Source organism: Apodemus sylvaticus, chromosome 16 (assembly GCF_947179515.1).
Source record: "Apodemus sylvaticus chromosome 16, mApoSyl1.1, whole genome shotgun sequence".
In the NCBI taxonomy this organism is placed as follows: domain Eukaryota; kingdom Metazoa; phylum Chordata; class Mammalia; order Rodentia; family Muridae; genus Apodemus; species Apodemus sylvaticus.
The window spans coordinates 81624177-81768355 of NC_067487.1; positions in this window are offsets into that span (position 1 = coordinate 81624177).

Sequence of the window (144179 nt, forward strand, 5' to 3'; positions counted from 1 at the left end):
TTATTCGATATAATTTATTTACATTTCAAATGATTTCCCCTTTTCTAGCACCCCCCCTCCCCGAAAGTCCCGTAAGCCCCCTTCTCTTCCCCTGTCCTCCCTCCCACCCCTTCCCAGTTCCCCGTTCTGGTTTTGCCAAATACTGTTTCACTGAGTCTTTCCAGAACCAGGGACCACTTCTGCTTTCTTCTTGTATCTCATTTGATGTGTGGATTATGTTTTGGGTATTCCAGTTTTCTAGGTTAATAACCACTTATTAGTGAGTGCATACCATGATTCACCTTTTGAGTCTGGGTTACCTCACTTAGTATGATGTTCTCTAGCTCCATCCATTTGCCTAAGAATTTCATGAATTCATTGTTTCTAATGGCTGAATAGTACTCCATTGTGTAGATATACCACATTTTTTGTATCCACTCTTCTGTTGAGGGATACCTGGGTTCTTTCCAGCATCTGGCAATTATAAATAGGGCTGCTATGAACATAGTAGAGCATGTATCCTTATTACATGGTGGGGAATCCTCTGGGTATATGCCCAGGAGTGGTATAGCAGGATCTTCTGGAAGTGAGGTGCCCAGTTTTCGGAGGAACCGCCAGACTGCTTTCCAGAGTGGTTGTACCAATTTGCAACCCCACCAGCAGTGGAGGAGTGTTCCTCTTTCTCCGCACCCTCTCCAACACCTGCTGTCTCCTGAATTTTTAATCTTAGCCATTCTGACTGGTGTAAGATGAAATCTTAGGTTTGTTTTGATTTGCATTTCCCTAATGACTAATGAAGTTGAGCATTTTTTAAGATGCTTCTCCGCCATCCGAAGTTCTTCAGGTGAGAATTCTTTGTTTAACTCTGTACCCCATTTTTTAATAGGGTTGTTCGGTTTTCTGGAGTCTAACTTCTTGAGTTCTTTATATATATTGGATATTAGCCCTCTATCTGATGTAGGATTGGTGAAGATCTTTTCCCAATTTGTTGGTTGCCGATCTGTCCTCTTGATGGTGTCCTTTGCCTTACAGAAACTCTGTAACCTTATGAGGTCCCATTTGTCAATTCTTGCTCTTAGAGCATACGCTATTGGTGTTCTGTTCAGAAACTTTCTCCCTGTACCGATGTCCTCAAGGGTCTTCCCCAGTTTCTTTTCTATTAGCTTCAGAGTGTCTGGCTTTATGTGGAGGTCCTTGATCCATTTGGATTTGAGCTTAGTACAAGGAGACAAGGATGGATCAATTCCCATTCTTCTGCATGCTGACCTCCAGTTGAACCAGCACCATTTGTTGAAAAGGCTATCTTTTTTCCATTGGATGTTTTCAGCCTCTTTGTCGAGGATCAAGTGGCCATAGGTGTGTGGGTTCATTTCTGGATCTTCAATCCTGTTCCATTGATCCTCCTGCCTGTCACTGTACCAATACCATGCAGTTTTTAACACTATTGCTCTGTAGTATTGCTTGAGGTCAGGGATACTGATTCCCCCAGATTTTCTTTTGTTGCTGAGAATAGTTTTAGCTATCCTGGGTTTTTTGTTGTTCCAGATGAATTTGATAATTGCTCTTTCTAACTCTGTGAAGAATTGAGTTGGGATTTTGATGGGTATTGCATTGAATCTGTATAGTGCTTTAGGCAAAATGGCCATTTTAACTATATTGATTCTACCTATCCATGAGCATGGGAGGTTTTCCCATTTTTTGAGGTCTTCTTCCATTTCCTTCTTCAGAGTCTTGAAGTTCTTGTCATACAGATCTTTCGCATGTTTGGTAAGAGTCACCCCAAGATACTTTATACTATTTGTGGCTATTGTGAAGGGGGTCATTTCCCTAATTTCTTTCTCAGCCTGCTTATCCTTTGAGTATAGGAAGGCCACTGATTTGCTTGAGTTGATTTTGTAACCTGCCACTTTGCTGAAGTTGTTTATCAGCTGTAGGAGCTCTCTAGTGGAGTTCTTTGGGTCACTTAGGTAGACGATCATGTCGTCTGCAAATAATGATAGTTTGACTTCCTCCTTTCCAATTTGTATCCCTTTGACCTCTTTATGTTGTCGAATTGCCCGAGCTAGTACCTCAAGTACAATATTGAAAAGATAAGGAGAAAGGGGGCAGCCTTGTCTGGTCCCTGATTTCAGTGGGATTGCTTCAAGTTTCTCTCCGTTTAGTTTGATGCTGGCTACCGGTTTGCTGTATATTGCTTTTACTATGTTTAGGTATGGGCCTTGAATTCCTGTTCTCTCCAAGACTTTAAGCATGAAAGGATGCTGAATTTTGTCAAATGCTTTTTCAGCATCCAATGAAATGACCATGTGGTTTTGTTCTTTGAGTTTGTTTATGTAGTGGATTGTATTGATGGATTTCCGTATATTGAACCAACCCTGCATTCCCGGGATAAAGCCTACTTGATCATGGTGGATGATCGTTTTGATGTGTTCTTGGATTCGGTTGGCAAGAATTTTATTGAGTATTTTTGCATCGATGTTCATAAGGGAAATTGGTCTGAAGTTCTCTTTCTTTGTTGGATCTTTGTGTGGCTTTGGTATCAGCGTAATTGTGGCTTCGTAGAAGGAATTGGGTAGTGTTCCTTCTGTTTCTATTTTGTGGAATAGTTTGAAGAGTATTGGTGTTAACTCTTCTTTGAAGGTCTGGTAGAATTCTGCACTGAAACCATCTGGTCCTGTGCTTTTTTTGGTTGGAAGACTTTCTATGACTCCTTCTATTTCTTTAGGCTTTATGGGACTGTTTAGATGGTCTATTTGGTCCTGATTTAATTTTGGTATTTGGTATCTGTCAAGGAAATTGTCCATTTCCTCCAGATTCTCCAGTTGTGTTGAGTACAGGCTCTTGTAGTAGGATCTGATGATTTTTTGGATTTCCTCAGTTTCCGTTGTTATGTCTCCCTTTTCATTTCTAAGTTTGTTAATTTGGATACTTTCTCTGTGCCCTTTGGTCAGTCTGGCTAAGGGTTTATCTATCTTGTTGATTTTCTCAAAGAACCAGCTCCTGGTTTTGTTGATTTTTTGTATGGTTCTCTTTGTTTCTACTTGATTGATTTCGGCCCTGAGTTTGATGATTTCCTGCCTTCTACTCCTCCTGGGTGAAATAGCTTCTTTTTGTTCTAGGGCTTTCAGGTGTGTCATTAAGTTGGTAATGTATGCTCTCTCCATTTTCTTTTTGGAGGCACTCAGGGCTATGAGTTTTCCTCTTAGCACTGCTTTCATTGTGTCCCATAGATTTGGGTATGTTGTGTTTTCATTTTCATTGTGTTCTAAAAAGTCTTTAATTTCTTTCTTTATTTCTTCCTTGACCAAGGTGTCATTGAGTAGAGTATTGTTCAATTTCCACGTGTATGTGGGTTTTCTGTTGTTTCTGTTGCTATTGAAGACCACTTTTATTCCATAGTGATCAGATAGGAGGCATGGGATTAGTTCTATCTTCTTATATTTGTTGAGGTCTGTCTTGTGACCAATTATATGGTCGATTTTGGAGAAGGTACCATGAGGTGCTGAAAAAAAGGTATATTCTTTTGTTTTAGGATAGAATGTTCTATATATATCAGTTAAATCTAATTGGTCCAAAGCTTCAATTAGTTTCATTGTGTCCTTGTTTAGTTTCTGTTTTCCTGATCGGTCCATTGAGGAAAGTGCAGTGTTGAAGTCACCCACAATTATTGTGTTAGGTGCAATGTGTGCTTTGAGTTTTAATAAAGTTTCTTTTATGAAAGAGGGTGCCCTTGCATTTGGAGCATAGATGTTCAGGATTGAGAGTTCTTCTTGTTGTATTTTTCCTTTGACCAGCAAGAAGTGTCCCTCAGAGTCTCTTTTGATGACTTTGGGTTGAAAGTCAATTTTATCTGATATTAAAATGGCTACTCCAGCTTGTTTCCTGAGACCATTTGCTTGTAAAATTGTCTTCCAGCCTTTTACTCTAAGGTAGTGTTTGTCTTTGACCCTGAGGTGTGTTTCCTGTAAGCAGCAAAATGTAGGGTCCTGTTTACGTATCCAGTCAGTTAGTCTGTGTCTTTTTATTGGGGCATTGAGTCCATTGATGTTAAGAGATATTAAGGAATAGTGATTGTTACTTCCTATCATTTTTGACGTTATTTTTTAAATTTGATTGCTTAACTTCTTTTGGGTTTGATGAAAGGTTACTATCTTGCTTTTTTCAGGGTGAAGTTTCCCTCCTTGTATTGGTGTTGTCCTCCTATTATCCTTTTTAGGGCTGGGTTTGTGGATAGATATTGGGTGAACTTGGTTTTGTCGTGAAATATCTTAGTTTCTCCATCTATGGTGATTGAGAGTTTTGCTGGATATAGTAGTTTTGGTTGGCATTTGTGTTCTCTTAGAGTCTGCATGAGATCTGCCCAGGACCTTCTAGCCTTCATAGTCTCAGGTGAAAAGTCTGCTGTGATTCTGATAGGTCTTCCTTTATATGTTACTTGGCCTTTTTCTCTTACTGCCTTTAATATTCTTTCTTTGTTTAGAACATTTGGTGTTTTGATTATTATGTGACGGGAAGTATTTCTGTTCTGGTCCAGTCTGTTTGGAGTTCTGTAGGCTTCTTGTATATTCATGGGCATCTCTCTCTTTAGGTTAGGGAAGTTTTCTTCCATAATTTTATTGAAGATATTTGCTGGCCCTTTAAGTTGTAAATCTTCACTCTCATCTATGCCTATAATCCTTAGGTTTGGTCTTCTCATTGTGTCCTGGATTTCCTGGATATTTTGGGTTACAAGCTTTTTGCATTTTGCATTTTCTTTAACTGTTGAGTCCATGGTTTCTATGGAATCTTCAGCATCTGAGATTCTTTCTTCTATTTCTTGTATTCTGTTGTTGATATTTGCATCTCTGTCCCCTGATTTCTTCCCAAGGCTTTCTATCTCCAAAGTTGTCTCCTTTTGAGTTTTCTTAGTTGTTTCTACTTCTGTTTTTAGATCCTGGATGGTTTTGCTTAGCTCCTTCACTTGCTTGTTTGTGCTTTCCTGTAATTCTTTAAGAGATTTTTGTGTTTTTTTCTTTCATGACCTCAGCCTGTTGACCAAAGTTCTCCTGTATTTCTTTAAGAGATTTTTGTGTTTCGTCTTTCATGACCTCAGCCTGTTGAGCAAAGTTCTCCTGTATTTCTTTAAGTGTTTTTTGCATTTCCTCCTTGTTGGCTTTTGTATTCTCCTGGATTTCTTTCAGTGATTTTTGTGTTTCCCTTGCAAGGGCTTCTAACTTTTGATCCATTTTCTCCTGAATGTCCTTCATGTGTTCCTGTACCAGCATCATGACCAGTGATTTTAAATCCAAATCTTGTTTTACTGGTGTGATGGGGTATCCAGGACTTGCTGGTAGAGGAGAATTTGGTTCAGATGTTGCCATATTGCCTTGATTTCTGTTAGTGACGTTCCTGCGTTTGCCTTTTGCCATCTAGCTCTCACTGGTGTTACTTGGTCTTGTCAGTGCTGGACTCACCAGTGCAAGCTGCCCCTTCCCCGTTGGCCTCTGGTGCACAGCTTACACTCTGCACTGCCTGTAGACAGGGTGCTGTTGTCCAGGCTGTTCAGATCCCGAAGCAGGCACCTGAAGGCTCCCGCTGGGGCCCGCAGGATTTATTGGAGCACACCGACTTCTCCCAGCTGGCCGCCCGGAAGCCCCCACTAGCCTCTTGAGGGACCTGGAGATGTGGCGGCCACCCAGGCTGATCTGAAGCGGAGAGAGTTGAGCTGGGGGCTTCTGCCTGAGGCCTTGCCCCAGATTGTGTCTGTGGACCAGGTGGAACCTGTGTGCACCCCCAGGGAGCTCCGAAGGTGAATGTTGCTGTGACCTCCCCTGTGCTCCGCTCACTCCGCTGGGCAGCCGATTTCCCCAACCGGGCTGGTGCACAATAGGTTAGCCTTGTCGCCCGGGCCCTGAGTCCAGGCAAACGCCTGGGAAACCGGGCTGGCGCACACTAGGTTAGCCTTGTCGCCCGGGCCCTGAGTCCAGGCAAACGCCTGGGAGGCCAAGGTCCGAGCAAAGTTCCCCTAGGGCTATGTCTGTTATTTGGGTCCGCCAGGTGACCCGGATGGCGGGCGTGCGCGTCCGCGCTCCCCGAAAGCACCGGGAGAGTCTGTTGTGCTAATAACCTCCTGGGCGGGTTGACACACAGATGGCCCACCAAGCCGCCCAGTTCTTGGGGTCAGTCCTGTGCCTTTTGGGGTCTAGACCCCCGTTTTGTTAGCCTCAGGCTACGCTTGTTAGCAGTCTCTGCCCTCCCGAGCACTCTGGCTCCTGTAGGCAAAATGGCGGCGCGTGCGCCGGCAGGGGCAAAAAAAAAAAACTCCTGGCTGGGTTGGCGCCCCGATGGCCACTCGAACAGCCCAGGGCCTGGGTGCAGGCCAACGCCCGTCTGGCTCAGACCCCTGCGGTGTTGGGCCTAGGATTATGTTTGTGTACCTCAGTCTGACCGATCTCTGGAGCCCGGGTTCAAGATGGAGGTGAGTCTCTCCTGACTGGCGGGAAGCCGAGTTCTGAAGTGGCTTCCGTGCAGCGAAAGGCTCCGCAGAACCGCAGTTGCTTGCCGCCCGGCTGGTCAGCGAAGGTCAGTGGTCGTGGGCGCAGGGCCTAACTGGACCCTGTGTCGCCTTGGTTCCACCGCTGATGGCCCTTCAGCTGGAGCAGCCACTGCTACCCGACCGCCGCCGCCCGCCGCCGCCGCAGAAGTCTATCTCTAGTATGGGCTTTCTATAGTGATTTTGATTCTTTTTAAATCCTGTTAATTTATTTATTTATTTATTTATTTATTTATTTATTTCTCAATACAGGGTTTCTTTATGTAACCCTGGTTGTCCTGGAACTCACTCTGTAGACCAGACTGGCCTTGAACTCAGAAATCTGCCTGCCTCTGCCTCCCAAGTGCTGGGTTTAAAGGCATTCACCACCATTGCCCAGCTTAAATTTTACTTTCATGTCTTAATTTTTTTTCATTATTTCAGTCAACTTGATGTTTGGATTTTTACACTCTTCATTAAATAATTCATCCACATCTTCTATAAGATCTGAAGAACACATTCATAATTTGGACCCACTGTTTTCTGCTTCTTTTGAACTGATTTTCCCAGGATGTAATATAATCAATTGTGGCCTTCTGAAGGAGGTATATTGCCTTGGTTTTTCATGTTTGTATCTTTGTGCTGGCATCTAGGCATGTGGTGTTTTGTGCTTTGAAGTATGCTGGGGATGCATGTTTGGTCTCATATTTGTTGAGTGGGTGTTCCATTCTTGTTTGTTGTGGCTTACTCTGGGTCTCAGTCAAATGTGGAAGAGTCACAAAGAAAACTGATTAGAGTGAAAGCTGAAAGGGGCAGTGAGGCACAACTTGGTGGATCCTAGATCCATACCAAAATCTCAGGGGATGGTGATAGAGTGGAAAGAGGGACTCTTGAAGGAAGGGAGCGATAGGACTATCATAGTATTTTACTGCTGTGAAGAGACACTGTGATCAAAGCTATTCTTATAAAGGAAAACATTTAAATGGGGGTTGACATAGAGCTTCAGAGACTTAGTCCATTATCATTTTGCCAAGATACATGGAGGCCTGAAGGCAGACATGGTGGTAGAGCCGAACCTGGGAGTTCTACATCTTGATCATCAGGTAGGAAGGAGGAGGCTCTATGTGTTTTACACTACGTGTAGTTTGAAATTTAAGGCTTGAGAGACCCTCCTCCACAGTTATATACTTCCTATTACAAAGACTCACATACTCTATATTTTCTAATGGTTCTACTTTTTATAATCAAAGCTCAAAGAAATGAAACTATTGGACCATACTTATTCAAACCAGCAGATTACACCCCCTGGCTCCAATAGACTAATCACTGTACGATAAAACAAAGTGAATTTAGTTTAACTAAGAGAAGATCTGGAGAGACCTGAATGGGAATGCTTCTTTTTGTAAAAGTCCCAATCATATAGTTGTCTATATGGTTGAATACGTAGCAGAACATTTGAGAACAGCAGCCTGCAGGGCATTCCACCCTTGCCAAGTCTGCCACAGGGGATACCTCATCACCTGATACTTCCTGGAGAACCTGGTGTTTGCAGGACATTGGAGAGAAAGGGAATCCTAGGATTACAGAAACACGGGCCTGCAGGACAGAGAAGATAGAGACAGCAAGACCAGTTAGCACCAGAAATAATAAGATGGCCAAAGGCAAACACAAGATCATTACCAACAGAAAATAAGGCAACATGGCACCATCAGAACCCAGTTCTCTCACAACAGCAAATCCTGGATACTCCATCACATCAGAAAAGCAAGAGATGGATTTAAAATCACATCTCATATGTAATGGAAGACTTAAAGAAATACAGGAGAACATGGGTCAACAGGTAGAAGCTGTTAAAGAGGAAGCACAAAACTCCTTTAAAGAAATACAAGAGAATAAGGATCAAAAGGTAGAAGCCCTTAAAGAGGAAACACAAAAATCCCTTAAAGAAATACAGGAGAATGTGGGTAAACAGGTAGAAGCCCTTAAAGAGGAAATACAAAAATCCCATAGGGAATTATGGGAGAATATGGGTCAACATGCAGAAGCCCTTAAGAAGGAATCACAAAAATCCCTAAAAGAAACACAGGAGAACATGAGTCAACAGGTAGAAGCCCTTAAAGAGGAAACACAAAAATTCCTTAAAGAATTTCAGGAAAAAAACAAACAAGTAAGTGAAGGAACTGAACAAAACTATTCAGTATCTAAAAATGGAAATAGAAACAATAATGAAATCGCAAAGTGAGACATCTCTGAAGATAGAAAACCTTGGAAAGAATTCAGGAGTCATAGATGCAAGCATCAACAATAGAATACAAGAGATAGAAGAAACAGTCTCAGGTGCTAAAGATATAGAACGCATTGACTCAACAGTCAAAGAAAATGCAAAATGCAAAAAGATTATAACCCAAAACTTCCAGGATATCCAGAAGATATCCAAACATAAGGAATATAGGTATAGAAAAAAGCAAGGATTTACATTTTAAAGACCCAGTAAATATCTTCAACAAAATTATAGATGAAAACTCCCCTAACCTAAAGAAGGAAATGACCATGAACATACAAGAAGCCTACAGAATTTCAAACGGATTGGACCAGAGCAGAAATTCCTCCCATCACATAGTAATCAAAACACCAAATGCACTAAACAAACAAACAAACAAAAAGAATATTAAACGCAGTAAGAGAAAAAGGTCATGTTACATATAAAGGCAGGCCTACCAGAATTACACCATACTTCTCACCAGAGACTATGAAAGCTAGAAGATCCTGGGCAGATGTCATATGGACCCTAAGAGAACATAAATGTCAGCCCAGAACACTTTACCCAGCAAAACTTCCAATTACCATAGAAGGAGAAAATAAGACATTCCATGACAAAAGCAAATTTACACAATATCTTTCCACAAATCCAGCTCTGCAAAGGATAATGGGTGGAAAATTCCAACACAAGGCATAAAAACACACCTTAGAAAAATCAATAAGGTAATCTTTCAACAAACCTAAGAGAAGAATAGCTACACAACCAGAATTTCAATTTTAAGATGATAAAAGCAAGCAACAATCACTTTTCTTTAATATCTCTTGATATCATTCCTAGGGGAATGAAAAGACATAGACTAACAGACTGGATATATAAACAGGACCCAACGTTTTGCTGCATACAAGAAACCCACCTCAGTAACAAAGACAGTCACTATTTAAGTGTCAAAGATTCGAAAACAATTTTCCAAGCAAATGGTCCCAAGAAACAAGATGGAGTGGCCATTCTTATATCAGATAAAATTGACTTTCAACTAAAAGTTGTCAAAAAAGACAAGGAGGGGAGATCAGCGGAGGCAGCGGCGGCGGCAGCAGCGGCAGCAGTGGCTGCTCCAGCTGAAGGGCCATCAGCAGTGGAACCAAGGCGTCACAGGGACCAGTTAGGCCCTGCGCCCACGACCACTGACCTTCGCTGACCAGCCGGACAGCAAGCAGCTGCAGTTGTGCGGCGCCTTTCCTGCACGGAGGCCACTTCAGAACTCGGCCTCCCACCAGTCAGGAGAGGAGGATCCATCTTGGTTCCGTACTCCAGGAATCGGACAGACTGAGGTACACAAACATAATCCGAGGCCAACACCGCGGTGGTCTGAGCCCGACGGGCGTTGGCCTGCACCCAGGCCCTGGGCGGGTCGGGGGGCCATCGGGGTGCCAACCCAACCGGGAGGTTTTTTGCCCAGGCCTGCGAGCGCGCCGCCGCCATTTTGCCTGCAGGACGACAGAGAGCTCAGGCGGGCAGACCTGTAACAGGCATAGCCTAAGGCTAACGAAGCGGGGGTCCAGGCCCCAAAAGGCACAGGACTGACCCCAAGAACTGGGCGGCTTGGTGGGCCATCTGTGAGTCAACCCGCCCAGGTGATTGTTAGCAAAGCAGACTCTCCCGGCGCTTTCAGGGAGCGCAGGCGCACACGCCCGCCATCCTAGTCACCTGGCAAACCCAATTAACAGTCAAAGCCGTAGGGGAACTTTGCTCGGACCTTGGCCTCCCAGGCTTTTGCCTGGACTCAGGGACTGGGCGGCCAGGCTAACCTTGTGTGCGATAGCCCGGTTGGCAGATCGGCTGCCCAGCGGAGTGAGCGGAACTCAGGGGAGGTCACAGTAGCATACACCTTCGGCACTCCCTGGGAGTGCACACGGGCTCCATCTGCTCCACAGACACAATCTGGGGCAAGGCCTCAGGCAGAAGCCCTTAGCTCTACTCTCTCCGCTTCCGGATCCAGATCAGTCTGGGCGGCAGCATTACATCTCCAAGTCCTGCAGGTGGCTAGCTGGGCTTCCGGGCGGCCAGCTGGGAGAAGTCAGTGTGCTCCAGTGAATCCAGCGGGCCCCAGCGGGAGCCTTCGGGTGCCTGCTTTGGGATCTGAACAGCCTGGGCAGCAGCACACTGTCTACAAGCAGTGCAGGAGGTAAGCTGTGCACCAGAGGCCAACTGGGAAGGGGCAGCTTGCACTGGTGAGTCCAGCACTGACAAGATAAACTAACACCAGTGAGATCTAGATGGCAAAAGGCAAACGCAGGAACGTCACTAACAGAAATCAAGGCAATATGGCAACATCTGAACCCAATTCTCCTCTACCAACATGTCCTGGATACCCCATCACACCAGTAAAACAAGATTTGGATTTAAAATCACTGGTCATGATGCTGGTACAGGAACACATGAAGGTCATACATAAAGAAATTCAGGAGACAACGGATCAAAAGGTAGAAGCCCTTGCAAGGGAAACACAAAAATCATTGAAAGAAATCCAGGAGAATACAAAAGCCAACAAGGAGGAAATGCAAAAAACACTTAAAGAAATACAGGAGAACTTTGCTCAACAGGCTGAGGTCATGAAAGACGAAACACAAAAATCTCTTAAAGAAATACAGGAGAACTTTGGTCAACAGGCTGAGCTCATGAAAGAGAAAACACAAAAATCTCTTAAAGAATTACAGGAAAACACAAACATGCAAGTGAAGGAGCTAAGCAAAACCATCCAGGATCTAAAATCAGAAGTAGAAACAACTAAGAAAACTCAAAGGGAGACAACTTTGGAGATAGAAAGCCTTGGGAAGAAATCAGGGGACAGAGATACAAATATCAACAACAGAATACAAGAGATAGAAGAAAGAATCTCAGATGCTGACGATTCCATAGAAACCATGGACTCAACAGTTAAAGAAAATGCAAAATGCAAAAAGCTTGTAACCCAAAATATCCAGGAAATCCAGGACACAATGAGAAGACCAAACCTAAGGATTATAGGCATAGAGGAGAGTGAAGATTTACAACTTAAAGGGCCAGCAAATATCTTCAATAAAATTATGGAAGAAAACTTTCCTAACCTAAAGAGAGAGATGCCCATGAATATACAAGAAGCCTACAGAACTCCAAACAGACTGGACCAGAACAGAAATACTTCCCGTCACATAATAATCAAAACACCAAATGTTCTAAACAAAGAAAGAATACTAAAGGCAGTAAGAGAAAAAGGCCAAGTAACATATAAAGGAAGACCTATCAGAATCACAGCAGACTTTTCACCTGAGACTATGAAGGCTAGAAGGTCCTGGGCAGATCTCATGCAGACTCTAAGAGAACACAAATGCCAACCAAAACTACTATATCCAGCAAAACTCTCAATCACCATAGATGGAGAAACTAAGATATTTCATGACAAAACCAAGTTTACCCAATATCTATCCACAAACCCGGCCCTAAAAAGGATAATAGGAGGACAACACCAACACAAGGAGGGAAACTTCACCCTGGAAAAAGCAAGATAGTAACCTTTCATCAAACCCAAAAGAAGTTAAGCATTCAAATTTAAAAAATAACGTCAAAAATGATAGGAAGTAACAATCACTATTCCTTAATATCTCTTAACATCAATGGACTTAATGCCCCAATAAAAAGACACAGACTAACTGAATGGATACGTAAACAGGACCCTACATTTTGCTGCTTACAGGAAACACACCTCAGGGTCAAAGACAAACACTACCTTAGAGTAAAAGGCTGGAAGACAATTTTACAAGCAAATGGTCTCAGGAAACAAGCTGGAGTAGCCATTTTAATATCAGATAAAATTGACTTTCAACCCAAAGTCATCAAAAGAGACCCTGAGGGACACTTCTTGCTGGTCAAAGGAAAAATACAAAAAGAAGAACTGACAATCCTGAACATCTATGCCCCAAATGTAAGGGCACCCTCTTTTGTAAAAGAAACTTTATTAAAACTAAAAGCACACATTGCACCTAACACAATAATTGTGGGTGACTTCAACACTGCACTTTCCTCAATGGACCGATCAGGAAAACAGAAACTAAACAGGGACACAATGAAACTAATTGAAGCTTTGGACCAATTAGATTTAACAGATATATATAGAACATTCTATCCTAAAACAAAAGAATATACCTTTTTCTCAGCACCTCATGGTACCTTCTCCAAAATCGACCATATAATTGGTCACAAGACAGACCTCAACAAATATAAGAAGATCGAACTAATCCCATGCCTCCTATCTGATCACTATGGAGTAAAAGTGGTCTTCAATAGCAACAGAAACAACAGAAAGCCCACATACACGTGGAAACTGAACAATACTCTACTCAATGATACCTTGGTCAAGGAAGAAATAAAGAAAGAAATTAAAGACTTTTTAGAACACAATGAAAATGAAAACACAACATACCCAAATCTATGGGACACAATGAAAGCAGTGCTAAGAGGAAAACTCATAGCCCTGAGTGCCTCCAAAAAGAAAATGGAGAGAGCATACATTACCAGCTTAATGACACACCTGAAAGCCCTGGAACAAAAAGAAGCTATTTCGCCCAGGAGGAGTAGAAGGCAGGAAATCATCAAACTCAGGGCCGAAATCAATCAAGTAGAAACAAAGAGAACCATACAAAAAATCAACAATACCAGGAGCTGGTTCTTTGAGAAAATCAACAAGATAGATAAACCCTTAGCCAGAATGACCAAAGGGCACAGAGAAAGTATCCAAATTAACAAACTTAGAAATGAAAAGGGAGATATAACAACGGAAACTGAGGAAATCCAAAAAATCATCAGATCCTACTACAAGAGCCTATACTCAACACAACTGGAGAATCTGGAGGAAATGGACAATTTCCTTGACAGATACCAAATACCAAAATTAAATCAGGACCAACTAGACCATCTAAACAGTCCCATAATGCCTAAAGAAATAGAAGGAGTCATAGAAAGTCTTCCAACCAAAAAAAGCACAGGACCAGATGGCTTCAGTGCAGAATTCTACCAGACCTTCAAAGAAGAGTTAACACCAATACTCTTCAAACTATTCCACAAAATAGAAACAGAAGGAACACTACCGAATTCCTTCTACGAAGCCACAATTACGCTGATACCAAAGCCACACAAAGATCCAACAAAGAAAGAGAACTTCAGACCAATTTCCCTTATGAACATCGATGCAAAAATACTCAATAAAATTCTTGCCAACCGAATCCAAGAACACATCAAAACGATCATCCACCATGATCAAGTAGGCTTTATCCCAGGAATGCAGGGTTGGTTCAATATACGGAAATCCATCAATACAATCCACTACATAAACAAACTCAAAGAACAAAACCACATGGTCATTTCATTGGATGCTGAAAAAGCATTTGACAAAATTCAGCATCCCTTCATGCTTAAAGTCTTGGAGAGAACAGGAATTCAAGGCCCATACCTAAACATAGTAAAAGCAATATACAGCAAACCGGTAGCCAGCATCAAACTAAATGGAGAGAAACTTGAAGCAATCCCACTGAAATCAGGGACCAGACAAGGCTGCCCCCTTTCTCCTTATCTTTTCAATATTGTACTTGAGGTACTAGCTCGGGCAATTCGACAACATAAGGAGGTCAAAGGGATACAAATTGGAAAGGAAGAAGTCAAACTATCATTATTTGCAGACGACATGATCGTCTACCTAAGTGACCCAAAGAACTCCACTAGAGAGCTCCTACAACTGATAAACAACTTCAGCAAAGTGGCAGGCTATAAAGTCACTCAAGCAAATCAGTGGCCTTCCTATACTCAAAGGATAAGCAGGCTGAGAAAGAAATTAGGGAAATGACCCCCTTCACAATAGCCACAAACAGTATAAAGTATCTTGGGGTGACTCTTACCAAACATGTGAAAGATCTGTATGACAAGAACTTCAAGACTCTGAAGAAGGAAATGGAAGAAGACCTCAAAAAATGGGAAAACCTCCCATGCTCATGGATCGGCAGAATCAATATAGTTAAAATGGCCATTTTGCCTAAAGCACTATACAGATTCAATGCAATACCCATCAAAATCCCAACTCAATTCTTCACAGAGCTAGAAAGAGCAATTATCAAATTCATCTGGAACAACAAAAAAAACCCAGGATAGCTAAAACTATTCTCAGCAACAAAAGGAAATCTGGGGGAATCAGTATCCCTGACCTCAAGCAATACTACAGAGCAATAGTGTTAAAAACTGCATGGTATTGGTACAGTGACAGACAGGAGGATCAATGGAACAGGATTGAAGATCCAGAAATGAACCCACACACCTATGGCCACTTGATCCTCGACAAAGAGGCTGAAAACATCCAATGGAAAAAAGATAGCCTTTTCAACAAATGGTGCTGGTTCAACTGGAGGTCAGCATGCAGAAGAATGGGAATTGATCCATCCTTGTCTCCTTGTACTAAGCTCAAATCCAAATGGATCAAGGACCTCCACATAAAGCCAGACACTCTGAAGCTAATAGAAAAGAAACTGGGGAAGACCCTTGAGGACATCGGTACAGGGAGAAAGTTTCTGAACAGAACACCAATAGCGTATGCTCTAAGAGCAAGAATTGACAAATGGGACCTCATAAAATTACAAAGTTTCTGTAAGGCAAAGGACACCATCAAGAGGACAAATCGGCAACCAACAAATTGGGAAAAGATCTTCACCAATCCTACATCAGATAGAGGGCTAATATCCAATATATATAAAGAACTCAAGAAGTTAGACTCCAGAAAACCAAACAACCCTATTAAAAAATGGGGTACAGAGTTAAACAAAGAATTCTCACCTGAAGAACTACGGATGGCGGAGAAGCATCTTAAAAAATGCTCAACTTCATTAGTCATTAGGGAAATGCAAATCAAAACAACCCTAAGATTTCATCTTACACCAGTCAGAATGGCTAAGATTAAAAATTCAGGAGACAGCAGGTGTTGGAGAGGGTGTGGAGAAAGAGGAACACTCCTCCACTGCTGGTGGGGTTGCAAATTGGTACAACTACTCTGGAAATCAGTCTGGCGGTTCCTCCGAAAACTGGGCACCTTACTTCCAGAAGATCCTGCTATACCACTCCTGGGCATATACCCAGAAGACTCCCCACCATGTAATAAGGATACATGTTCTACTATGTTCATAGCAGCCCTATTTGTAATTGCCAGATGCTGGAAAGAACCCAGGTATCCCTCAACAGAAGAGTGGATGCAAAAAATGTGGTATATCTACACAATGGAGTACTATTCAGCCATTAGAAGCAATGAATTCATGAAATTCTTAGGCAAATGGATGGAGCTAGAGAATATCATACTAAGTGAGGTAACCCAGACTCAAAAGGTGAATCATGGTATGCACTCACTAATAAGTGGATATTAACCTAGAAAACTGGAATACCCAAAACATAATCCACACATCAAATGAGGTACAAGAAGAAAGGAGGAGTGGCCCCTGGTTCTGGAAAGACTCAGTGAAACAGTATTCAGCAAAACCAGAACGGGAAGTGGGAAGGGGTGGGTGGGAGGACAGGGGAAGAGAAGGGGGCTTGCGGGACTTTCGGGGAGTGGGGGGGGGCTAGAAAAGGGGAAATCATTTGAAATGTAAATAAATTATATCGAATAATAATAAAAAAAAAAAAAAAAAGACAAGGAGGGACACTTCATACTGGTCAATGGAAAAGTCTACCAAGATGAACTCTCAATTCTGAATATCTATGCTATGAACACAAGGGCACCCACATTCATAAACGAATCTTTAATAAAACTCAAAGTACACATTGCATGCTACACAATAATAGTGGGAGAATTCAACACTCCACTCTCAAAATGGACAAAGCTTGGAATCAGAAACTATTTGTGGCTATTGTGAAGTGTGTCATTTCCCTAATTTCTTTCTCAGCTTGCTTATCCTTTGAGTATAGGAAGGCCACTGATTTGCTTGAGTTGATTTTATAACCTGCTACTTTGCTGAAGTTGTTTATCAGCTGTAGGAGTTCTCTAGTGGAGTTTTTTGGGTCACTTAGGTAGACTATCATGTCATCTGCAAATAATGATAGTTTGACTTCTTCCTTTCCAATTTGTATCCCTTTGACCTCCTTATGTTGTCTAATTGCCCAGCAAACAGTATAAAGTACCTTGGGGTGACTCTTACCAAACATGTGAAAGATCTGTATGACAAGAACTTCAAGACTCTGAAGAAGGAAATGGAAGAAGACCTCAAAAAATGGGAAAAACTCCCATGCTCATACATTGGCAGGATCAATATAGTTAAAATGGCCATTTTGCCAAAAGCAATATACAGATTCAATGTAATACCCATCAAATTCCCAACTCAATTCTTCACAGAGTTAGAAAGAGCAATTATCAAATTCATCTGAAATAACAAAAAACCCAGGATAGCTAAAACTATTCTCAGCAACAAAAGAAATTCTGGGGGAATCAGTATCCCTGACCTCAAGCAATACAACAGAACAATAGTGTTAAAAACTGCATGGTATTGGTACAGTGACAGGCAGGCAGATCAATGGAACAGGATTGAAGATCCAGAAATGAACCCACACACCTATGGCCACTTGATCCTCGACAAAGGGGCTGAAAACATCCAATGAGAAAAGATAGCCTTTTCAACAAATGGTGCTGGTTCAACTGGAGGTCAGCATGCAGAAGAATGCGAATTGATCCATCCTTGTCTCCTTGTACTAAGCTCAAATCCAAATGGATCAAGGACCTCCACATAAAGCCAGACACTCTGGAGCTAATAGAAAAGAAACTGGGGAAGACCCTTGAGGACATCGGTACAGGGAGAAAGTTTCTGAACAGAACACCAATAGCATATGCTCTAAGATCAAGAATTGACAAATGGGACCTCATAAAATAACAAAGTTTCTGTAAGGCAAAGGACACCATCAAAAGGACAAATCGGCAACCAACAAATTGGGAAAAGATCTTCACCAATCCTATATCAGATAGAGGGCTAATATCCAATATATATAAAGAACTCAAGAAGTTAGAGTCCAGAAAAACAAACAACCCTATTAAAAAATGTGGAACAGAGTTAAACAAAGAATTCTCACCTGAAGAACTTCGGATGGCAGAGAAACACCTTAAAAAAATGCTCAACTTCATTAGTCATTAGGGAAATGCAAATCAAAACAACTCTGAGATTTCACCTTACACCAATCAGAATGGCTAAGATTAAAAATTCAGGAGACAGCAGGTGTTGGCAAGGATGTGGAGAAAGAGGAACACTCCTCCACTGCTGGTGGGGTTGCAAATTGGTACAAACACTCTGGAAATCGGTCTGGCGGTTCCTCCGAAAACTGGGCACCTCACTTCCAGAAGATCCTGCTATACCACTCCTGGGCATATAGCCAAAAGAAATTCAGACCAATCTCCCTCATCAACATTTATGCAAAAATACTGAACAAAATCCTGGCCAACCGAATCCAAGAATTCATCAAAGCTATAATTCACCTCGATCAGGTAGGCTTCATCCCAGGGATGCAGGGATGGTTTAATATACAGAAATAGGTCAATGTAATCCACAACATAAACAAACTCAAGGTAAACACCACATGGTCATTTCATTAGATGCTGAAAAAAACTTGACAAAATCCAGCATCCCTTCATGATAAAAGTCTTGGAGAGACTGGGAATCCAAGGCTCATTCCTAAACATAGTAAAAGCAATATACTGCAAACCAGTAGCCAATGTGAAGTTAAATGGAGCGAAACTTGAAGCAATCCCACTAAAATCAGGGAACAGACAAGGCTGCCCACTCCCTCCCTACCTATTCAATATAGTACTTGAAGTCCTAGCCAGAGCAATCAGGCAACAAAAGGCAGACAAAGGTATACAAATTGGAAAGGAAGAAGTCAAAATATCACTATTTGCAGATGATATGATAGTACACTTAAATGACCCCAATATTTCCAGCAGAGAACTCCTAAAGCTGATAAACAACTTCAGCAAAGTGGCTGAATATAAAATTAACTCAAGCAAATTAGTAGCCTTCCTTTACACAAAGGCTAAACAAGATGAGACAGAAAATAGGGAAATAGCACCCTTCACAATAGTCCCAAATAATGTTTCATACCTAGGTGGGATCCTAACTAAGCACGTGGAAGATCTGTATGACACGAACTTCAAGCCTCTGAAGAAAGAAACAGGGAAGTGGGAAGGTCTTGGAAGATCCTCCGAGAAAGGGAACAAAATTCTTTCAGGAGCAATAAGGGATACAATGTGTGGAACAGAGACTGAAGTAAAGGCCACCCCGTGATTGCCCAACCTGTGGATTTGTTGTATAAACATTCACCAAACCCTGACACTATGATGGATGACAAGAAGTGTATTCCAAAAGGAGCATGCCATGGTTGTCTCCAGAGGGGCCCTGCCAGAGCCTTACAAATATAGATGCAGATGCTAGCAGTCAACCATTGGACTGGGCATTCATGGGGTTCCCAAAGGAGGAGTGTGTTTTGGAGGAGCTGAAAGAGTTTACAGCCCCATGGGAAGAACAATGATTTCAGCCACCAGACACCCCAGGACTTGAAGGGACAAAACCATCAACCATGGGGTGCACATGGTTCCAGCCAAAAATGTGGCAGAATATTGCCTTGTTGGGCATCAGTGGGAGGAGTGGTCCTTGGTCAGGTAAAGGCTCAATAGATGCCCCCAAAAAGGGCAATTGAGGGAGGGGGAGCTGGGAGTGGATTGGTTGGAAGGGCATATATGTGGAGGCAGGGGGTGGCAGAAGGGATTGGGTGTCTTTGGGGATGGGGGAAATTGTGAAAAGTTTTGCCGTTGGCAATGTAAATAAAGATGATATTCAATAAAAATTAAAATACAAAGGAAGTTTTAGGATTTTAATTAATATATGAAAATATAAACTTGAAATCATATTTTAAGATGGGAAACTTTAAATATTCCTAGAAAAAAATTACACATCATTTAGTACTTAGCCTTCCATCTATTGCCACCTCAGACAATTAAGTAAGAAAACATAATTTTTGGTGCCTCTCATTCCATTTATTTATTTCATCTAACTTTTCATATTATGATAATAAGTACCTTGTATATACAGCAGCATTCCAGACTGTTCTAGCAGCTTACTCTATCTAAGTATCCATGAAAATAGCTTCATAGCACAAAGTAATACTATTTCTGAAAGACATATGAAAGATCGTGCTTCTAATCTCCATTGTAACTTTAGCCATTTCCTTGATCTGTGAACTTAGTTCTACTCTATATAACTGTGCACAAGTATCTGTCCATGTTTCCTGTCTTTATAAGTATTATCAACCATATTGTAGTAGGACTTAGTCTTCACCTATATGGTCATATTTCATCTTAACTAATTGTATCTATATAGACCATGTTCCTAAAGAAGACCACATTGTGATTTCTAATAGTTATTGCTTCAACATGTGACTGGGAGTAAAGTCACTCAACCCATAACAATATGATTGAAGAACCAAATGAAGCAGTGCCTCTCTAGAGTATAAGAAAATAAATCATTTTTATTGCTCAAAAATGTCTTGAATAGTTGATAAAGAACACCAAAAATATGAAGAACAACTTTCACAGATGGTTGCTCTGCACTGCTGCTATTTTGGTTGGCTTGATTAAAAACAAGTGGTGACACAGTTTTGAACACAGGTCACTTCATTCTATTATTTACCAAAAAAATATTAGACATTAAAATGGAGAAAAATCATAGGTATGTTCCCCATCACAAATTAAATAATATATCACTTAAGTAAAAGTGGATTCAAAGGGTTTTGCTTGGCTTGAGCTGCAGCTTGATGTGCCACAAAGAAGTCAGATGACATTGCTGGCATGGTACACCAAAAGATGCTTAAAATGATGAAAGATACCAACTTGTTAATATCATTTGAGAGAAAAATCCACTTCTCAGCTCACAAGAAAAGATTGGATCAAAAACTTGGCTTTTTGTATTGGCATTATAATTCATCTGAATAAACACTTTGAATAATTCTTTGCAAATGCATTCAAAAGTAGTTACACAAATATGTACTTTAATTCATTTGGAAAGGAATAACATGTCTAAATTTTCTGCACTGAAATCAGACTCCAGAAATGAAAGTGATGGCCTGAATTACTTTCCAAAAATCAAAGCTTTAAAGACTAAACTCAAATATCCATATTCTTTACTTTTATTTCAAATGTTAAGAAAACGGACAATCTGTGCTTGTGGTCAAAAGATAAGGGCTCAATTGCATATTGAAATCATAGATAAGTCTATTGAATAGAAGTATTCATTTTATTCATGTTTTTTTGAAATTAAAAATTAATGTTTAGTTATATTATATATCATTCTATCTATTCATATATTTCTTTTATTAAAGCAAAATTTAGCTCTGTTTCCAGCAGTTGTTTTTGTTCTACATGAATCATTTCACTTTTCTTCTCTTTGCATAAAAAAGCTTTTCTACATACTTAGCATATATTAGACAGAAAATGATCTCCCTGCTCTAACTTGTTTATTCAAGTATCCAAAGTAGTGTACATTACAGCTATTCATAAGGTTTGCAAACATATAATAAATATTTCAATATAATAAATAATAACTACTTCAAATTAATGTTTTACCCTACTCTAGAGAATAGTCATTCGAATATTTTCAAGATTTGCCATGATAAGTAGGATTCTTTTATTTGACAGTACCAGCTGCTATTCTCAATACATGCTAAAATGTTTAAGAAGATGAACATTCAAAAACACTTTCTGAAAACTCAACTTTCCTAATTTAAGTCCAGGCTAAACTCTGCAAGGTAGAACTTTATGATAGCCAGATGCCACATAAGTCTGTTAGCCAATTGAGTAAGATGACATGGCCAAATTACTAAATGTACATTGGTTAATGTGGTGCTTATCAAAAAAAACCCATACATTTGTAGGTATATGTATTTTGTCTCCTATGAGTAAGGTAGTGTTTTCATCAATTATCAAATTAATTTCAGAATGGAAGGGCATCTTATTTTCCAATACAATTTTAATTTCCATGAATTTCAGAACTGATAATCTAGTTTTAATTTTTGCATGTGTTTGTTCGTTTTGTTTGTTTTTATTAATTTGTTTTTAATCACAACTTATTTTGGAGTAGAGATGAGTATTTAATTTTCATATAGAATGTTTAATTATTTTTTTAAAATTATTCCTTCAAACATTTGCAAATTCAAAAACCTTAATTCACTGGGATGTTAAAAGCAAGCAAATATGTAACATAACCTAGCCATTAAAAATAGAAAAGCGTTTTTCTAATTAATTACTTACAGATAAACTACAGATTCTGGATTTTAAAACTTATTTGTAACAATATCAAACCAGAACATCGAGTCCTCTGCATGACCTCTAATAGATGTTTTATATCTGTTAGTAAAGTCTTTCTCTAATACCTCTCAAAAACACAGTACAAAAATATGCTGAGTCTGTGGCATCTTCATTTAAGCCCCAAAGAATGAATGCTTTGACTGACTGAGGACCCTTACTGACTGATGACCCTTGACATGAAGAGAATATATGAGAACAAAATAAAAAGGACTATATCTGGGATTTTTACTAGAGTTATACTAATACATTAAATTTTTTGAGATCCAGAGAAGTTGCATAATTGGCTCAGAGTCTTTCAGATTTATAGCTTTATTATAAAAAACACTGTTGAAAGAATGAAAGAGTTAATGGTCAAATCAATTTAAATAATTAAAGCTAATACATATGAAAAAATAATTGAAAAACAATAGTATAGATGTTATCTCCATATACCTCAAATCAATTCATCTGTAAAGTTTTAAACTTGAAGAAGTTTTAATCTCAGAAAAGAGTATTTAATATCATTTTTTGATATTAATTGGTCGCCTACCTTTACTTATAGCACAAGTTGTAAGACCAACACAGATTCCCTTTGTCCTCTTTAATTTTGTGGCAGATGCCTGAATAATGCCTATAGATATGATGAGAATATATAATGTTATAATACAAGCACATTGTTGCTGATTTTTTAAGTAGCAAACATTGCTGAAATGTGCAGGTGTTACAGTGGCAAGAACTATATCTAACCACTGGAACCCAAAAATATCTGTTCAATGTAGTGCAGCATGTATTTCTTATATATTTTCTTTGCACAAAGATAGAAGAATAGGACTAGAGGTTTGTAAGATGGAATTAGCTCTTTACAGACAATAAAAACAATAGATCTTATTTTGTTATATAACACAAAGATAATCCAATGAAATGGATGTAGTAATAGGATGGCCTGAATAAGTTTGATTTAGATAAGCAGAAGAGAAATCATCTTTTAATATGTGACTATTGAATTGAATCTTCTAAATCAAAGAAAACACAATTGCAGTGACTTATTATAAAAATAAAAAATGGTTATTGGTTATAAAACTGCAGTAACTTCAGAAATCTATTTATACTTGTAAATTTGATGAGTGAATTATTGGGAAGAATTCATATGAAACTTCAGTGGGTTATGTCTAATTTTAAGAGTGTAAAGATGGTAAAAATTAAGTTCCACTGAGTTGTTAGACTCATAGCAGTCTATAAAGAACTACAAAGGTAATATATTCATCTTAATCTTAAATTTGAAAATGCTAAGGATCAAGTCATAATGATGATTTAATAATTGTTTATTCTTTGAGTATTGAATCAGAAATAAATATTTATGAATATATATTTTGTTTTTTCAATTTATTTTATATCCCCAGGGTTTTTCCCCATCCTCATTCCTCCTCCCACAGTCCCTTCCTATAGATCCCCTCTTTTTCTCCTCTGAGAGTAGAGCTCCCATGGAAACCCTTCACAAACACACACACACACACACACACACACACACACACACAGACACACACACACACACACCAAGTTTCTGCAGTACTAGGCACTTATCCCACTGAAGTCAGGCAGGACAGCTGAGTTAGAAGAATCGGTTCAACAGAGAAGCAATAGCTTTAGGGATATAGCTTTAGGAATAGCCCCTGCACCCATTATCTGGAATCTACATAAAGAATGAGCTATACATCTACTACATATGTATATGGGGCCTAGGGTCAACCTGTGTATGCTCTTTGGTTGGTCATTCACTCTCTGACACCCCCTAAGTGTCCAAGTAAATTGACTCTGTTGGTCTTCCTGTAGAGTTCCTGTCACCTTAGGGACCATCAATCCTTCCCTCAACACCTCCATAAGAGTACCAAAGCTTCTTTCAATATTTGGATGTAAGTCTATATATCTGTCTGAGTTAGCTGCTGGGTGGAACCTCCTAGAGGACAATGATGCTGGGCACTTGTCTGCAAGCATAACAGAGTCTCATTAATAGTGTCAGGGATTGCTGATGGCCCATTGGATGGGTCTCTGGTTGGGATGGTTATTACTTGACAATGCCCTCAGGCTCTGCTCCATTTCTTGTTGCTATATTGCTTGTAGTCAGAATAAATTTTGGTTCCAAATCTTGTTGGGTCAATTGATGTCACTATCTCTCCACTGGGATTCTTTCTTGGCTACAGGAGGCGGCTGCTTCAGATTCCATATCTCCACTGCTGTATGTCTCAGCTAAGGTCACTCCCATTGATTCTGCAGAATATTCTCCATTCCAGGTCTTTGTCACATACACAAGATGCCCTTCATTCTTCCCACCTTATCAGCTGCAGATTCTATTTATACTCACAGCTGTCTGGCCATCTTCCCTTTTTCTCACCACACCTAATCCTTATCCTCCCCTTGGTCTTGTTTGTCTATTGGTTAGTTTGGCTAAGGGTTTCTTTATCTTGTAGATTTTCTCAAAGAACCAGCTCTTGATTTTACTAATTCTTTAGATTGTAATTGATTTCAGCTCTGGTCTTGTTCATAGTTTGTTTTTAAATCTTTTTTAAATTAATTGTTGCATTTATTTGCATTTTAAGTGTTTTCCCCATTCCAAGATTCCCTTCCACAAACCTCCAATACCTTCCCTGTCCCTGTCCCTGTCCCTAAGAGGGTGCTACCCCACCAACACACCCACTCCTGCCCCACACCACTCACATCTTATCCCTTTTCCCTTGGGCAATAAGCCTTCACAGGATCATGCTCATCCTCTCCCACTGATACCAGATAAGGCAGTCCTCTGTTACATACATAGGGGGAGTGATGGACCCACCCATGTATTCTCTTTGGTTGGTGGTTTACTCCCTGTGTAATCTAGGGGTTAAATGAATTGATACTATTGTTCTTCCTATGGGTTTGTAATCCCCTTCAGCTCCTCCAATTCTTCCTCTAACACATCCAGGTCCCTGGGCTTAGTCCAGTGTTTCACTGTGAGTATCTGAATGTGTCTTAGTCATATGTTGAGAGAGTCTCTCAGATGATACCCATACTAGGGTCCTTAGTACAAGTATTTTTTGCCATTTGCAATAGTGTTCGGTTTGATGTCTACAAATAGGATAGATCCCAAGATAGGGCAATATCTGGATGGGCTTGCCTTCAGATTCTGCTCCATTTGTTGTCCCTATATTTTCTTTAGACAGGAACAATTCTGGGTTAAAGATTTTGAGATGGAGTCTAACTTCTTGAGTTCTTTATATATATTGGATATTAGCCCTCTATCTGATGTAGGGTTGGTGAAGATCTTTCCCAATTTGTTGGTTGCCAATTTGTCCTCTTGACGGTGTCCTTTGCCTTACAGAAACTTTGTAATTTTATGAGGTCCCGTTTGTCAATTATTGATTTTAGAGCATCCACTATTGGTGTTCTGTTCAGAAACTTTTTCCCTGTACCGATGTCCTCAAGGGTCTTCCCCAGTTTCTTTTCTATTAGCTTCAGAGTGTCTGGCTTTATGTGGAGGTCCTTGATCCATTTGGATTTGAGCTTAGTACAAGGAGACAAGGATGGATCAATTCGCATTCTTCTGCATGCTGACCTCCAGTTGAACCAGCACCATTTGTTGAAAAGGCTATCTTTTTTCCATTGGATGTTTTCAGCCTCTTTGTCGAGGATCAAGTGGCCATAGGTGTGTGGGTTCATTTCTGGATCTTCAATCCTGTTCCATTGATCCTCCTGCCTGTCACTATACCAATACCATGCAGTTTTTAACACTATTGCTCTGTAGTATTGCTTGAGGTCAGGGATACTGATTCCCCCAGAATTTCTTTTGTTGCTGAGAATAGTTTTAGCTATCCTGGGTTTTTTGTTGTTCCAGATGAATTTGATAATTGCTCTTTCTAACTCTGTGAAGAATTGAGTTGGGATTTTGATGGGTATTGCATTGAATCTGTATATTGCTTTTGGCAAAATGGCCATTTTAACTATATTGATTCTACCGATCCATGAGCATGGGAGGTTTTCCCATTTTTTGAGGTCTTCTTCCATTTCCTTCTTCAGAGTCTTGAAGTTCTTGTCATACAGATCTTTCACATGTTTGGAAAGAGTCACCCCAAGATACTTTATACAGTTTGTGGCTATTGTGAAGGGGGTCATTTCCCTAATTTCTTTCTCAGCCTGGTTATCCTTTGAGTATAGGAAGGCCACTGATTTGCTTGAGTTGATTTTGTAACCTGCCACTTTGCTGAAGTTGTTTATCAGCTGTAGGAGCTCTCTAGTGGAGTTTTTTGGGTCACTTAGGTAGACTATCATGTCGTCTGCAAATAATGATATTTTGACTTCTTCCTTTCCGATTTGTATCCCTTTGACCTCCTTATGTTGTCGAATTGCCCGAGCTAGTACCTCAAGTACAATATTGAAAAGATAAGGAGTTAGACTCTAGAAAACCAAACAACCCTATTAAAAAATGGGGTACAGAGTTAAACAAAGAATTCTTACCTGAAGAACTTCGGATGGCGGAGAAGCATCTTAAAAAATGCTCAACTTCATTAGTCATTAGGGAAATGCAAATCAAAACAACCCTGAGATTTCACCTTACACCAGTCAGAATGGCTAAGATTAAAAATACAGGAGATAGCAGGTGTTGGAGAGGGTGTGGAGAAAGAGGAACACTCCTCTACTGCTGGTGGGGTTGCAAATTGGTACAACCACTCTAGAAATCAGTCTGGCGGTTCCTCTGAAAACTGGGCACCTCACTTCCAGAAGATCCTGCTATACCACTCCTGGGCATATACCCAGAGGATTCCCCATCATGTAATAAGGATACATGCTCTACTATGTTCATCGCAGCCCTATTTATAATTGCCAGATGCTGGAAATAACCCAGGTATCCCTCAACAGAAGCATGGATGCAAAAAATGTGGTATATCTACACAATGGAGTACTATTCAGCCATTAGAAACAATGAATTCATGAAATTCTTAGGCAAATGGATGGAGCTGGAGAACATCATACTAAGTGAGGTAACCCAGACTCAAAAGTTGAATCACAGTATGCACTCAGTAATAAGTGGATATTAACCTCGAAAACTGGAATACCCAAAACATAATCCACACATCAAATGAGGTACAAGAAGAAAGGAGGAGTGGCCCCTTGTTCTGGAAAGACTCAGGGAAGCAGTATTCGGCAAAACCAGAACGGGGAAGTGGGAAGAGGTGAGTGGGAGGACAGGGGAAGAGAAAGGGGCTTATGGGACTTTCGGGTAGTGGGGGGCTAGAAAGGGGAACTCATTTGAAATGTAAATAAACAATTATATCGAATAAAAAAAACTTCAAAAAAAAAGAAAATAAAAATATTTAAAAAAAATAAATCTTAAAACAAAAAAGATTTTGAGATGGGTTGATGGCCATGTCTATGTATTGGATGTTGACCCTTCAGGTTCTATTTTCCCTCTGTTGAGTATTTCAGCTACTATAATACTGGGTTCTTGGAATCACTTTCATCACTGATGTCTGGGACTTTCTTAGGGTTCTCATGTTCCCTACCTCTGACTGCTACATATTTCTATTCATTCTCCTGACCTTATGGACTTCTCTTCTATCTCTTTCCATAGTTGATCCTGCCCCTGTTTTCCCTTTGCCTCTTCTCTCCCACTCAGCACTCTCCCTCCCTCTGTCTCCCATAATTACTTTTTTCCTCTTCTAAGTGTGACTGAAACATCCATACTTCAACCTCCCTTCTTGCTAAGCTTCACTTCATATGCTGTGTCAGTTGTATTGTGGATATTCTGAATTTTGGGGCTAATATCCACTTAACAGTGAGTACATACCATGTATGTCCTTTTGGGTCTTGATTACCTTACTCAGCATGATATTTTCTAGTTCCATCCATTTGTTTGCAAAATTCATGAACTTCACTTTCAATAGCTGAGTAGTTCTCCACTGTGTAAATGTACCACATTTTCTGTATACATTTTTTTGCTGAGAAGCATTTGGTTTGTTTCCAAATTTTGGCCACTATAAATAAAGGTTCTATAAACACAGTGAAGCATGTATCCTTATTATATATTGGAACATTTTTTTAAGTATATGCCAAGCAATAGAAAGTTGAGCATTAATGTATAACTGTTTCAAATTTTCTGAGGAGCTACAAATTGATTTGTAAAGTGGTTGTATCAGATTGAAATCCCATCAACAATGTAAGACTGTTAGTCTTTCTCCACAACCTCTACAGTACCTACCATTCCCTGGGTGTTTGATCCTCTCTATTCTGATTGGTCTAAGGTGGAATTTCAGGGTTGGTTTGATTTGCATTTCCCTGATGGCTAAGGATGTTGAACATTTCTTTAGGTGCTTCTTGGCCATTCAAGAGATTCTTCTGATAAGAATTCTTTGTTTAGCTCTGTACCCTACTTTTTAATTGTGTTATTTTGTTTTCTAGGGTCTAATATATTGAGTTCTTTGTATATTTGAATATTAGCCCTCTATCTGATGTAGAGGTGGTAAAGATTTCTTTTCAATCTGAAGGTTGCCTGATTATTCTACTGACAGTGTCCTTTACCATATAGAAGCTTCACAGTTTCATGAGATTCCACTTGTAAATAGTTGATCTTAGAGTCTGAGTCATTTGTGCTCTGTTCAGAAACAGAACACATTTTCCCCTGTGCCCATGGGTTCACGGCTCTTTCCCTCTTCATCTTCTATTAAGTTAAGCATATCTGATTTTATGTGGAGACTTTGATCTACTTGGACTCGTGCTTTGTACAAGGAGATAAAAATGGATCAAATTAGATTCATTTACATGCAGACCCCCAGTTAGACCAGCACCGTTTGTTGAAAAATGTTTTCTTTTTACTGCTAGATGGTTTTGGCATCAAGGATCAAGTGGCCTCATTGTGTGTTGGTTCATTTCTGGGTCTGTAATTCTATTACACTGATGTACCTGCCTGTGTCTGTACAGATTCCATGTGTTTTTTATCACCATTATTCTGTAGTACAGCTTGGGGTCAGGGATGGTGATTCCCCCAGAAGTTCTTTTATTATTGAGAATTATTTTAGTTCTCCTGGGTTTTATGTTATTCCAGATGAAGTTGAGAATTACTCATTCTATCTCTGAAAAATTGGATTGGAAATTTGATGGGGATTGCATTGAATCTAATGATTGCTTTCCATAATGGCCATTTTAACTAGGTTAATCCTATTGATTCATTAGCATGGGAGATCTTTCCATCTTCTGAAGTCTTTAATTTCTATCTTCAGAGACTTGATGCTCTTTTCATACAAATCTTTCACTTGCTTGGTTATAGTCACAAAGATATTTTATATTGTTTGTTACTATTGTGAATGGTGTTGTTTCTTTAATTTCTTTCTTTGTTTAGAGGTAGGATTTTGATTTATTTATTTAATTTTATATCTGGATACTTTGGTGAAGTAGTTTATCAGGTGTTGGAGTTTTTTGAATTTTTGGAGTTGCTTATGTACACTATCATATCATCCAAAAATACTGACAAATTTATATCCCTTTAACCTCCTTTTGTTGTCCACAGCTTTGATTACTATATTGAATAAATAAGGAGAGAGTGGGCAGCCTTGTCTTGTACCTGATTTCTGTCCGATTATTTTAAGTTTATCTCCATTTAATTTTATGTTGGCTGTTGGTTTGATGTATATTGTTTTTATTATTATAGATGGCTTCAATTCCTTTTATTTTCAAGACTTAACATGAAGGAGTGTTGCATTTTTGTCAAGGGTTTTTCAGCTTCTAATGAGATGATCATGTGATGTTTTTTCTTTGAGCTTGTTTATATAGTGGATTATGTTGATGATTCCCTTATATTGAAACATCACTGCATTCCTGGAATGCCTAATCTTGATTTAATTTTGGTACTTGGTAGCTTTCTAGAAAAGCATCCATTTTATCTAGATTTCCCAGTTTTGTTGAGTATAGGCTTTTGTAGTAAGTTCTGAGAATTTTTTTTAATTTCCTCAATTTCTCCTGTTTTCAGACAGAAACTTCTTTTTCATTTCTAATTTTGTTAATTTATATCATGTCTTTGTGTCCTTCAATTAGTTTGTCTAAAGGTTTATCTCTCTTGTTGATTTTTTCTCAAAGAACCAGCTCTTAGTTTTATTGATTCTTTGTATAATTCTCTTTGTTTCTAATTGGTTGATTTCTGCCTTGAGTTTCATTATTTTCTGTTATCTACTCCTCTTGTATGTGTTTCATTTTTTTGTTTTAGAACTTTCAGATGTTCTACTAAGTTGGTAGAGAAGGATCTCTCCAGTTTCTTTATGAAGGCACTGCTATGCTATTCAATGCTATGAATTTTCCTCTTGGTACTGATTTCATTGTTTCCCATAAGTTTGGGTATACTGTGCCTTTATTTTCATTAAATCCTAAAGAATAATTTTCTTTTATTTCTTTCCTAATCAAGTTGTCATTGAATATAGAGTTGTTCCATTTCCATGAGTTTGTGTGCTTTCTGTTGTTTTTGCTGTTATTGAAGATGAGCGTTATCCCATGTTTATCTGGTAGAATGCATGGGATTATTTCAACCTATTATCTCTTGAGACTTGTTTTATGTCCAGTTATATAACCAGTTTTGGAGAAGGTACCATTAAGTGCTGAGAAATATGTATATTCTTACATTTTAGTTTGAATAGTTCTGTAGATACCTGTTAAATTCATTTGGTTCATAACTTGTGTTAGTTTCACTCTGTCTATGTTTAGTTTCTGTTTCCATGATATGCCCATTGCTGAGAATGGTGTCTCCTCCTATTATGTGTGGTTCAATGTGTGCTTTGAGCTTTAGTAACATTTCTTTCACAAATGAGCAAATTCCTTGCATTTGGGGCATAGATCTTGATAATTGAGACTTCATCTTAGTATATTTTTCCTTTGATGAGTATGAAGTGTCCTTTTCCATTTCTTTTATTACTTTGCTTGAAAGTCTATTTTATTGTACATTATAATGGCTACTCCAACTTATTTCTTGGGACAATTTGCTTGGAAAATTTTCCAACCTTTTACTCTGAGTTAGTATCTGTCTTTTTCACTGAGGTAGATTTGCTATATGCATCAAAATGCTGGGTCATATTTAGGTATCCAGTCTATTAGCCTATGTCTTTTTATTGGGGAACTGACTCCACTGATGTTGAGAGATATTAAAGACCAATGACTGTCGGTTCCTGTTATTTTTGATGTTAAATTTTGTATTATGCTTATGTGGTTCTATTCTTTTGGTTTGGTGTGAGATGATTAGTTTCTTGGTTTTTCTTCTTTGTATTTTCCCTCCCTTTGTTGGAGTGTTCCTTCTATTTTTCTGTGAAGGGCCAGACTAGTAGAAAGATAGTTTAAATTTGGTTTTGTCATGGAATATCTTGCTTTCTCCATCTACAGTGATTGAGAGTTTTGCTGGGTATGGTACTCTGAGCTGGAATTTGTGTTCTCTTAGGATCTGTATGACATTCGCCCATGATCATCTGGCTTTTAGATCTCTATTGAGATGTCTGGTACACCTTCTGATCAGTTCTGATCAGTTTGCCTTTATATGTTACTTTGGCATTTTCCCTTACTGCTCTTAATATTCTGTTTTGTTTTGCTTTTGTTTGTTCTGTGAATTTAGTGTTTTGATTATTAATGACAAGAGGAATTTCTTTTCTTGTCCAATCTATTTCATGTTCTGTAGCTTCTTGCATGATTTTAGCCATCTCTTTCAGTTAGGAAAGTTTTCTTCCCTTGTTTTGCTAAAGATGTTTTCTGGCCATCTGAATTGGGAATCTTTGCTCTCTTGTATACCTATTATCCTTAGGCTTGGTCTTTTCATGTGTCCTGAGATGCCTGGATGTTTTTGGTTAGGATGTTTTTCCATTTTGCATTTCTTAAACTGTTCTGTCAATATCTTCTGTGGTATCTCTTGTATTCTATTGGTGAGATCCATAGCTCCTGATTTCTTTCCTAGGTTTTCCATCTACAGGGTTGTCTCCCTTTATAATTTCTTTGTTGTTTCTATTTCCATTTTCAGATGCTGGTCAGATTTATTCAATTCTTCACCTGTTTGATTGTCTTTGCCTGTATTTTTTGAAGGAATTCATGTGTTTCCTCTTTAAAGGCTTCTATCTGTTTACCTGTGTTTGCCTATATTTTATTAAGGGAGTTATTTATGTCCCCCTTAAGGTTCTCTATAATTTGTATGAGATAGGATTTTAGGTCAGAATCTTGCTTTTCAGGTGAGTAGGGTATCCAGTGTTTTCTGTATTGGGAGAAGTGGGTGCTTTTTTTTTCTATATTCTTTGTTTACATTCCAAATGATTTCCCCTTTCCTGGTTCCCCCCTCCCTATAAGTCCCATAAACCCTCTTCTCTCCACCCATTCCACAATCAACCCCCTCTGCATTAAGCCTTTCCAGGACCAGGGCCCTCTCCTTCCTTCTTCTTGGAAATCATTTGATATGTGAATTGTGTCTTGGGTATTCAAAGCTTCTGTACTAAAATCCACTTATCAGTGACTACATTCCATGTGTGTTCTTTTGTGACTGGGTTAGCTCACTTAGGATGATATTTTCCAGTTCCAACCATGTGCTTAAGAATTTCACAAATTCATTGTTTTTAATTGCTCTGTAGTATTCCATTATGTAAATATACCACATTTTCTGTATCCATTCCTCCATCGAGGGACGTCTGGGTTCTTTACAGATTCTGACTAATATAAATAAGGCTGCTATAAACATAGTGGAGCATGTGACCTTATTGCATGCTGGAGAATCCTCTGGGTATATGCCCAGGAGTGGTATAGCAGGGTCTTTAGGAAATGCCATGCCCAGTTTTCTGAGGAACCGCCATACTGATTTCCAGACTGGTTGAACCAGTTTTCAATCCCACCTGCAGTGGGGAAGTGTTCCTCTTTTTCCATATCCTTTCCAGCACCTGCTATGTTCTGAGTTTTTAATCTTAGCCATTCTGACTGGTGTATGGTGAAATCTCAGGGTTGTTTTGATTTGCATTATTGGTACAGTGACAGGCACATAGGTCAATGGAATAGAATTGAAGACCCAGAAATGAACCCATATACCTATGGTCACTTGATCTTTGAGAAAAGAGCCAAAACCATCTAGTGGAAAAAACGATAGCCTTTACAACAAATGGTACTGGTTCAACTGGAGGTCAGCATGCAGAAGAATGCAAATAGATCCATTCTTATCTCCTTGTACTAAGCTTAACTCCAAGTGAATCAAGGACCTCCAAATAAAACCAGATACACTGAAACTAATAGAAAAGTCACTGCGGAAGAGCATTGAGCACATGAGCACAGGGGAAAAGTTACTGAATAGAATACCAATAGCGTATGCTCTAAGACCAAGAATTGACAAATGAGACCTCATAAAATTACAAAGTTTCTGTAAGGCAAAGGACACTGTCAAAAGGACAAATAGCAACCAACAAATTGGGAAAAGATCTTCACCAACCCTACATCTGACAGAGGGCTAGTAGCAAATATATACAAAGAACTCAAGATGTTAGAATCCAGAGAGCCAAATAACCCTATTAAAAGTGGAGTACAGAGCAAAGAATTTTCACCTGAAGAATTCTGAATGGCTGAGAAGCACCTTGAGAAGTAGCTTTTGATCATGCCAAGGATCATTGGTTTCTGTTGCTTATGTTTTGTTTTTGATTTTTCCCAGGTAGAGTTGTGAAACGGAAGGAAGATATGTCTCTGAGAGTGTATAGGTCCCATGTCCACTGGGTTCCATGGGGGTCCCAGTTAGTCCAGGTATTTTGGCGAGTGGGATCTCAGCTGTGAGCCTGGTTGTGATGAACCTCTTTGGACATAAAGTATCTTTGGGTGTTGGGAGCACCTGATTTACCCAGGGCAGAGTTGTGATCTGGAAGCTGCTTCTTTTTTCCAGAAATTTCAGGTAGAGGTTTAAATTGGTGGTATGAGAAACTTCTAATATTTTTATGGAGGCACTTAGTGATATGAACTTTTCTCTTAGTACTGTTTTCATTGTGTCCCATAAATATGTGTATTTTGTGACTTCATTTTTATTGAGTTGTAGGAAGTCTTTGACTTCTTTCTTTCTTTCTTTCTTTCTTTCTTTCTTTCTTTCTTTCTTGCTTGCTTGGTTGCTTGCTTGCTTGCTTGACACAGATCATTGAGTAAAGATCTATTAAGTTTTCATGAGTGTGTAGGCTTTCTGCTGTTTATATTGTATGTTATGTTGATGTTCAGCTTTAAATCAATGATTTATATGGATTTATTTCAATATTCTTGTTTCTGTTGAGTCTAGTTTTGTGCCTGCTTATATGGTCAGTTTTGGAGAAGGATCCAAGAGGTACTGAGAAGAAGGTTTATTCTTTTCTTTTCAGTGACAAATTCTGTATAAGTCTGTTAGTTCCATTTGATTTATAATGTCTATTAGATTCATTATTTCTCTTTAGTTTTTGCATAGATGCTCTGTCAACTGGTGAGTGTGGGATGTTGATGTCTCCAAATGTTAAGGTATTAGATTCAATGTGCAATTTAAGTTTTAGCAATGTTTTTTTTTTTGTTGTTGTTGTTTGTTTGTTTGTTTTTTTTTTTTTTTGTTTTTTTTTTTTTTTACAAATGTGGGGACCTTGTGTTTGGGACACAGATGTTCAGAATTGAGATATCATCTTTGTAGATTATTTCTTTGCTGAGTTTGGCCTGCCTTCTCTGCATCTTTTGAGTAATCTTGGCTTAAATTTGATTTTATTAATAGTAGAATGCCTCCAGTCTTTTACTATGAAGATATATCTATCTTTATTGCTGAGGTGTGTTTCTTCTATGTAGCATATGATGGATCCAGTATTTATATCCATTCTGTTAGCCTGTGTCTTTTTATTGAAGAATATAGTCCACCAATGGTGGAAGATATTATTGACCAGTGATTGTTACTTCCTTTTATTTTGGTGTTGGTGGTGTTAGTGTGTGTGTGTGTGTGTGTGTGTGTGTGTGTGTGTGTGTGCTTCCCAGGTTTTGCTGGTATGGAATTACTTATTCACTGTTATCTTGGATATAGCTACACTCCTTGAGCTGAAATGTTCCTTGTAGTATTAAGTGTAGTGCTGAATTTGTGGATAGCTTGTGTTTGAATTTGAATTTTTCTTGAAATATCTTATTTTTCCATCTAAGCTGATTGAGAGTTTTGGTGGTTATAGTTGGCATGTGTGGTTTTTTGTTTTTATTTCCCCCCAGAGGTTGCAAGATGTCTGTCCAGGTGCTTCTAGCTTTTAAAATATTTGTTGAGATGTCAGATATAATTCTGATAAGTATGCCTTGGTATGTTATCTGTCCTTTTTCCTTTGATGTTTTTACTATTCTTTCTTTGTTCTGTAGATTTGTGGCAGGATGGTTTTGTTTTTACTCTTGTCTAATTGGTCTTTATAAGCGTCTTTATGTTTACTGGTATCTCTTTTTTAGGCTGGGGAAGTTTTCTTCTATGATTGGTTTTATCTATTAGTTTTAGCTAAAATACTATTATCATAGTATTTATATTAATATGCATATTGTCATTATTGCATAATTATTAATAATTCATAAATTTGTAGCAGAAAAATTGTGAACTATATTCTACATGGATATGTGTTCTAATTCTGATTTGCAATTTGTAATGGAGATCTCAGCCACTGGTCTCTTTCATGATCATATAATTGCCTAGAAGGCAGTCATGACTATTCACAGAGACTTCTTTCTGAACACAGAAAAATAACATACTTCAATGCCTCCTTGAGAGCTATTTGTGAGAAGAGCTTGTTTTACAGAATGGAATTTGAAGTGAAATGATGCAAAATTTGTTTTTGACTGAGGAAATAGTGAGATACCTGTTGATGTAGAAGGCTCATTTGTTTTGTGCAGTATGGATCACCAGATGTTGTCTTGAAGTATCTGGTGTTTTGTCCCATACTTGAATTTGTGTGAGTGAGAGATGAACTCTATGATGCCCTAGAATTAATATTTTTAGTGCTTTTTTTCCTTTATCAGACATTATTGCTACCTTAATCTATGTATGTGTAGCTTTTGATGATGTCCTTTAGCATTATTAATGGAATAGTACTGGATTAAATTTTTTAATAATACTGTGTTAAAGTATTATTATTTTGTGCATTACCATATGTTTTGCCAATATAAACACAAATTCATATGTGTTTATATGAAACACATAAAATATGTCTGTTAAGGAACTGGAAGCTGTTTTAAAATTGTTTAGTTTTTTTAACTTGAATATTTATATTCATGTTTTATTATATTTTCATTAAATGCTACTGCTTACTAAAATACTTTCTTCCTAACACAAACATTTATTCTCAGAAGATTGTAGCTTCTTTTTATAAATATCTGGTGATGACAGATGATGCTATCTCTGTGTTTAGTTTTCAGTGGTAGGCAGATCCTGAGACCTCAACACAAAACCTAGAGATAGAATTTAAGATAAAAATTTCAATAAATATATATCTTGGATATTATTATTAATTTAATGTAGATAAATATTTGTTATTGCTCTCTTTATAAATGATTCCATTTAAGAGCCTACTAATTACATTTTATTATCAATTAATTACATGTCTACTGATAGCACTTTACCGTTTGCCTTTAGGGAAAGAAACCACCAAATAATTTTGAAATAAAATGCCCATTTTCATGTGATAGAATGGCTTTATTTTAGACATCATTGTATTTTTGGGGCTTAGTTTTAACTCAAGTAGGAACTTGAAACCTAGAAAATGTGAAATTATATAAATGAATGTAGGACATTTTGAAAAATACTAACTACATTATTTCATATGTCAAATCTTAAAGATGTTGATATCACTAAACGTTGAGAGTAAATTGAAAGCTGTAAGATAGAGACCTTGGGGAAGAGGGAAGAAAAGGAAGGACTATGTCAAAAGGTACCACATAATAGTAAGGTCATGGTACTTTTGAGAATTCTACATGAGGCTCTTTTCAGTTTTTTAACTATAAAAGCATACTCAGTGCATAGAATGATTTCATGATCATGATTCTGGTTTGAAAATTGTATGCATGAATATCAGCATCACTTGTATATCTTAATTGTGTAAAATTTGTGCATGTAAATTAAAGGTAAATAGTTTAAAAGCCTAGGAGAACAATGTAAAATAGCATTAGGGCTCTTTCTGATGAAAAATTCAAAAATTCTTGTCCATAGAAAAATACAGGAAATGATGTTACATATCTTACAAAAATCAATGATTCCTTCTTAGCCTGCTTAATGAAAAGATGACAAGCCTGGCCTTTCTAGGAATGATAATTAATGACAAGATGAAGGATGAGAAACTTTAGATATGTTTGTTTCTCAAAGGAAGTTGATGATATGTGCTAAAAGCCATGGGGAATGACATACCACCCACCTTCTCTGATTGATTTAGATATTTGAATTCTTGAGTATTCCAAAAAAAAGTAGCTCAAATTGATAGGGAAGACACCTAACCAAAAGACTTGCCTAATAAAGAATCATAGAGTAAGTCAAGAACAGGAATGTTCTTGACTGAGAATGTTGAGTTTAGCTGCAAGTGCTTGTAGAAGAGGCTCCTAATAAAAATCTCATGATGACTGAGATCAAGGTAGAAATTATAGTACAGCATTGGTTTAAATGATAGCAACTGGATATGGAGGCAGGAACACAGGCCAAATGTTTACAGTCTTTTATCAAATGAAGCAAATAATCAGAGACTAGAACATAAGTCAGAGGAAAAAATGGAAAAGGAAGCAGTATGTGACAAATGAGAAGGCAATATGGATACATCATAGGCATGTACCACTACACTTGGCATCTCTTAGTGTTCCTACAACATTCTAGCATGGTGTTGCTGGGGAGATGTAATATTGTTTATTGTTGCAACAGATATTCATGAAAGCTTACTAATGCAGTAATGTAATAATATTCAGAATTTTGGCTCTAAGGACAGACTACCTAGCTTGATATCCCAGAAATGCTATCAAGCCATGGGATCTTGGGGAATAATAATTAAATCCTCTCTGCCCTCAGTCCTGTCATGTATTAATTGAGGAAGACAGAAGTAGTACCTAACTCCTAGCTTGGTTGTATTTTTATGTAATATAAACACACTGCTAGGTATATAATAATAGTAGTATTGTCAGGTCCATCAAGTGGTCCATAAGTACCACTCGATGGACCTGACAATACTACTATTACTTTCATGAATTACTTCCAGGCAGTGGCTTCTCTGAAAGAGTGTGAGACAAATAATGGATAATTTTCCATTACAGATAAGGGATAAACACAGGTCTAGTTCTGCAATGTGGACGTTATAGTTAGTATAAATGTTTCCTATTTTTTGCTTATAATTTTGGGGAAAATTAGAGAAAATGCATTATACCTGTCACAACTCATGTTAATAATAATAAAATATTTGTCACAGTTCTTTGGTTTCTTTAATTATTTGAAAGTTAATTTTATTTATTTTAGAAAATTTCACTTTTTAACCCTTCCTGAATAGCAGTGTTATTTATTTAAGTTGACAAGAAGGGTTTGGACTGGTCATGATAAAATATCAATTTCAAATATCAACAATTAGGAAGAATTGAGTAATTATTAACTGAGTGAAGAATTAGAAAAGAACTGGAAAGGTGAATGTTAAAATACATTAACAACACAGTTTTAATGATACAAAAATAGTCTGTAATTTATGTTTAAATTGTAGATTGGGTGAGGTTTTGAAAGCAAGGGTCTTGTTTAGGAAAAGATTTAAAAAAGTAAATTAATTAAAACCTGTCTGAGCTTGTGTATGACTAGATTACATCTCATTTAGTACAACTAAAAATCATATTGTAAATGTGAGGACATGAAATTGATAGTATTTGAAAAGTGAGTGATGGAGATAACAAAGGGAGGATGGTCATGCATTAATATGGTCCCTAGCAATACGTATATTCAGGCGTTTTTGCAGAGATTACTAAAACAGGGGACATGATATTTTAGATAGACAACACCAATTTTAACATTTATATTTGGGTGTAAACAGTGAAAACATAGTTTTATAAAATGATGTTAAGTTCCTTGATATTACCATGGTCTCTCTCAGTCTATACATTTCAAGTGGGCATACTACAATGAATATACACTGTCTCACAGTCATACTAAACTGATACATGTTTTGTATTACTTTTCTTACAAGATGGAATTAGAGCATGAAGTATTACTTTAAAGACCTTGGTGCATTTCAGCAACAATTCCTTGAGACACACTAATTAAGGAATTGTTAGCAAAATACCAGTAATTTGAATTCCAACTGCCTTCTTAAACCAGTGATTCATCTGTTTTATTTGTGGGTCACTTTGGTATAATATTCTGTTTCAAGAAAAAATTCAAAGATTAAGAGTATTAGAAATGATAATTTCATAATATTTACTACACTTGCATATAATTGTATCAGATAAATTGTATGTTAATATCAACATTTATTTCCTGAGTTTATTGACTTTAGCAAATAAAATTGAGTCAAAGAACCATATCTGAGTGTTGATTTCATTAGTATGTGGAATGGACAGGGAATCATTATAATTTGAGATTTAGGTGCTGAGAGCAAGTACAATGTAGTGGTCTTCACCAATTCATTACTTCTCTGGGCCTCTGTTCTGCACATACTCTAGTCTCAGGGAGATCACTGCCTTGTCACAATTTTTATACGTAGGGTATTGTGGTGCTGTCTGAGGCACACCCTCATTTTCTCAAGTGCCAAACAAATATATAATGAAGTATACAAGCACTTCATTAAATTTGATGCAGATATTGAAATGGGAACATTCAAAAACTTCAAAGTAGCTCTTTATTTTGACAGCGAGATTGTCATATGGAGAATGCTTTTACCAGGCAGCAAAGTTATGTGGTTAAGAGAAGGATGTATACAGGCTATTTTAAATACTAGTCTTTAAAATTAGATAATAGCTTTGAGATAAAATGAAGTTAAGTGTCACGTGTGAGTTTTCTATGCTTCATAACAAATTACTTCAATGTTAATTAGGCATCAATATATTAATATTACTATGTCTTTTATTTTGGAGGATCAGATATGCATTAATGGCCTGGTAGAAATGGTTTGACTTAGAGAAACTTTAGAATCTATAATTCACTTGAAAATTTTTGGATGAATTTAAGAGTATGTCATTCAGAGCTTGAGGTAGATGCTGTCTTTGGTTGATAGCATAGTATATTGTAATTCTTTGAATGTGGCCCATCCTTCCTTTAAAATTGCAACTTGGTTCCAAACATAAGCACAGAGACATATTTCCCAGAGTATGAGAAGTGGGGCAGAGATGTGAGAAAGAGGCAAGATGGAGGAAGAGGGAGAAGAAGAGAAAAGAGATGGGTTCAAAAGGATTAATGGAAATAATAAATGTGAGAAATACCTCAGTGTGCATTGTTCTGAAACATTAGTCAAACTTTTTCTTTTCTTATATTTATTTTTTTATTTTCTATATTCTTTGTTTATTATCCAAATGATTTCCCATTTCCCGGTTTCCTCCTCCCCATAAGTCCCATAAGCCCTCTTCCCTCTGCTCATCCCCCAATCAAACCCCTCCCACTTCTCTGTCCTAGTAATCCCCTACATTGCTGCACCAAGCCTTTCCATGACCAGGGCCCTTTCCTTCCTTCTTCTTGGGAATGATTTGATATGTGAATTGTGTCTTTGGTATTCAGAACTTCTGGGGTAATGTCCACTTATCAGTGACTGCATTCCATGTGTGCTCTTTTGTGATTAGGTTACCTCACTTAGGATGATATTTTCCAGTTCCAACCATTTGCCTAAGAATTTCACAAATTCATTGATTTTAATGCTGAGTAGTATTCCATTGTGTAAATATACCACATTTTCTTTATCCATTCCTCCATTGAAGGACATCTGGGTTCTTTCCAGCTTCTGGCTATTATAAATAGGGCTTCTAAGAACACAGTGGAGCATGTGTTCTTATTGCATGCCTGGGAATCCTCTGGGTATATTCTCAGGAGTGCTGTAACAGGGTCCTCCAGAAATGTCATGCCCAGTTTTCAGAGGAACTTCCAGACTGATTTCCAGAGTGGTTGAACCAGCTTGCAATCCCACCGGCAGTGGAGGAGTGTTCCTCTTTCTGCGCATCCTTGCCAACACCTGAGTTTTTAATCTTAGCCTTTCTGACTGGTGTGAGGTGAAATCTCTGCCTTGTTTTGATTTCCCTAATGACAAATGATAACATTTCTTAAGGTGCTTCTCAACCATACGAAATTCTTCACGTGAAAATTCTTTGTTTAGCTCTCTACCCCATTTTTAATAGGGTTATTTGGCTCTCTGGAGTCTAACTCTTTGAGTTCTTTGTATATATTCGCTATTAGCCCGTTGTCGGATATAGGGTTGTTGAAGATCTTTTCCCAATTTGTTAGTTGCTGTTTTGTCCTTTTGACAGTGTCCTTTGCCTTACAGACTGACTGGTGTGAGGTGAAATCTATGGGTGGTTTTAATTTCCCTAATGACAAATGTTGAAATTCTTCACGTAAAAATTCTTTGTTTAGCTCTCTACCCCATTTTTAATAGGATTATTTGGCTCTCTGGAGTCCAGCTCTTTGAGTTCTTTGTATATATTGGCTATTAGCCCGCTGTCAGATGTAGGGTTGGTGAAGATCTTTTCCCAATTTGTTGGTTACTGTTTTGTCCTTTTGACAGTGTTCATTGCCTTACAGAAACTTGGTAATGTTATGAGGTCCCATTTATCAATTCTTGATCTTAGAGAATAAGCTATTGGTGTTCTGGTCAGGAACTTTTCCCCTGTGCCCATATGCTCAATGTTCTTCCCCAGGTTCTTTTCTATTAGTTTCAATGTGTCTGGTTTTATGTGGATATCCTTGATCCACTTGGAGTTGAGCTTAATACAAGGAGATAAGAATGGATCTATTTGATTTGCATATCCCTAATGACTAATGAAGTTGAGCATTTTTTAAGATGCTTCTCCGCCGAAATAGGAACACTCCTCCACTGCTGGTGGGGTTGCAAATTGGTACAACCACTCTGGAAAGCAGTCTGGCGGTTCCTCCGAAAACTGGGCACCTCACTTCCAGAAGATCCTGCTGTACCACTCCTGGGCATATACCCAGAAGACTCCCCACCATGTAATAAGGATACATGTTCTACTATGTTCATAGCAGCCCTATTTATAATTGCCAGATGCTGGAAAGAACCCAGGTATCCCTCAACAGAAGAGTGGATGCAAAAAAAAAAATATCTACACAATGGAGTACTATTCAGCCATTAGAAACAATGAATTCATGAAATTCTTAGGCAAATGGATGGAGCTAGAGAATATCATACTAAGTGAAGTAACCCAGACTCAAAAGGTGAATCATGGTATGCACTCACTAATAAGTGGATATTAACCTAGAAAATTGGATTACCCAAAACATAATCCACACATCAAATGAGGTACAAGAAGAAAGGAGGAGTGGCCCCTGGTTCTGGAAAGACTCAATGAAACAGTATTCGGCAAAACCAGAACGGGGAAGTGGGAAAGGGTGGGTGGGAGGACAGGGGAAGAGAAGGGGGCTTATGGGACTTTCGGGGAGTGGGGGGGCTAGAAAAGGGAAATCATTTGAAATGTAAATAAATTATATCAAATAAAAAAATGTAAAAAAAAAAGTAAAAAAATAAATAAATAAATAAATAAAAGAAAAAAAAGAATAGACCAAAAAAATAATAATAATATGTACAAGCTATGGAAAGAAAGTAAGTGACAAACACTGATCCTTAACAGTGGGCACTTTAAAAAAAATAAAAGCATTGAAAATCAAAAAAAAATGGATCTATTTGCATTCTTTTGCATGCTGACCTCCAGTTGAACTGGCACCATTTGTTGACAAGGCTATCTTTTTTCCTCTGGATGGTTTTAGCTCCTTGTGGATTGGCAGGATTAATATAGTATAAATGGGCATCTTTCCAAAAGCAATATACAGATTCAATGTAATCCCCAAATCTAAAGTCAGTTCTTCATAGAGTTACGAAGAATAATTCTCAAATTCATCTGCAATAACAAGAAAACTCAGGATAGCTAAAACTTTTTTCAATAGTAAAAGAACCTCTGGGGGAATCAGTATTTTGGACCTCAAGCAGTACTACAGAGCAATAGTGTTAAAAATGCATGGTATTGTTACAGTGACAAAGTTTTTCTTTTACTATATTTGAACACAATGAAAATACTAATCAAGGGTCGGCAAAATAAGGTATACCTAAAGCCCTAAATATACAAGCAAGGCCTAAACTGAAATATTTTTCTGATGGAAATAAAGTTCCCCATATGAGAGACCTGAGAATCTCTTCCAGGTGAGGCTTCCATTGCAACAGAATTGGAATACACAGGAAGAAGGAAAATATGAAAAGAAAAGGAAATGTACATTTGTAGCCAAGGTACATTTTCTTCATTCCATGGAAACATCTTCAGTTGGAGTAACTTGCAATGCTGCCAGATACAGAATGGGATTGAGGGCAAGGCGAGCCTTAACAGGTGTTGGCGCAAATTTGAAGCTTCAAAGGGGGCTTGCTTCTGCTGCCAAGAGGATACATACAGATATACATTCTGGCTCTGCAAACTGAAATGGCCTAAATTCTCTTTCTTCAAAAAAGTGAGAATTTATTCTACATTGGAGTCTACTGCTATCTGACCAGTATGGAAACCTCCTTCCTTTAGAAACAGTCACTTGTAATGAAACATTCAAACAAAAGCCAGAAACAGATTTGATTTTTTTCTTTCTTTTTTTTTTTTAGTTTTTTTTTTTATTCGATATATTTTTTATTTACATTTCAAATGATTTCCCCGTTTCTGGCCGCACACTCCCCAAAAGTCACATAAGCCCCCTTCCCTCCCCCTGTTCTCCCACCCACCCTTTCCCACTTCCCTGTTCTGGTTTTACCCTATACTGCTACACTGAGTCTTTCCAGAACAAGGGGCCATTCCTCCTTTCTTCTTGTACCTCATTTGATGTGTGGATTATGTTTTGAATATTCCAATTTTCTAGGTTAATATCCACTTATTAGTGAGTGCATACCATGATTGATCTTTTGAGACTGGGTTACCTCACTTAGTATGATGTTCTCCAGCTCCATTCATTTGCCTAAGAATTTCATGAATTCATTGTTTCTAATGGCTGAATAGTACTCCATTGTGTATATATACCACATTTTTTGCATCTATTCTGTTGAGGGATACCTGGGTTCTTTCCAGCTTCTGGCTATTATAAATAGGGCTGCTATGACTATAGTAGAGCATGTATCCTAATTACATGTTGGGGAATCATCTGGGTATATGCCCAGGAGTGGTATAGCAGGATCTTCTGGAGGTGAGGTGCTCAGTTTTCTGAGGAACCGCCAGACTGATTTCCAGAGTGGTTGTACCAATTTGCAACCCTACCAGCAGTGAAGGAGTGTTCCTCTTTCTCCACATCCTTGCCAACACCTGCTGTCTCCTGAATTTTTAATCTTAGCCATTCTGACTAGTGTGAGATGAAATCTCAGGGTTGTTTTGATTTGCATTTTCCTAATGACTAATGAAGTTGAGCATTTTTTAAGATGCTTCTCCTCCATCCAAAATTCTTCAGATGAAAATTCTTTGTTTAACTCTGTACCTCATTTTTTAATAGGGTTATTTGGTTTTTTGGTGTCTAACTTCTTGAGTTCTTTGTATATATTGGATATTAGCCCTCTATCTGATGTAGGGTTGGTGAAGATCTTTTCCCAATTTGTTGGTTGCAGATTTGTCCTTTTGATGGTGTCCTTTGCCTTACAGAAAATTTGAAATTTTATGAGGTCCCATTTTTCAATTCTTGATTTTAGAGCATCCACTATTGGTGTCTGTTCAGAAAATTTCCCCCTGTACCTATGTCCTCAAGGGTCTTCCGCAGTTTCTTTTCTATTAGCTTCAGAGTGTCTGGCTTTATGTGGAGGTCCTTGATCCATTTGGAGTTGAGCTTAGTACAAGGAGACAAGGATGGATCAATTTGCATTCTTCTGCATGCTGACCTCCAGTTGAACCAGCACCACTTGTTGAAAAGGCTATCTTTTTTCCATTGTATTCTTTCAGCCACTTTGTTGAGGATCTAGTGACCATAGGTGTGTGGGTTCATTTCTGGATCTTGAATCCTGTTCCATTGATCTGTCTGCCTGTCACTGTACCAATACCATGCAGTTTTTAACACTCTTGCTCTGTAGTATTGCTTGAGGTCAGGGATACTGATTCCCCCAGAATTTCTTTTGTTGTTGAGAATAGTTTTAGCTATCCTGGGTTTTTTGTTATTCCAGGTGAATTTGAGAATTGCTCTAACTCTATGAAGAACTGAGTTGGGATTTTGATGGGTATTGCGTTGAATCTGTATATTGCTTTTGGCAAAATGGCCATTTTTAACTATATTAATCCTGCCGATCCATGAGCATTGGAGGCTTTTCTATTTTTTGAGGTCTTCTTCGATTTCCTTCTTCAGAGTTTTAAAGTTCTTGTCATACAGATCTTTCACGTGTTTGGTAAGAGTCACCCCAAGGTACTTTATACTGTATGTGGCTATTGTGAACGGTGTCATTTCCCTAATTTCTTTCTCAGCCTGCTTATCCTTTGAGTATAGGAAGGCTACTGATTTGCTTGAGTTAATGTTATAACCTTCCACTTTGCTGAAGTTGTTTATCAGCTGTAGGAGTTCTCTAGTGGAGTTTTTTGGGTCACTTAGGTAGACTATCATGTCATCTGCAAATAATGATAGTTTGACTTCTTCCTTTCCACTTAAAGTCATCAAAAGAGACACAGAAGGACACTTCTTGCTGGTCAAAGGAAAAATCCACCAAGAAGAACTTTCAATTCTGAACATCTATGCGCCAAATGCAAGGGCAACCTCATTCGTAAAAGAAACTTTACTAAAGCTCAAAGCACACATTGCACCTAACACAATAACTGTGGTTGACTTCAACACTCCACTCTTCTCAGTGGACCGATCAGGAAAACAGAAACTAAACAGGGACACAGTAAATGTAATTAAAGCTTTGGACCAATTGGATTTGACTGATATTTATAGATCATTTCACCCTAATGCAAAAGAATATACCTTTTTCTTAGTACCTCATGGTACCTTCTCCAAAATTGACCATATAGTTGGTCACAAGACAGACCTCAACAGATTTGATTTTTAATGATTCTATAAAGCCATGCTTTGTGCTATGTTTGGGTTTTATTAGTTTATTTGTGCTGCAGTTGTAGGTTTCAAAAACCAGATTTTAATGTGTTACTGTCTTTGTGTATGTTGTCTGGCTTCTGAGTGGCTTTGGAAAGCTAAGGAGTCGGAATTTCATACCTGGTAGAACTATGCCTTTCGCAGTCCTGTGGATAAATCACATACTGCTGCAAGTACTCTTCACAAAGGTTACATTTATTCCATTCTGTGCAGTAGAAACTTGTCTCTGTAAATAATTTTATCATGTGTCTTTACAAACATTTTCGTAGAAGAAAATTCCTGGTTTAACTCAATAGCATATTACACTTACCCTGCCCTGTAAATTAGATTGATTGTGGAAGGATGCGAGATTGATAATTCATAGATCTGTGTTATGACAGGCATTGTTTTAGTGCTGTGCTGAAGAGGAACGCTTCCTTAAAGGTATCATGGTATAAAATATTGACCTAGAGAACTTCATTATTCAAGCTGGAGAGACAGTCACTACTTAACAGTAATAAACTGTTTCTGTGTTACATTGAGAATACTCTGGGAAATATGAGAGTTGTCAAATTCTTGAAAATCCTGCCTTTATAGCACACATGGCACTAAAGCTGGAGCTGTATTTTCTGCTAATAAAAGCAAAAGCACAGACAGATGTGAAGGATTTCACGGTGCACTGACAAGGAACTTAGAAAAATGAATACCTGGTGGAGGAGTTGGAAAGACACAGGCCAGTGACCTTGGGAAGCTTTCCACTCTTCGGATGTTATTGTTTCTTGTAAGGAACAAAGATAATGCTGCATTAGTGCAAAAAATAAAATAAACCCAAGGTTCTAAGCTGAACACATTTTATGAAAAATATCCTGAAGTGTCTCTTAACAACGAATCATGTGAGATAACGTAAAAATAAAGAATGCTGAAAGCCAGCCAGAATATTTTAGAAAAGAAAGACATTTTGAAGGCTTCAAAAGTGATATACAGAAGTGCAAATTTGAAAAAAAAAACATGGTTTGAACTTGAATGGCATTTCTTTCACTTGATAAATAAACATTTTTGCATCCTGTTTTAACCCTAACATCTCCTCCCTTTAATCTATCATTTATAAAAATCTTGCCCCATTTTTGCAAAACGAATGTTAGTATATTAAAGAACATATACTTGGCATGCCTTTTTCAGCTGTTGTTATGTTAACTTCTTAATAGTCTAGTACTAAAATTAAGATATCAGAAAAATGCTTATTGATGTCGGTATGACTAGTTCACTAGAAGTGACTCCTTAATAATCAGGCATGTGCATATAGCTGGAGTAAATAATTACATATTCTTCTCACTTTATATTTTAAGATTGAGAAATCTACTGATGACCTATTAAGAACATCCCATTTAGAAAAATATCAATAGTTATTTTTTCAATTTTTCAGAAAAATAGACATTTATATTTCAGTAAGATTTTCTTAGCATGATAAATATTCATTTAAAATAATATATATAAAAGAATCATGCATTTATTTTTAAAATGACAGAAAACAAAGCTATGATATTTAAATCTTCACATACTGTCATGCTTTCTGAACTTGCACATTGCTTAAAATGACTTTCCGGACTTTCGGGGAGTGGGGAGCTAGAAAAGGGGAAATCATTTGAAATGTAAATAAATTATATTGAATAAAAAAAATTGTACATGAAAAAATATTTTATGTTAGACTCTTTACCTTAATACATATCATGTACCTATTGCCTTTAAAGAGCATTAGGGAATGTATAATGGCATAAGTAAATGCAGACAAAAATAAGTTCCATTTAATTAGCATGAAAGACAAGATGTTGGGAATGAGATATCCAATACATGGGGAATAAAGCAGGATGCAAGGAAAATGAGCACTGTATAGTAGCAGAAAAAGCACAAACCAACACTCTTAGAGATGTTTGCTTTGGTTGTGCTTTGAATTAGCTTCTTTGGTAAATGAATATATTGGACTTTTTGCCACATGTGTGTAATTTTTGTTATAAACAGTAAGAAACAAGGGTAGTGCTGACTGGTACAAGCACACACCTTTAATCCCATCCTTTGGAAGGCAAAAGCAGGCACATCTCTGTAGTTTAAGTCCAGCCATGTTGACAAAGGAAGTTCCAGGACAGCTTAGGATATATAAGAAAAAAGAACAGATGAAAGATGAAAGAGAGAGAGAGGGGGGCGAGGAAGGAGGAGAGAGAGAAAAAACGAGAAAGGGGGGAGCTTACCTAAGGCCCGATGGCTTCTGACCTAACTACTGCAGGATGTTCTGTAAAACTCTGATAGTATTAAAATCTCTGTGAGCACAGAGTGTTTATTATCTAGTGAGCTAGAGGAATGAGGATGCAATACAACTCTTTCTTCCTCCTCACACTCTTTCTTTCTTTGAAAGTTGCCTAATATTGCTATCTCAAAATACGTTTAAGAATTCTTTTTTTTTCAGTTTTTTTTATTCGATATAATTTATTTACATTTCAAATGATTTCCCTTTTCTAGCCCCCCCACTCCCCGAAAGTCCCGTAAGCCCCCTTCTCTTCCCCTGTCCTCCCACCCACCCCTTCCCACTTCCCCGTTCTGGTTTTGCCGAATACTGTTTCACTGAGTCTTTCCAGAACAAGGGGCCACTCCTCCTTTCTTCTTGTACCTCATTTGATGTGTGGATTCTATGCTTAGAATTTATGCCTAGAAAAAGTAACAATGAAAATATGCAATTAATTGAAGGTATAGTATTAATATTCAAATTAATATCTTAATACAAGTAAAATAAAATTATTTGCAAATTGTCAACAAATACGCAAGGCAGGGATGAAATGAGAAATTGCCTCCAGCAGTTCACTTCAAGAGTTATCGGGTAGACTGCCCAGTGAGCACAGGAAACTAAGGGTCTTTAACTAAGAAGACTGCTTATCTCATTTCTCTTTCCTTTGCTGAAAACTGATTATCTATTACATGTGACAGATACCATGCATTCATATATTTTATGTATTAAGAAAATCATCAAGTATTTGCAAATAATTCTTTGTTTTATACTACAAATAGAACATATATTACATACTATTGTGATTGGAAATATGAAGATGAGAATTCAAAGTAAATGGAAGAAAACATGGCAAAAAAATGTTCATTCACAGTCAGAGATGAAGCCTCAGATTGAACTTTATTCATAAATATTCATTGCCCAATAATGTCAAATACATCTATATTACAATCTACACTTTTAAAACATAATCCATATTGTTTCAGAACCAACCTTCTGAGTATTAATTCCATAGTGGAAGGAATGCTGCTGATTATCTATTACATGTGACATATACCATGCATTCATGCATTTTATGTATTAAGAAAATCATCAAGTATTTGCAAATAATTCTTTGTTTTATACTACAAATAGAACATATATTACATACTATTGTGATAGCCAAGTTAACTAAGGCAGGTCATGTGTGTGTGAGTGTGTGTGTGTATGCTTGTGTGTATGCATTATGTGCGTATGTGTGTTTGTCGGGTCTTGGTGTGTGTGTGTCATGGATGAGAGATATCAGAAAAGTACAATCATCTAAACTGTCCACTTTGGTTATAGCCATCATCTTTCCTTAGGAACCTGGGGATACTTGATTCACAATGAACCATCAGTCCTAAGTTCAGAAGCTGTATTTCACTAATAGATGTCTTATACCTTGAAATAACTGCTGTCCATAGTTCTTAAAATTAAAATCCAGAACGATGGGGTAAAGGGAAGACCACAGATACCAGAAGCGGTCTCTCTGAGTTTCAAAGACAAATAACCATGCTCCTTCTCATGCATCAGGGATCTTCTTTGTCCTTATGATTATCTGTCAGATGATTCTGCTTTGAACTGTTTGCTTTAGGAGATACATATTTGTCTATTTTTCCCATTTGCTGAAAATTCTCTGCCACACTCCCATAGTACATGTTAATATTAATAAAAACAAAAGAAGACTTTCTCAACCAAAAAGGTAAGAATTCAACAACTTCTTCCTTAAAATTTTCTCTGTAGAACCACATGCAAAAATGAGTGGATGGATTAGATAAATAGATGGATGTTACAGCAGAAGTCCATAACTTAAATGTTATGAAGTAACAGTAGTTGAAGAAATAAAAGGCCTTTATTACCTCTCATCTCATGTACTGGCCTTAATTTCCTGTGCATTAAGATAAAAGTATCAGAGACAGGGGCACAAACAAGTAGCCAGTGCTGACTGTGCTGCATGAGATGGTGGTAAGTCAGAACCATAGAGTATATAGCTTCTGGAACTTTCCCAGAGATGGAAGATGAGAAACTGTTTGACAAATATGTAACTCATAGAATAACCATCCTCAGATTGCTATGTAAACAAGAATGCAAATTGGATGGTTTATTATTTACTTATTCATTTATATCTCAAATGCTGCCCCCTCCCAATACCCTCCTCACAGAGACCTCCCCACTTCCTCATACCATGACACTTCTCTGGATTCATTCTGCTATCATGACAAAAATCGGTGCTGAGAGATTAGGAGATAATATCCTAGAAAAGCAGGTAATTGAGAAGCTTAATTGACATTGAAAGATCTACTTGGTGTTTGTTCCAGTAAGATAACATCTTTTATTCCTGCTAGCAACAAAATGATTTGTAAATGGTAGTGCTTTGGGAACAGGTGTCAGTATGTGGCAAAACCCTGAAATAAGTGAAGTAAATTGCCTTGCTATCAATTTTACTATGGGGTTTAACTTCATGAGGAATTGTTAAGATAATTGAACATATTTATACTAAAACTACTAAATTATGTTATAGAATTTGCAGTAAAGTAGAAGCAATAAATTTTATATAGAATACAAATTTTAGAAGAAACAATATGGAACTTCTGAGTCAGACAAAATGCTGTAGGGCAAACAGCAATGTGCAAAAAATTAAAATAAAAACCCAGGTAAAAGAATACTGAATTCTTTTCTTTTTAGTAAACATTACTAAGAAATCTTTCAGAGTGTGTTTGCTGAAACAGGACATGTGTCCTCACAAAGAGGGTGACATGCTGACAGGTCCTTTCCATCCCCCAGGTTCCTAGAATGGCTTCTTGATGACCACTGTCCCTTTGTGATCATCTTATGGCCTCGTTTACTCTTTTCTTCTATATAACTTTATATCTTTTCTAAATTTATCACTTATTTTACGTTGATTACATTTTAGGTTGACTGCTTCCTGATGATATATAGGGCACCTCCATCTCATAAATTACTTGAGTCTAAATAGTAATGCAGCCTGAATTACTTTGTGAAGGCCTTTTGCCTCCATGCCTATTACAGAAATTTTTATGAACAACAGTTACATGGAGAGACCAGTTAGCTCTGAGTGCTTTGGTGCTTGACTCACCCTTGTACCGACTGCGTTTTGACCTAGGTTGTTAGATAATGCAGCTTTTCAGTCTTTTCTCTTGGTTTATCCTCAATAACCCACTTTTGAATGGGTCTTAACTATGAAAGGCTCAAATAAAAGCATAACATTTCAAAAAGGATCTACGACAGTTGTTGCTTAGATGAAAAGCTATTACTTTAAAATCACTGTGAAATCAGACATGTTTTCAAATTCACCAAATCTCAGTGTGGATGTTGTCATGTAGGAATGCTGTGGGTTGTGGACTTTTTTTTTTCTTTTTCTGAAGATATTTAAGGATTCAATAATGATCAAAATACTTGTAGAGGGGAATGTGAGCTCAGTTATTAAAGATGGCTGGGAGAATTTCTAATGCTCATTTGTGTACTCATTTAGAGATATCCTTAATCTCTTACCATACATTTCCCTGCTCACAATGTATCCATTGATTTTAAAGTTACAACTACTCATTCTTAAAACAAGTTACTTGTTTGTTCTCATTTATTTTTATTATTCTTATTAGTATATGTACCAGGACAATAGCATGGGATATTCACTATCTTGTTCCATTACATAGAATAGTGGTTCATGACTCTCGGGATATGTTACATTCATTCATATGTGTGTGTGTATGTGTATGTGTGTGTGTGTGTGTGTGTGTGTGTGTGTGAGAGAGAGAGAGAGAGAGAGAGAGAGAGAGAGAGAGAGAGAGAGAAATGTATCCTTTAATGACTATTAAGTTATTACATGTACACTGCAGATAGTAGCAGCATCCATGTTCAATCTCTCTCTGTCTCTCTGTCTCTCTGTCTCTCTCTGTCTCTGTCTCTCTCTCTCTCTCTCTCTCTCTCTCTCTCTCTCTCTCTCTCATTGCTAGTGTTCCCACAGGTTTTAACAGATCAGGCTTGGAAAGATCACTTTTGATTAAAAATCTCTGATTTTATAAAGTTAAGCTGGAGCAACACCCAACCTTCTATAAATGGCAAAGTAGGATGAATTTGCAGAATTTGCATGTTTTCTTTTTCATCCAAACATAGTTGTAATGATAATATATCTATTTAAGCAGGAATTATTTGAAGATATTCATGAAGTAAAAATAATAAAAATTAGATACCTGCTTTAATTTTTTCAAAATTTGATCATATATATATATATATATATATATATATGTGTGTGTGTGTGTGTGTGTGTGTGTGTGTGTGTGTGTGTGTGTGTGTATGTGTGTGTATGATGTAGAATACAGGGTACACTGTGGGCACAAGCATGGAGCATTGAGCTGTCATTTATTCTTTACATTTACATTCCCTAATGAGAATAAAACCTTTGGTATTGTTTATATTTAAAAATTCCTGTGTACTTCAAGAAAATGAATGACTAAAACCAAATGGCTCTGAATAAATCAATTGTACAAATTTTCTGGTTGTAAATACTTAAATCACTCATTCATTTTATGGTTATCATCCTTGAATATTAATCCTCTTGCAACCCCTAAACAAAAATATTTCACTTTTAGCAGAGTTTTATTAGATAACCCCCCATTTTCATACTTTTCAATTCTTCCTTTTTGTCCACACTATTATTCCCTTCCAATTTCATGTAGTCTATTCTTAAATCTATGGTGCCTTCTTAGTGCTGTCAGTATGCACATGGGCATAGCACACTTTGTAGTATTTTAAAACTAGGAGGTATCAATGTCAGTATTTAGGGATGATGAAAACATTTACATGTTAGTTGGTCAATGACAAAAAAGTAAGTCCATTTAAAATGCATATTGTACAACAGAATCTAAGTTGCAAAAATTTGACTAGAATAAAGAAACAGAACAAAACAAAATTCACCATTTTCTATAACTAAAGGGAGGACATCAGTAGAAAGTGATGGATTAAAATTAATATTAAGAAGGGCTGCCCCCTTTCTCCTTATCTTTTCAATATTGTATTTGAGGTACTAGCTCGGGCAATTAGACAATATAAGGAGGTCAAAGGGATACAAATTGGAAAAGAAGAAGTCAAACTATAATTATTTGCAGATGATAGTCTACCTAAGTGACCCAAAAAACTCCACTAGAGAACTCCTACAGCTGATAAACAACTTCAGCAAGGTGGCAGGTTATAAAATCAACTCAAGCAAATCAATATCCTTCCTATACTCAAAGGATAAGCAGGCTGAGAAAGAAATTAGGGAAATGACCCCCTTCACAATAGCCACAAACAGTATAAAGTACCTTGGGATGACTCTTACCAAACATGTGAAAGATCTGTATGACAAGAACTTCAAGACTCTGAAGAAGGAAATGGAAGAAGACTTCAAAAAATGGAAAAGCCTCCCATGCTCATGGATCGGCAGGATTAATATAGTTAAAATGGCCATTTTTCCAAAAGCAATATACAGATTCAATGCAATACCCATCAAAATCCCAACTCAATTCTTCATAGAGTTAGAAAGAGCAAATCTCAAATTCATCTAGAATAACAAAAAACCCAGGATAGCTAAAACTATTCTCAACAACAAAAGAAATTCTGGGGGAATCAGTATCCCTGACCTCAAGCAATATTACCGAGCAATTGTGTTAAAAACTGCACGGTAGTGGTACAGTGACAGGCAGGCAGATCAATGGAACGGGATTGAAGATCCAGAAATGAACCCACACCTATGGCCACTTGATCCTGGACAAAGGGGCTGAAAACATCCAATGGAAAAAAGATAGCCTTTTCCTGGTTCAACTGGAGGTCAGCATGCAGAAGAATGTGAATTGATCCATCCTTGTCTCCTTGTACTAAGCTCAACTCCAAATGGATCAAGGACCTCCATATAAAGCCAGACACTCTGAAGCTAATAGAAAAGAAACTGGGGAAGACCCTTGAGGACATCGGTACAGGGTGAAAGTTCCTGAACAGAACACCAATAGCTTATGCTCTAAGATCAAGAACTGACAAATGGGACCTCATAAAATTACAAAGTTTCTGTAAAGCAAAGGACACCATCAAAAGGACAAATCAGCAACCAAAAAATTGGGAAAAGATCTTCACCAACCCTACATCAGAGGGCTAATATCCAATATACAAAGAACTCAAGAAGTTAGACCCCAGAAATTCAAATAACCCTATTAAAATGGAGTACAGAGTTAAACAAAGAATTCTCACCTGAAGAACGTCGGATGGCGGAGAAACATCTTTAAAAATGCTCAAATTCAGTAGTCATCAGGGAAATGCAAATCAAAACAACCCTGAGATTTCACCTTATACCAGTCAGAATGGCTAAGATTAAAAACTCAGGAGACAGCAGATGTTGGCGAGGATGAGGAGAAAGAAGAACACTCCTCCACTGCTGGTGGGGTTGCAAATTAGTACAACCACTCTGGACATCAGTCTGGCACTCCCTCAAAAAAGTGGGCATGTCACTTCCGAAAGATCCTGCTATACCATTCCTGGACATATACACAGAGGATTCCCCAGCATGTAATAAGGATATATGTTCCACTATGTTCATAGCAGCCCTATTTATAATAGCCAGAAACTGGAAAGAACACAGGTATCCCTCAACAGAAGAATAGATGCAAAAAATGTGGTATATCTACACAATGGAGTACTATTCAGCCATTAGAAACAATGAATTCATGAAATTCTTAGGCAAATGGATAGAGCTGGAGAACATCATACTAAGTGAGGTAACCCAGTCTCAAAAGATCAAACATGGTATGCACTCACTAATAAGTGGATATTAGCTTGGAAAACTGGAATATGCAAAACATAATCCATACTTCAAATGAGGTACAAGAACAGAGGAGTGGCCCCTAGTTCTGGAAAGACCCAGTGTAGCAGTATAAGACAAAACCAGAACAGGGAAGTGGGAGGGGATGGGTGGGAGAACAGAGGGAGGAAAGGGGGCTTATGTGACTTTTGGGGAGTCAGAAAAGGGGAAATCATTTGAAATGTAAATAAAAAATATATCGAATAAAATTTAAAAAAAAGGAGTGTTCCTCTTTCTCCACATCCTCGCCAACACCTGCTGTCTCCTGATTTTTTGACGTTAGCCATTCTGACTGGTGTGAGGTGAAATCTCAGGGTTGTTTTGATTTGCATTTCCCTAATGATTAATGATGTTGAACATTTCTTAAGGTGTTTCTCAGCTCTCCGAAGTTCTTCATGTGAAAATTCTTTGTTTAGCTCCATACCCCACTTTTTAATGGGGTTATTTGGATCTCTGGGTTCTACTTTCTTGAGTTCTTTGTATATATTAGATATTAGCCCTCTGTCGGATTTAGGGTTGGTGAAGATTCTTTCCCAGTCTGTTGGTTGACGTTTTGTCCTTTTGACAGTGTCCTTTGCTTTACAGAAACTTTGTAGTTTTATGAGGTCCCATTTGTCAATTCTTGATCTTAGAGCATAAGCTATTGGTGTTCTATTCAGGAACTTTTCCCCTGTGCCCATGTCCTCCAGGGTCTTCCCCGGTTTTTTTTTTTTTTTTTTCAATTAGTTTCAGTGTGTCAGGTTTTATGTGGAGGTCCTTGATCCATTTGTAGTTGAGCTTGGTACAAGGAGATAAGAATGGATCGATGCACATTCTTCTGCATGCTGACCTCCAATTGAACCAGCACCATTTGTTGAAAAGACTATCTTTTTTCCACTGGATGCTTTCAGCCCCTTTGTCGAAGACCAAGTGACCATAGGTGTATTGGTTCATTTCTGGGTCTTCAATCCTATTCCATTGATCCGCTTGCCTGATATTGTACCAATACCGTACAGTTTTTATCACTATTGCTCTGTAGTAGAGTTTAAAGTCTGGGATATTGAATCCCCCTGAAGTTCTTTTACTGTTGAGAATAGTTTTAGCTATCCTGGGTTTTTTGTTATTCCAGATGAATTTGAGAATTGCTCTTTCTAGCTCTATGAAGAACTGGGTTGGGATTTTTATGGGAATAGCATTGAATCTGTAGATTGCCTTTGGCAAGATGGCCATTTTAACTATATTAATCCTGCCAATCCACGAGCATGGAAGGTTTTTCCATTTTCTGAGATCTTCGATTTCCTTCTTCAGAGATCTGAAGTTCTTGTCATATAGGTCTTTCACTTGTTTGGTTAGAGTCACCCCAAGATACTTTATGTTGTTTGTAGCTATTGTGAAGTGGGTCATTTCCCTAATTTCTTTCTCAGTCTGCTTATCCTTTGAATATATAAAGGCTAGAATTTTTTTATTTTTGTTTAGATTTTTACTTCATATCACAGTTACAATATATAATTTTATATCTGGAGATGCAATTCTGAAGTCATCTTTGAAGCCTTTTGCATTTTTTATTGAATATTTTCTTTGTTCACATTTCAAATGTAATCTCCTTTCCTGGTATCTCCCCTGGAAACCCCTTAACACACCCCCAACACTGCTTCTATAAGTGTCTTCCCTCACCCACCCACTCCCACCTTCCCTCCATTGCATTCCGCTACACTGGGGCATGGAGACATCAGAGGACCAAGGGCTTTCCTCCCATTGATGCTAGACAATGGCATCCTCTGATGCATATGTGGCTGGAGCCATGGGTCCCTCCATGTGAAGTATTTTAATTTAAAAATAGTACCTATTACTCAAATACAGAAGTCTTTAAACACCATCAATAGAAGTTACTATATTATCTTTACATATATTGTTCATATATTTTGTGCAAATTTATATTATTATTACATTATTTAATATATTTTATTCAGTTGTGAGTAATTCATTTCTAATTTGTTTAACATTGCATGTTAATTATATAATGATAATTATTCTGTGTATTCTTAATGTAAGGGGTGTTCCTTTTTTGGTCCAGAGTAACACTAAACTCTGAATGCTGAAATGTGCTTTATTTCTATTTTTCATCATAAAAAGTATAACAATAAATACAATGGATCTTATAAAATGAAATAATAAACAAATAGCTTCATTTTATACTTCAGATAGGTTACTTTAAAGATGTTTTCTGGTCACACATCTCACATTAGAGCAGTGAGTGGTAGGACTGGTACAGAATCTTAGTAGTTGAACTCTAAATTATTATGTGAAAGACTTCAGGTTCAGTCCTGAGAACCAGAAAAGTCAGTGTTTATCTTTTCTCAAGAGAACTGCAGTCCTAAAATCAGCTTAGACTATATAGTTAAATGCTGTATCATCAACAACTATGAAAATTAAAGGAATATGGCTATTACTGAAGTAGTCTAATTTTAAAATATAATTATAACTATAATATTATTGTTTAACTTATAACATGTATTCTTATATTACATGAAATATTTGAATTCAACGGTTTGACATTCTGTATTCTAGACAAATCCCATTATCTACCAATATCTTCATGTTTGTGTGAGATAATAGTTTCTAACTTGTTTAAATTTATATTGCTGTTATCTCTAAGAAGAACAAGAAATTTGGTTAACTAAAATCATAGCTTATAATTGCACAAAATGACAAGAAAAATTAATAACTAGATAGTTTTATTTTCACATTCACATATATATATATATATATATATATATATAATCATTTTCAATGGGATGGCTAAATTTTTTATTTTTGTAGTTCAAAATAGATTTCCAGCTTTTCTTTTAGTGAAATTAACTCATTAGTTTTGTGTATAAATCAGGAATACTATTACATACGCATAGTCCCAGATTAGGAAATCTGTCATCTATAAAAACAGCTATTGTTTTATTGGACCTGTAAATGAGTTCTGTATTTATTGTCTCAGTTCTCCACATCTGACTGCTCACACACCATTTGTTCTTTTTACTGAATTTCACCTATTTGAAGGATGCTGTTCTCTCTTTAGCCACATGATATTGCAAAACTAATTTTCTACATTTTTAGTTCCATTAAGTCATTATACTTTTTATTCTACTGAATTTTAGAAATCATACATCTTGCTTCTTTTCTACCTTTTTAAAAAATTTCTATTATGCTTCAGTATTTTAGATCTATGATTTAATCCAGGACCTTAGTGTACCCAGCATGAGCTCAAATGTTAACTCCTTTAAAACATTCGTTAATTGTTTTGTGTGATTTCTTGTTGGCATACATTCATTGTACATAGTAACAGATTTCACAGAGAATTTATTTCAAAGATTTTATATACTTTTTTCTTCCCCATAGTCTACCACTGAAAGCCTCCTGAATCCAGGGAGACCCTCACTCAAGTCTCGGGATTAGACGACAGGCTAAAAATTCATGAGAGAGCATTCTTGATGCAAACACACAAGGTTTATTTATGTAGTGCACTTTGGCCAAGCTTTTGTCCTGTGCAGGGGCAGAGGAGTTCGACCCCACGCAGCTGTAGTCAGTGGTTTTTAAAGAAGAAAACTACAAAGAAAGGGGAAGATTTAGGCAGTGAACTATGTCATAAGGAATGGGGAGATCAAACAGCAATTCATGGCTCAGCGGAAGGTTACAGGTTATCTTGGGCAAACACAGTTACTTTGAGCAAAGTGCCAACTGTCTTGGGAATGTGGTGAGCTAGTCCTTGGAGTGGGGAGTTCCTAGAGCAGGGAGGGAGTACTGTCTTAAGGTTAATAGTTTCTCAGGCTGAGAGCAGAAAAAAGTTGCTCTGTATTTAGGCTAATTGCTAGGTGTCTAAAAATCTCGAGTTGAGGTCTCTCACTACCATTTATTTCTCCCGTACTCACAGTGCCTACCTTACTAGTCTTATTTCTGTTTACACACACACACACACACACACACACACACACACAAACACAAATGTGTGTCTGTGTTTGTGTGTCTGTATGTTTGTGTGTAGATGGCAGATGATAATAGACAGATAGATAGATAGATAGATAGATAGATAAATGGATTGATAGACGATAAATAGATTATATCTATCTATATAAAGTCTAGTATCCAAAAGAAGAGACAATGTGTGATTTTTTTCTTAATAAGACCTAATTGTTCCCTTAATGTAATAATTTCAAGTTATATCTATTTTATAAGAAACAAGTAAAATCAACCATCTATTATGTTAAATTAGCCTGTTTTTTGCACATGTGCTATATTTTCTTTACATATTCATCTATTTTTGATGCTGTTCCTATAGCTTATCTTTTGTGGAAAATGCTACAATATATAATGATTTCCAAGTACCTACGTGATATATTGACTTGGAGTATTCTGGGTGCATACTAGAGAGTGCCTAGCTGGCTCACAGTGTAGGTATGCTTTAATTATGTTAAATATCCATAGTAATTTCCATAGTATCTGCCATTGTTTTCTTTGTATTTGCAGAATAAATACCACGGCCAAAAGTAACTTAGTAAATAGTTGATTTCATATTATCCTTCCGCATCACAATCCAACACTGAATGAAAACAGTGAAAGGTGTTCAAACAGAAACCTGGAGGTAGGATTAAAATGGAGATCATTGAGCGATGCTGCTTATTGTCTTGTTCATCATCACTCTCTCACCTGAACTGGAGTGTACATTGCTGGGTCATTTGCACCAGGGAGATACTTTGCACAGTGCGTTATGTCTTCCAGCATCAATAATTATCAAAAGATGTACCTGCTGCCTAGTTTGATAGTTTGTTTTTCTATTCTCGGATGACATTTGCTTGTGTCTCAATGATCAAACACTAATTAGTTCAGTTATCAAGTTATATTTGTACCAAGAGTATATAAGGTTATTTCTGCCACATGATCATAGTTTTTCAGTTTCATTTATTTTGGATGGAACAGTGTCAGTATAGTGTTTTTTTAATTAGGTATATTCTTTATTTGCATTTCAAATGATTTCCCCTTTCCTGGTCCCCCCAATTTGTACTTTCCTGATGCTTAGGGAAATTGAAGTTTTTTCATGTGATTATTGATCACATGATTATTTCATATTTCAAAACTGTTGTTTGTTAGCTCATTTTATTCAGTTTGTTTTGGGTTGTTTTTATTTATTTATTTATTTATTTATTTGTCTGTTTTCATGTGTGTAGATGCAAGTTTGGGTCAGCATATGTGTACCAAGGTACATCTATATAGATGTTAGAGGAAAGCCCATGAGAGTTGGTTCTCTATTCATCATGTGTGCAGTAAAGATGCACTCCTAAACATTGCTTGGCAGCAAGTGCCTTTTTACATTGTACCATTTTGCAACTCTGGACTTTTTATCTAAAAGTAAGACTTGCAGCTCAGAATCTCAAAGAGAAAGGCAAAAGGAAAGAAATTCCAAGACATAAGCCTGGACAATGGATTTCTGAAAAGACTCTACTAGCTAAGGAAATAATATAAAGCATTGACAAATAGAAATAGATTATCTTCTCTTTTGAGAAAAAGAAACATAAAAGAAGTAACAGGAAGAAAACAGGATTTAACTGGCTTGTGGCTTAATAAGGAAAATAATCTACTCAACTGGAATGTATGGGAGCAGAAGTATTAGGCAGCTGTCACATTGTGTCTATAGTCAAGAAACTGAGAAAATGAATCCATTTTCCATTTTGGTTTAGTTGAAGTTTCCAGTTAATGGGCTAGTTTCATCTGCATTCAATCTGGGTGTTACCTCCTCAGTTAAATCTCCTTAGATATATCTTCATGCAGGCTCAGGGGTGTTTCTCCTAGGTGATTGAAATCCAGTTAAGTTGACAACAAAGGTTAAACTTTCTCTTTTTTTTCATTTTTTATTAGATATATTCTTTATTAACATTTCAAATGTTGTCCACGTTCCTGGTTCCCTCCTCCCCCGAAAACCCCATAAACCATCTCCCCTTCCCCAATCAACCCTCCCCCTTTTCCCTGTCCTAGTATTCTTCTACACTAGAACATCAAGTCTTTCCAGGACCGAAGGCATCTCCTTCCTTTGATGTCTAGCAAGACCATCCTTTACTGCTGATGTGTCTAGAGCCATGGGTAAGTCCATGTGTACTCTTTGGTTGATGGTTTTATCCCTGAGATCTCTGAGAGTACTGCGTGACTCACATTGTTGTTCCTCCTGTGTCACTGCACACCTCTTCAGGTCCTTGGGTCCTTTCTCTAGTTTTCCCATTAGGGACCCTGTACTAAGATCAATGGCTGGCTGAGAGTGCCCCCTCTGTATTTGTCATGCAATAGCAGAGCCTTCCAGGTGATAGCTATATCTGGCTTCGGTCAGCCAGCACTTGTGGGCATCCACAATATTGTTTGGGTTTTGTAACTGTATATAGTTGAATCCCACTGTAAACGGCAACCAACAAATTGGGAAAAAATCTTTACCAGCTCTGCATCTGACAGAGGGCTAATATCAAATATTTACAAAGAACTCAAGAAGTTAGACTCCAGAGAGCTAAACAATGAATTTTCACCTGTGGAATATTGAATGGCTGAGAAGCACCTAAAGAAATGTTCAACATCTATAGTCATCAGGGAAATGTAAATCAAAACAACCCTGAGATTTCACATTACACCAGTCAGAATGGCTAAGAAAACTCCAGAGACAGTAGGTGCTGGAGAGAAAAAGGAACACTCCCCACTGCTGGTGGGAGTGCAAATGGGTACAACCATTCTAGAAATCAGTTTGGTGGTTCCTCAGAAAATTGGGCATGATACTACTAGAGAACCCTGCTATACCACTCCTGGGCCTATGCCCTGAGGACCCTCCAGCATGTAATAAGAACACATGCTCTACGATGTTCATAGCAGCCCTATTTATAATATTCAGAAGCTGGAAAGAACACAGATGTCCCTCAGTGTAATGAATACAGAAAATGTGCTATATATATGTAATGGAGTACTATTCAGCCATTAAAGCCATTTCATGAATTTCTGAATTCATGAAATTCTTAGACAAATGGTTGGAACTAGAAAAATATCCTCCTGAGTGAGGTAACGCAATCACAAAAGAACACTCATTGCATGCATTCACTGATAAGTGGATATTAGCCTAGGAGCTTGGAATACCCAAGACACATTTCACATATCAAATGATGCCCAAGAGGAAGGAACAACAAAGTATGGATCTTTCGGACCTTTGTAGAAAGGGGAAAAATACCCACAGAAGGAGAAACAGAGACAAAAGGTGAAGCATAGTCTGAGGGAAAGACCATCCAGAGGTTAAACTTTCTAAATCCAACCCTTCTCACCTTAACCCCTAGACATATCACTTTAATTCACAAAATTCCACCCTTAGAATACATGTGGTCATTTTATAATTAAAACTGTTTTCAGTTAGTCTCCAAAAGTCCATTAAGTCTTAACAGTTCTTTTCATTTGCTAAAGTACAATGTCTTTTCTGCAGTGGCTCAAGGTAATTTCCTAACTATGAGCCCTTACAAATTAGAAACAAGTTACATATTTGCAATATGCAATGTCATAGAGTGGTCCAACCTCTTCCAACAACAGGGAGTGATAAAATGTCAGGGAAACACAAACCCAGTGCAAGGCTGAGGCCAGATTTCACTACTCAGTTTCTGGCATCTTGGCTATTGTTAGCATCATTTGGTACTGCTGTATCCCCATTTCTGTTGCCGTATCAAATGTAGACTCTCTTGGGCAACCTACACACCATGACTATGATTTCATTGGTAAATGTTTTTCCTTTCTTTTTTTGATAACTCCAAAATCCAGTGCTCATTTTTGCAATGTAAGCTTCATTGCAACAACATAAATATCTTCTTTGCAGGAAACTTGATCCTAACCCACAGCATCAAGTTACAGCATATTTGGGAACTTCTGACAAAGCCTCCTTCACCCACTAATCCTTTCATTTTGTGTTATTGCAAACTCACACCACACAGTTTGATTGCCAATTCAAAATGCAGTTCAGCATCTTTCTACCATAGTTATAGTCGTCTTTGAGTACCCTGGACCTTGACTATTTTTTTGAGCTGCTATGTTCTTCTTTGTCATTCTCATCTAAGTTTGCATCCCTTCAAATGCATTTCTTTTTTTTTCTTCTTTTTTTTATTCGATATAATTTATTTACATTTCAAATGATTTCCCCTTTTCTAGCCCCCCCACTCCCCGAAAGTCTCGTAAGCCCCCTTATCTTCCCCTGTCCTCCCATCCACCCCTTCCCACTTCCCCGTTCTGGTTTTGCTGAATACTGTTTCACTGAGTCTTTCCAGAACCAGGGGCCACTCTTCCTTTCTTCTTGTACCTCATTTGATGTGTGGATTATGTTTTGGGTATTCCAGTTTTCTAGGTTAATATCCACTTATTAGTGAGTGCATACCATGATTCACCTTTTGAGTCTGGGTTACCTCACTTAGTATGATATTCTCTAGCTCCATCCATTTGCCTAAGAATTTCATGAATTCATTGTTTCTAATGGCTGAATAGTACTCCATTGTGTAGATATACCACATTTTTTGCATCCACTCTTCTGTTGAGGGATACCTGGGTTCTTTCCAGCATCTGGCAATTATAAATAGGGCTGCTAGGAACATAGTAGAACATGTATCCTTATTACATGGTGGGGAGTCTTCTGGGTATATGCCCAGGAGTGGTATAGCAGGATCTTCTGGAAGTGAGGTGCCCAGTTTTCTGAGGAAACGCCAGACTGATTTCCAGAGTGGTTGTACCAATTTGCAACCCCACCAGCAGTGGAGGAGTGTTCCTCTTTCTCCACACCCTCTCCAACACCTGCTGTCTCCTGAATTTTTAATCTTAGCCATTCTGACTGGTGTAAGATGAAATCTTAGGGTTGTTTTGATTTGCATTTCCCTAATGACTAATGAAGTTGAGCATTTTTTAAGATGCTTCTCCGCCATCCGAAGTTCTTCAGGTGAGAATTCTTTGTTTAACTCTGTACCCCATTTTTTAATAGGGTTGTTTGGTTTTCTGGAGTCTAACTTCTTGAGTTCTTTGTATATATTGGATATTAGCCCTCTATCTAATGTAGGATTGGTGAAGATCTTTTCCCAATTTGTTGGTTGCCGATTTGTCCTGTTGATGGTGTCCTCTGCCTTACAGAAACTTTGTAATTTTATGAGGTCCCATTTGTCAATTCTTGTTCTTAGAGCATACGCTATTGGTGTTCTGTTCAGAAACTTTCTCCCTGTACCGATGTCCTCAAGGGTCTTCCCCAGTTTCTTTTCTATTAGCTTCAGAGTGTCTGGCTTTATGTGGAGGTCCTTGATCCATTTGGATTTGAGCTTAGTACAAGGAGACAAGGATGGATCAATTCGCATTCTTCTGCATGCTGACCTCCAGTTGAACTTGCAAGGGAAACACAAAAATCATTGAAAGAAATCAAATGCATTTCTTATTGTTCAGATTAGGTACTTTCTGTGGTAGGGGCTTTTCCTACAATTACCTTTCTTGTTTCAGTGCTAAGCTTATGGTTTCTGCTTAATTGCAATAGTTTCTCTCACAATTTTAAGTGCTTTCGTCACTCTTAACTTGTTTGCATCTATAAATTCACACTCTTTTTTTTTTAAAAAATTAAGATGAAATATCCCTTATATGATTATTGTCTCTCACTATAGACATGACTAAGATAATTTAATAGCAACCATTCTATGGCCTATATGTACAATATTGAAAATTTCTCATCCAAAATTTGTAGCTTATTTATTTTGAGTATAGTTTCATTTAACTGCTAATTATTTGTGGCAAACATAGATTTTTTTTTGCCTGGATCTAGCATGAACAGTTATGAGCCCAGTTTGTGAGAAAATCTTTGTTGCTCTCTGAAACTTTCTCAGCTCAATTTTTCTTTTTCTTTTTGTTTCTTTTTGTTTCTTTCTTCTTTCTTTCTTCTTTCTTTCTTCTTTCTTTCTTTCTTTCTTTTTTGTTTTTTTTTCTTTTTTTTATTCGATATATTTTTTATTTATATTTCAAATGATTTCCCCTTTTCTAGCCCCCCACTCCCCGAAAGTCCCGCAAGCCCCCTTCTCTCCCCCTGTCCTCCCACCCACCCCTTCCCACTTCCCCGTTCTGGTTTTGCTGAATACTGCTTCACTGAGTCTTTCCAGAACAGGGGGCCACTCTTCCTTTCTTCTTGTACCTCATTTGATGCGTGGATTATGTTTTGGGTATTCCAGTTTTCTAGGTTAATATCCAATTATTAGTGAGTGCATACCAAGATTCACCTTTTGAGCCAGGGTTACCTCACTTAGTATGATGTTCTCTAGCTCCATCCATTTGCCTAAGAATTTCATGAATTCATTGTTTCTAATGGCTGAATAGTACTCCATTGTGTAGATATACCACATTTTTGCATCCACTCTTCTGTTGAGGGATACCTGGGTTCTTTCCAGCATCTGGCAATTATAAATAGGGCTGCTATGAACATATTAGAGCATGTATCCTTATTACATGGTGGGGAATCCTCTGGGTATATGCCCAGGAGTGGTATAGCAGGATCTGCTGGAAGTGAGGTGCACAGTTTTCAGAGGAACCGCCAGACTGATTTCCAGAGTGCTTGTACCAATTTGCAACCCCACCAGCAATGGAGGAGTGTTCCTCTTTATCCACACCCTCTCCAACACCTGCTGTCTCCTGAATTTTTAATCTTAGCCATTCTGACTGGTGTAAGGTAAAATCTCAGGGTTGTTTTGATTTGCATTTCCCTAATGACTAATGAAGTTGAGCATTTTTTAAGATGCTTCTCTGCCATCCGAAGTTCTTCAGGTGAGAATTCTTTGTTTAACTCTGTACCCCATTTTTTAATAGTGTTGTTTGGTTTTCTGGAGTCTAACTTCTTGAGTTCTTTATATATATTGGATATTAGCCCTCTATCTGATGTAGGATTGGTGAAGATCTTTTCCCAATTTGTTGGTTGCCTATTTGTCCTCTTAATGGTGTCCTTTGCCTTATAAAAACTTTGTAATTTTATGAGATCCCATTTGTCAATTCTTGATCTTAGAGCATATGCTATTGGTGTTCTATTCAGAAACTTTCTCCCTGTACCGATGTCCTCAAGGGTCTTCCCCAGTTTCTTTTCTATTAGCTTCAGAGTGTCTGGCTTTATGTGGAGGTCTTTGATCCATTTGGATTTGAGCTTAGTACAAGGAGACAAGGATGGATCAATTCGCATTCTTCTGCATGCTGACCTCCAGTTGAACCAGCACCATTTGTTGAAAAGGCTATCTTTTTTCCATTGGGTGTTTTCAGCCTCTTTCTCGAGGATCAAGTGGCCATAGGTGTGTGGGTTCATTTCTGGATCTTCAATCCTGTTCCATTGATCCTCCTGCCTGTCACTGTACCAATACCATGCAGTTTTTAACACTATTGCTCTGTAGTATTGCTTGAGGTTAGGGATACTGATTCCCCCAGAATTTCTTTTGTTGCTGAGAATAGTTTTAGCTATCCTGATTCTTTGAGAAAATCAACAAGATAGATAAACCGTTAGCCAGACTGACCAAAGGGCACAGAGAAAGTATCCAATTAACAAACTTAGAAATGAAAAGGGAGATATAACAACGGAAACTGGGGAAATCCAAAAAATCATCAGATCCTACTACAAGAGTCTGTACTCAACACAACTGGAGAATCTGGAGGAAATGGACAATTTTCTTGACAGATACAAAATACCAAAATTAAATCAGGACCAAATAGATCATCTAAACAGTCCCTTAATGCCTAAAGAAATAGAAGGAGTCATAGAAATTGTTCCAACCAAAAAAAGCACAAGACCAGATTGTTTCAGTGTAGAACTCTATCAGACCTTCAAAGAAGAGTTAACACCAATACTCTTCAAACTATTCCACAAAATAGAAACAGAAGGAACACTACCCAATTCCTTCTATGAAGCCACAATTACGCTGATACCAAAACCACACAAAGATCCAACAAAGAAAGAGAACTTCAGACCAATTTTCCTTATGAACATCGATGCAAAAATACTCAATAAAATTCTTGCAAACCGAATCCAAGAACACTTCAAAACGATCATCCACCATGATCAAGTAGGCTTTATCCCGGGAATGCAGGGTTGATTCAATATACGGAAATCCATCAATGCAATCCACTACATAAACAAACTCAAAGAAAAAAAACCACATAGTCATTTCATTGGATGCTGAAAAAGCATTTGACAAAATTCAGCATCCTTTCATCCTTAAAGTCTTGGAAAGAACAGGAATTCAAGGCCCATACCTAAACATAGTAAAAGCAATATACAGCAAACTGGTAGCCAGCATCAAACTAAATGGAGAGAAACTTGAAGCAATCCCACTAAAATCAGGGACTAGACAGGGCTGCCCCCTTTCTCCTTATCTTTTCAATATTGTACTTGAGGTACTAGCTCGGGCAATTCGACAACATAAGGAGGTCAAAGGGAGACAAATTGGAAAGGAAGAAGTCAAACTATCATTATTTGCAGATGACATGATAGTCTACCTAAGTGACCCAAAAAACTCCACTAGAGAACTCCTACAGCTGATAAACAACTTCAGCAAAGTAGCAGGTTATAAAATCAACTCAAACAAATCAGTGGCCTTCCTATACTCAAAGGATAAGCAGGCTGAGAAAGAAATTAGGGAAATGACCCCCTTCACAATAGCCACAAACAGTATAAAGTATCTTGGGGTGACTCTTACCAAATATGAGAAAGATCTGTATGACAAGAACTTCAAGACTCTGAAGAAGGTAATGGAAGAAGACCTCAAAAAATGGGAAAACCTCCCATGCTCATGGATCAGTAGAATCAATATAGTTAAAATGGCCATTTTGTCAAAAGCAATATACAGATTCAATGCAATACCCATCAAAATCCCAACTCAATTCTTCACAGAGGTTTTTTTGGTTTATTGAGACAGGGTTTCTCTGTGTAGTCCTGGCTGTCCTGGAAATCACTCTGTAGACCAGGCTTGCCTCAATCTCAGAAATCTACCTGCCTCTGCCTCCCAAGTGCTGGGATTATAGGCATATGCCAATTTTTCTTTTTATAGTGTCAAAATTTCTAAAACTACTGTGCTATGCGAAATTTCCACCAGAATCAGTCATTAATTTGTGCTCATATGCTTCCATATTTTATGTAGACTACAGTTTCAACACTCTTTCACATTAAGTTTGCAAATGCTATCCAAACACTACACAACAGAAAGTGAGGCTCATTGCAAGATGGACCTGACTTTTTTTCTGAGATTAGAACATTTATTTTTCAACTTACAAAAAATATATATAATAAAAATCAATATTCTATTATAAAAGAATTTATAGCAGTAATACTCTATAAAACAGGATTTTTCTTTTTTTGATATTTTATTTATTTACATTTCAAAGGTTATTTCCTTTCCCAGTTTCCCCACATCCCAAAACCTCCTATTTCATCCCACCTCTTCCTGCTTTTATGAGGGTGTTCCTCCACCCACTTACCCAATCCCACCTCCTTGCCCTCAATTTCCCTACCCTGCGAAAGGAGGCCATTTATCGAGCCCTTATAGGACCAAGGACCTCTCCTCCCATTGATTCCTGACAAGGCCATCCTCTGCTATATATGGAGCTGGAGCCATGTGTACTCCTTGATGCTGGCTTAGTACCTGGGAACTTCAGGGGTTCTGTTTGATTGATATTGTTGTTCTTCCTATGGGGTTCCAAAATCCTTCAGCTCCTTCAATCCTTTCTCTAACTTCTCCAATGGGGACCAAGTGCTCAGTTCAATAGTTGGCTGTGAGTATCTCCATGTGTATTTGTAAGGCTCAGGAAGGGCCTCTCAGGAGACAGCAGTATCAGGCCCTTTTCAGCAAACATTTCTTGCCATCCAGAATAGTGTCTGGGTTTGGTGACTGTATATGGGATTAATCTCCAAGTGGGACAATCTCTGGATGGCCTTTCCTTCAGTCTCTGTTCTACACTTTGTCTCCATATTTTCTTCCCATGAGTACTTTGTTGCCCTTTCTAAAAAGAACAGAAGCACCCACACTTTGGTTTTCCTTCTTCTTGAGCTTCATTTTTTCTGTGAATTGTATCTTGGATACTTAGAGATTTGGGGATAATATTCACTTATCAGTGAGTACATACCATGAGTGTTCTTTTGTGATTGGTTTAGCTCACTCAGGATGATATTTTTAGTTCCATTCATTTGCCTAAGAATTTCATGAATTCATTGTTTTAAGTACTCCATTGTGTAAATGTACCACATTTTCTGTGGTACATTCCTCTGCTGAAGGACATCTATGTTCTTTCCAGGTTCTGGCTGTTATAAATAAGGCTTCTCTGAATGTAGTGGAGCATGTGGTCTTGTTATATGTTGGAGAATCTTTTGGGTATTTACTTAAGAGTGGTATAACTGGGTCCTCAGGTAATACTATGCCCAGTTTTCTGAGGAATGACCAGATTGATTTCCAGAGTGGTTCTACCAGTTTGCAATCCCACCAACAATGGAGGAGTGTTCCTATTTTTCCACATCCTCACCAGCATGTGCTATCACCTGAGTTTTGGAACTTAGACATTCTCATTGGTTTCATGGTCATTTTGATTTGCATTTCTTTGATGACTAAGGATTTTGAACATTTCTTTAGGTGCTTCTAGGTCATTCAATATTCCTCAGTTGAAAATTCATTTTTCAGCTTTGTGCCCCATTTTAAATAGTTACTTGATTATTTTAATAGTTATTCATGAATTCTTTGTATATATTGTATATTAGTCCTCTATCAGATATAGGATTGGTAAAGACCTTTTCCCAATCTCTAGATTGCTTTTTTTTTTGTCCTATTGACAGTGTCCTTTGACTTACAAAAGCTTTGTAATTTTATGAGGTTCCATTTTTTGATTTTTAATCTTAGAGCATAAGTGTTCTGTACAGGAAAATTTCCCCTGTGCTGATGTATTCTAAGCTCTTCCCACATTTATCCTCTATAAAGTTCAGTGTATCTGGTTTTATGTGGGGGTCCTTGATCCACTTGGACTTGAGCTTTGTACAAGGAGACGAAAATGGATCAATTTGTATTTTTCCATATACATAGATTATACATGGAGGACCCATAGCTCCAATTGCATATGTAGCAGAGGACGACCTTGTTGGACATGAAAGGTTGAAGAGGCCCTTGGTCCTGAGAAAGCTGGATGCCCCAGGATGGGGAAATGCCAGGCTATGGAAACTAGAATGGATGGGTTGGTGAACAGGGGTTGGGAGGATGAGATAAGGTTTTTTTCAGAGGAGAAATCATGAAAGGGGATAACAATTGAAATGTAAATAAAAAATAACTCATAAAAAAGAAAAAAAGAAAAAATACATTAAATTAAATAATAAATAAATTAATTAATAAAAAAATGATAGTGAGATTCATAAAAAATTGGCTCTATTTACATTTTTCTACATGCTGATTGCAAATTGAACAAGAAACAATTGTTAAAAAGGCTGTCTTTTCTCCACTGGATGGTTTAGAAGGTTTGTCAAATATTAAGTGACTGTTAGTGTGTGGGTTCATTTCTGCATCTTCAATTTTATCCCATTGATCTTCCTGCATGTCTCTGTACCAATACCGAGCAGTTTTTATCACTATCACTCTGTAATACAGCTTAATGTCAGGGATAGTCTTTTATTGTTGAGAATAATTTTCACTATCCTTGTTTTTTGTTATTACAAATGAATATGCAAACTGTTCTTTCTAACTCTATAAAGAATTAATTTGAATCTTTGATAGAGATTGCATTGAATCTGTATATTGCTTTCTGCAAGATGGCCATTTTTACTATATTAATCCTGTCAGTCCATGAGCATGGGAGATCTTTCCATATTCTTAGATCATCTTGGATTTCTTTCTTCAGAGACTTGAAGTTCTTGTCATTCAGATCTATCACCTATTTGGTTAGACTCACACAAGGTATTTTATATTATTTGTGACTATTGTGAAGGGTGTTGTTTCCCTAATTTCTTTCTCAGCCTATTTGTCCTTTGAAAAGGCGAAAGCTGAAAATTTGTTTGAGTTAATTTTAATCCAACCACTTTTCTGAAGTTGCTTATCAGGTTTAGGAGGTCTCTGGAGGAAATTTTAGGGTCACTAAAACTATACAATCATATCATCTAGATAGGTTAATATTTTGATATCTTCCTTTCCAATTTGTATCCATTTGACATGTTTTCATTCTCTAATTGCTTCAACTAGAATTTCAAGTACTATATTGTATAGGTAGGGAGAGGGTGGAAAGCCTTGTCTAGTCCCTGATTTTAGTGGGATTGCTTCAAGTTTCTTTCCATTTAGTTTGATGTTGGCTACGTGTTTGCTGTATATTGGTTTTACTATGTTTAGGTATGGGCATTGAATTCCAGATCTTTCCAAGACTTTTATCATGAAGGGATGCTAAATTTTGTAAAATGCTTGCTCTGTATCTAATGAAATAATCATGAGGATTTTTTCCTTTGAGTTTGTTTTTGTAGTGGATTAATGTTGTTGGGTTTCTACATATGAACCATTCATATATCCCTGGGATGCAGCCTACTGGATCTGATGGATAATAGTTTTGATGTGTTCTTGGATTCTTTTTTCAAGAATTTCATTGAATATTTTCTTTCTTTGTTGGTCTTTCTGTGATTTAGGTATAAGCATGATTGTAGCTTCATAGAATGAATTGGGTAGTGTTCCTTTTGTTTCTATTTTGTCACATAGATTATTGAAGAGTATTGGTATTAGGTCTTTCTTGAAAGTCTGATAGAATTCTGCACTAAACCCATCTGGTCCTGGGCTGTTTTTGGTTGGGAGACTATTAATGCCTGCTTCTATTTCTTTAGGGGTTATGGGACTGTTAAGCTGGCTTATCTGGTCCTGTTTAAATTTTGACACCAGATGTCTGCTAGAAAAGGGTCCATTTGATCTAGATTTTCCAGTTTTGTTGAGTATAAGATTTTGTAGTAGGATCTGATGATTTTTTGAATTTCCACAGTTTCAATTGTTATGTCTCCATTTTCCTTTCTGATTTTATTAATTTGGATACAGTCTCTGTGCCCTCTGATTAATCTGGCTAAGTGTTTATCTATCTTGTTTATCTCAAAGAACCAGCTTCTGGTTTTGTTGATTTTTTAAAAAAATTTCTATTTGGTATTTGTTTAGTTTTATATATATATATGAATACACTGTCATTATCCTCTGGTGAGAGAGGAGCACTGGATCCCATTACAGATAGTTGTGAGATACCATGTGGTTGTTGGGAATTGAGCTCAGAACCTCTGAAAAAGCAGCCAGTGCTCTTAACTGCTGAGACATCTCCCCAGCCCCGTTTTTGAATATATGTATAGTTCTTTTGTTCCTATTTGGTTGATTTTATCTCTGAGTTTGATTATTTCTTGCTATAATCTTCTTGGGTGTATTTGCTTCTTTTTGTTTTAGAGCTTTGAGGTGTGCTGTCAAGCTGTTAGTGTAAGTTCTCTCCAGTTTCTTTTTGGAGGCACTTAGAACTATGAGTTTTCTTCATACCACTGATTTCATTGTGTCCCAAAAGTTTGGTATAATGTGTCTACAATTTCATTAAATTCTAAAGTCTTTAATTTATTTATTTCTTCCTTGAACAAGTTATCATTGAGTAGAGCGTTCTTCAGCTTCCATGTTCAGCTCCCATGTATATGTGTGCTTTCGTTTGTTTTTGTGATTATTGAAGACCAACCTTACTCTATGGTGATCTGATTGGTTGCATGTGATTATTTCAATATTCTTGTATCTGTTGAAGCCTGTTTTGTGACTAATTATATGGTCAGTTTTGGAGAAGGTACCATGAGGTGCTGAGAAGAAGTTATATCTTTTTATTTTAGGATAAAATGTTCTGTAGATATTTATTAAATCCATTTTGTTTATAAATTCTGTTATTTTCCTTGTGTATCTGTTTAGTTTCTGATTCTATGACCTGTCCATTGATGAGAGTGGGGTGTTGAAATCTCCCACTATTATTATGTAAGGTGCAATGTGTGCTTTGAGCTGCAGTAAAGTTTCTTTTATGGATGTGGGTGCCCTTGCATTTGGAGCATAGATCTTCACAATTGAGAGATCATCTTTCTTTGTTCAGTGCATTTGGTGTTTTCATTATTATGTGAAGCGAGTAATTTCTTTTCTGGTCTAGTCTATTAGGAGCTCTTATATATTCATGTGCATCTCCCTTTTTAGTTTAGGGAAGTTTTCTTCTGTAAATTTGTTGAATATATTTAGAGGCCCTTTAAGTTGGGAATCTTGATTTTCTTCTATACCTATTATCCTTAGAGTTCATCTTTTCATTGTGTCTTGGATTTTCTGGATGTTTTTGGTTAGGAGATTTTTACTTTTTGCATTTTCTTTGACTGTGGAGTCAATGTTTGAGTTATCTTGAAAATTTCTTCTTCCATACAAATTAGTTAATAACTTTTCAATTCATTCTCATTCAACTTCTCAGTATAGGAATAGAGTCAGTGTATGAGTGTAGTAAGGTTCTTTGTGACAACTTAATGCAAATGCATTCCAGACAACATGGTACAGAGAAGAAACAAAAAAATAACTGTTTTGTATCTTATAGAAGAAGACTAAGATACTTAATATCATTTGACTTTAATTGTATGAACAGTCAGTCTTTTCTAAGCCCCACCCTCAAATCTCCATATATCATTTTACATAGACAAACTTAATAAGGTCTAGAATTATAAGACAAGTAATTTCCTAACAATAGCTGTCAGCATTGTATATTAACTTGTAAGAGATATTTAATCAATTGAATGGGGTCATCATAATACTTCCTTAAGAAAAGTACTATTACATCTATTTAGAAAACAGTGTGCACTCTCAAGGAGTTAAAAAACTTATTACTTCATTAAATTAATTGTAATTTATTTTATGTAGATTATGAAAACAACAGAAGCCTAAATGTTTGAACCCAGAAAGATTCATTCTGGAAATCTTACTATGGAGATTATACCTTCAATGATAGCAGTTTTAGACGCTATAGTAATTCATTTAAGGAAAACTTGCTAATAACAAAAGACATTGATCTCAATGAATTAATGACCATTACACCTGATTGTTATCTAAGTTTGGGAGAGCCACTGAGAAGGAATGATGTGGAGTGGATTAAACTTGGATAGCAAGTGGAGAATATAAGATTTTAAAATTTCTTCTAATGTTGACAGCACAATTCCATTAATACTTTATTTTGAATTAATTTAATAAAATGTTGTAATTTTTTCTTCTTTCATTCTTTACTTTTCAAGGTCATTATGTGTTTTTCTCATGTGCTTTGTGTGCATATTTCATTTGCTGAGACGAATGAACTGAAAATATAACACTATGCTAAAAGTAGGACTTATAAATAGTTTTCTTGATGTTCCAGTATTTTTAGCAATGGCACGAGGTAGAAGAGAACATTTTAACTTGTCTTTTAAGTTTTACTGAATAACCTTTAAAGGGAAATACACAAGGCAGCTTTAAACTATCAATAGTAATGTTATATCTTTACTTTTATTTTAGACCATAGTACTGTGCTCTTTAGAAACCAGTGAAAAATCACTTTCAGTAGCACTGTGCCCAGGTTGGAAAGCAAAAACAAAATTCCTGTGTTGATCAATGAAGTCATTTGATTCCATCTCCTATGAAGAGAGAGAGAGAGAGAGAGAGAGAGAGAGAGAGAGAGAGAGAGAGAGAGCTAGCATGTGTATATACTTATACACATCTACTACAGTGTACACCGAGAACAGAGGGTAATTTGGAAGTTTTGGTTCTTTTGTACCTGGTTTCAAATGGAATTCTTTAGATTTGTTAGTAAGTGCCATTAACTGCTGAGACATATTAACAAATGTGCTGTGATCATTGTGCAAGGTAAAATTTCTGTAATTGTACAAGCTGTTTCAAATTTCAACATTGTTGGTAATGATAGTACTCTTTGTACTCATGTGTTTAGATTGGAAAATTACTAATGATATGCCTATCCAATTTAAAAGGCAAAAAAGATTCAGCTATTTATTTAATTATATGTCTCAAAATATGAAGAAAAACAAAAATCGATTTGTTTAATGAGAATTTTCATGTGTAAATATATACACAATTTTCTACTAGTGTAAGCAAGTCAGGCAAAGGATACCACTCATTCACTGAAGATCAAAGCACACACTTAATACAAGACAGGTATCTAGAAGAAATCTTAAGCATTCAGATCTTGTCATGTCCTTCCTATGCCTATAAGGGAAACATTTTCTGTGTTAACTTTGTTGATACCATCACACAGTGTGAGGGAAGGTATCTAATATGGACCATCTCATATCATTACATAGATTGTTATTATTCAATAAGCTTTGATGATATCAGAATATATTTCATAAAACTGAATAAGATCTGTCAATAAAAATATGCAAAATATTCAAAGTGTCAATGGTGTCATCATGCATAGGATCTTTGTTTTAGTTATCTCCTTGTACAAAGCTCAAGTACAAGTGCATGAAGGACATCCACATAAAACCAGACAAACAGAAGCTTATAGAGAGGAAAGTGGGGAAGAATCTTGAAGACATGGGCACTGGGGAAGAGTTCCTGAACAGCACACCAATGATTTATGCTCTAAGAACAAGAATCGACAAATGGGATCTCATAAAACTTCAAAGCTTCTGTAAGGCAAAGGACACAGTCAATAGGACAAAACAGCAACCAAAAAATTGGGAAAAGATCCTAAACAATCCTACATCTGACAAAGGGCTAATATCCAATGTATACAAAGAACACAAGAAGTTAGTCTCCAGAGAGTCAAATAACCCTATTAAAAATGGGGTACCGAGCTAAACAGGGAATTCTCAACTGAGGAAACGTGAATGGCTCTAAAGAACCTAAAGAAATGTTCAGCATCCTTAGTTATCAGGGAAATGCAAATCAAAACAACCCTGAGTTTCTACCTCACACCAGTCAGAATGGCTAAAATGAAGCAGTCAGGGGACAGCAGATGCTAGACAGGATGTGGGGAAAGAGGAGCACTTCTCATTGTTGGTGGGATTTCAAGCTGGTAAAACCACTCTGGAAATCAGTTTGGTGGTTCCTCAGAAAATTAGACATAGTATACTCCCTGAGGACCCAGCTATACCACTCATGGGCATATACCAGGAAGATGCACCTACATGTAATAAGGACACATGCTCCACTATGTTCATAGCTGCCTTATATATAATAGCCAGAAGCTGGAAAGAACCCAGATGTCCTTCAACAGAGGAATGGATACAGAAACTGTGGTATATATACACAACAGAGTACTATTCAGCTATTAAAAACAACGAATTCATGAAATTCTTAGGCAAATGGATGGAACTAGAAAGTGTCATCCTGAGCAAGGTAATCCAATCACAAAAGAACACACATGGTATGTACTCACTGATCAGTGGATGTTAGCCCAAACACTCAAAATAAACAAGTTATAATTAACAGACCACAGGAAGCTCAAGAAGAAGGAAGACTGAAGTGGGGTTGCATTGGTTCCTCTGAGACAGGAACAAAATACTCACAGGAGCAATATAGGAGACAAAGTGTGGAGCAGAGACTGAAGTAAGGGCCACCCAGAGAATGCCCTACCTGGAGATTCATCCTATAAACAGTCACCAAACCCTGACACTATTATGGATAAAAAGAAGTACACACCAAAAGGAGCATGCCATGGTTGTCTCCATAGGAGACCCTGCTAGAGCCTTACACATACATAGGCAAATGCTAGCAGCCAACCATTGGACTGGGCCTGGGTTCCCCAATGGAGGTTTGGGGGAGCTGAAGGGGTTTACAGTCCCATGGGAATAACAATGATATCAGCCACTCTGATACCCCAGGACTTCCAGGGACTAAACTATCAACCAAGGGGTACACATGGTTTCAGCCAAGAATGTGGCAGAGGAATGCCTTCTTAGGCATTAGTGGGAGGAGTGGTCCTTGGTCAGAGGAAGGCTCAATAGATGCCCCAACAAAGGGAAATTGAGGAGGGAGAGGTGGGAATGGGTTGGGTGGAGGGGCATATACCTGGAGGCAAGGGGTGGGAGGAAAGGTTGGGGGCTTTCAGGGAAGGGGGAAATCGGGAAAGTTCTTACCATTTGAAATGTAAATGAAGATTATATTAAAAAATTAATAGAGCCAATAGTTGACTAAGCTTCCAATAACAGACAGGATTTTTTTTAATGATTTTATGGACTCTAAGTTCAATTTTAGACAACTGTTGGTTACCACTCCCATGAGAGAAGCACTTTAATCTAACTCCCGTTTTTCAAATTATATGTCCAAAGTCTATGGGGTCATTAGCAGTTTAGATTTACCTTCAACCACTGAGAGGCACCTGAAGGAACAGTGATGTAATCTTAGTTTTAATTATTTATTTAAAGGTTTTCTTTAATTATACATCTTTCTTTGTCTTTTCCTTTCTCATTTTCCTTCATCACACTTTAAACTACTCTCTTTGTGATGGTTAGTGACAAGTTCATTGATATTTCCATTCATGTATTCAAACATTTTTAAAATTTTATACATTATACTTTATTTGCATCATGCCTTTCGTTCTCCCTCAAACCTAATGTGTTCCTTCCTCTCCTTCTAAAATTCATGTCTTTTATTGTTCAATTATAATTTTCACAGACACACACACACATACACACACACACACACACTTATAATTTTGTAAATATAACCTGCTGAGAACATTTAGTCCTTCACAAATTTTTCAGATTTTATAATATCTGTTATATTAAATTTCTGCTATACATTTGTGTAAACTTGAGAAAGTAATAGATAAAATGTTTACTAGCTAAACATGTTTAGTCTAAAAAATTTATAAAGTAATTACATATAAAATTTATAATAATAATTTTTTTAAAATTTTTTTTATTCGATATAATTTATTTACATTTCAAATGATTTCCCCTTTTCTAGCCTCCCACTCCCCGAAAGTCCCATAAGCCCCCTTCTCTTCCCCTGTCCTCCCACCCACCCCTTCCCACTTCCCCGTTCTGGTTTTGCCGAATACTGTTTCACTGAGTCTTTCCAGAACCAGGGGCCACTCTTCCTTTCTTCTTGTACCTCATTTGATGTGTGGATTATGTTTTGGGTATTCCAGTTTTCTAGGTTAATAAAGTGAGTGCATACCATGATTCACCTTTTGAGTCTGAGTTACCTCACTTAGTATGGTGTTCTCTAGCTCCATCCATTTGCCTAAGAATTTCATGAATTCATTGTTTCTAATGGCTGAATAGTACTCCATTGTGTAGATATACCACATTTTTTGCATCCACTCTTCTGTTGAGGGATACCTGGGTTCTTTCCAGCATCTGGCAATTATAATGTTATAAGAATTATAACATTGTAAGGGGATAATGGAATATCTCAAACATAGCTATTTATAATTGATACAAAAGTTGTGGCAATCAGGCAAGTGTTACATACTGGTTAAATATTCATGAAGTTCAGGTTGGTTGTATAGAATTAAACTATTTTTTCATGTTTTATATCTGTCTAATGATTCTCAGGCATGTTTTATTCCTCTTGACATTATCATATCTCTTACTGCCATGAATTTCACAGCTCATGGACTGTTTCCTGAGAAATGTTTACCCTATGGAGAACAAGATACAATTTTGAGAAGATGTAACAGAGGGGTGTAGGAGGAATTTAGGGGGTGGGGGTGTATGTGATTTACATGTAGACAAGTATAAAATTTCAAAAGAACAAAATAAATCACCACAATGCTTTCTTGAGTAGATCACAAAATTTATAGTGAATAAATAATAGAGGTGGAAAGGTGCTCAAGCTTCTCAATTTTCAACATTTGTTATGAATATTTAAAGTCATTGCAGCTTCTAGGTTAAACAAAAGATTTAACTTTATCCTAAAATTTAAGTTAATTACAATTTTATAAGTTTAATTGCACAGTTTTAATTAGAAAAATATCAATACCAAGTAGGCAGGAGTTCAACTGGAACTATTCCGTAATTAGGCAGCTATAATATGCCTACAAAGTCAATGGTACAGAATCAAATGCAATGTTTATAACTAAAATAGTTTAAGAACACTCAACTGTATAGTATATCATGACTGTTTGTGATTGTAAATGCTTAGAAAACTTATCTTTCTACATATCTTTTTGTAAATTTTGGTATGACAAAAATAAAGAACTGCATCACTTTATTGTTTTTAAATATATTCTATATTTGATTTTGAAATTATTTTCACCTAGTTCTTAGAGTAGATAATTTTAGTCACCTTGTAATTCTGTATTTTTAAAATTCAGTATGTATAGAAATTGAATTAGTATTGAAGATAATATTTTATATTTTAAAATGATTTCATTTAACACCTGTAATGCAAAACTATTTAGCTGGTATCATTTAAGGGCCGTAAGTGTGATTTTATTTTTTATTTGATGTAAGATTTCTCTTCTAACTGTGGACAGTTTTCTACCTTCCCTTGTTTTAGTGGAGCAACAGACAAAAAGGAAGAGATTTCAGGAAAGGTGTGTTGTGGAGGCAATGGCTAGATGAGGGTCTAATACATTCACGAATGCATTTATTGCTTATGTGCCACATGAATTACAGTGAGAGGATTGTGGAAAGAAAATCAATGTATACCATCAGACCAAAAAATGGCCATCATCTATTCTATAAACACCTCTATGACACTGTTTCTTTGACACTTTTTCAAATAAAAATAAAGCTATAATCAGGGCTTTGCAATAAGACCCTGTCTCAAGCAAAATGACACATGAACACATTTATCTCTAATTATATATGTGAAATTCCTTCACATGATATTGCTTTGTTTGTGCAGAAAAAAACCACTATATCCCTTATTTTATACAGCAAATTGTACAGGATAAATGTTAGAATTGCTGTCATAATGAAACAATGTAGAAAACTAGAATCATAATCAAGTTCTCATTGTAGAACTCAAATATGTTAAAACTAGTAACGGTTACTAATGAGATTAATACTCATATATATATTTACTCTTTATGGAGATGTCTCAAAATCTAAGCTTGCTGACTGAGATGGTCACAGCCTTCTCAGATAGGTAAAGGACCTGTTTTTGAAGGACATTCATGAACTATCAAATGCCGGAGATGTTTTGTTTGCAGTTTTTTAAATTATATTTAATCTTTTTTTACAGTCCAGATTTTATCCTCCTCCTGGTCCACCCTCTGACAGTTCCACATCCCAAACCTCATCCTCCCATCTCCACAAAGATATTCCCATAGCCCTAACCCCACCAGAACCACCTACTTCTTGAGGTCGCCAATCCCTTGAGGGTTAAGTGCATCTTCTCTGACTGAGTCTAAGCCTGACAGTCCTCTGCTGTTGGCAGCCTCAAATCAGCTGGTATATCCTTCCTGGATGGTGACCCAATGTCTGAAGATCTCAGTGTCCACGTTGAGACTGCTGGTCCTCCTACAGGGTCACCCTCCTTCTAACCTTCTTCCAACTTTTCCTTAATTCAAACACAGGAATCAGCAGCTTCTCTCCATTGGTTGGTTATAAATATCTGCATCTCATTATTTCATCTGCTTGTTTGGTCTTTCAAAGGGGAGTCATAATTGACCCCCTTTAGTGCACACACCTTAGCCTCACTAATAGTGTCAGGTCTTGGGGCATACAGAGCATAAATTTTGTTAAAACACAGATACATTTAATTGTAAGAAGACCAAGGTAATAAATTCATCAGAAAGAGGTGAAGATTTCATTCTAAAATGAAATTGCCGTATCATATGTCAATTTCACAAAATAAGTTCAGACCGTGATCACTTCTATACCCAAATACACAGTTTTTTGTTTTGTTTTGTTTGTTTTTGTTTTTGTTTTTGTTTTCAAGACAGGGTTTCTCTGTATATTCCTGGCTGTCCTGGAACGCTCTGTAGACCAGACTGACCTCACACTCAGAAATCAGCCTGCTTCTGCCCCCAAGTGCTATGATTAAAGGCATGTGCCACCACTGCCTGGCTTCAAAGACAACAAAATTAACATCCACAAGTATACTTCAGAATACTAGTCACTTTCACTTAGTAGCTTCTACAAATAGCACAAGTTTGTTTGAGGTCCTGTCCAACATCTTCCACATCTCATCCCAGAACACTTCACACTGCCACTCTCTAGGATTACACATAAAAAGTGTTGCAACATCTTTTCCAATGATTATGAAGCAAGGTTTTTGAACAGAATCATTTAAAGATGTGTGCATGTGTGTGTGTGTGTGTGTGGTTGTCTTTGCTTCTGTTTTCTTGCTATGTAGAAAGTTCCATCAGTTTTAGCAATAGAAAGAGAGAATTTGCATTCAGTATGGCTTGGAGAAGATTGAAGGACAAAACTCTTTTGGTTAACAAATAATATCTTGTCTAAAAACTATGAAATGATTCAATAGAACACATATTGCATAAGGATTGGGAAACTCAAGAAATACTTGTAATTGCTATGTGTAGTTAAAAGAAGTTCAATTACTATTAGTATTTAACTCAGATTTTTATCATAAACATAATAGTCTATTTAACTTCCTTTGTTCAATATATATTATTGAATAACACCATGTGCTATGCATATATTGCACTGTTTTGCCCATTTACTTCTTATTACTTATATTCTTCAGGGTTTGACTTTCGTCAGTAAAGATGATATAACAGTGTGGTCAACAGGGCTCAGAAGACCAAAGCAGAAGAATTTGAGTTTGGTGCCAAGTGGGACTTCACTTAGTGATTTTAAAACACAAAAATTATAAACACTATTTAAATACTATAAATATATTTTTATATCTCTTAAATAAATATTTATCATGTATTTTTGGGGTTTGGGGGCACTATTATTATTATTATTATTATTATTAAATTTATTTTTAGCAGTCCAATCATTACTACCCTCCTGGTCCATCCTCCACCTGTTCCACATCCTATTCCTCCTTCCCGCACTAGACCTCCCCACTCCCTGGTGCCTCAAATCTCTCGAGTGTTAGGTGAATCTTCTCCAGACACCAAACCAGGCAGTCTTCTGCTGTATATATGTCTGGTGCCTCATATCATCTATAATACGCTCCCTGGTTGTTGACTTAGTTTCTTAAAGATCTCAAGTTTCCATGTTATTTGAGACTGCTGGTCTTCCTATAGTGTTGTACTTTTCCTCAGCTTCTTCTAGTCTTTCCCTAATCAAATACAGGGGTACCCAGATTCTGTCCATGGGTTGGGTATAAGTATCTGCATCTGACTCTTTCAGCTCCTAGTCTGTGCTTCTCAGAGGGCAGACATGCTAGGCTCTTGTTTTTAAGTACACCATAGCCTCAGTAATAGTGTCAGGCCTTGGAGCCTGTCCTTGAATTTAACCAATTTGGACAGGTCACTGAACCTCCTTTCCCTCAATCTCTTCTCCATTTTTGTACCTGCACTTCTAATAGGCAGGAACAATTCTAAATGAGAGTTTTTGACTGTAGGATGGCAACACCATACCTCCACTTGATGCCCTGTCTTTCTACTGGGGGTGGACTTTACAAGTTCCTTCTTCCCACTATTGGGTATTTCATCTAATACCCATCCCTATGATTCTTGAATATCTCTCACTTTAAAGGTCTCTGGTACTTTCTAGAGGGTTCCCCCATCTCCTATCCTGCAAGTTTGCCTGTTTCCATTCTTTATGCTGGCACTCAGGGCTACTCTCTTGTCTCACCCCAATACCTGATTATGTAACCCCTTGCCCCTCCCTGTCCCCTTTCCACTCAGATTCCTCCCTCCCTATGCTCCCCAGATTGCCTTCTTCTCTCTCCCAAGTGGGATTGAGGCATCCTTACTTGAGACCTTCACCTTGTTTACCTTCTCTAGTTTTGTGGATTGTATCCTGGGTATTTTGTACTTTTTTGGCTGATATCCACGTTAGTGAGTACATCCCATGCAAGTACATTTTTGTCTGATTTACCTTACTCAAGATGATATTGTCTAGTTCCAGCCATTTGCTTACAAAACTCATGATATCCTCATTTTTGATAGGGGAGTAGTATTCCATTGTGTAAACCAACCACATTTTCTGTATCCATTCTTCCATTGTGGGACATCCAGTTTGTTGCCAGCTTCCGGATATCACATACATGGCTGCTATGAACAAATTGGCAAAGAAGAAATAAAGGTGTCATTATTTGTAGATGAAATGATAGTATACATAATTGACCCCCAAAATTATAGCAGAGAACTTCTTCAGTTCGTAAACAACTTCAGCAATGTAGCCAAATATAAAATTAGCTCAAATGAAACAGTAGATAAGGAGGCTGAGAACAAAATTAGGCAAACAACTCCCTTCACCGTAGACAAAAATAATATAAAATATCTTGGGGGTAACTCTAACCGAACAAATGAAAGATCTGTATGAAAATAACTTCACGTATCTCTAAAAAGCATTTAAAGATCTCAGAAAATGTAAAGATGATATTGCTCATGGATTGTCAGAATTAACAGGAAAAATGGCCATCCCACCAAAAGCAATCTACAAATTCATTATAATCCCCATCAAAATCCCTACACAATTCTTCAAAGACATGGGAAGATCAATTCTCAAATTCATCTGGAAAGGCAAAAAAACCTAAATAGCAAAACAAAACAAAACAAAACAAAACAAAAAAACCCAAACCTCTTAACAGTAAAAGAATTGCTTGGGGAATCACCATCCCTGACCTCAAACTATACTACAGAGCAATAGTGATAAAAACTGATTGGTATTGGTACAGAGACAGACATGTTGATCAATGGATAGAATTGAACACCCAGAAATAGGACCACATACTTGCAGACATTTGTTCTTTTATAAACAAGCAAAAGATATAGAGCATTAAAAAGAAAGCATCTTTAATAAAGGTGCTGGATTACTTGGCAGTTGGTATATTGAAAAATAAAAAATAGAATCCTTATTTGTTAGCTTGCACAAATCTCAAGTCCAAGTGCATCAAGCATCCCAGTATACAGCCAGATACACTGAATCTAATAGAGGTGAAAATAAGAAACAGCCTAGGTCTTATTAACACAAGGTCATTCTTGGGGAGATGGGGAGGGATGGGTATATCCTAAATAGAATTCCAATGTCTCATGTTCTAAGATCAAGAATTGATAAATGGGACCTCATGAAACTGAAAATCTTCAGTAAGGCAAAGGATATAGGCATTAGGACAAACCAGAAACCTACAGATTTGGAGAATATATCTTCACTATCTCCAAATCTGATACAGGGTTAATATCCAAAATTGGTAAAGAACTCAAGAAGCTAACCTCCAAAAAAAAATTTTATATTTTAAGGCTGTTATATGTTATTCTTTTTTCAAATTCTTAAAAATTATTTTGTTTATTTACATCTTAAATGTCCCCCCTCCTAGATTTATTCATCCCACCTCCCTCCCCTTCATCTCTGAGTGGGTGCCCCTGCCACCCAAGATATCTTCCTTCCCTGAGCCATCATATCCCTACAGAATAAGGCATTCTCTCCTTCTGAGGTCAGACAAGACAGCCCTCTGCTACCTTTGGGACAGGGGCCTCAGACTACCCCATGTATGCTTTTTGGTTGCTGGCTTATTCTCTGGGAGCTCTCAGGGATCTGGGTTGTTTGTCACCATTTGTCCTCCCATAGGACTGCCATCCCCTTCTGTTCCATTCATTCTTTCCCCTAACACTTCCATACCCCATACCTCTTCCTAACATTAGTCCAATGGCTATGAGCATCTGCATCTGTTTCCGTCAGCTGCTGGTAGAGCCTTGCATAGGACAGCCATTCTAGGCTCCTGTCTTCCAGAACAACATAGCATGAGTAATAGTGTCAGGTCTGCTGCATGCCAATGGGATGAATCCCAAGTTGACTGGTTACTGGATGGCCTTTCCTTCAGTCTGTGTTCCGTTTTTGTCCCCGTGTTCCTTTTAGAAAGTCATAATTCTGGGTCAAAAATATTGAAGGTGGCTTGGCCACCCTATTATAACTGAGGGTTATGTCTATCTAGTGGCAGTGGTCTCTTTAGGTTCTTTCTCTCCACTCTTGGGCATTTTGACTAAGGTCACCCCCATTAAGTCGTGGAAGCCTGACACAAATTCTGGGAATTTCTAGAGGTTATACCCCACCCCATCCCCACCCCTTACCCCAGGCAGCTGCATTTTTCTATTCATTCTTCTGACACTCTGAATTTCTGTCCTGTCTCCCCTCCCCATACCAGATCCTGACCTTTTCCTGTTCCCCTCACTTCCCCCATCCAGGTGCTTTACTCATTCTGCCTCCCATGATTATTTTGTAAGTATCAGAATGTAAAATAAGTTATTTAGCATATATGCAACAATATACTACTTTCATCTAAAGCCAAATAACTGATTTTTGTTTTATTTTATTCTTATTAGATATTTTCATAATTTACATTTCAAATGCTATCCTCTTTCACCTTTACCTCTCTCAAAAACCCCTATCACATCCCACATTCCCCTGCTTATCAAATCCCCCTCCCACTTTCCTGACATGGCATTCCCCTACACTGGGGCACTGAGCCTTCACAGGACCAATGGCTTCTCCTCTCAGTGATGTGTGAAAAGGCCATCCTCTGCTAAAGATGTAGTTGGAGCCATATCCCTCCATGTGCAATCTTTGGTTGGTGGTTTACTCCCTGGGAGTTCTAGGGGTACTGGTTGGTACATATTCTTGTTCCTCCTATGGGGCTACAAACCTCCTCAGCATCTTGAGTACATTCTCTGTCTCCTCCATTGGGGACCCTATGCTTAGTTGTTTGGTTGGCTGTGAGCCAGGGGTATTTTGATACTCCTTCTAAGAAGTAGCAAAATATCCATACTTTGGTCTTCTTCTTGAGCTTCATGTGGTCTGTGAAATGTATCTTGTGTATTCCAAGACTGTGGGATAATATCCACTTTTCAGAGAAGGCATACCATGTGTGTGCTTTTGTGTACTGGGTTACCTCAATCAGGAATGAATTTCCTAGTTCCATGTATTTGTCTAAGAATTTCATGTAATTATTGTTTTTAATACCAGAGTAATATTCCATTGTGTAAATGTACCACATTTTCTGTATCCATTCCTTTGTTGAGGGACATTTGGGTACTTTCTAGCTTGTGGCTATTATAAATAAGGCTGCTAAAAACATACTGAAGCATGTATCCTTGGAGCATGTTCTGGTGTACGCCCAGGAGTGGTATAACAGCAGGTGTTGGCGAGGATGTGGAGAAAGAGGAACACTCCTCCACTGCTGGTGGGATTACAAGACTGTACAACCACTCTGGAAATCAGTCTGGCAGTTCCTCAGAAAACTGAACATGACACTACAAGAGGACCATGCTATACCACTCCTGGGCATATATCCAGAGGATTCCCTGGCATGCAATAAGGACACATGCTCCACTATGTTCATAGCAGCCTTATTTATAATAGCCAGAAGCTGGAAACAACCCACATGTCCCTCAATGGAGGAATGGATACAGAAAATGTGGCATAGTTACACAATGGAATACTACTCAGCAATTAAAAACAATGAATTCATGAAATTTGTAGGCAAATGGTTGGAACTAGAAAAATATCATCCTATGTGAGGTAACCCAATCACAAAAGAATATACATGGAATGCAATCACTGATAAGTGTATATTAACTAGCCCAGAAGCTCTGAATACCCAAGACACAAGTAGCATATCAAATGACTCCCTTGAAGAAGTAAGGAGAGGGCTCTGATCCTGGAAAGGTCTGATCCAGCATTGTAAGGGAGTACCAGGACAGAGGAAAAGGAGGGAGGTGATTGGAGAATGGCTGGAGTAGAGGCGTATGGGACATATGGGGAGGGGGGAACTGGGAAAGGGGAAAGTGTTTAGAATGTAAACAAAGAATTTAGAAAATAAAAAAAATGGTGGAAAAAAAAAGATTCATTGATTCTTTGTATGGTTCTCTTTGTTTCCACTTGATTGATTTCAGCCCTGAGTTTGATGATTTCCTGTCTTCTACTCCTCCTGGGTGAATTGGCTTCTTTGGTTCCAGGACTTTCAGGTGTGTCGTTAAGCTGCTAGTGTATGCTCTCTCCATTTTCTTTTTGGAGGCACTCAGGGCTATGAGTTTTCCTCATAGCACTGCTTTCATTCTTTCCCAAAGATTTGGGTATGCTGTGTCTTCATTTTCATTAAATTCTAAAAAGTCTCTGATTTCTTTCTTTATTTCTTCTTTGGCCAAGGTATCTGTCATTGAATAGAGTATTGTTCAGCCTCCATGTGTATGTGGGCTTTCTGTTGTTTTTGTTGCTATTGAAAACTACTCTTACACCCTAGTGATCTGATAGGAGGCATGGGATTAGTTTGATCTTCTTGTATTTGTTGAGGACTGTCTTGTGACCAATTATATGGTCAGTTTTGGAGAGGGTACCATGAGGTGCTGAGAAAAAGGTATATTCTTTTGCTTTAGGGTGAAATGTTCTATAAATATCAGTCAAATCCAATTCGTCCAAAGCTTCAATTAGTTTTACTGTGTTCCTGTTTAGTTTCTGTTTTCCTGATCGGTCCATTGAGGAGAGTGGAGTGTTGAAGTCCCCCACAATTATTGTGTTAGGTGAAATGTGTGCTTTGAGCTTTAGTAAAGTTTCTTTTATGAATGAGAGTGCCCTTGCATTTGGCGCATAGATGTTCAGAATTGAAAGTTCTTCTTGGTGGATTTTTCCTTTGACCTGCAAGAACTGTCCCTCAGTGTCTCTTTTGATGACTTTAGGTTGAAAGTCAATTTTATCAGATATTAGAATGGCTACTCCAGCTCGTTTCCCGAGACCATTGGCTTGTAAAATTGTGTCGATGTGTGTATATGTGTGTGCATGCACATGGTAACACAGTTGTATTTGCACATATGCACACATTGCTATAGGTTATGGTTGGATTTCTCTCTGGATTTCTCTGTTATTCTCTACTATCATATTTTACCTCACTAATTTTATAGTGTATATGTAGTGTATACATATATGCATATATGCACATGTGTATCTACAGAACCACAAACATCCCCACTCACAGAATTCAAAAGAGGATGCTCAGTACTACTCTATCATACTCTATATTTTTCTCTTTAGAGAGAATCTCCAACTAGACTTGAAGCTAGGTTGTAAATGAATAAGTGGAGGTATCCCCTAGACTACACATTCTATATACCTGTAAAATGCTTGAATATTACAAAGACTGAAGCATTTCAGAATCTGGTCTATTTTTTATATGTGTTCTGCAACTTGAACTCAGATCCTAATGCTTGTACAAGTGCTCTTACCCTCTGACCCACCTTTCCAATTCATCTAAGTATCTTCTTAGAATTTTTTGAAATTATAATTATACCAATTCTACTGCCACTTTTCCCCCTATTAACCCTTCCATAAGTAACCCTTGCTCTGATTCAAATTCATTGAATCTATTTCATTAAATGTTAAATATGTGTATATGTATATGCAGATGTGTATATATATATATATATGTGTGTGTATATATATATATATATATATATATATATATATATATATATTCACACTTATACACAATTATATAAGATCAAAATCTAATAACTTTTAAGATAAAGCTTCTCATAGAACCTGAAGCTTATGGACTGCCAGATTAGCTGATCATAAAGTCCTAAAGATTCTCCTGACTTTATTTGCACATCATTGAGTTTACAGGCATATGCCACCTTGCCTGGAGTTTTACATGAGCTGTGTTGCATGTTTGCTTGGTAAGAAGGTTACTGATCACATAAGTATACTGCTATTTTCTAAATCTTTGTGGAAAATTATAAATTCAGATTATTATTTTATTTATACTCTTTTGCTCATGTATTTTGCTACAAATTAATATCAATTGTGTGTGTATTTTGACCTTTAACATTGCATCAGATTCATTGGTTTAGTTGTTTGAAGATTTTCCTCTTATACCATATGGTGTATTCTACTTCATTGAATATTTCTATGTAAAAATTTTTATTTATTTGTTCTGAAGTGTTCACTTTTCCCAGAAGCATTTATAAAAGTGATAACTTTTCTTTCTTGTATACTCTCAAAATTTGGTTCAAAGATTTATGGATTATGTTTATTTGTAGACTATTCAACAATGTGTGTATTTGTGATGTGTACTGCAGGGTGTTTCTTTGTGAAATGTACAACAGTGTGTTTGTTTGTGTGCTGTACAACAGGGTATTTATTTTTCTGCTTTCTACTTCCTTCTATTCTTTCATGTTTGTATCATAATATTCTAAGACCATAATAAAGTTTGTAATAAGGTTTGAAGTCATTTTCAACCATGCATTAAGAAGTTGATTGACCATAATCAAGTGAGACTTATCCCTGCTATGAAAGCATGGTATAGATATAATGGTCAATAATTGGGAAACAATATTACCGTAATGAAGTGTAATCAGTAAGTGAACATGTGACTAGATGCAGAGAAAGACAATAAGAAAATTCAAAATAGTTTTGTTTTAACAACCAAGCAAACTTAATATAAAACAATGTACTTCAACAAAACAAACAGAAAGTATGGCAAACTCACAGCGGATACCACATAAGTGGCACAAAGGTAAAGGCTTGTTCTTTGCTATCAAGAATGAGGTAAGCAGATATATGCTAAGTTCTTTCATTACCATTTATTCTATTGCAAGACATCATAGAAAATCAGAAAGAAGTACAATTTGATATCTTGATTCTGACATTATTTTACACATGAAGCCTCCAAAAGAATGTTTAAAATATTATGTAAATCCCATAAATTTTAAGATATAAAATTAGCATTCAAATCTCAGTATTTCTATGCACTGCTGCTGAAGTGTATGAAATAGGGATTGTACGATCAATTCCATTTATAATAATATCAAAACTAAAATAAGTAAGAAATTACCTGATAAAATATATGAATAATAGTCTCTCAAAAATACTAAAAGTTGATTAATGGAATTGAAGTATAAATAAAAGGAATGCTATTTTATGCCATGGTCAGAAATCAGGCATATTGTTAGAATGTAGATATTACAAATAGAAACTCAGAGATTCAATGCAGTCTCTATCAAGCCACAACATTCTACAGAAAATAGAATGAGCATTGGTAACATAGCATAAAATACAAAAATAAAGATCATAAGGGCAGTTTTAAGTAGGAATAATAAATCTGAAGCTTAATAATATTCCTTATATATTAATAAAACCATCACTTGGTTTAATGCATTAATTATCTAAGTTTTATAGATTATAGTTTACTTATATTATTTAACTGTTTTGTGACTATAATCTAGATTACAAAGAATTATCTTCTTGTAATTTCTGTGTCTGGTTGTAGCAGCCAGCTTATGATGGCTGTATTTTATATTATTAAGTGACTTTTCTACTGTTAAATCATTGTTCTGTTCAAGAGTAATATGTCATTGATAATCCATAAGTAGTGTTTACACACCCGAGATAAAGTGGCTAAAGTATAATAGTTGGTTAAGTATCTGTAGTATCTGATGTTACATCATTTCTTTTATTCTTACATCAGATATTTATTTTTCTATATTTTGATGGTCATGATATTTAAGGCTTCACAAAGTTTATTAGTGTTGGAAAAGAGTGATGCTGAAGTTGCTAAATTACTATGATCACACACGACTTAATCTCACTTCTTAGTTTCTAGTCTCAAATCCTTTTTCTTCAGTTTTATAATTGATTTTCATTTATTTCCCTTTCCAAAAATCAACAATTAGATCTACATCACATTTATTTTGACATGAACTGTTTTAATTATAAACTTATCTCAAAATATTGTTAAATTCTCTCTGAGATTTCCATTATTTAGAAAAATGACCACAAATTTTATATAATCTTTAGGTTTTAATATTTTTTATTTTATTTTATTTGATATATTTTTCTTTACATTTCAAATGATTTACCCTTTTCTGGGCCCCTACTCCCCGAAAGTCACATAAGTCCCTTTCCCTCCCCCTGCTCTCCCACCCACCCCTTCCCACTTCCCTGCTCTGCTTTTGCCTTATACTGCTACACTGAGTCTTTCCAGAACCAGGCGCCACTCCTCCATTTTTCTTTACCTCATTTGATGTGTGGATTATGTTTTGGATATTCCAGTTTTCCAGGCTAATATCCACTAATTAGTGAGTGCACGCCATGATTGATCTTTTGAGACTGGATTACCTCACTTAGTATGATGTTCTCCAGCTCCATCCATTTGCCTAAGAATTTCATGAATTCATTGTTTCTAATGGCTGAATAGTACTCCATTGTGTAGATATACCACATTTTTTGCATCCATTCTTCTGTTGAGGGATACCTGGGTTTTTTCCAGCTTCTGGCTATTATAAATAGGGCTGCTATGAGCATAGTGGAGCATATATCCTTATTACATGCTGGGGAATCCTCTGGGTATATGCCAAGGAGTGGTATAGCTGGATCTTTCAGAAGTGACATGCCCAGTTTTCTGAGGACTGATCTCCAGAGTGGTTGTACCAATTTACAACCCCACCAGCAGTCTAGGCTTTAATATTCTAACCTATTAATTATTATTTGAGAGAAGAATATCTCAAATATTACATTAAAAACAGTTTCCCCTCCAGGTTCCCGTCCTAGTTCCTTTCATCTTCCCTTTACCAATTTATTCTGCCTCCATTCTTTCACAAAAGGGCAAGCCTGTCATTGATAACAACCAAATATTACATATCAAGCTGCAGTGATACTACATACCTTTCCTCATGTTAAGGTTGGTCTAAGCAACCAGTAAGAGCAGAGAGTCCCCAAGTCAGTCAAAAGAGTCAGCGAAAGGCCCTACACTCACTTTTAGGAATCCCGAAAGAAATCCAAGCTACATAACCACAGCATAAATATATGCATAAGACCTTGGTCAGATTTGTACAAGCTCCCTTCTGTGAGCACATTTGAGTCCCAGTCAGTTGATTCTGTAGGTTTTGGTCTTCTTCTGGTGTCTTTGATCCCTCTAGCTCCTTCAATCCTTCCTCCACACGCTCCACAGGAATCCCCAAACTCCTGATTTTTGGGTGTGGTAGTCTGAGTCTGTTTCCTTCAATTGTTGAATGAAGGGTATATGACAAACTGTAGGTCACAGATTTTGTGGCTGGGATTTTGACCTAATCCCTCCACATGAGTCTTTTCCTGGTTCTAGAGGATGCTAGCTGGGGTTCCAGGCCACCCATTGCTAGGAGTATGTATTAGTATCAGCTTTGTAGATTCACTCCATAGAGTTTCCATTGCACTAGGTTTCTTTCTCCCAAACTGCCTCCTGATTCCAGTTGTATCTCCCAGTTTTATTTTCCTCAATCCTCCCACCATCTTACTCCTTCCATTACCATCCCTGCCTATCCCTAGTCCATAGGGGCATCTCTTCAATTTCTTCTTCCTAGGAAGATTCATGTGCCCACCCCTTACACACACCTCCATGAGCCCTTCTTGTTATTTAGGTTCTCTGAGTTTGTGAATAAAAACATGGTTATGCTTTAGTTTACCATGCTAATATCCACTTATGAGTCAAAATGTTTATCTTTCTGAATCTGGATTACATCACTCAGAATAATTTTTCTAGTTCCATCTATATTCCATGATGTTAACTTTAACAGCTGAGTAATACTGTGTAAATGTACTAAATTTTCTTTATTCATTCTTCAGTTGAAGGGCATATACATTGTCTCCAGTTTCAGGTTATTTTCAATAATGCTTCTATGAACTTAATTGACTAAGTGTCCTTGTGAGAATATGCCCAAAAGTGGAGTACCTGGGTTTTGAGGTAGATTAATTTCTAACTTTCTGGGAAGACACCATATTGATTCTCAAAGTGGTTGTACATGTTTGCACTTCCACCAGCAATGGAGGAGTCTTCCTCTGGCTCTATATCCTTATCAGCATCAACTGTAGCTTGAGTTTTTGGCCTTAGACATCTGAGAGGTATAAGATGGATTCTCAGAGTAGTTTTTGTTTTTATTTCCCTGATAGATAAGGATAATGAACATTTCTTTCAGTTCTTCTTGATATTCTGGTTGAGAATTCTAAAATTATTATTGCATATGTATTTGAAAATAAAATGTTAAACATCACATTTTATGATATAAATAAAGCATTAAAGTTTAAGTATTGTTAGGTTTAAGAAATAAGTAATTTATGCATGTTATCTATATAATTACTGATAAAGGGTCCTTTAAATGTCTAATAAATGAGGAGAATTTTCAGTTTTCCTCTATTGTACTCTCAGTTTTGTTGTTTTTAAATTTTATTTAATTTTTTTATTTGTATATTTTACACTCCAGGTTTTATTCCTCCCCTAGTCTACCTTCTGACTGTTCCACATACCATAGCTCCTCACTACCTCACTGTCTCCATGAGGATGTTCCTCAAACCACCTCACCTCACCAGACTGCTAAACTCCCTGGGGTGTCCTGACTCTTTAGGTTTAGGTGCATCTTCTATGACTGAACCCAGACCTGGCAGTCCTCTGCTGTATATGTGTTTGTATATGTGGCCTCATATCAGCTGCTGTATGATGCTTGATTGGTGGTCCAGTGTCTGAGAGATCTCGGGGGTCCAGATTGAGACTGCTCCTCCTATAAGGTCGCCCGCCCCCTCAGCTTCTTTCAGGCTATTCCTCATTCAACCACAGTGGTCAGCAGCTTCTGTTTATTGCATGCGTGCAAATATCTTCATCCGACTCTTTCAGCTGCTTGTTTGTCCCTTTTTGTGAGATTTCCATATCCTTAGTAATAGTGTCAGATCTCAGGGCCTCCCCTTGAGCTGGATCCCACTTTGGGCCTGTTGCTGGACCTACTTTTCTTCAGGCTCCTCTCCACTTCCATCCTTGTAGTTCTTTCAGACAGGAACAATTATGGGTCAGAGTTTTGACTGTGGGATTGCAACCCCATTCCTGACTTGATGCCTTGTCTTTCTGCTGGACGGGGGTCTACAAGTTCCCTCTCCCCACAGTAGGGCATTTCATCGAAGGTCCCTTCCTTTGAGTCCTCAAATTCTTTCACCTCCAAGGTCTCTAGAACATTCTGGAAGGTTCCCACGAATTCTTACTTCCTGTCTTTTTCCATTATTTCTTCTGGCCCTTCATAGCTTCACTCCTTTCCCCCCACCCAATATCAGATCATGTTTCTCTCTTCTCTCTCCCTGTACCCTTTCCCACCAGGTCTCTCCCTCCCCCTTTCTGATTGCTTCATCTCCCTCCCAAAAGGCATTGAGGCATCCTCACTTGGGCTTTTGTCCTCAGCCTATTGAACTTCTTGAGTACTGTGGGTTGTATTTTGGGTATTCTGTACTCTTTTTTAGCTAATGTTCACTTATTACTGAGTACATACCATGCATGTCATTTTGGGTCTGCATTACCTCACTAAGGATGATGTTTTCTAATTCCATACATTTGGCTGTAAAACTCAGGTTGTCCTTGATTTTAATAGCTGAGTAGTATTCATTGTGTAAATGAGTCACGTTTTCTGTATCCATTCTTCTGTTGTGGGACATCTGGTTTTTTTCCAGCTTCTATCTCACACAAAGAATGCTACTATGAACATAATGGAACATGTGGCCTTGTGGCCTGGTGAAGCATCTTTTGGGTATACTCCCAGAAGTGGTGTTGCTGGGTCTTCAGGTATATCTATTTCCATTTTTCTGAGGAAACTCTAGATTGATTCCCAGAGTGGTTGTACAAGTTTGCAATCTTACCTGCAATGGAGGAGTGTTCCTCTTACTCCACATCCTTACCAACATGTGCTGTCACCTGAGGTTTTGATCTTAGCTTTTCTGATTGGTATAAGGTGGGATCTTGAGTTAGTTTTGATTTGCATTTCTGTGATCACTAAGGACTTTGAACATTTCTTTAGGTGCTTCTTAATCGAGATTCCTCTGCTGTGAATTTTGCTTACTTTTATACACCACATTTTATTGGGTTGTTTGGTTTTGTGGTGGTTATCTTTTGAGTTCTTTATATAATTTGGATATTAGCCTTCCATCGAATGCAGGGTTAATGAAGATTTTTTTTTTCCAAATCTGTAGGTTGCCAATTTGTCTAATTGACTATGTCCTTTGCCTTACAGAAGCTTTCAAGTTTCATGAGGTCCCGTTAATCAATTCTTGATCTTAAAACATGAGCCACTGGAGTTCTATTTAGGAAATTTCCCAGGTGGAACAGTCTCTGGGTAGCCTTTCCTTCAGTTTCTGCTTTGTACTTTGTCTCCATATTTGATTTCCTTAGTATTTTGTTCTGCTTTCTAAGAAGGACCGCACCCACACTTTGGTCTTCCTTCTTCTTGAGCTTCATGTGGTCTGTGAATTCTATCTTGGGTATTCCAAGCTTTTGAGTTAATACCACTTATTAGTGAATGCATTCTGTGTGTTCTTTTGTGATTGGGTTGCCTCACTCATGATGATATTTTCTTTTTTTCCCCTTCCTATACTTTATTTTATATTAGATATATTCTTCATTTATATTTCAAATGATATCCCCTTTCCTGGATCCCCCCCCAAAGTTCCATCAGCCATTTCCCCTCCCAGTGTTCCCCAATCAACACCCTTCTGCTTCCCTGTCCTGGTATTCCTGTACACTACTGCATTGAGCCTTTCCAGGACCAGGAGCCCCTCCTCCCCTTGATGTCCAACAAATACAGATGTATCTAAGCATCTGGAGCCATGGGTAACATCATGTGTAATCTGGTTTATGTTTTTGTCCTTGGGAGCTCTGGGGTTACTGGGTGGCTCATATAATTGTTCTTCCTATGAATCCCCCTGGACCAATGAGTTCAAGGATCTTTCTCACTTTCTCTTCTATTAGATTCAGTGTATCTGATTTTATGTTGAGGTCCTTGATCTACTTGGACTTGAGCTTTCTGCAAGGTGATAAATATGGATCTATTTTCATTTTTCTACATACAAACAGCCAGTTAGACCAGCATTTATTGAATATGCTTTCTTCTATCCATTGTATATTTTTTGGCTTCTTTGGCAAAGATACAGTGTGCATAAGTCTGTGGTTTTATTTCTGGGACTTCAATTCAATTCCATTGATCAACATGTCTGTCTCTATATCAATACCATGCAGTTTTTAGCACTATTGCTCTGTGTAGTATAGCTTGAGGTCACGGATGGTGAGTCCCCCAGCAGCACTTTTATTGTTAAGAATTGATTTTGGTATTTGGGTTTTTTTGCCTTTCCAAATGAATTTGAGAATTGTTCTTCCTATGTCTTTGAAGAATTTTGATAGGGTTTTGATGGGGAATGGAATGAATCTATAGATTTCCTTTGGTAGGATGGACATTTCTACTATGTTAATTCTGCCAATCCATGAGCATGGGGGTTCTCTACATTTTCTGAGATTTTCTTTGAATTCTTTTTTGAGATATTTGAATTTATTGTCATACAAATCTTTGATTTGTTTGCTCAAATTTATTGTCATACAGATCTTTCATTTGTTTGCTTAGTGTTACCACAAGATATTTTATATTATTTTTGGCTTTTGTGAAGGGAGCTGTTTGCCTAGTTTCTTTCTCAGCCTCTTTATCACTTGTATAATGGAAGACAACGATTTTATTTGAGCTAATTTTATATCCGTCCATGTTGCTGAAGTTGTTTACCATCTGGAGTTCTCTACTGTAATTTTTGGGGTAAATTATGTATACTATCATATCATCTACAAATAGTGATACATTTATTTCTTCTTTACCGATTTGTATCCCCTTGATTATTTTTTCTTTTCTTATTATTCTAGCTAGAACATCTAGTACTAAACTGAATTGATATGGGGAGAGTGGACATCCTTGTCTTATGATGTATGATGGCTCTAATGTGTTCTTGGATTCAGTTTGTGAGAATTTTATTGAGTTTTTGTGTCAATATTTATAAAGGAAGTTTATCTGAGGGTCTCTTTTTTTGGCTGGGTTCTACTGTGCTTTAGGTATCAGAGTAATTGTGGCTTCATGGAATGAATTAGGTAGTGTTAATTCTGTTTTAATTTTATGGAATAATTTGAGGAATGTTGGTAACAGGTCTTTTGTGTGTCTGGTAGAATTCTGCACTAAAGTAGTATCTGTCTAGAAAACCCTCCACTTCATCTAGATTTTCCAGTTTTGTTGAATATAGGCCTTTGTAGTAGGACCTGATGACTTTTTGAATTTCCTTCATTTTTATTCTTATGTCTCCCTTTTCATTTCTGATTTTATAAATTTGGATACTGGCTCTGTACCCTTTAGTTAGTTTGGCTAGGGATTTAACCATCTTGTTGATTCTTTTCAAAGAACCAGCTTTTGGCACTATAGATTCTTTGTTTTGTTCTCTCTCTCTCTCTCTCTCTCTCTCTCTCTCTCTCTCTCTCTCTCTCTCTCTCCCTCCCTCCTTCCCCCCTCTCTCTCCCCCCCTCTCTCTCTCTCTCATTTGGTTGATTTTGGTTCTGAGTTTGACTATTTCCTGCCATCTTCTACTCTTGCATATGTGTGTTTCTTTTTCTTCTAGAGCTCTAGGTTAACTGTTTTTTTTTTCTTTGTATAACACAAGTTTAATAGGAGTGTTAACACATCTCAGAATCACAAACTTTATCAACAACTCACACTCAAAATATACAAATACAGAAATCTTAACTAAGCATTTCTGATATATAGTTATATAGAGAGTGTTTTAGGGAAGAGATGTTTTTTTTATTATTATTCGATATAATTTATTTACATTTCAAATGATTTCCCCTTTTCTAGCCCCCCCACTCCCCGAAAGTCCCGCAAACCCCCTTCTCTTCCCCTGTCCTCCCACCCACCCCTTCCCACTTCCCTGTTCTGGTTTTGCTGAATACTGTTTCACTGAGTCTTTCCAGAACCAGGGGCCACTCCTCCTTTCTTCTTGTACCTCATTTGATGTGTGGATTATGTTTTGGGTATTCCAGTTTTCTAGGTTAATATCCACTTATTAGTGAGTGCATACCATGATTCACCTTTTGAGTCTGGGTTACCTCACTTAGTATGATATTCTCTAGCTCCATCCATTTGCCTAAGAATTTCATGAATTCATTGTTTCTAATGGCTGAATAGTACTCCATTGTGTAGATATACCACATTTTTTGCATCCACTCTTCTGTTGAGGGATACCTGGGTTCTTTCCAGCATCTGGCAATTACAAATAGGGCTGCTATGAACATAGTAGAACATGTATCCTTATTACATGGTGGGAGTCTTCTGGGTATATGCCCAGGAGTGGTATAGCAGGATCTTCTGGAAGTAAGGTGCCCAGTTTTCGGAGGAACCGCCAGACTGATTTCCAGAGTGGTTGTACAAATTTGCAACCCCACCAGCAGTGGAGGAGTGTTCCTCTTTCTCCACATCCTCTCCAACACCTGCTGTCTCCTGAATTTTTAATCTTAGCCATTCTGACTGGTGTAAGATGAAATCTTAGGGTTGTTTTGATTTGCATTTCCCTAATGACTAATGAAGCTGAGCATTTTTTAAGATGCTTCTCCGCCATCCGATGTTCTTCAGGTGAGAATTCTTTGTTTAACTCTGTACCCCATTTTTTAATAGGGTTGTTTGGTTTTCTGGAGTCTAACTTCTTGAGTTCTTTATATATATTGGATATTAGCCCTCTATCTGATGTAGGATTGGTGAAGATCTTTTCCCAATTTGTTGGTTGCCGATTTGTCCTCTTGATGGTGTCCTTTGCCTTACAGAAACTTTGTAATTTTATGAGGTCCCATTTGTCAATTCTTGCTCTTAGAGCATACGCTATTGGTGTTCTGTTCAGAAACTTTCTCCCTGAACCGATGTCCTCAAGGGTCTTCCCCAGTTTCTTTTCTATTAGCTTCAGAGTGTCTGGCTTTATGTGGAGGTCCTTGATCCATTTGGATTTGAGCTTAGTACAAGGAGACAAGGATGGATCAATTCGCATTCTTCTGCATGCTGACCTCCAGTTGAACCAGCACCATTTGTTGAAAAGGCAAAAAGGTTAACTGTTAAGTTGCTAGTGTAAGATCTCTCCAGTTTCTTTACCAGGGCACTTAGTGCTATGAATTTTCCTCTTAATAGGACTTTCATTGTGTTCCATAAGTTTGGGTATGATGTGACAATATTTTCATTAAATTGCAAAACCTCTTTAATTTCTTTCTTTATTTCTTCCTTGACAAAGGTATCATTGAGTAGAGATTTTTTTTTCAATTTCCACTTTTATGTGTGTCTTTTTTTTTCTGTTATTGAAGACAAGCCTTAGGGCACAGTGATCTGATGGGATGCATAGAATTATTTCATTCTTCTTGTATCAGTAGAGGGTTGTTTGGGGACCAATTATATGGTTGATTTTGGAGAAGGTACAATGAGGTGCTGAGAAGAAAGTGTATTCCTTTGCTTTAGGGTGAAATGCTCTGTAGATATCTCTTAAATCTATTTGGTTCATAACCTGTATTAGTTTCGCTGTGTCTCTATTTTCTGTTTCAATGACCTGTCTAGTGAGAATGCGGTGTTGAAGTCTCCCACTATCATTTTATAGGTTCTGAGCTCTAGTAAAGTTTTTTTATTTTATTTTAATTTTTATGAATGCATGTGACCTTGCATTTGGGGCATAGATGTTTAGAATTGTGAATTTTGCTTAGTAGATTTTCTCTTTGATGAATATGATGTGTTCTTCCTCATCATGCTTGATAACTTTTAGTGACTGGTCTGTTTTATTGGATATTAGGATGGCAACTGTAGATTCTCCAGCTTGTTTCTTGGCAATATTTGCTTGGAAGACCTTTTGCCATCCTTTTACTCTGAGATAGTGACTGTCTTTGTAATTGAGGGTATTTTTTAAATTATGCAGCAAAATACTGGATCCAGTTTGCTTATCCAGTCTGTTATCATATGTCTTTTTATAGGTGTGTTGGGTCTATTAATAGAGAGATATTAAAACAGATGATTATTAGTTCTTGTTATGTTTGTTTTTGAAGGTGGCTTTGTGTGCATGTTGTTCTCTCCTTTTGGTTTTGTTGTTAGTTGTCTAATATATTGTCTTTTCTTATATTGTATATAGGTACCCTCATTTTGTTGGAGTTTTCCTTCTAGGATACTCTGTAGGTATGGATTGGTACATAGATACTATTTGAATTTGCTTTTGTCCTGGAATACTTTGGTTTCTCCATCTATGTTGATTGAGAGTTTTGCTGGGTACAATAGCCTGGGCTGGCATTTATGTTCTCTTAGAGTCTTCATGACCTCTGAACATGATCTTCTGGCTTTTAGTGTCTCTGTTGAGAAGTCTGGTATAATTCTGATAGTTTTACTTTGTATGTTACTTGGCCCTTTTCCATTGTAGCTTTTAATATTCTTTCTTTGTTCTTTGCATTTAGTGATTTCATTATTATGTAACTAGAAAATTTTCTTTTCAGTCCCATTTATTTGTTGGTCTATAGGATTCTTGTACCTTTATGGCTATATATTTCTTTAGGTTGGAGAAGTGTTCTCTGATTTTGTTGAAGACATTTTCAGGTCCCTTGAGCTAGGAATCTTGATTCTCATCTGTTCCAGTTGTTCTTAGATTTGGTCTTTTTATTGTGGCCTGAATTTCCTGATATTTTAGGTTAAGACTTTTTTTATGTTTTGATTTTTCTTTGACATTTGGGTCAATTTCTTCTACAGTATCTTCTACTCCTGAAATTCTCTCTTCTATCTCTTGTGTTCTGTTGATGATGCTTACATCTGTAATTCCTGACCTGTTTCCTAGGTTTTCTATTCCCAGGTTTGCCTCCATTTGTCTCTTCTTTATTGTTTCTACCTCCACTTTTACATCTTGGACTGCTTTATTCAATTCCTTCACATGCTCGATTATGATTTCCTTTATTTATTTAAGGGATTTGTTTCCTATTTAAGTGATTCTAATTGTATGCTTGTGTTTTCTGTATTGATTTCAGTGAATTGTTTGTATCCCCCTTAAAATACTCTATTATCTTCATGCGGTGGGATTTTAGGTCAGCTTCCTGATTATCGGGAGATTTTAGCATATTCTGGTCTTGCTGTATTGGGAGAACTGGGTTTTGGTGATGCCCAGTTCAATGCCAGGAATATATCAGCTTCTGTTGCTTATGGACTTGTGCCTGCCTCTTCCCATTTGGTTATCCGTGGTGTTTACTGTTGGTCTTGGTGGCTCTGCCTGGAGTCTGTCTCTTTTGTTCCTGGGTTGCTTCAGATCTCCTAGTATGCCTGTGGCCCTGCCTGTAGCAGACCTCCTGTGGCACCTTCCAACTGTGGGGTCTTCAGAGGGCCAGAGAAACTGCTGATCTGTTGCTGTGGCTGCAGTAGATCAGTTTAAAGGCCTTCAGATTGTTGGGTCTTCATAGGAGAAACCAAGCTGTTATTCTTTGTGATGCTGTTCTCCAGAGCATGCCTATGGACTGGACTGTGCTTTCTGTTTCCCTGTGTGCAGTAGATCACTTCAAAGGCCTTCAGATTGTTGGTCAGTTGCTGTGAATGCTATGGGGCTCCTGGGAGATCTTCAGACTGTGGTATCCATTGCCCAGTTGCCCTGTGTACAGAAGAACTCATGGGATACCTTCAAGATGTAATGTCTTTAGGAAAGCAGACAAATTGGCAGTCACTTGTTCAGGTGTTCTCTGTACAGGGGATCTCCTGGGATGCTCCTAGGTTGTGGTGTCAGTTGCCCTGTGTGCATCAGATCTCCTGGGATGTCTCAATCTGTGGTGTCAGCTGCCCTGGATCAGTGGATTTCCTAGGGTGTCTCAGGCAAATGCTTTGAGTACAGTTGATCTTCTGGTATGCTTCAGGATGTGATGTCTTCAGGAGAACAGACTCACTAGCAGTTTGTCCCAGTAGAATGAAGTAGCTAGAAGTTATACTATTAGTTTATCACATTAATAATAATAATGATGTCATTTATTTTGCCCTATGAGTATTTGCTAAAATGGGTAAAGATTACTAAAAGACTAGTTGTTAAACCTTTCAATTGGCTAGTTGTTACATTTCTCAGTAACTGTTGCAAGATAATATAGATTGCATTTTGATACTGAATTACTTGAGTAAAAAAGCCAGGATTCAAGTTTATATTTTAAATTCTTCATAACTTTTATAATATGAATGACCTATTATTACCCAGTAACAAAAATTCAGCCTTTCAAGCCTAATGTCCTGCTCTTGTAGCAGATACAACATTTTATTCTCACATCCTTTTAAGAAGGCAACTGTTTGACAATGTATGAGTTGAAATGTGGATAAGTAGGCTGTGATTGAAGTCATGTCATTCTTTTTACTTCCACAGTAATTAGGGATCCTCTTTAAAATCAAATTAAAAGAAAAACTATGTGTCTCAACATGAGTTCCTAATAATTATTCTACCTATTAGACCTTATGCTTCTGAGAATTGTTAATATTTATATAATAAATTGTGACTCAACATGATTCATAGACTACTGTAGTATAAAATATTTTTAAATATAGATGATCATTTAAGTCCTTCTAACCCAGATCTCTTTTTAAAAAACCTATCAATACTTTTATTGTAAATACATGTAATAAATAACAGAAGGAATATTTTAAAATAAAAGAAATGTTCCATGTGAAGGCCTGAAAACTCACAGTCACACAGCAGTCTTCCTGTTGGTTGTCAAGCTACTGTCTTGCAAAACTTCTATCTGTTCAAGAAAGGCATTTGTTCCCAAGGCACTTGGGCATCTTCCCAGATTGTGGCTGACAAGATGCTACCATAACTTGCTAGTGCCATGTGTAGGGAGTTGGTAATGCTTCAAGGCAGCCTGGAGGACACAAAGCTGTCCCAAATATTGGAGCAACACTCTTCTCTTCACTCTTTTTTGTCAACATAAATCTCTCTTCGGTTGCTCATGATATGGGGAAAAATAGTCAGTTCCTGCATCTGTTGGAACCATCCACTTGGTGACACAAGAGTAGAGACTCCAGAAGAGAAAATGCTCAGCAGATGCAAAGACAAAAAGAATGGTTACAGCACACACAGATACCACAATGGTAGATGTTCAATTCCCTTCTATGGACAGCTCCATAAGATGAGTGAAATGACCTGTGAGTAAAGTTGATTGACAACAGTCCTGAAAACCAGTTCAATCCTCAGAACCTGCATTGTGAAAGGAGAGAATCAACTCCTATAAGTTGTCCTCTGCTACATGCTATGGCATGCACAATCCCATGTTCATATGCAAAATTAATAAATGTAATAAAAATTAAATATCATTGTATTTATGTACAACATATAGGCATCTTTCACTGTACAATTTTTATTTTAAAAGGCTGGCCTGAAATGCCATATGTAACTGAAATAATCTTGAATTTCCTTTTTTCCAATTTTTTGGAGAGGAAAGAGTTTATCTCATCTTATATCTTACAGTTCATTGTGAATGGTAGTCCAGACAGGAATTTAAACAAGAACTTGGAGGCAGGGACAGAAGAAGAGGTAATGAAGGAATAGAATTGCTATCTTTTGAAGACTGATTTATTATTCCAACTCTTCAGACATGGCATTTGCAATAGTAAATCATCAGTCAAGAAAATACTCAATGATTTTTTTGCCTACTAGACAATTTTCTCAATTCAAGTAGGGCACTGAAGTTGGTCAAGGGAGAAATAAAGAAATTAAAGACTTTTAAGAATTTAATGAAAATGAAGGCACAACATACTCAAACTTATGGGACACAATGAAAGAAGTGCTAAGAAGAAAACTGATAGCTCTGAGTGCCTCTAAAAAGAAACTGGTAATAGCATGAAATAGCAGCTTAACAACACACCTGAAAGCTCTAGAACAAAAAGAAGCAAGTGCACACAAAAGGAGTAAAAGGCAGGAAAGAATCAAATTCAGGGCTGAAATCAACCAAGTAGAAACAAAAAGAACTATACAAAGGATCACTAGAACCAGGAGCTGGTCCTTTGAGAACATTTTGCTTTCTTCCCTCCCTCCCTTTCTTTCTTTCTCTTTCTTTCTTTCTTTCTTTCTTTCTTTCTTTCTTTCTTTCTTTCTTTCTTTCTTTCTTTCTTTCTTTCTTTCTTTCTTTCTTTCTTTCTTTCTTTCTTTCTTTTATTGAACCATCCCTGCATCCCTGGGATGAAGCCTACCTGATCATGGTGAATTATAGTTTTGATACATTCTTGGATTCGTTTGGCCAGAATTTTGTTGAGTATTTTTGCATCGATGTTCTTGAGGGAGATTGGTCTAAATTTCTCCATCCTTGTTTGGTTTAGGTATGAGCATTATTGTGACTTCATAGAATGAGTTGGGTAGTGTTCCTTGAGTTTCTATTTCATGGAATAGTTCGAAGAGTATCAGTATTAACTCTTCTTTGACGATCTGATAGAATTCCCCTCTAATCCCATCTGGACCTGGACTTTTTTTTTTTTTTTTGATGGGAAAATATTAACAACTGCTTCTATTTCCTCAGGACTTATCGGACTATTTAGATGATTTATCTAATCCTGTTTAACGTTGGCACCTGGTATCTATCTAGAAAGTTGTCCATTTCATTGAGATTTTCAAACTTTGTTGAATTTGTAGTAGGATCTGATGATTTTTTGAATTTCCACAGTTCCTGTTGTTATGTTTCCCTTTTCATTTCTGATTTTATTAATTTGAGTAATCCCTCTTTGCCCTCCGGTTATTCTGGCTAAGGGTTTATCTATCTTGTTGATTTTCTCAAAGAACCAGCTCCTGGTTTTGTATAATTCTTTTTGTTTCTATTTGGTTGATTTCAGTCCTGAGTTTGATTATTTCCTGCTGTCTACTCCTCTTGAGTGTATTTGCTTCATTTTGTTCTAGAGCTTCCATGTGTGCTGTTAAGTTGCTATTGTATGCTATTGGCAATATCTTTTTAGAGGCACAAGAAGCTCAAGGAAATGGAGGACTAAAGTGGGGGTGTTTTGGTTCCTCTGAGAAAGGGAACAAAATAATTGCAGGAGCAATAAAGGAGGTAAAGTATGGAGCAGAGACTGAAGTAAAGGCCACCCAGAGAATGTCCTACCTGGAGATTCATCCTATAAACAGTCACCAAACCTGACACTATTATGGATGACAAGAAGTGCATACCAAAAGGAACATGCCATGGTTGTCTACAGAAGGGCCCTGCCAGAGCTTTACACCTACATAGGCAGATGCAGGCAGCCAACTATTGGTCTGGGCATGGGGTCCCCAATGGAGGAGTTGGAGGGTGGTCCAGAGGAGCTGAAGGGATTTACAGCCCCATGGGAAGAACAATGATGTTGGCCACCCAGATGCCCCAGGACTTCCAGGGACTAAACCATCAACCAAGGGGTAACCCTGGTTCCAGCCAAAAATGTGGCAGACGAATGCCTTTGTTGGGCATCAGTGGGAGGAGTGGTCCTTGGTCAGATGAAGGCTTAATAGATGCCCCAACAAAGGGAAATTGAGGGTGGAACGTGGGATTGGGTGGGGTGGAGGGACATATTCTTAGAGACAGGGGATGGAAGGAGGGGTTGGGGATTTTCTGGGAGGGGGAAACCACCCATGCAGAAAGGTTTTACCTTTTGAAATGTAAATGAAGATTATATTCTATGAAAAAAAAACCACTGAGGGAACCCTGCTCTCAGTTGGTTTTGATTAGTAAATAAAGTTGCTGGAGGCCTATGTCTGGGCAAAGAGACAGAGGTGGGAATTTTAGGACCCCTGCACAAGGAGCCAAGGAAGGAAGAAGGAAATATGGCTATGTTGGGAGAAGAAAAGGAGAGATGTCATGCCTGAGAAGGTGTAAGACAGAGAGCAGAGAGCATAGCCACTATGTGGGAGCTGGAGGAGACTGGCCCAAGAGCTCTGAATGTCTTGGTCCAGGGCAGCCAAGACCAAATACTGGGTTTAGTAAGAAATGACTTGAGACTACCAGAGGGGAGTAGATTAGCAACATGGAGTTTAGGAATTAGCCCAATCATTGAGCTACAGAAAGCATATCAATATATAAAGGGTGTGTGTGTGTGTGTGTGTGTGTGTGTGTGTGTGTGTGTGTGTGTGTGTATGTGTGTGTTTGTGTGAGAGAGACAGAGAGAGACAGAGACACAGAGATAGAGACAAACAGACACACACACACACACAGAGAGAGAGAGAGAGAGAGAGAGAGAGAGAGAGAGATGGAGAGAGAGAGATTTGGGAACCCTGAATATTGTGGCAGGTAGTGAGGAATGTGCCATCCAGCCAGGATCAATTTGAGTGGCTTGAAATGGGTACTGTTACGATTCTGAAAGATTCATGTGGGTTCAATATATCCCTAAGGATCTTGTGAGAGTAAAAAGGTAAGTAGAAAACCTCAAATGGCCATTTCTACTTCTGAAGATGAAAGTAACCACAGTCTATAGCAATAGAAAAGTTGGAGAGATAAATTCCCTTTGAAAATTGGTATTTGGATGATATATTTCTGATAATATTATGATTAATTTCTGACTATTGAACTCCAAAAATACAAGATTTTACTTTCATGCTTTTAGTTGACAAACCTATCACAATTAAATATGCTTTTGGCAATAAATTAATGCATCTTACAATATAGAGAACACACACTATTTGTCTTCAGAGTTTATATTTTGGCGGAGGTAATGATGACACACAACCATTTTCACTCATTCTAAATATAAGAATTCCTAAATATGATAACATAAAATCCATAAATATTTTTAAATGCCAGTAATTTAAATCAACAGTGAGGTCTGGTGAAATATGCTTGGAAAATATGGTTTACTGGGCCACTCTGAAAAAGGAAAATCATTTAGAGAATGATGGCAAAAGAATGTGTTAAGTGCATAACTGCAGCGTGAAAATGTTAAAGTGTGATTAGAAAATTACCTGGCAGTGAGATGTCTGATATCTATATCTAAACTGCATTGACATCTTTATAAATTCTCACCATTTTGAAGCATAAGAATAAATTATACATTATTTCAGCATGTGTAAAATGACCACGGCATATTTTCAAAGCAGAAGAACAGATAACATAGCATAGAATCAATAACATCATGTCTGCATGGCAGAGCTATAAAAATGAGGTAGCGTTAATTGTCTTCACTTGGCTCTGTAAAAGTGGTTATAGACAGAATTCATCAATGCTTGTGATGTGGATTAAAATGCTAAGAAGACGGGGAGATACCTTTTAAAAAATATAGTGATCAAATCATAAAACTAATGGAATACATACATTAACAATTAAAGGTAGATATCCTTTATTTATAGTTTCCATGTTGCTATCCATACTTCTTATGTTTATATGAGTTAGCTTGCCTGCAGAAATCATAAGACATGAGTACTAATATTTCACACTTTTGCATTTAGCATTCCACAGAGCAAACAGATGCACTTAATCTTGAAGCCTACTGAGTCTGTTAGTGGATTATCAATATTTGATACAATATTGGGTTTCAATATTTGAACTTTGGTAGACTTTTTTTTTTGGCTAGATCTGTGAAAATTATCTCATTTAACACCAGGAAAGTCACTAAAGATTTGACAAAAGCCATTCTAGTTTAGCAGGGCAGATAGAAACCAAAAATAATTTCATTAAACTCCTAGTGGCTATAGATGTTTATTTTCTTAGAATAGTTTTGGAAGGGAGGGTAATTGTTTTGTGTGGGTAGGTGCTGGAGTAAACATACAACTGAACCCATCACAAAACATGGCTTTCTGGCAGAGAAGGCCATGAGTAAATCTAACAAGAGGGTATATCTTCTCCATCAGTTTCTTCCCAGGAGCATAACGAATCTGCCTTCCCAAGTCCCAAGTTCTCAGTAGAATGACCACAGGTCTTCAGAGTGTACAGGGCAAGTTTACTGCCCATTGTATCAGATGGAAGACTCTTCTGTAGCTCCACACATTATTCCTGACTTGCAACTTATAAAGTCAATACAGCTGGGAGAAAATTCTGTATTCATAACACTAACATGGTTCTGTTCAAAAATGAAGAACATCACATTGTGCTTGATAATAGAATTTTCAAGGCTAGCATCTATTGCTGACTTGTCTCAAGTATTTTTCTTTTACCCTAGAGACAGACCAGAAGCTATGTAAGTGTACATTCCTGTAGGAAAACAGAAGAGTTGGGAATAAACTTACATGAATGTTCTAAAGGCAGAAAACTGAGTGAGGATGTCAATGTGGTTTGGGTTTCTATATTTAATTACCCCTTCTCTTTGTAATAGTGTGCATTAAGCTTTCCAACAATTGCTTTATCTGTTACATTATAAGGATAAGAGAATTTTGCCTTGTAAACTTGCATGTTCAAAACATTTGCTATTATTTCTTATTTGACTAGCCCTTGACCAAGTAAGATATACTACTCACAATTCCTACATACAGCTGTTTCTAAAATCCATCCTAGGTATTAGGCCAATAAAAGTAAAACAGCTTCAGCTTGATTGCATGCTATCACAGATTAGTTTATGGACTTGTAGAAATAAAGAATTTTAAATTGTAAGTAGTATTTCTCTAAAATTGAATACAAGTTGATTCTAATGCATTCAAGTTAAATCAAACTACGTTTTACAGAAGGGCTTTTTAAAGCTTGTCATCAGCTGCAATGGAGCTGAAAGGAACAGTATGAAAATAACTCCTGCCATGATTTACAACTTGCCCATTAGCCTCTCAACAGGGTAAGCTGGATTTCTATGTGATATTTGTCTTTAAGGGACCTGATTTTGGCTAGCATATAGAAGATTTCTAAGGTTTCCTTCCCACAAATAATAGGCATATTTTAGTGCGAAAATACGAACAAACAAAATCTTTACTTTCCCCTGTTTACCCACCCATCTGTACACCCTCCTATAGCATTTAAAATGATTCTCTAATTTGAAATAAAATTAGCCCTAAATGTAAGGTTCTAACATGTAGAGAAGTGAAAAAGAAAAGAAAATGCGTAAGGCATTCATTTTATCTCTCTCTTGTTCAGTTGTTAATATTAGCCTTGAAAATGCTATAGTGAGATAGCAGAGAGTATTATAACTTCCCAGTATGTAAGATGGGACATAGAAACTCATATTTTTATTTAAATTTCAAAATATTAAATTTTGAAAATCAACATTATAAGAGAACATTAAAGTTTTGTGTTTTTTACTTCCCACTCCCAGGCTGGTGCCCCAGCTGGTTGGCCTGCAATTCTTGATCTAACTGCTTCAAGTTCCCTTGGCCTGAGATACAGACTTCTGCTGCTGGGGCTAAAGGCTCACACCATAAGCTAGAGAAACTTAACCTTTAACTACAGTGTTGTTGGTATCAAAAATCTACAGGAAGGGTTTCAGCTATTCTAAAAGGGAGCATAATATTTGGTTTATACCTGTACTTTTACCTAAATAATTAACAACTGAATTGAAAATAGTTGCCTAAAAGTAAGTTATAATTAATAAATTTATTGTCAGGCTAAACATTTATTTGGGATTATAATAAGAACTTGCCTTAATATGTTTAGGAGCTAGAGAAGATACAATTTTTTTCTCTCCTATCCTAAGGCCTAGCCATTTGGAATCTTGACTAAGAAGTAATCCTGAATATTTGTTTTTTTTTTTTTTAATGTTCTGTTTCATTAGTTTACACCACCAAGTTTAGCACGGCCAGCTTTTGGATGGCAGTCCTTTGGTTTGCATGACTGGCTAATCTGGAGGACATTTTAAGGGAAAACACCCCCATGGAGCTGCTGAGAACCAGCAGGAGGATGAACAGAGGTGAAAATTAGGGAAGAAAATTCATCTACATACCCAGCAGGTTTTGGTCATTTATATATTCATCTGTTTTCAGTTCTCAACTTGATAGGAGTATGTCCATTTCATGGTACCGTGCAGAGAAAATGAAGTGTGTAAGGTCATTCAATAAAGATTAAATTAAAAACATATTCCTATTGCACCCTCAGGGTCCATTAGGCTTGATGAGTGTACAAATACGTTCTTTGTGTTATGTGCTCCATCCTGAAAGAGACTATACTTCGCTCATTATAAATGTGCACCTGAAAAGATTGAACATTATCCCCTGTTTTTTAACTGACCTGTGGCCACCGCTGGGTTCATTAGTGCAGAACATCTTTTCCACTGGCTGAGTCTGCCCTATTGTTTGCATTGGCCAGGGTCAAGTCAAGGGCACTCGGCCTAGATTGGACTCATTTGTCAGAGGGTCTAGCAACAAAGCTGATTTCAGCAGAGATGGGGTGAATTTCATGGGGCTGAAACACAACCTTTGACATCAAGTGCCCAGGGCTCCTCAGAGTTGCACAGATGGCCTGCCACCCTTAGGCATCTAGGAACAAAGAATTGGTGAATTAGAAGAAAAAATAAAGTTTCCACAGTCAGCATATATTTTAAGTGTTTAAATTATTTGCAGGGATTTCTGACAGTCTAAAATTGCATCTTGAGCACTTGTGATAATCGCTGTGCTTTTTAGACTATGAAGGAAAAAAACAATTCAGTTGGGGGCTTATTGCTTAACTGGTGTAACGGGTAAAGTGTAGCAATTTAGTGTGGAGTGCAGGTTTTCCATGGTCAGCAGGAGCCGGCATGAACAATGGGTCGTGCTGAGGTGGCATGTGGAAAATGACTTTAATACACTATATAGAATGGCTTATTGCCTTGGTCAATAGGCTGCAGTGAAGATGGTGTACTCAGCCACTTGGGAAGGTTAAAGCTGTCAGGGAACACTGTGACTGATATGCAGGCCCTGCTTATGAGGTCTCTAATGGAAAAACCTGACAAGGAACGTTATAAAGGTTACACTTGACACATACTTCAGCATTATGCCTTATATTAATCCATTTTTTAAAGGTAGGGTACTTTATATTTGTTACAAATTGATGCCACAATAGTATTAACACTCCAGAGGAAACATTTAAACTTTGCAGTAAAGTAAGGTGCAGGATAGGATTAGATCACTGCCTGAAATAGGACACTGCTGTAAGATGCAGGCAACATACTACAAATAATGTAGTACATTATTGGGTATATACCTGATTCTTTATCATCCAGGAGCCACAATTTGAAAAATGTCTTCATGATATTTTCCTTTTCTGTTAAAGAAACTATTACTTGAAATAACACTGTAATGTTTTCTGGAAAAATGCTACAAGAACAGTGAATTTATATGGAGTGTTATTCTTATAACACTCTTCTGCTTCTTATAGGGAATGAAGAAAAATAGTGAATGAAATTTTGCTTTTCCCTGCACTTGGCATAGCACTGCAGCTCACTGTCCATGGACAACTGGCGGTCTCATCTCATAATGAGTATAGTTCTAGCTTATTCTGAGAATCAGATAAACTAAATGTTCTTAATCAGTTAGAGTCACACAATTTGGTAAAAGTGAGGAACAGGAGGCTTCTAGTTCTGATTTTGTAAAGGATGGAGAATAGACAATGCAAACATTTATTAAGATTCTCAGTATTTTCAGGTTTTGGTTATTAACCATACACCAGACATTTGGTTCTAGGGATAAGACATTTAATTCTAAAGCCACTAAAGACTCTAGCATAGATTATTAACTATGAGCTTCTGATTATCATAAGATGTAATGATATATGTAGAAGAATGCCAAACATAGACAGTTTTAATTTGTCTCCACACTTCTCTCTTTTAAACAATGAGACTCATAAGAAAGTACTAAGACTTTAGAAGAGCTGTCAGTTTGTAGAAAGTACTGGCTTGCAATTCTGGATAGTGAGGGGCTTCTACTCTATTTTTCTGTATAAAGTTATCCAAGAAGACATATTCATGTGAAATATGGGTATTTTCAGCTGTGAAGAAACTATAATTGGCTCTTAGAAGTCTTGTCAATTTTGACACAGAAAGAATTTATAACAAGAATATGATTGTTTGAAATACTTTTAAATGTATTAAAGTTCAAGGTAATTTCTTCCAGTTAAAATGTGATTAAAATATAACAGTTATATTTACACAAATATTCCAAAAGTAGAAGTTTGCCTGTTTATAAAAATAGGTATGGTAGTATAATTATATATATATATATATATATATATATATATATATATATATACAGTATTAATGTATTGTCAATTATGTGTCCATACATATCCCATATTTTGTGATTTTGCGTATATACCACATATAAATACATTTTCTTAGTTAGACAGATCGAAATATAAAAGGTAGTTAAAAGACAATAAAAACTAATTAGATTGCACTATTGAATGACTAAACCGTAATCCACGTTTTAAAAGACAATGGAAAGATGTTAAACTTTCAAAACTTTTTATCTCAACTATAACTGGAAACTATAAGTTATAAACATTTTCTTAATGGTCTAATTTATTTATTAGAGATATTGCTTTGCCTTTCTTGAAATGTGATGATAAAAGATAAATAAAAAATGTAATGAGAAGATATATTGGATATAATTTTTATAATTCTAACATTAGAAACATAAGTATATTAAAACATTAATACATAAATTTTATAATTGTAAATGTATTTCAAATACTTTTTATGCATTTCCTAGAATTTCCCTATCTGCAGAACTTTTTGTTCCCTATGTATAGTTTATGCATATGGTTTTCAATGTATACATTTCTTTATATTTATCTTCCTATAAAATATAATGTAACACCAAAGACCTATATATACAGAGGAAAATTTAACTCATTAAAAATAAAACAGTAAGATCTATACTTGAAAATATATAAAGGCAGGTTATATTAGAAATGACTTGATTAAGGCAGTACTTAGAGTGGCACAGACTGAACACAAAGTTGTACCAAACATCACCATCTTTGAACCAGCACTTTCCATGAGTTTGTCTGCCATGTTCTTTAACAAGACAATGTAAAATTATATAATGTATCTTAACATATATTATCCCTGCTAGCAATAAAATGAACGATGGCTACTGAGCATCATGAATGGGCGAGATAACATACTATGTGGCAGCAGACTTTCAGATCATGTCAACATCATGGGAAAACTCAGGCTTTGAGGCTAGCTAAAGACACATGACTGCTCAGTAAAAATATTTTCACATTTTTAATGCATAAACTTCTGCGAGAAAAGACAAACTTATTAAAATCTTCCAAAGTGCCAGACATTTTTATAAGACTCAGACAACTATCAAAGTGATCCAAAATACTGAATTACAATTATTACGAAAAATGACATGACTAAATGATTAAATTGAAATATGAATTTAACTCAATAGTTCAAAACACATGTGATAACTAACAAGTATTAGATGTCTCATAAAACTTGGTATTTTTAGCTTTTACATTTGTATAAAGCTTATAATCTGTTTTTATACAAACTTAACTTCCTATGTGGTCATATTTTCCTAAGAAGAACTCATGACCAACTATAACAGAGTGCATAGAGTATGCTAACATGGTCACTAGCCACTTATTTGTGGCTGATATTCAACTAACTGGAAACTGTGATTTTCAGTGAATGATAAGAAATAGATCAGTTCTGCCAGCTCAGTTCTCAATGAACTAAATGGGCAAGGCTGAAAACATCATGTGGTATTCAACAGTCATTTCAACAGAAGCCTCAACTGTGTTCATAAAGAGATGTTTCTCTAGTATCTCAGTTCTCAGAGATATTAGAACTGCATGTGTATCTTAAGTTGTCCTTTTCTCTCACTTAAGGTTTCACAAAGATCAAAAGGAATGAATTTCAAGAAAACACTGTCTCAAAAGTCCTGACTCAGCATTTCATTCCTTATATTTTCACAATAATGTCAGCCTACAGGCAAGATTATCAGCCAATTTTGACTGTATTTTTAGATTATTACTACGATTATATATAACATATGTTATATATATATATAACATTTAGGAAAAAGAAGCAAACTAGTAGTGTGGAAAATACAGCTTAATATTTATAAAGCTAAGTCTGTTTCAGAGTGTAAAAGAGCACTCACTCAGCATAATTGATCACTATTTTTGCAAACTCATCTAACAGCTCCAATAAAACTGCATTCTCATGAATAACTTTTAATAAGCGTAAAACCAAAGCTGAAGGTTTTCCTGTTAAAAGGAAATTTTACTGCCTCAGGCTAGTAAAATATAAATATTATAATTTTATTTTATATCAAATATGAAGGATAATTGTTTCTATGGTATTACTGAGTTGTACAGGTCATACACAGACATGGATGAAAAATAGCATGACTAATTTTATTTATAATCCACTCAAAATAAGTGGGACTAATAAAAATATAAATTTTAAATAAACCCTTTAAATCTGCAAATATAATATGATATAATACAAATATAATCAAAGCAAAGGGATATATAATATGTCAAAATACATAAGTCATGCAAAATTTTAGTTAAAATATTCATTTCTAATTGGAAGGAGTTATTAAGTCTGTACACACTAATATGGATCTACTATTTTACTTAAAAAAGAGGTGTTTTCTGATAAATATTTAAAAAATGATATGGACTAGAAATGTGTGCAGAAAAAGGCTACAATTGCTGTATTTAAGAGAATTTACAACATTTTTTTTGAGAATTTACAACATTTTGAAAGCAAATATAAAACAATTTTTCTGTCTTGTTTATAATTGAGTGGGGTCATAACCTTTCTGAAAAGTACAAGATATATGGTACCTGTACCCTCAAACCTTCTTGATCTTTGGTTGACTTGGTATTTTGACCTTGCCTCAGAACACAGAGCCTTCATGTTAACTGATGGAGGGGTCACTGAGTTTACAGCACTGTTTAGTGTTTTATTTTAACAGTTCAATTGTAAGGTGAAGGGGAATTCTCCTGAGAGAGACTCTAATAGCTCTATTACTTTTCTGTTACAAAGACCTCTTCAGATAATTGTTTTCAGAATAGTGATATGATCATTTTAGAAAATCTAGACTAAACATCTGCTTCATGTGGTCATGATTCTGTTCCTATTATTTCACATTGTATTAATTTTCATTACGTTAATTAAATTTAAAAACTATTGCAAAGTTTGTTTAAAATGCAGACCTTGGTGATATATATGGGTATACAACAATGCTTTTCTACTGGGGATAACAAGCTCTAGTTTGCAGTCCTCCTCAAGACACTGGAGATGGTGTAATGTTAACTAGAGTGACAGCTGTGCTACTCCAATGTCTGAGTGACTTTTCACATGTTGAAATTATTTGTTTATTAAACACATTCATTTAATAATATTTGATAGAAATTTTCATGCTACTATTTAAAACAACATGAGAATATTCGTTTCACTTAGATATTAAAACTAGTGTAGTAAAATCCTTTCCCTTTTTCTGCTCAGGCTGTAACTCTGAGGCTTGCCTATACAAAACAAGTACAGAGCATTCAGCTGAGCTTTATTCCTAGACCCAGAAAAAATTAAAACTATTAATATAATTTTCTAAAAAGCATACCTACTATAACATCATGTTTTCCTTCTGAGTAGCACACAGCATGGTGGGTTAGTTTTTACAAAAGTCAACAAGAGTTGAGTTGAACTAGGCAAAAATTGTTGAAGAATCAGCCACTCTTAGAAATGAGTTGCCAATTTGTTATATAATACAAAGTTGTCAGCCCTGAAATGTTATACACAGAGACAACAAGAGACTCAGCAGGTTGTATTTATATATGTATGCATATGTACATAATATCAAGCACAGAAAAATAAAATAACAATTTGATAGTAGGAATAATAGTATGTCCAAGATAGAGGAAAAGGGAATGGGGAGGGCTACAGTTATATTTTTAATTAAAATTTAGCAATAAATAAACAGATGTTGAGATTTTCTCAATGTTATAGTTAGGGTTTCTAGTAAAAGAAAATCTCTAATAAGGGCTGGCTTACAGTTTACAAGGTTTAGTCTACAATTTTCATGGCAGAAAGCATTGCAGCTTACAGGCACCTGAGGCACTGGAGAAGGAGTTGAGAGTTTTACATCCATGTAAGCAGATAGCAGCAGAATGTGAACTGCAGGTACTGCAAAGACACCTTCCCAGTGACACACTTCCACCAGGAAGGCCAGCACTACCTCAATAAGACTAAGCCTTACAATATAGTACCACTCCCAATGAGCTAAGATTTAAATACAGGAGTCTATGGGGTCCATTTATATTTAAATCACCATACCCTGTAAATGAGGAGTTATTCTTTAATCTCGAGGTGTCCAATTAGACATACAGAGGGATGAATTCCTCATCTTTATCTAAGGTTTTAGTTACATATTTATAAATGTAAAACAGATTCAACTGTTTGTAAGAAACATGTTACAAAGAAATGAATTAAAAGTTTCTTTATTAATTACACTTTAATTAATTAATTTGATGAGGTATTTTATTTTTCCAAAAACTTATAGTGAAGAATTCCATAGATACCTTTTCCCCAAATTCCTGAAGAAACAAAAATACACTGTGCATAAGTTAACTTGCAGAAAATTCTTAACAGGGTGCACAGCTAAAAGATAGTTAAAGAATTTAGATCAGTGGTTGTCTCATTCACTCAAAGAGAGTGGCTTTGTGAGTGCCAAAGTGCACTTACTGGGGATTGTGAAGCTCTGTGGCTTCAGATGGTAATTATCCCAATTAAATCCTTGCCAAAATCCATCAAGGTCCACTTAAGTGCCTTTTAAAAGGTATGGAAACTCTACTTTCTGCAATTTCATATTAGTAGAATAAGGAAAAATGGAATTGAACCCATTTGTCATATTTGTTATAAGAAATATAAACTATTTAATATAGAATTTTGTTTCTGACCATTTCTTTCTTGCTAGTTTTTTTTTTTAATGAAAAGTCTTTTTCTGTTGCCTGAGATTGCTAAGATTGCTTAAAGCTGATACATATGCTGCATGCTGTCTCAGCCTCTGAATGCCATAAAGGCATCAGAAATATTGTTCATTAAAAGAATAAGCTGAATAAGGATCATTTGTTTAATTTATGTAGATGAGTTAGATGACTAGAGAATAGATTTTATAAAATTTTTCAAAAATTTCACTCATGAAAAGAAGTGTTAGAAATAATTTAAAATAACATAATTATAGTGCATGTATTTAGAGTGTTCACTCAGAAAAAAATAGTATCATTAATAATATTTGAGAATCACTTAAAGTCATAATTTTTCAGATTCAGAAAATTCTACAATTCCTAAGAGAGAAACATGAAAATAAAAATAATGAAAATAAAATCCACTCTTATTTTTACTCATACAAAATTAAAACTTCAATATTATGTAATGGTATTAATTTTAAAAATATTTATGAAGATGACAAATTAGAAGTTAATGTGTCACTTAAAAGCAATAAACCAAGCAGACTACATCAAAATTTGAGAGGGAATGATTGGCAGTCTAAAGTCTTGAAAAGATAATAAAACAAACAAAAGAAATACATATACAGAGAAATGAGTGGGAGAATAAAATCTTTAAAAAAGAAAAATATCTTGAAGTATGTTTTATCTTCTGGCTACTGTAAAACCTTGCTGTAAGCTAAGAGATTTGAAAATGACATGAATTACTAATACTTCTGTATTCTAGAAATCCCAGATCAAGGCTATATAGTAGTTTAAGGGGATTATCTATAGACAGAAATTTCTCATTGGGTGATCACATAGTAGAATTAAATACCTAACTCTCTGGGATTTTATTTATTTATTTATTTATTTATTTATTTATTTATTTAATACAATGTGTTGATCCAAACCAGAAACCTTTGGACCCAAACCTTCGCTGCTCCAAAATCTTGATTCTTATTATTTCACTTTGGGGTTGAGGATTCTAACAAATGAAAGATGGAAGCACACACAGATTCAGTTCATATCAGGGGAAATCAATGTACTACAGTAAAGAATGAAGCAATAATAAAAAATAGAATACTTTAAGCATCACATATTGACAGATGGAAAAATATAAATGCATTCCTAAGGTTTCTTAAGTATTTTGATTTTAGATGTTTATTTAAGATGTCTCATGTAGTTCTGACTAGCTTTCCACTCACTATATAACTGGAGATAATGCTAACTCCTGGTTCTCCTACCTATACCACGCAAATGCTGAGACTACAAATGTGTCCTACCACATCTATCACATTTAAAAATTTTAATCGTTGCATCCAAAAGAGCAAGAACTTATTGCATAACTTCTAAGCTAAGGTAGATAAGTAAGAATATTCTCCCCAAAGCCATAGACTCTGTAACAAAATCCCAAGTAACAGCATGAGAAGCTTCCCTTCCATTTGTTGGTCAGGGAAGCCCAAGAAAAGCTTTTTGCTGTCTTCCAGAATTTAGAGTTATATGTCCGCAAAGGAGGATACTACACAGTTTGGACGTATAGGACTTGGGAGATTAGAGAGAAAATTGATCTGAAATCTTTCATCAGAGCTCTAGCATTTTTTGAACTGGTAAATGTTTTGTGAGCTGTTAAAGGAGCAAAGCAATCAGCAGCCCTTCTCAGTCATGAAGACTATGACCAATAACAACGATCATTAGGTGGTAGAGATTTTATAGTGCCCCATCCCTAAATGAAGACTTATTGAAATTAACTGCTGCCAAGAGAGGGAAAATTAGTTCTCCCCAGGAATGAGCCTGCTTGCTTATACAATACTGAATGATCAGTTCTAGAAACATATACACATAGAATTAATGGTCTCAAAAATTTGATTTGTTTACATATATATGCAACACCAGTGGTTAGAGTAGATGAAGCCCTATAAAATTGAGAGTCATAGGTTGAACATATAAGGGGTAGGAGGAAGAATAACAAGTATAGAAATGATGTTATTATATATTTTAAATGAATTTTTAAAAGGTATAAATGCTGTCAACCAACCAACCACCCAAACAAGCAATCCAATATATGCCAAAATATGGCATATGGTATCAAATTATATCAAGTAGTATTTAAACAAGTGCCTTAAGATAATCTCTGATTATTTTATTTTTCAATCAGAAATTTTTGCTTGTGTGGGGCTTTAGGCAGTTGCTTTAGGATGTACTAGGGAACATCCTCTAGACAGAAATCAGAGCTGAATTTAGTGTTGCATTTTAAAAACAAGCTTATTGATGAAAATGTGGGGAACTCTGGTCAACCATGCTTTAGCAAAGGTTGGGATTTGGAGGGTAAAGCAAGTTGGTTCAGTTGAGTACTTAGGCATGTCTGAAAAGGAGTGTCTTTGGTCAGTTCCTTTTCCATGTCTTTGTAGCATATGGCTTCGGGAAAGTTCTCATTTATTAAAAGAAGAGAGATTATTAACAACAACTCCTGTATATTCATCAGCAATTACTGGGATCACACTGATTCATTTTATATACTCTTGATTGATATAAAGGAAATATTAAATATCATAATGTTTTACCTTTAGTAGCTCAGGGGTTAACACATTTAAAAATGTTCCCTCTTTATTTCTGCTCTTTTAATAAAGAGATAAATCAAGCAATGTCAAGAAAGAAAAAAGAAACAAATGAAGAAAGAAACAAAGGAATAAAGAAAAAATAGATAAATAAAAAAAGCCAAAGAGACCATAATTTACAAATAAATTGAGAAAGCACAGAAATCACACAGCGACATTTATGAAGTTTTTATATGCTTAATATTGATAAATTAATCAAAATTAACATTTTAATCTTTTAAAAATACTTCTAAAGTGCATTGTGTTCAGGATAATATAAACTAATATCACTTGTTTTCTTACTGTTATAAATACAATACTCAGGGGCACTTTGCATCTCCATGAAATGCCACACTTTCCAGATAGAGTTCCCGTATTTATAAGGCCAGTTTCTCTTCCTTGACGTATCTCTTTAGTTCACTCTATTTTGAATAATTCTATTGCTTAATCTCAGACAATATCCATATGCACCTTGTTCTTCAACATTTTATACCTTTGACATTTGTATTTTATGTTAATTTCATTGTTTGATTTGCTTAAGATTGTACAAATATTACATTAATACATGGAGACTTTATAGATTCCAATATGGCATTTTTATTGTCTAAAATATTTCCAGTAAATTTGTTAGTAGTTTTATGATACTAGTTTTTTAATTAACTAGTTTACATTGGTGCAACCTTTTCCTATAAAAAGTCAGCAAATCCCAACACTACTATAGATGACAAGAAGAGTATACCAAAAGGAGCATGCCATGGTTGTCTTCAGAAGGGCCCTGCTAGAACCTTACAAATACAGAGGCAGATGCTAGGAGCCAACTATTGGACTGAGTGTGGGGTCCCCAGTGGAGGAGCTAGCTGGAGGGTGGTCTGGAGTAGCTGAAGGGGTTTACAGCCCCATGGGAAAAACAATGATTTCGGTCACCCAGATGCCCCAGGACTCCCAGGGACTAAACCATCAACCAAGGAGTACACATGGTTCTAGCCAAAAATGTGGCAGAGGAATACCTTGTTGGGCATCAGTGGGCGGAGTGGTCCTTGGTCAGGTAAAGGTTCATTAGATGCTCAAACAAAGGGAAACCGAGGTGGGGGAGAGCAGGAGTGTGTCTCGTGGACGGGCATATATGTGGAGGCAGAGGGTAGTAGGAGGGGTTGGGTGTCTTTGGGGAGGGGAGAAATTGGGAAAGGTTTTACCATTGGCAATGTAAATGAAGACGATATTCAATAAAAAATGTCTTCTAGAATCACTGTGAGAATATTTTTATTATTGTTACTTTTGTTTTTCTACAGTCCAGTTGTTCTTCTGTGATCCTCCCCAGCTTTGTACCCACCACAGTCCATTGGAACATGACTGTAGTCATTCCACTGAGCAGCAACACAGGAGAACTTTCTGCTTATTAACTGTAAGTTACTATCCATTGATTAATCCTTCTGCTGCAAGTTATTATTAATTGACTGATCTTTCTATTTCCTACTCCCCTCTACAGTCCCCTTGCATTATTTTCGTGGAGGAAAAGCCTGGACCATAGCTAATGTTCACTGCATGGCTGAAAGTGCAAATTATAAATAGATGTTTTAAAAAACATATATTCAATAAATAAGGATATTATCTGCAACAATTTGATTTTAAATGTAAAAAATTATGTAACTAACTTTTTGAAGGCCTACACTTATTAGGTAAACTATTTTTATATTTCTATATATGCGATATTTCTAATAAGTAGGCTAATTAGAAACAATAACAAAGTAAATTTTTACTCAATCTAAAATACTTAATGATTTATCATGGATTTATTTAACAATTTGCTTTGTATTTTATCTCAGATCAGTTTTTCCAGTTAATAAAATTCCCTGTAAATTCAATTTTATTGATATTTCTGAAAATGCCAAGTATATGGGTGGGTGTGGGTAAATTAATTCACTAGAACTTCTAAATTTAAATGGTTATGTATTATAATAATATGTGTAATTAAATATAGATAAATCCTTAATGTTAATATATGTATGTGTGAGTGTGCCTGTGTGATTGTGTGTGTGTGTGTGTGTGTGTGTATGTGTGTGTGTGTGTACAATATAGAATTCTGAAAAAAAAATTCAGTCCATGTAACAGGCAAAGGAATATGAGCTGAACTGCTACTTAAAAACAGGTATGAGAAGCATCCTGAGAACTGAACTTTGTTTCCTTCTCTAGCAGTGAAAGCGACTCCTGATGACTTGAATGGCTTAGAATCCTTTGGTTCAATTCTAAATACCCAGTTTCACTACTGCCATAATTTAACTTGTTTTAGACCTTAATTTTTTTAAATTAAAAAGTACGCAATTACTCAAGGCTACTATGCAATAAAATCATGGTGTAGAGCAGTATGTCTTAGCCTTCAAATCATGATTCCTTTGAGGGTCAAATGAACTTTGGAAAGGAGTCGCATATCAGATGTCCTGCATATTAGATATCTACATTATGATTCACAACAGCACCAAAATTACGGATATGATGTACTAATAAAAATAATTTTATGGGTGGGATTACCACATGAGAAACTGTAAAGGGTCCCATCATTAGGAAGGTTGAGAATCACTGGCATAGATAATGAAATTTATAGAAAAACCAGTGTTATAGTAGGTATTTCAGAGTAAGAAGAGAAGTGTTTTAAAATTATCATCTAAAGAAGAAATTGCAAATTCGTTGTATTTAAAGATATTTTTAAAATGAGAACAAATGGCTACTGTGTAACATAACTGCCCTCAGGATGGTTTTTAGAAACTTTTTTACAAGAAATGAAAAAAATGTTAAAACCGAAGTTTTTTAGAATATTGAGGCATAGCAAATCTTGTTAGAAGGTTTAGGGTATAAAAATAAATCTGTAAAATAGAGCAAAAATTCCACTTTTAGATTAGAAACATAGTCCATGCCCATTCTTTTACAAACTGATAGTTGTTTTGATTTAAAAGAAGACATCTGTAACCATTTCACAGATTATGGAAATTGTGATCTGAATGTAGCATATGGTAGCAAGTGATGAATCTGAGGAGACTCGGCTAAGTTTAGATGTAACAAAAATTTCTAGGTTTCCTTTAAATCTAAATGCAAGCACTGTTCTGTCATCATTCATCATAGTGCACATTTAATAGTGTTCTCATGATAAATAGTCTCTTAAAACAGGAATATAAAGAAAATGGTACTTTGAACTTATATATGAACATGTTTTACCCAGTAAGATCTCTATTTTTTTTGTTAATTTGGGTACATATTCTTCAATTAGATTAAATTTTAAGAATATAAATATTATGTGAACACTATGTGAAATATAGTATTAATCCTGCCAGGTGAGAATGAGACCACTACAAGTTTTGAGCCAAATTTGAAGCAAACTTTTTATTAAATACTTGGAAGGTCCATATGTGGAATTCGCAGAGTATGTCATCAAATAACATTAGTCAGGGCTTATAAAGGTAAATCCACAAGGCCATGGATATTACCATCATCCAATCAGTGGCAAGAATGGATCCTGATGTAATTCCTGCTAACATGTTATTAAAAACACATCCTATGCACTTGGAACAACAAATTCTGTTTACAGAAGAAAAAACCACAGCTTGTTATTTTAAATGAACAATAGCCCCATAAATACCGTAAGCTATCTCTCCTTGCAAAACTGGGAATTACATGGTAAAGGAATTTAAGCCATCACATTAGATATAAAATTAACCAACAGATCATATAAAAGATTAAACTTAATTCATACAGGACATAAATTCTCATAAAACCTAAATAATGAATTAAATTTCCAGATATGTTTTCATGTCCTAAGCCCATCAGAGAGTATTTACTAAAATAATAATAATTCTACTAAGTAATTCTACTACATATATTACATATACTAATGGTTACTCTTAATTCATAATTCACCATGATTCCTGCATACCCCATTCCAATCTCAGACTCTTTTTTCTTTTTTCACATTTATATTTATTAGATATTTTCTTTATTTACATTTCAAATGTTATCCCTTTTCCTCATTTCCCCTGTGAAAACTCACTATCAGTTCCCCCCTTTCTTACTAACCTACCTACTCCAACTTCCCTGTTCCTTCTCCACACTGTGGCAAATAGCCTTTACAGGACCAAGAGCCTCTCCTCTCATTGATATCCAACAAAGCCATCCTGATACATATGCGGCTGGAACAATTGGTCACTCCATGTATACTCTTTGGATGGAGGTTTAGTCCCTAGGAGTTGGGGGGAGGGGTACTGGATGGTTCATATTGTTGTTCCTTCTATGGGTCTGCAAACCCCTTCAGCTCCCGGGGACTTCTTGATTGCAGGCCCTCTTCTCAGTCCACTGCTTGGCTGACAGCATTCCTCCCCTCCAGGATTTGTCAGGCACTGTGAGAGCCTCTCAGAAGAGAGACATATCAGGCTCCTGTCAGCACGCACTTGTTGGCATCAACAGTAATGTCTGGGTTTGGTAACTGTATGTGGGTGGATCCCAGTTGGGGCACTCTAGATGCTCTTTTGTGCAGTCTCTGCTCCAACTTTGTCTCTGTATCTCCTCTTATGGTTATCTTGTTCCTGATTTTAAGTAGGACTTGAGTATCCACACTTTGGTCTTCCTTCTTGAGTTTCATATGGTCTGTGAAATGTATCATGGGTATTCCAAGTTTCTGGGCTAATATCCACTTATCAGTGAGTGCATACCATATGTGTTCTTTTGTGATTGGGTTACCTCACTCAGGAAGATATTTTCTAGTTTCGTCCATTTGTCTAAGAATTTCATGAGTTCATTGTTTTTAATAGCTGAGTAGTATTCCATTGTGTAAATGTGCCACATTTTCTGTATCCATTCCTCTGTCGAGGATCATCTGGGTTCTTTCTAGATTTTGGCTATTATAAATAAGGCAGCTATGAACATAGTGAAGCATGTGTCCTTATTCCATGTTGGTGCATCTTCTGGGTATATGCTCAGGAGTGGTATATCTAGGTCCTCATGTAGCACAATATCCAGTTTTCTGAGGAACTGTCAAACTGATTTCCAAAGTGGTTGTACCAGCTTTCCATCTCACCAGAAATGGAGGAGTGTTCCTCTGTGTCCATATCCTCACCAACACCTGCTTTCACCTGAGGTTTTGATCTTAGCTATTCTGACTGGTGTGAGGTAGAATCTCAGGGTGTGTCTTTTACTGTACCAATAGCATGTTTTGTTTTGTTTTTTTTAATGATTGCTCTGTAGTACAGCTTGAGGTCGGGGATGGTGTTTCAGTCAGAAGTTCTTTTATTGTTGAGAACAGTTTTAGCTAACCTGGAGTTTTTGTTATTCCAAATGAATGTGAAAATTGCTCTTTCTAACTCTATGAAGAATTGAGTTGGAATTTTGATTGGGACTGCATTTAGTCTCTAGATTAATTTTTGCAAGATTGCCATTTTACTAATTTAATCCTGCTAATCCATGAGGATAAGCATGAGCGTCTTTCCATCTTCTGAAATATTTGATTTCTTTCTTCAGAGACTTGAAGTTCCTGTCATACACATCTTTCATGTCCTTAGAGTCATACCAAGGTATATTATTTATGACTATTGTGAAGTTTCTCATTCTCCCTAATTTCTTTCTCATTCTGTGTATCCTTTGAGTAGAGGAAGGGCACTGATTTCTGTGAGTTAATTTTGTATTTAGCCACTTTTCTGAAGTTGTTTATCAGGCTTATGAATTCTCTGGTGGAATTTTAGGGGTCACTTAAGTATACTATCATATCATCTGCAAACAGTGATATCTTGACTTCTTCCTTTCCAATTTGTATCTATTTGTCCTCCTTTTGTTTTCTAATTGCCTGTTTCATACTTTGAACAGGTAAGGAGAGTGTGTTCAGCCATGTCTAGTCTGCGATTTCAGTGGGATTGCTTCAAGTTTCTCTCCATTTAGTTTGATGTTGGTTACTGCTTTGTTGTATATTGCTTTTACTATGTTTAGGTATGGGCCTTAAATTACTGGCCTTTTGAGACTTTTATCATGAATTAGTATTGCATTTTGCCAAATGCTTTCTCAGCATCTAATGAAATGATCATTTTTTTCCTTTGAATTTGTTTATATAGAGGATTTCAATGATGGATTTCTATATATTGAACCATTCCTGCATCCCTGAAATGAAGCCTACTTGATCATGATAGATGATCATTTTGATGTGTTCTTGGATTTGGTTGGCAAAAATTTTATTGAATGTTTTTGCATTGATATTCATAATGGAAATTGGTCTAAAGTTCTCCTTTGTTGTGTCTTCGTGTATTTTAGGTACCAGAGAAATTATGGTTTTATAGAACTAATTGGTTAGTGTCCCTTCTGTTCTCTGTTTTGTGGAAAAGTTGAAGAGTATTAGAATTAGTTCTTCTTTGAAGGTGTGAAAGAATTCTGCACAAAACCCATCTGGTCCTGGACTATTTTTGGTTGGGAGACCCTTAATGACTGCTCCTATTTCATTATGGGTTATGAGACTGTTTAGATGGTATCCTGATTTAACTTTGGTATGTGGCATGTCTAGAAAATAGTCCATTTCATCCAGATTTTCCAGTTTTGTTTTATATAGACTTTTGTAGTAGGATCTTTTGTTTTTTTCTTTTCTGGATTTCATTGGTTTCTTTTGTTATGTATCCTTTTTTATTTCTGATTTTCTTAATTTGGATACTGTCTATGAGTCCTCTGGTTAGTCTGGCTAAATGTTTATCTATCTCGTGGATTTTCTCAAAGAACCAGCTCCTGATTTGGTTGATTCTTAGTATAGTTCTTCTTGTTTCTACTTGGTTAATTTCAGCCATGAGTTTGATTATTTCCTGCCATCTACTTCTCTTGGGTGTATTAGCTTCTTTTTCTAGAGCTTTCAGATGTACTTTCAAATTGCTAGTGTATGCTCTCTGCAGTTTCTCTTTGGAGGCACTCAGAACCATGGGTTTTTCCTCATAGCCCTGCTTTCATTGTGTCCCAAAAGTTTGGTTATGTTGTGGCCTCATTTTCTATAAATTCTAAAAAGTCTTTAATTTCTTTCTTTATTTCTTCCTTAACCTAGTCATCATTGAGTAGAATGATGTTCAGTTTCCACATGTATGTGGGCTATCTATTGATTTGTTGTTATTGAAGACCAACGTTAGTTCATGGTGATCTCATAGGGTGCATGGGATTATTTCAATATTCTTGTGTCTGTTGAGGCTTGTTTTTTGACCAATTATATGGCCAATTTTGAAGAAAGTTCTATGGAGTTGCTGATAAAATGTTCTATAGATATCTGTTAGATCCATTTGGTTTATAACTTCTGTTAATTTCACTCTGTCTCTGTTTAGTTTCTGTTTCCATGATCTGTCCTTTGATCAGAGTGGGCTGTTGAAGTCTCCCACTACTACTGTGTAAGGTGTAATGTGTGCTTTGAGCTTTAATAATTTTTTTTTAATGAATGTGGTTTCCTTTGTATTTGGAGCATAGATGGTCAGAATTGTGAGTTCTCTTTTTATTGAATATATTCTTCATTTATATTTCAAATGTTATTTCCTTTCCTGGTTTCTTCTCTGTAGATTTTTTTTTTGATGGGTATGAAATGTCCTTCTTTATATTTTTTTTTCTTTTTTGCAACCTTAGGTTGAAAGTTGGTTTTAGTTGATATTAGAATAGCTATTACAGCTTATTTCTTTGGACTATTTGCTTGGAAAATTGTTTTCCAGACTTTTACTCTGGGATAGTCTCTGTTTTGTCACTGAGTTGGGTTTCCTGAATGCAGAAGAGTGTTGGATCCTGTTTGCCTATTCAGTCTGTTAGTCTTTGTCTTTTTATTGGAGAATTGAGTCCATTGATATTACGAGATATAAAGGAAAAGTGATTTTTGCTTCCTGTTACACTTGTTGTTCAAGGTAGAATTATGTTCATGTGGCAATCTTCTTTTTGGTTTGTTAAAAGATTATTTTTGTTGCTTTTTCTAGGTTGTAGTTTCCATCTTTGTGTTGGAGTATTCCACTTATTATGCTTTGAAGGGCTGGATTTGTGGAAAGATATTGTGTAAATTTGTTTTTGTCGTTGAATACCTTGTTTTCTCTCTCTATAGTAATTGAGAGTTTTGGTGGGTATAGTAGTCTATGTTGGCATCTGTGTTCTCTTATGGTCTGTATGACATCTGCCCAGGGTGTTCTGACTTTTATAGTCTCTGTTGAGAAATCTGGTATACTTCTGATAGATGTGCCTTTATATGTTATTTGTCCTTTTCCTCTTACTGCTTTTAATAATCTTTCTTTGTTTTATACATTTGGTTTTTTGATTATTATGCAAAAGGAAAATTTTCTTTTCTGTTCCAATCTAGTTGGAGTTCTGTAGGCCTCTTGTATGTTTATGGGCATCTCTTTTTTTAGGTTAGGCAGTTTCCAGCTATCTTTTTTTATTATTATTATTATTATTTACTGGCCCTTCCAGTTGGGAATATTTGCTTTCTTCTATACCTATTATCCTTAGGCTTGGTCTTCTCACTGTGTTTTGGATTTACTGGATGTTTTGTATTAGGAACTTTTTTCATTTTGCATTTTCTTTGACTGTTGCAACAATGTTTTCTATGGTATCTTATGCACCTGAGATTCTCTCTATCTCTTGTATTCTGTTGATGTTGCTTGCATCTATGACTCCTGATTGCTTTTCTAGGTTTTCTATCTCCAGAGTTGTCTCTCTTTATGATTTCTTTATTGTTCCTATTTCTTTTTTTTAATTCTTTTTTTTTATTCATTATATTTTTTATTTACATTTCAAATGATTTCCACTTTTCTGGTCCCCCACTCCCCGAAAGTCACATAAGCCCCCTTCCCTCCCCCCTGTTCTCCCACCTTCCCCTCCCTACTTCCCTGTTGTGGTTTTGCCTTATACTGCTACACTGAGTGTTTCCAGATCCAGGGACCACTCGTCCATTCTTCTTGTACCTCATTTGATGTGTGGATTATGTTTTGGGTATTCCAGATTTCCAGGCTAATAACCACTTTTTAGTGAGTGCATACCATGATTGATCTTTTGAGACTGGGTTACCTCACTTAGGATGATGTTCTCCAGCTCTATCCATTTGCCTAAGAATTTCATGAATTCATTGTTTCTAATGGCTGAATACTACTCTATTGTGTATATATACCACATTTTTTGCATCCATTCTTCTGTTGAGGGAAACCTGGGTTCTTTCCAGCTTCTGGCTATTATAAATAGGGCTGCTATGAACATAGTGGAGCATATATCCGTATTACATGCTGGGGAATCCTCTGAGTATATGCCCAGGAGCGGTACAGCCAGATCTTTCGGAAGTGACATGCCCAGTTTTCTGAGGAACCGCCAGACTGATTTCCAGAGTGGTTGTACCAATTTGCAACCCCACCAGCTGTGGAGGAGTGTTTCTCTTTCTCCACATCCTCACCAACACCTGCTGTCTCCTGAGTTTTAATCTTAGCCATTCTGAGTGGTGTAAGGTGAAATCTCAGGGTTGTTTTGATTTGCATTTCCCTGATGACTAGTGAAGTTGAGCATTTTTTAAGATGTTTCTCTGCCATCCGAAGTTCTTCAGGTGAGAATTCTTTGTTTAACTCTGTACCCCATTTTTAATAGGGTTATTTGGTTTTCTGGGGTCTAACTTCTTGAGTTCTTTGTATATATTGGATATTAGCCCTCTAGCTGATGTAGGGTTGGTGAAGATCTTTTCCCAATTTGTTGGTTGCCGATTTGTTCTTTTGATGGTGTCCTTTGCTTTACAGAAACTTTGTAATTTTATGAGGTCCCATTTATCAATTCTTGATCTTAGAGCATAAGCTATTGGTGTTCTCTTCAGGAAGTTTCCCCCTGTACCGGTAGATTCTGGATAGTTTTGTTCATATTCCAGATTATGGATAGTTTTGTTCATATTCCTTTGGTTGTGTTTTCCTTTAATTCTTTAAGGAAATTTTGTATTTCCTTTTTAAAGCATCTGTCAATATACCTCTTTAATAGACCTCTTTAGTAATCCTCTTTAATATACCTGTTTACCTGCATTCTCCATTATTTCTTTAAGGGAGTTATTTATGTCCTTAAAGTTCTCTCTCAGCATCATGAGAAGTGATTATAAACCAGAGTTTTCTGGTGTGTTGGGGTATCCAGGGCTCACTGTGCTGGGAGAACAGGGTTCTGATGATGCTACATAGTCTTGGCTTCTGTTGCTTATGTTCTTGAGCTTGCTGTTTGACATCAGGTTATTTCTGTTATTAGTTGGTCTTGCTGTCTCCGGCTGGAGCTTATCCCTTCTGTGGGCCTGTAAGACTGTGTCAGCACTCTTGAGAGACCATCTTTTCTTGTAGGACTTCTGTAAAGCAGGCTGTTAAACAACCCAAGCTCCTGGGTGTAGATGGAGACTGAAATGACCCTGTTCTAGTTTTTCCACTCTTCCTGCACCCTGTGATCTCCTAGCTGGTCCTGTTCTGGACAGTTACTCGAGAGAAAGTAGAAAGCTGACTTTCGCATTTGGGAGTGTGAGTACTCCTGGGAGACCATCTCTCTCCTGGCAGGATCCATGCATAGAAGGCTATGGAACAACCTCAGCTGCAGTATGCAGATGGTGGTGATGATGTAGTCCAGGCTGGATTCAAACTTGAGATCTTCCTGCCTCTGCCTCCTTTATCAAATCTCCCCAGCCTGCACCACCAGAACCTGTCCAATATCTTTTCAGGAAAAGTTATACTAATAACTCTGTCTCTGTCTCTCTCTGATATATACAAAGCTATTTATGTATTAACCATGTCTCTTGTATTAGACAGCAGGAAGGGGGAGGCTGGTTTTTCTCATGTCATGCCTAAGACTCATCATTCATCACTGTTTAAAGTCATATCTGTATTCAATCCAGGTTGTTGCCAAAAGTAGCTTTCTCTTCGCAAACCCATTTCTGAACTCACTACCACAAAACTCATTGAAAATAGTTGAGGTCAGTCTAACACAACACTTACATCCTTTCTTTCTAATATTCCTCGTACAGGAAGGTGCTCAGAAACGATATCAAAAAAGAAACATGAACATCAACCTAGTTACTAACCATTGGTATGTTCTGGTGTCCTACCTACAAGGTATGCTATGATATACGTGGCAAAAAGCTTGTGGAGTAAATAGTAAATATGTAATTTGACTTAAGGCTCACACTTCTAGATTGAAACTCATATCCAACACTGCTGGGATGACCAAGAACCTGAGACTTGATAGCCCAGAGACTCACAATAAAACCAAATACTATTGTTTTAATGTAGAAAACAGTCATAAAATAACTATAAATGACATTCTGCTATAGTTATATATCAGCTCCTTGCTTAGTTATCAAAGAAGCATTTTTCCATTAGCAAGTTGGAATAGGCACAGATATCTATGTAGATATCCACACAGACATACTTCAGTGATCAAATATTTCTCCTCAGGGCTTAGTGAAACATGCAGAAGAGGAGGCAGAAAGGTCATAAAATCCAGAAATGATAGAAGACACCAAGAAAATGCCCTCTAGATCAATAGGATCAAAGTACATATGAATTCATAGCTACTAGGCAGTATGCAGAGGGTTAATTCTGGTCTGCACTAAGTCCTCTGCAAGTCTTGTTCCTTCTTTTAGTTGTTTTCCCCCTTCTGTTTGGTTCCTTTGTCTAATCCCAATATTTTAGACTTTGTTTTATAATACTATATATTTTCATTAATAATGTATTTATTTATTCATTCTATATCCTATCCCAGCCTCCCTTTCTCCCAGCCCCACCTTCACAAATCCCTCCCCCTGTTACCCACCTCTTCTCAGAGAAGGGAAAGCCCCTTTTCGATATTACCCCCTGCATAGGGCATCAAGTGGCACAAAGCCTAAGTGCATTCTTTCCAACTGAGGCCCCACAATGTAGCCCAGCTTAGGGAAAGGAAACCAGAGGCAGACAATAGAGTCAGGGACAGTCCTTGTTCCAATTGTTGGGAGGTACACATGAAGACCAAGCTGTACATCTGCTATCATGAAGACCAAGCTGTACATCTGCTATATATATGTAGGGGTCCTAGTTCCAGCCACTTCATGCTCTTTGGTTGGTGGTTCAGTCTCTGTGAGTCCCCATCGTCACAGATTAGTTGACCCTGTAAGTCTTCTGTAAGTCATTGATGCCCAGTGCTCACTCAACCCTATTCCCACTCTTCCATAAGACTTTTCTAGCATAATAAGGGACTTTTCTAGCTTTGTCTGATTTGCCTGTGAGTCTCTGCATGACTATACATCTGCTGCTGGAAAAAGCCTCTCAAGAGAAAGTTATGCTAGGCCCTTATCTGATAGTACCATTAATAGTGTCAGGGTTTGGCTCTCTCCTATGGGATGTGTCTCAAGTTGGGCAGCCCTTGGTTGGTTGTTCGCTTTAGTATTAAAAAATTCACAATCACACCCAGGTTTATTTTAAATAAAAAGAAATATTTTGAATGGAACTTAATCTTGACATGCTATTCTCTACATTTCTCTCCAGAAGAGAATAGCCATTTTGTTGCAATTCTTTTATATTTTGTTAACTTTTTACTTAAGTTATGGACATACAAAAATATATTTGAAATATTATGTTTGATATTTGAGCATGAGTTATTACTGAGAAACTAGTTGCTGTCAGAGTAACTCATATCCCAGATTGAGATGAAAGAATTAAAAGGCTGTTGTTTTCGTGCTTACTTTGCAACATGCACAGACTTAATTTTAGTAGCTACAGATCAATGTCAATTTTACATCTCTCATTAAACAAACAATGTAATGTAACTGGCAGAAATGTATTCATGTGTTTATTTATGTATATATTATAGCCCTGGCCAAAGAAAATGAAATTTAGCTTGTTAGTCCTTTATTTTTGATTTTAGAGGAAATAGTTTTGTAGTTTGTTACTTAGAGATAACAGCCTTCCTCTGAAAGCACAGAAAGTTCTATTCTCTAGTTTTGGAGAGATATACATATTTTACATTTTGGGAGTGAGTATATAGGTTTTCATAGATTTCCTTCAACTTGTTTTTATATTATTTATTTGCAATCCATCACATGTATTTTAAAATCTCTTCCTCAGAATAATTTTTTTCTACTTGAATATTTAGGAACCTTTCCTTAATCCAACATATTACCTTGAAAGTAATAATATGACAAACATTAAGACACTTCATATTCCTGCCTCTTAGTGAATTCTGTGAATATTTCTCCTGTATTGCTACCAAAGAGCAAGAAACCACATTAGTAGTGGAGAATTCACTGAAATATTTTTTCTGATTTTGCATGCAATTGTTCAAGAGATTTGCTATGGAATTCCTGCACATGACACATAAGGTCTTTCTCTTTTAAGAATGAAATTAAAATGTATATAAAGATTTTAAGTTTCTTAAGTATCTTTATAACATAAAATTACAAAGTTAAAATAACTAATTTTGCTTCCTAGCATTATACAAAGGAACTTACAAGAGAAGAGTCAAATAATAGCTTAAACTAAATGCCAAAAATTTGTATATTTTGTGAAGTTATAATAACTGATTTAACTCAAAATAGAATAAATAAACCAAGAACAGTCATATGAATTGAACCTATAATCTCTCATAGAGATATTCTCCAAGTCTAATCCAACATTATGCTCAGTAAAGAAGGATAGCCAGAAAAGTATACATTTTACTTAAGATTTTGTCATTTTCTCTACTTAGTTCAGCTCGACTTGGGTATTTTTATGATACAGGACCAAAAATGTGACCATTAATGCAATTTTTTTCTATTAGAGAAAATTGCAACACAAAATAGCTAATGCCCATGGACAATAGCACCTCTAAACATCTCTCCATGAAAGCTTATTTTACTGTCACTTAAGGAATTCTTTCCTCTTTTACGAGACTTGTATGCAGCTTTATACATATAGCATACTAGTAACATTGTGGAGAACCATCATTCTTCCTACTGGAATCTTTTAAAGCAAGAAAAATCTAGCTTGAAAATAATGACCCAGTATTCTTAGTTCTCTGTACCGAGTGTTGGGTCCCAGTGATTTTGTTGAATGTATAATTTCCTTTTAGTTTTTCTGCATTTGGAAATTAGTATCATATGAGACAGTATATATCATTTTTTATTTAAATAGTTTCATTTTTAATTTTATCAGTGAAATAAAATAGATCAACTTCATTATAAATGAGAAGGGTTAAACCCTCTATTATTAAGAAGCCAATGCCAGTTCAATATGAGGATGATTTACCATGGAAACTTTTTATTCAAATGTCAGAGCTCATTATGTTAAATGACAAAATGTCCGTGTAACAGAAATCACAGCTACATTATACTGTGGGTTATAAAGAATACTCAGCTGTCTTGAAAAAAAATACTCAGACTCTGAATTCAGCTTTTGCTAGTAGTAAAAACCAAATCGTTATCATGTGAGGCTGACTTAGTTTATACAAACAGAAATCATTCAGGCTTATGTTCATACTAGTACAGCCATTGGCTACTCATTTATATTGTTTTCGTATGAGAATTGGTGGCTGAAATTACAACAGCATAATAATCCTGAAGAAAATATACAGTCCTAGAGGTCAATATTACTTTACTCTGTGTATGAGAGCAAATGGAATTTCAGTTAGGACCTTTGTACAATTAGGACATTGTATCCTGTTCTCATTTCTCTAAATTAGAGGATCTTGATTTAATGGTCATCTAAATCTACCTGTCTTTCAGAAAAAAAATATTTGATTATACTTGATAAGGTGTTATGGCAAAAAGTTTATATGCAAAGTTAAAATCAGCAAGATACTTATTAAATGTAACTTATTATATATCACAAGGAAATAAAATGGCTTTTAAAATTTAGAACATTTTAAGGAGACTAAAGATCTGTGTACATATTAACTCATTTTGTTATATGAAATCCAATTAGGTTTGGATATTATGGGCATTCTAAGAAAAAATGTTCATATCCAATAATTCCTTCAAAATGTGAATACATTTGAATTCTTAATATTAATGAATCACTTTTTATCACTATTTTTATATCGACAGCTTTCCTAGCAATAAGACTAAGATTTTTATATGAATCATTGTAAGGGGAGGTTGCCGAATTGTTGAATGGTGATACAAAGATGGCAGAAGCCAATCGCTGGGTGAAGGATAAGATGGAATTTCTGGGCCACACATGAAAAGAAGGGGACACAGGGAGGATTGGAGGATTCACCCCAGGCTGTGGAGCAGAAAGGAAGCCACAGACATGTAAGTCTTTCAGGGCACCCATAGTTTGCAGCCTTCACAGACAGCTGCTGAGGCTAAAGAGGATGGGGCAAAATACTCATCCCCCAGCCATTGAGTTATCTGGTCAGTTTTAAAATTTAAAAGTCTTTTAAATAGTTCCTTCCTTAGAACTAAAGGGAGCTGGGTGAGATGGCCTTTGCTGGCATTGGGCACGGAGGAATGGGTGGTGCTCTGGTGAATACAGTTGGGCAGCTGCTAGTCCCAGAGCCTAGCAGGAGCAAAGGTGAAATTCCAAACGTACACCCAACAGATGATGATGTCCGATGTGGTAGGCGAGACTCCTCTAATAGTTTAGGACTCTTAGATTGATTCAGACACAGTGAAGCTGGTCTGGAAGGACAGGCAGAGCAGAGACATGTGGCTGGTTCTTTGCTTTTTTTTTTTTTTTTTTTTTGTCTTTGTCTGTTTTTTGCTGGTCTTACATTTTATTTAAAGATTTGCTGGAAGAATGGTACAGGAATATGTGGAACTTCATACATATTCCATAAAAGATTAATCCATTAAAAGATTAATTCCTTGATGTTTTGATGAGTACTGATATTTGAAGGACACTTTACATTTCTAAAGAGTGCTCCTCTATGTGGCAGACAACAACATTTCACTTGAGATATTTTGCAGACTGCACAGTAAATAATATGCACATTTTGCATGCACTTATATACCTTTTCTTTTGGTATGATGGTAGAAGAGAGTGTTTATTTCTCTCGTTTTGTATTTTATTTTATTAGATATTTGCTTTACTTAAATTTCCTGGTTTCCCCTCCAAAAACACCCTATCCCATCCTGCTTCTGCTCCCAACCATCTACTCCTGATTCCCTATCTTGGCATTTCCCAATGTTGGGGCATCAGTCTTCTCAGGACCAAAGGCTTCAACTTCCTTTCATGTCCAACAAGGCCATCCTCTGCTTCATATGCTGCTGGAGCCATGGGTCCCTCCATATGTACTCTGGTCGGTGATTAATTCCCTGGGATCTCTGGTGGTACTGTTGGTTCACACTGTTGTTCCTCCTATGGGGCTGCAAGCTCCTTCAGCTCCTTGGGTCCTTTCTCTAGCTCCTCCATTGGGGACCTTGTGTTCAGCCCAATGGGTGGTTGAGGTCATCCACCTATGTATTTGTCAAGTACTGTACTGGCAGGGCCTCTCAGGAGGTAGGTAGACTCCTCACAGGCTCTGAGGTCCCCTGCTGTGAAGATAGCAGGTGACTGCTCTGAGGAAGAGGCAAACCACAGAAGCTGCCTGCTTCCTACAAGCAGGTAATCATAGGATAGAGGTCTAAGTTTAGTTTAGCTGTTTTTAGTTAGAAGAGAATATAGATTTTTCCTGAGCTATGTGAGGAATTCTTCCTGCAGTTTGGGACTAATACAAAAAGTTTGGGGGTAGAAGCCCTGGAACCCATGCTGTAAGTAGAAAGGCTGCAAGAAAAGATATAAGGAGATGTTATGAATGTAAAATACTCTAGGTAGTTTTTTTTTTTTTAAGTGGGGGATCTTGCAGGATAACTCATATTCTTCACACATGGGCTTTACGGGAATTTTCGGTTAAATATCCTGGCATGACAGATTAGAAAAAAGCCTAAGAATAGACTCAAATAGTATTTGTTTAATTTACTTTACTTGTTTTGAAATGTTTTTATTATCAAAATGGGTGTTGTTTTGAGTTTTGCAGTTATTTTATTATTCCTCTGAGAGGTCAAGCTAAAAGTTTTTTCTGGTTACTGGCTAAAGGATATGCTAATTTGGAAGAAAGGCTTTATGTTTATGTTTATGGAAAATCTAATTAGGCTCTGGACCCCTTCCAGAGTTATATGGATCATATGAGAGAGGGAGACCCCTGAAGAACTAAAAAACTTCATGAGAACCAAACAGGAAAGTTAAAGATTCTTTTTGCCATCCTTCACCAAGCATGAATGAAGGCATGATTGGTTATTAATAAAATTGATTCATAAAAAGACTGTCTTTCATATGCTCAAACCAGGAGCAGAAATTCTTTTTTTGTTGGATATTTGCCCTGTCCCCCACCCCAGAAAACACTCATCTCATCCTCCCTCCCCCTGATTCTATTAGGGTGCTCCCCTACCTACCCACCTATTCAGGCCTCCCAGCCCAGGCATTCCCCTACACTGGAGCATTGAGTCTTCCCAGGACCAAGGGCCATTCCTCCCGCTGATGTCTGACAAGACCATCCTCTGCTACATGAGCAGATGCAGCTGTGGGTTCCTCCATGTGTATACTTTGGTTGGTGGTTTAGTCATTGGGAGCTATAGTGTGAGGGTCTAGTTAATTGATATTGTTGTTCTTCCTATGGGGTTGCAAACCCCTTCAGGTCCTTTAGTTCTTTCTCTAACTCCTCCATTGCAGCTGCCTCAGTATTTGTCAGGCTCTTGGCAGAGCCTCTAAGGAGACAACTATATCAGGCTCCTGGCAGCATGTACTTCTGAGCATCCACAATAGTGCCTGGGTTTGGTACTGTATATGGGATGGATCTCCAGGTTGGACAGTCTTTTTTCGGCCTCTCTTTTAGTCTCCACTCCACACTTTGTCTCTCTGTTACAGCTTGTAAGTATTTTATTCCCCCTTCTAAGAAGGACTGAAGCATCCACACTTTGGTCTTACTTCTTCTTGAGCTTCATGTGGTCTGTGAATTGTATCTTGGGTATTCTGAGATTTTTGGCTAATATCCACTTATCAGAGAGTGCATACAATGTGTGTTCTGTTGTGATTGTGTTACCTCACTCAGGATACCATTTTCCAGTCCCATCCATTTGCCTAAGAATTTCAAGAAGTCATTGTTTTTAATAGCTGAGTAGTACTCCATTGTATAAATGTACCACATTTTCTGTATCCATTCCTCTGTTGAGGGACATCTGAGTTCTTTCCAGCTTCTGGCTATTATAAATAAGGCTGCTATGAACATAGTGGAGCATATGTCCTTGTTGTATGTTGGAGCATCTTTTGGGTATAAGCCTAACTAGTCTATGCAGAGTAACACAATCCATGCAGATAACTTGATAGTACTTAAATTCTGTTTGAATTTTGTATATTTCAGTGAACAGCTTTGGTGAGATTCATCCTCATACATGCTGGACTGACCTGCTTGGACACCCAGTGTCATGGTTTCCAGTTCATCTCGCCTCATTCAACCTTTCTGACAGATCCAGTCAGAACTTAGGCGTCGGAGACTCAATAGCAATCGTTGGCTTGACTTTCTGAAAGCCTAACCAAATCTCCTATTTTCTCTGCCCTTCCCCTTCCCTTTTAAAATATTTCATTGCCCATATTCAGCAGGAAGATGTTGTAGAGAGTCATCATCCTGACCCCTTGGTTTTAGTGCCTGGTTATGGTTAGTCTATAAATTATAGTTAAGTTGTCATTTAAGGAATAATTTGGAAATGGTCTTAACCATTCTTTGAACATGGAAGAAATAGGTGGAATTGATTAGGTGGCTATAATTTTATTTGGTAGTAATTTTTATGATTAATGAAAAGTTGAATTTATAATTTATTATGTTGGTACAGAATGTATTTTTGATACAGAATTAAGGTTTTCATTGGTATGGATTTCTTATTGCTATAAACATTGAAATTAATCTTGTTGCTCTTATATAGGTATTGTGCCTATGCAACAAATTTAAGAATACAAAGCTTAGACCCAGTCCCAAACTGTTTTTAGATGATTAAGCAATGCAAGTTAAGGACCAGATAGCATCTCATCATTCTGAGTTCATTATAAAAGTGTGTTTAGAGATATTTCAATTTGAAATAACTAAGAGCAGTTAAAGAGCAACAGTTCAGCAAATGGATGGAGCTAGAGAACATCATACTAAGTGAGGTAACCCAGACTCAAAAGATGAATCATGGTATGCACTCACTAATAAGTGGATATTAACCTAGAAACCTGGATTACCCAAAACATAATCCACACATCAAATGAGGTACAAGAAGAAAGGAAGAGTGGCCCCTTGTTCTGGAAAGACTCAATGAAGCAGTATTCAGCAAAACCAGAACGGGGAAGTGGGAAGGGGTGGGTGGGAGGACAGGGGGAGAGAAGGGGGCTTACGGGACCTTTTGGGAGTGGGGGGGCTAGGAAAGGGGAAATCATTTGAAATGTAAATAAAAAAATATATCGAATAAAAAAAAAGATTCAAAAAAAAAGAGCAACAGTTCAGATATATTTTATATGGATAGATAGTTTTCAAAAGTGTCAAAAGTCCACAGACTATGACACTTATAGCCATTTCATTATTGAAAATCATTTGTCTGGAGACATGCCTCTTCTGACAGTCCCCCCTTCACAGCTGGGAGAGGATGTTGAGCATCATTACCTCCAGGAGGTTGCTTTCCTGGCATGGCAGCCACTGGGCAGAAGTTGCCCTAAATCTCTACAGACAGAAAATACTGTTCATGAAAGGACATGAGATGAAGGATAGTTGACAGCTTAGCTCTGCTGAGGCAGAATAAGCTAGTCCTTTGTGATAATTCCTGTTTCACTTAAGGTCTGTCAGATGTTGTGAAGATAATTGCTCCAATGAGAGGACTGTGAAAGTCGGAAACTGTCCCTGCAATTCATGGTAGTTTTGGAAGCTATGTTTAGTGCTTCCTATATTTTCAGTTAATATTTAAGTTGTTTTAGGATTTCTGGCAGGGTTGAAGACTGGTGGTAGTCTCATAGCCAACCCAAGCTATTTAGCATTGAGAGAGATGATATAGATTTGAGAGGATGGTTTTCAGATGGTATAAAATCTAAAACCAAGACATAGCTCAGGTATAGAATTGCAAGCCTTTTAAGTTAGGATAGGTGGTAAAGTACTTAATCTAAATTGACAAACTGATGGACTAAATGTCATTTTACCTCATACTGTGTAATTTATTTGTCATAATTTTTGTCAGTTTATATCTAGGAGAAGAGATTTTTCTCATGATTTGTTTATTGGACAAAAAAGGTGAGATGTAGTGAGAGGTTGCCTAATTGTTGATTGTTTCAATAAAGACAGTATAAGCTAATCATTGGGGGAAGTATAAGGCTGGGTTTCCAGCAGGACAGGGAGAGATGGGGACAAAGGGAGGACTGTGGAAATCAGACCAGACTGTGGAACAGAGAGGAATCTGTAGACATGTAGGTCTCTTAGGGCACTGACAATTTGTAGCTTCTGGAGGTGGCTACGCAGGGTATGGAAGATGGGACAGTATACTCTTCACCCAGGCTTTGCGTTATCTGGTCAGTTTTAAAATATAAAAAAAAGTCTCTAGTGCTTTCCTTTCTTGAGTTTAAAGGTATCTGGGTGAGATAGCCATTGCTAGCACTAGGCAGGGAGCAAACTGAGACCAGAGCATCTTGATGAAATTATCCATGGGAATTGGATGAGTCTGCTGTTGCAGGCATAGGACAAAGAAGTAGCATGTATTTTATAAAATTACACACATCAAACCATGAACAAGAATCTAAATGATACCTGATTATCAAGAGTTTTTATGTTTGTCTTCTATTGGAACCATGCTAGGTACCAAGGCTGCATGAACAAGAGGAATTTTCAAGAATATGAAATTTTATTTACTATAAACTATTAGGTAATTAATAATAACTGTGTGTACATTTTTGTTTATTTATGCTAATTTTCAAATAATATATATTTCAAATTATACATAGAAAGCTTACTGGAAAAGCATTAATGCAGAATAAATTTTTAAAATATTTTTTATTTTATTTATATGTCTTTGTATTAGTTTGGATTCTCTAGAGTCATAGAGCTTACAGCTAGTTTCTATATAGTAAGAGAATTTGTTGATAACTTACAGTCTGTTGTCCAACTCCCCAACAATGGTCACCAGCAGTTATAAATGGAAGTCCAAGGATCTGGCAGTTGGTCTGCTCCAAAAGGAAAGCAGGTGAAGAAGAGAGAGTGAATCTTCCTTCTTCTGATGTCATTATGTAGGTTTCCAACAGAAGGTGTGGTCCAGATTAAACGTGTGTACCACCTGCCTGGATTTTGAACTTGCTTCATTGCAGATGACCGTGAACTCAGAGATCTCCATATCTTAATTTTCTGGGATTCATAGCCACTATGCTTCAAAGATCTCCATGCCAAGATCCAGATCAGAAACTTGTTTCTCACAGCCTCCAGATTAGGGTCTCAGGTAAGCCTTCCAATTCTGGATTGTAGTTCATTACAGATATAGTCAAGTTGACAATCTAGAATAGCCACTGAAATGTGTGTGTGTGTGTGTATGTATATGATGTATATGAGTACCTGAGGAGGAGACTACAAAAGGGTGTTAGATCACTTGGAGCTAGAGACAAAGACTATTGTCAACCACCTGATGTGGGTGCTCTTCAATTATATTCTGGGTCTCTAGAAAAACAAGTGCCACACTTTCTGAAACATCTCTTTACCACTGGAGATTTCATTAAGGAACATTTTGAAAGATAGAAAATACATGAAAAACAACTATTCAAATGTATTATATGATTGTTCAATTTAAGTTTCTAAACAACATTTTTTAATAAACTTAAAATTGTATTAAGAAGGCTCATTTTGCCTTTCATGTCACAGATGCAACAAGGCATCAATGTGTTTGGTTCAAATGATACCATTTTATAATATGCTAATTCAGTTTTTTTAATTGGATTTTACATCATACTTTTAAGCTGTAGACAATTGACCTTATAATCCTCGTGAAAAGATCTCTGATTCTATTGTAACTACATAATTCTTGGATAAAATTAATATTCTCTTTTGCTAAAAGTTCTGATTTACAGTTGGCACAAACTGAATTTGAGATTTCTCTTTCACTAATTTTGTTCAATACAAATTATCCTTCTGTATTTGAATATTAATTTTCTAGAGGAATAATATATTTCCATTATTAAAGTAGCAAAGAGTGAAGAAACATCCTTAAATGTTTTTAACTATGGGTTTCTGACTTACAAAATGGCTCAAATAGTTTTTTTTTTTAATAAAGCCAAAGTTTTCTGTGAACTGTGTTAATACACAGTGTTCTAGCAGAAGGTCAGTGTAGTTAACGACAGCCACTGGTTCTTATTCTCATCACTAGAAAAAGAAAGACAATAAAAGGAGAAAAAGGAAAGTGTAGAAGATGAAGAGAAAGGAGGAGGAGGAAAGAAGAGAGAAAGACACTACTACTAATCATAGTGGTGATTAAATGAATTTCTTGACACAGCTACATGTCTCTTCACTGAAGTAAATATAGAATAAGTGTTCTTCTTCTACATCAATCGATCTTACTTTCATTCGCTGATTTAGTACTTGTTTATAGAGTTTGTATCTGTTCGCTACTGTTCAAGGTTTCAGGAATAAATGCTTTAAAAAAAACCAATTAATCCTCTTGTATACTGAGACATTTCACCAATTCCAAAGCAGCCTTAGCGATGGAAATCCCTTGGGATATCTCACAACTTTTTTTTGGTGTAATATCATCTGTGGCAAAGAGGCTGCAACACTTCCCATCTGTCTGCTATCCTTTTTCTACTTCATGTCCCCTTTTTTTCTCTCCCATAGTTTATTCTGCTTGGTCCAAAATGCTCATTTACCAATGATTCCTAAGCATCATTTTGACAGACTTTTGAATTGAATTATGAGTAAAGCACTCCCTGAGAAGACACAAGAACAGAAGCAGTATGTGGAGAATTATAGATTCTCATGAATATAAACGCAATAACATAAGAGTCACACTGATAGGAACACAGATAGAGACCCAGAGTCATACATTAGGTAGAGCTTGAGGAATCCTGAGATATATGGGTAGGATGCATGTTTAGGAGCCAGATAGGTCAAAAACACCACAAGGACATACAGCACAAAATATACTTATAAGGACTCATAGGATCTCCCAGAGATTGAAGCAGCAACCAGAGAACCTGAATGCATTTAACTTAGGTCCTCCTAATATATGTGATGGTTGTATAGCAAGGTTCTCTTGGGAAAGACCTAGCAGTGGAAATAGGAACTTTTTTTCTGATATTTGCTTGGTTTGGGGATTTTTTTTTCTACCACTAGGTTGCCTCCAATAGCCTTGAAATGAGTATACATGCCTAGTATTATTGTAACTTACTATGCCATGTTTGGTTGATATCTCTGGGAGACAAATAGAGGAGGAATGGATCTGGGAAAGACAGGTGGGAGGCAGAATGGGAGGAAAGGAAGGATGTAATTTGTGAGTCGTGAATAAGTAAATTAAAAAATACATTATTTTTTAAAGGGAATAAAGAGCTTCCAACATCAGAGAAAAAGAAAATGTTACACTAAAAAGTGTTTTATAAGTATGGAATTTGGTTGTCAACGTGACCCAGTGAAGAAGGGTTTGTTGAGCAAGTATGGACTAGACTTTGGTTTTCATCACCCAAACTCAAGAATTTTAGGGCACAGATGGGCATATCTTGAGGGTTGACTGACCCGCTAATATAGGCAAAACAGCCACTGAAAGACTATTATCTCAAAAATTAAGTAGAGTGTAATTCACATAGATGTTCTGATATCAGCCTCTGGCTGATGCCCTTGACAATGTGGATGAATACTCCCATACATAAAAGACATATGTATATACATGAAAGAAGAATCGTAAAATGTGAAGGGTAGTTAGGTCTGAAAGTGTAACTTTTGTTTTGGATTATAGATAATGAAAAAAATTGAACTAACTAAAAACAGTAATTGATTTAACCTATGTTGCCTAGCTGGATTTCCAATTCCAGAAAAACCACATAAAGATGGTATATGATTTTTCTTATTTCTCAGTTAAATCTGGTAGCAAATTCCAGACTAGGTTTCAAAAATCTATGTTACAGTATCTTGGCAAAACTAGGAATAAGTACTGGATCCAACAAGTCCCATCCAGGAACTTCAGAGCACAAGTAAGTGACTCCACTTTTAAACATGTCAATTGTGACTATATCAATGATTTTTCAGGGACTTTTGCTTCTGCTTTACATTATTATTAGTGCCTACCATCAATTTCATAACAATATACTCTACATATACTAAATATTCATTATAATTTAAGTTTTGGTTAAGTGATATGAATTACCTTTTTGGCTTATCATAGAAAGAAGCATTAAAAATTAAAAAAAGAATAAAAAGGTTAGGAGATAAAAGAACAGGTAACTCTGCCATATAACATCTCCATACGTATAAGGGAGTAATTACATGTAAAAAATAAATTTGA